We start from the raw sequence: 127,250 nt of genomic DNA, 5'->3' as shown, positions 1-127,250 counted from the left end.
TTTATAACTGGGTTGGCCTCAAACTGTAATCCTTTGCATCTCTGCCTTCCAAGTAGCTACATGGGTGGGACCCCCTTGTATCCTAGCTTGCAGTAAATTTGTGTTTACTAAGATTTTGTCTTAGCCATCAGATTTTGCTGCCACCTGGTGCTAAAATGTTCCAGGAAGAGATGACTAGATAGTTTGAAAAACTCTAGAAAAAATAGCCTAGATTAATATGCTGGACATAATAACTAAAAGATTCAACATTAAAAAAACCCCATAGATTGGCTTTATATAATAAATGATGAAGGTGCTGTACCTATTGTAACAAGTGTATAAGATGTAATAATAATAGTAAATCACCATGTGGTTCTGAGCGGCCACCATCTCCCAGGAGTATGGTCCATTCTGGCCCTTGTTTGATCTTGTACTGCCAACTATGGCAGAGTGTTTAATGCTAATATACACTAACAACAAATACTGTCTCCCAGTTAATGGGTACCCTAATTAAAGAAAGTCTGCTGCTAATTTATTTTAAATTAAGTTGGGTTGGTGTGTGTGTGTGTGTGTGTGTGTGTGTGTGTACACGCACTCCTGTCCTATAGTTTGAACTCAGGGCCTGAACAGTCATTGACTTTTTTTTGTTCAAGGTTAATGCTGTACAACTTGAGCCACACAGCTCCACTTCTGGGTTTCTTTCTTTCTTTTTTCTTTTTTTTGCCAGTCCTGGGCCTTGGACTCAGGGCCTGAGCACTGTCCCTGGCTTCCTTTTTGCTCAAGGCTAGCACTCTACCACTTGAGCCACAGCTCCACTTCTGGCCATTTTCTATATATGTGGTGCTGGGGAATCAAACCCAGAGCTTCATGTATATAAGGCAGGCACTCTTGCCACTAGGCCATATTCCCAGCCCCTGGGTTTCTTTTTTATGTTTAATTGGAGATAAAAGACTCATGGACTTTCCTGCCCTTAGGCTGGCTTCAAAATGTGATCCTCACATATCAGCCTCCTGAGTAACTAGGATTACAGGTGGGAGCAACCAGTGCTTGGCTAAGCTTGGTTAATTTGGGCCAACATTTATTTATATTTCACAGAGAAAACTGTTTTCTTTTGTTGAGCTTCTTTGGTCTTCAGCCAGTTGCCATGTTTGCTGTAGCTCCTCAAGCAGGGCAGGCTTTCATTGCTTCACCGTCTAAATTGATGTCTTCTCCCTGTCCTTCCGTTCTCTATGTTGGCAGAAATATTTCTTTTCAGGTATTAACTTGTCATCCATTCTATCTACTTTAACATTTCAAGAAATAACTCCTAAGTTAAGCTTTCTCTAAAAAAATTCTCCAAGGTTTAGACAAGAGAGAAGTTCAGTAGTAGTGCATTCATCCATGACAAATTATATTTTTCCACAGATGACCAAAAGGATTACTTTCATTCTACATGCACCTTTCCTTTCCTTTCCTTTCCTTTCCTTTCCTTTCCTTTCCTTTCCTTTCCTTTCCTTTCCTTTCCTTTCCTTTCCTTTCCTTTCCTCTCCTCTCCTCTCCTCTCCTTTCCTTTCCTTTCCTTTCCTTTCCTCACCCCTCTCTCTTTCTCTCTCTTTCTTTTTTGGTGCTGGTACTAGGGAATGAATTCAGGGCCTCATGCTTTGCCTTAGCTCCTCCTCTCCCCCTCAATCAAAGCTGATGCTCTATCACTTGAGTTACATCTCCACTTGTGTTTTATTTTTATTTTTATTTTTTTTGTAGTGGTTGATTGGAGCAAAGAGTCTCAAAGATTTGTCTGCTTGGGCTGGTTTCAAACCTGGATCCTTGGATCTCACCCTCCTGAGTAATTAGGATTGTAGGTAAGTAGGTGTAAACCAACAGGTCTGCCTTCCACATGCTTTTCCAAAAGTGTGATGCTGGCTGCCCTTCCTTAGGAAAGTAGGATTCATGTTCTCTTCCTTATAGTCTGTGGGGTTGTGACTTTGAAAGAAGTATTGCTATATGACTTCTAAGGCTAGGTGATAAAAAAAAAAAAAAAGATTAGCTGGGCCGGGAATATGGCTTAGTGGTAGAGTGCTTGCCTAGCATGCACGAAGCCCTGAGTTTGATTCCTCAGTACCACATCCAAAAAAAAAAAAAAAAAAAAAAGCCAGGAGTGGTGCTGTGGCTCAAGTGGTAAAGTGTTAGCCTTGAGCAAAAAGAAGCCATGGACAGTGCTCAGGCCCTGAGTCCAAGGAATCTAACCCAGGGCTTCATGCACATTCACAGAAAAAGCCAGACGTGTTGCTGATCCTCAAGTGGTAGAGTGCTAGCCTTGAGCAAAAGAAGCTCAGGGACAGTGCCCAGGTCCTGAGTTTACAAGGCCCAGAATTGGCCAAAAAAAAGAAAAGAAAAGAAAGGAGAGAGAGAGAGAGAGAAAGAAAGAAAGAAAGAAAGAAAGAAAAAGGAAAGAAATAAATAAAAGAAAGGAAGAAAGGAAGAAAGAAAGAAAGAAAGAAAGAAAGAAAGAAAGAAAGAAAGAAAGAAAGAAAAAGAAAGAATAAGCGTTTCTGCTTGGCCGTTCTGGGATGCTGTTTTGGAACCTAGTCACCAAGCTGTGAGGAAACCCAAAGCAACTTATGCAGAGACACAACCCAGAGAAGTCACTCCTACTTCTTCCAGCCAGCAGTCCCCCTGAGGTCCCAGCCACAGTTGGCATCAATCCCAAACACACCTCTAAATGATTGCGACCCCAGCCAAAATCCCTTGGCCCTCATGCTTTTGTAGCCGAGGCCCAGATATGAGAGAGCAGAAGTAAACTATTCCTGATAGACTGGGGCCAAACTTTGATTGTCAGAAGTGTGAGAAAAGTGTTGTGTTATGCTACTGTATTTTAGAGTTTTGTTGTTGTTATTAGACAGCAATAGCCATCATGTCCTACTTGGTGTGTTCTTCACAAATTGCAGCAAAGTTAAAATGATGTCCACTCCTGTGGGCTCTCTCGACTTCCCCTCGCTTGGCGGGGCGGGGGGGGGGGGGGGGGAAGCGGGGGAAGGGGCTTGTCCGCCCCTTCCTGGGTGGCCCTTTATCGCTCTCACGTGGGAGCAGTGGCCACAGGTAGCCTCCTCTCTCTCTCTTGACTTCCCCTCCCTTGGGGGGGGGGGAAGGGGCTTGTCCGCCCCTTCCTGGGTGGTCCATTATTGCTCAAGGTCGGCCACGGGTAGCCTCGGTGGCGTGTGGTCGCAGGGTGCCCCAAAGCCGCCAAGAACCACACGGACGCGTGGGTCCCTGGAGAAAACCTCTAGGGCTTCTGTTTATTCAAATGAGGAGCCTCCCAGATATACTCCAAAGGCAGGCACAAGAGAGGGGCCCCTGATTGGTCCCAAGGGGCTGTCCCTCAAGTGATGTCAGACTTCCTTCTCTTCCTGTTAAAGACAGGAAGGGGAGGGACAGGCTGAGGTCAGCTGTGGCCCCTTAAAGGTGCAGCTGACCCCAACACACTCCAACTCCCTTCTATCTCACACAAGCACCTGATCATCCTCAAGAATTTTCCTCAATCAGGATTTCAGCTCTTTGGTCTGACTCCTGGGATTCCAGAGTGCCACCATGGATCTCAAAGACTATTTCTCTAGGACTTCATTGCAAGTATGTTTGTCTCACCTACTTTTGGCCCATTTGTCATGTGATTCATCCTTGGGTTCCCAATCTGTTACCTGACCCTGGAATTTATGTCTTTTTGAGACATGTGTCATTGGGAATTGTAGTTCTTTCTAAGATACTTCAACCCACTCAAAGGAAGTATGGCTTCATCTCAGGTACCAACAAGATAATTGTATCATGGATGACTCCCTGTCAGTAGTTTCTAGATTGTTCAGCTTGAATGCCAAGATAATAACAATATTGAAGATTTATGAGGGTATGACTATGTCACTAGTATTGTACTAGATACCTGCATGTACCTCTTTCAGTCCTTCTTACAATATAAGTATCTTCCACCTCCTTTTATTCTTTCTCTGTGAGATAGATTCTGTCCCTATATAGCCCATGCTGGCCTGAAACTTGCTATGTAAGCAGGGCTGGTCATGAATTCCTGATCTTCCTATCTCAGCCACCAAAGTGCTTGGACAACTGGTGTGTGCGATTATACCTGGCTCCCGGCCATTTTTAAATGAGGAAAATGAACAGGAAGTTAGGTAGTTTGTCTAAATCAGTAGAATCTACAAATGGTAGCAAACAATTCAGATAGCTGTGGTTTAACTCTAGAGCCCCAAACACCACAGGACATTAAAAAGCTAGTGTGCCACAAGCTGAGTTCAATCTTTCCAGTTGAGGTTAAGGTGAAGATGTAAGTTGCATGACCCTTCTGCCTTTCTCTTTCTCAAGCCTCTCATTTCGGCACATAAGGGAATGTAAGTCTCTACAAGCAAGAAGCAACTGTTTCCAGGTGAAGACCACCTAATTGAGTTCTATATAGAGAAAATAAACATGTCTCCCAAAGAAGTAACAGAGTGTGTAGTCACATAATTATTACTGCTAAAACCTTGCCAGGACAATTTATAATGAAGAACAGTTGCTTTGCTTTTTTAGGCTTAGGTATCTGCATTTGGGTTACATCACACATCTTCCGAAGAAGAGGTGGAAGCTTGTTTTATATATGTGTAACTATAGGGCCAATTCTGGGTTTTACTTCCCTAAAACAAAGAACAATCTGTTGGAATTGGTCTTCTTGGCAGGCAGACAGCTCACTGTTAGTTCTTAACAGTGCTTCACATTGTTTTCTGGTCCGCTGTCATTGGAGTGTGGTGGGTTTCCTGGGAAGAGCCAGAGCACTTGCTCCCCGCCAGCCACTGAAACTGCACCAGCTCTGACATTTTCCCATAAAGGCTATTCCTTCCGCTCCTTTCAAGTGAGTGTGTCACTGAAAATTCCAAGGGACTAGTGGAAGAGGCCTCCATTACAAAATCATATATCAAAAATTAATGAAATCTCATTTAAATATGCCTATTTTCTGCCAGTTTTCCACTGTGGACAGCAGCTTTTCACTCTCTTCAGAAATCTTTACTCTCCTAAAAATTTACTCATTTCATCCCAGACCGTCTCTTTCCCCATTGCACACTCCCCTTTCCAGTTTCCAGCCTCATCACTCAGGAATCCCGTTTGGAAGAGGAGAGAGAATGCATACATCACACAGAGGTCTTCCCAGTATAAACTGTTTTTTAAACAACTATCTCTCTCCATTACAAGAACTGCTAAACATCATTTTATTTATTTTTATTTAATTAATTTATTAATTGAACACAAATTTTTTTGACAAGGTGTTGTGCAAAAGGTACAGTTACATAGTAGGGCAGTGTGTACATTTCTTGTGATATCTTACGCCCTGTTTTTCTTTCCCTTCTCTAGGTCAGGTAGACATATATACAATATACAATGTATCAAGAACATATACAGTAGCCACGTGGCCAAGCCCAAGAAAATTCGCCTAGGGCTTTAAATGTAATATCGATATTAGACAATATGTCGACAGTAGTCTTATATGAACGTATATACATAGCTTTTGAGCTATTGTATTCCACTGAGAGGTCGATTTTTGACCTTTATATGTTGAGTAGTTGTTTGGTTTTAGTTACATACAGTTGGGTCGCTGCCCCAATCCTGTGGGAAACACCATTTGACAAGCAGTTTTTGGTTTCACAGACCTGGTCTCTACTGTCTCTCCGTCTCCCTTTCTTGTCATATATCAGGGAGATCATGCCCCTTTTTTTTCTGTGTTCTAGGCTTGTCTCGCTCAACATTATTTGTTCGAGTTCTGACCATTTCCCTGCGAATAACAATATTTCACCATTCCTAATTGCTATGTAGTATTCCATTGTGTAAAGGTACCATATTTTTTGGATCCATTCATCTGTGGAAGGACATCTGGGTTGTTTCCATATTTTGGCTATTGTGAATTGTGCCGCGATAAACATGGAAGTACAAATGTCTTTTTGATATCTTGGGACTTGCTGTTTAGGATAGATGCGTAGGAGTGGTATGGCTGGGTCATAGGGTAGGTCTATATTGAGCTTTTTGAGAAACCTCCATACTGTTCTCCAAAGTGGTTGTACTAATTTGCACTCCCACCAACAATGGAGAAGGGTTCCTCTTTCCCTGCACCCCCTCCAGCATTTGTTGTTGCCTGAATTCAGAGTATAGGCCATTCTAACTGGAGTGAGGTGGTATCTCAGGGTTGTTTTTATTTGCATTTCCTTTACTACCAGGGATGTTGAACATTTCCTCATATGTTTCTTTGCCATTTGTATTTCTTCTCTTGTAAAGTCTCTCTTTTTTTTTTTTTTTTTTGGCCAGTCCTGGGCCTTGGACTCAGGGCCTGAGCACTGTCCCTGGCTTCTTCCTGCTCAAGGCTAGCACTCTGCCACTTGAGCCACAGCGCCGCTTCTGGCCGTTTTCTGTATATGTGGTGCTGGGGAATCGAACCTAGGGCCTCGTGTATCCGAGGCAGGCACTCTTGCCACTAGGCTATATCCCCAGCCCCTGTAAAGTCTCTCTTTAGCTCCTTTGCCCATTTCCTAATTGGTTTATTGGGCTTGGAGGGGCTTAGTTTTTTTAGTTCTCTGTAGATGACAGATATTAGGGTTCGTCTGTTGCTGTGCTGGTAAAGATCCTTTCCCATATGGTTGGCTGTCTTTCTGTTTTGGTGGCTATGTCTTTAGCTGTGCAGAAACTTTTTAATTTCTAATAGTCCCATTTGTCGAGTCTCTCCCCTATTTGTTGAGTCTCTCCTCTATTTGTTGTGCCCCTGGGACTATATTCAGGAAGTTCCTTCCTGTGCCTATAAGTTCTAGTGTCTTTCCTACTCTGTCCTTCAGTAGTCTCAAGGATTCAAGTCTGATATTGAGGTCCTTGATCCATTTTGAGTTGATCTTGGTGCATGGTGATAGGCTTGGGTCTACTTTGAGTTTTCTGCATATGGCTACCCAGTTCTCCCAGCACCAGTAGTTGAAGAGGCTATGTTTATTCCATTGTATGTCTTAGCTCCTTTGTAGAATATCAGCTGACTGTAAGAATGTGGTTTTATTTCTGGATCTTCAATTCTAATCCATTGATCTTCCGATCTGTTTTTTTACCAATACCAGGCTGTTTTTGTTACAATGGCCCTGTAGTAGAGCTTGAAGTCTGGTATTGTGATACCTCCTGCACTGCTTTTTTTTTTTGCCTAGAATTGCTTTGGCTATTCTAGGTCTTTTGCTGTTCCATATGAATTTATGGATTGATTCTCTATTTCAGTGAAGAATGTGACTGGGATTTTGATAGGGATTGCATTGAATTTGTATAACAATTTGGGCAATATGGCCATTTTCACTATATTGATTCTGCCTAACCATGAGCATGGGAGGTCTTTCCATCTCCTTGTGTCTTCTTTGATTTCCCTTATTAGATTTTTATAGTTCTCATTAAATAGGTCCGTCACTTCCTTGGTTAAGTTGATCCCTAGGTACTTTATTCTTTTTTTTGGCTACTGTAAATGGAATTGTTTCCATAATTTCCTTTTCTGTTTGTATATTGCTGGTGTACAGAAAAGCTGCTGACTTTTGTGGATTGATTTTGTATCCTGCTACTTTGCCAAAATGGTTTATTAGGTGTAGGAGTTTGGGGACTGAGTTTTTTGGGTCCTTCAGATATAAGATCATGTCATCTGCGAATAGGGATAACTTGATTTCTTCCTTGCCAATGTGGATCCCTTTGATGTCCTCCTCTTGCCTTATTGCTATGGCTAGGGATTCCAGCACTATGTTGAAAAGAAGTGGGGAGAGTGGGCATCCTTGTCTTGTTCCTGAGTTTAGGGGGAATGACTTAAGTTTCTCTCCATTTAATATGATGTTAGCAGTTGGTCTGTTGTATATGGCTTTTATTGTTTTGAGGAATGTTCCATCTATTCCTGTTCTCTCCAAAGCTTTTAATAAGTATGGATGTTGTATTTTGTCAAAGGCTTTTTGGGCATCGACTGAGATAACAATGTGATTCTTGATTTTAGTTCTGTTTATGTGGTGAATTACGTTGATTGATTTACAGATGTTGAACCATCCTTGTGACTGTGGGATGAAGCCTACTTGGTCATGATGTATGATTTTCTTGATCAGTTTTTGGATCCTGTTAGCTAATATTTTATTAAGGAGCTTTGCGTCTGTGTTCATTAGTGATATTGGTCTGTAGTTCTCTTTTTTTGTTGGGTCTTTGCCTGGTTTGGGAATGAGTATGATATTAGCTTCATAGAATGAGTTTGGGATTTCTCCCTCTGTTTCTATTTCTATTTTGAGGAGTATTGGTATTAGCTCCTCACTACAGGTTTTGTGGAATTCATTGGTGAATCCACCTGGGCCTGGGCTTTTCTTTGTTGGGAGGTTCTTGATTACTTCCTGTATCTCACTGTAAGTTATTGGTTTATTTAGTTGATTTATTTCTTCTTGGTTCAGTTTGGGCAGTTTATTCTTCTCTAAGAATTGATCCATTCCTGTAAAAGTATTGTTTTTTAGTGAGTAGAGGTTTGAATTGTTTGAATATCATGTGTACTTGTTGTAATTTTTCCGGTGGAGTCCCTGATTTTATGTATATGAGTCTCTTCTTTTTTTTGGTAAGTCTTGCGAGGGGTCTGTCAATTTTATTTATTTTCTCAAAGAACCAGCTTTTAGTCTTATTTATTTGTTGAATGGTCTTTCTATTTTCAATCAGATTTATCTCTTCTTTAATCTTTGTGATCTCTCTCCTCCTAGTCATTTTAGATTCAGTCATTTCTTGTTTCTCCAGTTATTTTAGTTTCATCGTGAGGTTATTCACCTGCTCTGCTTCCATTCTTTTAATGTGAGTGCTGAGGGCAATGATCTTGCCCCTCAGTACTGCCTTAGCTGTGTCCCATAGGTTTCTTTGTGATGTATTTTCATTGTCATTGTGGCTTATGAAATCGTTGATTTCATCTTTAATTTGGTCTGTGGCCCATGTGTTGGATAACAGTGTGGGGTTTAGCCTCCAAGAAGGTGTATAGCCTCTGTGGTAACCGCTGTTATTGAGGGTTACCTTTAATCCACTGTGATCAGATATAATACATGGGATGACATCAATACTTTTGTATTTGCTGAGGTTCTTTGTGTGGGCTATGACATGGTCTATTTTGGAGTATGATCCATGTGCTGCTGAGAAGAAGGTGTATTGGGTCTCTGTAGGGTGGAAGATTCTGTATAGGTCAGTCAGATTCATTTGGGATATGGTGTTACTTAGGTCCTCAGCTCCCTTGCTGATCCTCTGGGTGTTGGATCTGTCTCTTGGAGAGAGTGGGGTATTAAAGTCACCCACTATGATTGTGTTTGGGTCTATCTTGTTCTGTAATTCTGTGAGAATTTGCTTGACATATGTGGGGCCTCTTTTGTTCGGTGAGTATACATTTATCACCGTGATGTCTTGATTCTGGATTTTTCCTTGTATTAAAATGTAGTGTCCTTCTTTGTCTTTTTGAGTTGATTTTAATGAAAAGTCCAGCTTGTCTGAGATCAGGATGGCTACACCTGCCATTTTGGTAGGTGCGTTTGCTTGGAAGATCTTGCTCCATCCTTTCATTCGGAGCCTGTTTTTGTCTCTTGCTATAAGGTGGGTCTCTTGTAGACAAAAGATGCCAACTTTTTGTTTGTGGATCCATTCTGTCAGTCTGCTCCTCTTTATTGGAGAGTTTATACCATTTATATTCAAAGAGATCAAGGAGTGTTTTTTCTCCTTCCATTTTCTTGTTGGGCTGTTTTTCCTCTTTTTTTTTTCCTTGTCTTTAGTGAGCTGCTCTTTCTGTCTGTGTGTCATGTACGATTTCTGTTGGGTGGGATTCCCCTCTTAGAATTAGCTGTAGGGCTGGTTTTATATTCACATACTCCTTTAGATCCTCTTTGCTATGGAACGATCTGGTTTTTCCTTCGAATGTGAGCTCCAGTTTTGCTGGATATTTAATCCTAGGCTGCATATTGTTGACCTGTAGAACTTGGATGGTGTTCTTCCACTCACTTCGTGCTTGGTAGGTTTGTGTGGAGAGGTCTGTCGTTATTCGTATCCTGTTCCCATTGTAGAAAATTTTTTTCTTCATTTTGGCTGCATTCAGAATTTGCTCTTTATTCTTGAGATCTGAAGTCTTGAATATTATGTGCCTTGTGGTGGCTTTCCTGGGGTCCAGCCTGCCAGGTGTCCTATAGGCTTTGGTTACCTGGATGGGGTCCCTTGTGAGATTGGGGAAGTTTTCTGCAATAACTTTATTGAAAATATGATGAAGCCCTCTGCTCTGGTATTCGGCTCCTTCTTCTATTCCAGTTATGCACAGATTGTATCTCTTGTCTTTGTCCATTAGTTCCTGAATTAGTCTGCCCTGAAGCTTCACCGTTTCTTGGAGTGTGGTAATTTTCTGGTTGTTGTCGGCTGCTTCATCGTCCAAGAGAGAGATTCTGGATTCCAAATGGTCAATTCTTTGTGCTGTGGATTCAATTGCGGAGTTTATGGATGTCAGAGAGCTATTTATGGTTGTGAGATCATCTCTGATCGTGGAAATTTCTTCCTTTAAAGAGTTGTATTTTAAATCTATTTTTTCATGCATTTCACTTCTCAGGATGTTAAGGTCTTCTTTAACAGAGGTTTGCATTGTATCCATTTTTGCTTCCATTTCTTTCTTGGCTTTCTGGATGTCCTTCAAGACTTCCACTCTAAACTCCTGGAATTGTTTCGTGATTTTGTTTCTGACGCTTTTCATCATTTCTGTTAACATGGCCTCATTTGCTTTTTTATTCTCCATCTCCTCTTCAGTTGTGCTGCTTTTTGGAGCTGGCGAGTTGGCTTGCCCTTTGATGAACTGTGTTATATTTCTTTGTGATTTGCGCATCTGGAGATCTGTGGGTGACTTCCCTGGTTTTGTTTTGTGCTGGTTCCCACTGGTCCGTCAGTGGGAGCCTTATTCCCTGGTGTCCTGGCTCTGGGTTTGGGTTTGGCTGTTGGACCTTGCTTCCCAATGGGTGAGTGTGACCTTCTCGGTTGTTGCTGAGGTGGTCATTCTCCCTGCACTTGGGGGCTGGTAGGTTCTGTGTCTTTCTCTGTGGGACAGTGTCCTGCCCCTGTGCTGTGCTGACCCTAGCGTGCCCCTGTTGGGGGTTTGTTGGTTGCTAATTCAGCGTGGCGTGGAGGCTTATCTCTTCTTTGGTTCTTTTTTCCACTCTGTATCTTGGTCAGAGGAGCTCACCTCTCAGGCAGTTCATCTTCTGGGTTCCCGCTCCCGGGCTGGTGTTGTTGGGGTGCTGCCCACCCACTTGTGTGAAATGTGCCAAACTGAGTGGGCCGGGGCTGATGGAGAGCTCTGTCCTCCTGTGTAGGCGCGCCTACCAGAGCGGGCGCTGTCGCTGTGGCCCCGCCCACCTGAGCGGGGTACGCCTACCAGAGCGGGCTCTGTCACGGGGGCCCCGCCCACCTGTGCGCTGTTCGCCTGCTATAACGGGCGCTGTGCTATGGCCCTGTCCACCTGAGTGGGTACGCTTACCAGAGTGAGCCCCGGGTTGTTGGGGTGTGCTTGCGCCCTCCCGCGAGTCCGCTGTGGGGGGCGGTATGTGTGGGGCCCAGTGGGATCAACTGTCTAGGCGTGGGTTAGTGCCCTCAGACTGCGCCTCAGCTGTGAGGAGGGGGGCGTGATCAGGTCCAGGTGTCCCTGCTGTGCTGGTATTGCCCACCAGTGCCTTCGATTTTAGTTGTAAGAGTCAGCGAGGTCCAGGTGCCTCGGGTGGGGCTTGCACTGCCAGCCGTCCCCCCAGCCCCTGTTGGGAAGGGGGCAGGGCTGGTTCAGCCAGTTCCGGCTCCTGGGCGGCCTTGGGGCTGCTCCGCCCTTCCCCTGCTAAACTCCTTTGACTTCCCAGCGCCTGATGGGAGCTTCCCACCTGATTTGGGGGTTCTTTGTTCCCTCGAGGTGGGGAGGGGGAGGAAGGGAGATCTAGCTTCTTTGTAGGGTTTGGGTCTCTGATAGCTGGTCTCCTGTTGGGGGAGGGGGTAATGGGGGACTCACTGGTCCTGGATTGTGTGTGTGTCCCTCGCCGCCGTTGGTCCTTCGGGTGTGGTGAAAGGTCGTGGTGGCGTCCCCGGCTCTCCCCTTCTGCACCGCTGGGTTCCCCAGCCGCTTACGACCATTCCTGGTGTGGACCTGAACTTCCTGTCACCACCGTCGCTGTGTGTCTTGGTCCTCACTCTCCCTGGTGTCGGTGGAGTCCCGCTATCTGTACTCTGAGCTCCCAGCAGTTGGTCTGCCGATCACCGGGTCCCCTTTCCCAGCCTGGCCCTGTTTGGGCCAGGGTCGGCGGGTGGGGGGAGGGTGCCCCGTAGATTCTCCGGCTCTGTGTGGGTTTTTGGCTCTTCTTTTTTGCTCCTTTGTGTTTTCCTGCATTTCTCCACTGCTCTTGGCTGCTGGTTTTGCTGGGTTCTTGATGGGGTGTTGGGTGCTGGAGTTCCCAGCTTGCTATTCAGTTGGAGCGAGTTGGGGTGCCTCCCTACTGTGGCGGCGCCATCTTCCCTCTATTGCTAGACATCATTTTAAAAGTAACTTTTAAAATTGTGAACTAAATCATGAATGGAAAGAATGAACATATGTATTTAATATGTAATATATAATACATTGCATAATTGGTATGTAATGTTTAATAATATTTAATGTATGATATTTAAATGATATTTACTATACATTATATAGGATATGTAATATTATTTTGTAATAATGTAACAGTATATGTTACAATATATACTGTATACAGTACTGCAAACATGAACAAAACCCCTTGGGCTTTCCCGAAGCCAATCTGGGATTCCCAGTTTAGTATTCCATTGGCTCTGTGAGTCATGGTTAGACTTGGTACCAAAGAGGAACTTTCACAAATATGAAAGACAGAAGTAGAGCAGCAGCCCTTATGCCCCCGAGGTTGTCATAGTCAAATGTGTGATGGGAAGTCCCACAGGTCACAAGGCAGACCCAGTAAGTTCCAGACTGTCTTTGCTTTCCTCCCTCTATCTTGCCTGCATTCCGTAATGCATTGGATGTTCACTGTTTGATGAAGCAAAACAACATATCCTCTGGAAGCTATTGATGAAATGCTTTTTCTTCAATGCACACTCTTGACTGGAAGAATGAAATTTCCAGTTTTCCTGAAGTTGTGAAGTTCTGACTATATAATACAATCAGAATAAACCATGCAAATACAATTTGTCTGCAGTATAAACCCATCTGATGGAGAAGTTGCATCTGGTTATGGACTGACATAGGAAAGGAAAATACTCTTGCACAACTGTAGGTATTTTCAGACTGGTAGTACTACTGGTGGCATTTCACAAATATTAATTTCCTCCCATTCACTCGGAACTGTGCATAGTGAGAAGTGTCCAAAGCAATGATTCGCCATGTTCTTCTGAGCCCAGGACTGTGTGACATGCAGGGCATACAGAGATGTAAAATTCATGGTCTCCATTATTAAGATGCTCAGCCTTCTCCAGTCACTACTTCTATTGAATGACATTGAAGATGGGCCTATCTGATGCTGTGCACCTCCCATAAGACAGTGTAGCAGTAAATTTCCTTCCAAAGCCTATTATTTTCAGAGAACAATTAAGTCAAAGGAAAATTAAGTCCCTATTTCAGAGTCAATCTAGAGATATATGTAGACCGTTGTTTCGATGCAAGAATTCTTTTCTGGTGACACGTAAGAACCACCTCCTTGAGACCTGAATTAAATTGCAAGCAATCTCAGTAATGAATTCAAGCTTTGTGCTCAGCCCATTCCCAGAACTTCTGGCTTAATTATGAGAAGAAAACCTATTTATTCTGGGACATCACTACTTTGGGATAAATTCCTGGAAGCCATCAGAAAAGCAAAGGGAAGATCTTTCTCAGAGTCTTTTCTCTAGATTTCTGAGAAAGAAGTGCTTCATGTTGGCCTGTCAGGTTGTTTTTAGCTTCAGTCTGTGGATCTGGCCCTTATTGAATTCTCTTTGAACCTAGGTCTGTCTCCTTGTCTCCTTATCAAGGCACAGGCCTCTTGGGGAAGACTAAGTCTTGTCTTGTTTCAAATATCCTCTCATCCTCCTCTTTGTGTTATTATTTGCAAAATGATAATGCAGAGTATTTTACACTTTACTGGTTTTAGTTCACTAAATCTAAAGAGCAAACCAGAGAGGCAGAGATTTGAGGATCTGAGCTGCCAAGTGAAAGAACATGGTGTAGCTGTAAGAGGACAAGCCACACAAAGGACTCTGAGATTTCATTCCTCGCCTCTTCTCACACTTTTCTCTCTGTATCCATGTAGTGGCCAAAGTCATTCTAGTCCTGATTCATTTCAGAATTATTCTGAAATCTGATATCAGGAGCAAAAAAACACCTATATCTCTCTGGATGACCAGTTTGGTTATGAGAATCTATGGGAAGCCCTCAATAAGCCAGTCTTTTTGACAGTCTTTTGAAGCAGTGATTCTCACCCTGGGCTACACATTGAAAACACTTGGGGACCTTAAAAAAATACTGAATCCTGAGACACAGCCTTAGAAATTCTGATTTAGATGGTCTTGGAAGTAGCATGGTCACTTCGATGTTTTATTTTTTTTTTGGCCAGTCCTGCTCTGGGCCTGAGCACTGTCCCTGGCTTCTTTTTGCTCAAGGCTAGCACTCTGCCACTTGAGCCACAGCACCACTTCTGGCCATTTTCTGTATATGTGGTGCTGGGGAATCGAATCCAGGGCCTCATGTATATGAGGCAGGCACTCTTGCCACTAGGCCATATCCCCAGCCCCACTTCGATGTTTTAAAAGCTCCCAAATGAACTTGGTACACGTGCAGGCTCTGAGAAACATGGCCTAAGGGATTCCACCAGTAACTTGCTCCTTGTAGAATCTGTGGACTCATTATTCTGGTGTTTCCTTTTACAGATGCTTATTACATCAATTATATAGAGTCACTGAATAAAAATCTGGAAAATACAGATTAATATTTGGGGATTAATTTTAATCATGCTACAGAAAAGGAAATTCTCTTAATGATTTGATAGTATCTTTCTACATTTTTCTATATATGTACACATAAATAAACTTTCAAAGTGAGACTCATATACATACTACTCTCTGATAGGTTTTCTGTCTTTGTTTTTTTTCTGTCAATAAACTCAAATGTCATTTTCAAAGGTTCAGTAGTAACCCACAGTTATAGTTCATTTAGTTTTTAACAGTAAGTAAGGAGTCTTCTACTCTCCACATGTGCTTCTTTCTGAAAAAAACATTTTAAATCTTAAAATTTATTAGGAAGAATCAGATTTTGTCGATCTTCTTGGTTCCTAGGCCACTTATAATTTACCTTAAAATTTTCAAATAATAAAGTATTACATAAATTGTAAAAAAATGTTTAGGAAGGAAGCATGGAAACTATTATTAATACCCAAGCCCCTACAATCTTAAAAGGTGAAAGAAGCTCTGCTTCTGCAAACTTCACTATTTCATCAAGTTTCATTATCTGAAGGCTCTTCACATTGTTCATGATTGGCTAACAACCTATGTTTAGGTTTCCTTTATCTCTTGACAGGAAAAATGGAATTTCTATTATTCCTTAAATCGTAAAGTTGTTCTTTGTTATGGAACTCCATCACATTAAGGCTTAAAATAATAGCAGAAGCTGGGAATGTAATTCAGTAGTAGATCATATATCTAGCATGCTCAAAGAATATGAGCAAGAGAAAGAAAGAAAAGTAGCTTGTCCAAGATCCCACTGACATCAGACGACAAATGTCACAAATGACTCCAGGATTCTACTCCCATCTTCTCACATATTCTCCCTAGATCCATCTAGTGGCCAAAGTAATTCTAGTCCTGATCCATTTCAGAATGATTTTGAAATCTGCATAATTAATATTCCATCCCTAGCACCAAAAATAAATTAATTAAATTTCATAAGGAATTAGCATTTGCACTTTAAGAGTGGGTAAATAAGAACTGATCACCATGTATTAATTATTGAGAATAAATGTGTCGGTCAGTGAACTAGGCACTTAATGTAGCCTCCTATTTGATGCCTCTCATGAAGTCTATATATAATGACATTGTTATTCCCATTTTAATGGTGAAACAGCTAGAGCTCAAGGACAAGTAGGTAGCAAATAGGATTTGCAAACATGGTCATGGTTTACCCAGTATTGTGTCTCAGAACCTAGCTCAGAGCTAAGTACTGTACCTAGCAAAGGGAAGGGACTCAGTACACTTTGGGTGTATTGCCTTTGGGTGATACAGAGGTATTCTCCCCAGGGAATATTTTAATCCTAGGACATCATTCTCTAGTATTGGTTGCTCACATAGCAGTGACTTGGTAACTTATGGAAATGTGTCTGCATTCTTTGCATTCTCAAGGGAAATGGTTCTTCAAATGTGGCTCACAATGGTGAGCTTCAATGGGGACCCAATGATGATGTTACTACCTGTAAGCTTGTTAGAAATGTAAAGTTCATGGACTCCACTCCAGAATGTTGAACCAGAATCTTTGGGCATAAATATGCATATACTATGTTTTAAAGACATATTTTAAAAATGACTTCAATGATTGTTACGATGAATATGAAAGTTTGAGAACCACAAAAATAGATGAATGCCATTCTGTTTTGCCAGTCTGTTTAGCTTGGATAAGAGGATGGAGGAGCCATCTCCAGAGAATGAGGAGTAAATCTGGAGAAAGAACATAGTTTTGGATCTGGGACGTTGCAGTACCTCGCAGATGAAGACAACTGGAGGCATCTGGAACCTTCTAGGCCTTGAGCTCAGGGCAAAGATTGACTTGGAAAGGTAGCTGATAACATGTATATAAGATTGCTCAAGAGATTGAGAAGTATTAGCATGAAGGAGGACCATTTTCAGGTGAGCTGGGGAGGCGGTCCTCAGAAAAAAGAATGGGAAGGCTGGGAATATGGCCTAGTGGTAAAGTCCTTGACTCGTATATGTGAAGCCTTGGGTTCGATTCCCAAAGCACCACATATATAGAAAAAGCCAGAAGTGGCACTGTGGCTCAAGAGGCAGTGCTAGCCTTGAGCAAAAAGAAGCCAGGGACAGTGCTTAGGCCCTGAGTTCAAGCCCCAGGACTGGCAACAAAAACAAAACAAAAAAAAAAAAAAAAAAAGAAAAAAGAACGGGAAGCCAGTCAGTCCACCTTGTGACTTGCATTGGAATGTCTGTCTCATCTTCCCCTTCGGATTATAAACTCTTCAAAGGCAGAGACTATGTAAACTTCCATAAGCCTTCAAATAGAAATCCTTGCTGCGATCTGAACAATCAGTGAATTCCTACCAGGATTCTTCTTTACAGAAGTCCACTGTGATCAGAGCCACCAATGAGACTTGTCCCCTAACATCACTTATATAATTATTTCCCAACAGATATCAAGGCAGATTAGAAATAAGTGAATAAATAAGGGGCATCCTGTGTAATCCACTGATATCCATGCTAATCACATTAATCAGAGTGAATTAATTGCATCTGAAAACAGATGCAAAGTTAAATTCCTTAGAAAATCAATTCATTAAACTCATATTGGAATGCACAGTCAACAACCCCCATGTTTAGAAACTATCAGCATGATTTGTGGCAACTTCTGATTTACTGACGAAACTGCTTAAAACATTTTTTTAAAGCCAATTACAATTACTGTCTCATGCTGGATGGAAAGAAATCTTGTCAGCATTGTCCCTTGTGTGTCAACTGTCACAATTTCCTAAAAATTTTGAGGCAAAAAATAGGCAGGCTTGTACTATTTGCTAGCCTCGATTAGGGTTAATTCAATGTGTATCTGCAAATAATAGTGTTTAATGTAATCTCTCTAATTACAGATAAAACGCGTTTTCAGTCATGCTCATCGCTGACAGTATTTTGGGATAAGTTAAACTGACAGCTGCTTTCTAAAGAAAAGGAAAAAAAATCTTCCTTGAGGTTGTGTTTTTTGCTCTCTCCGTTTCTTTCTCTCTCTTGACACACAGACATTGAAGTTCTGAAAAACATAATACCGGACACTATGGCTCTAGATATCACCTTTTGAAATTATGACATGGTCTATGTCCCTTGCAGATTCAATTAATCCACTTGGCAAGAATTTCTAAAATAATTTCAGAAAGCCAAGCATTATGCTAGGCATTCAAGAGATCAAGAAGAAATGATTCTACCAAACCTGCTTCCCCCTAACTAGCCCCCTAAGTCAAGTGAAGCTTCCACTGTCACCATGTTATATGCAATAATAATCATATGGACCAATTTAATCTGGGATGAAATTATTCCAGTCGTGATATTTCCTGGAGGGTCAGTGTATGTTCTTCCCCAACCACTGCTGACTGGACTAGAGAAAAACCCAATAGTCCACTAGTCCAATAGTTCAGGCATCTTCATTGTGGCCTACACAAAAAGTGGAGATACATCAACTGGGTTTTCTCTTTTAGGTATAGGAATTGGAAATGGAGTAATAGCTAGGAATAAAGATGATATTAGAAGACAATGAAACAGAAACCACAAGACTTAAAGAATTTAGACTTTAGGGGGACAGGCATCACCAAGTCAATGAATTTGTGAAGAATTAAAAATATAGGAGCTATCTGGCCACCACTGGCTCATATTGTAATCCCAGGTACTTATAAGACTGATATCCAAAGAATCCAAGTTTGAGGCCAACCATGGCAAAAAAAAGGATTGTAAGACTCCATCTCCAAAATAAGCACCAAAACGTGGGGCTAAGGTATAGTTCAAGTGGTAAAGCACCATCAGAGTATGAGGCCCTAAGTTCAAACCTCAGCACTACCAAAAAGACCCCCAAAAGAAAACCAAACCAAAACAAGGCCTAATCCAATGTTCAATGGACCAAGGAATAAATAAGACAAAAGTAATAGTGACGGTTATATATCTGGCATTTTTTTGGTGTCTTCAAAACATGAGTGATTCACAGTGAGTCATTGTCCTTAATATGTCCAACTCTTTTTCACCTGTGCTGCAGAGGAGCTGAGTTTTTGTATCCTGTGTGTCCCCATTTGTATAAAGGTCATCTTTGAGTTCATGGAAAAATTCAAAGTAACGGGTTTAACAAGGATTTTCTTTTTTTCTTATGAACAGTGTAATAAGTAGATCTTCATAAAACCAATTGCGTCTAACTTGCTATTCTGCTGCCCATAAGAGCTACCTTTACCTCTATGGTCTAAGATGGGATGCATGTTCCCGATGAAGGGATGGAAAAGACGACGAAGAAGAAAGGGGGGAAAAATTGTCATGAGTGACCAACTGTCACTCAATATAGGTTTGTAGAATCTGACGAAGTCTTATCCAGGATTCATGAGTGGGGATTATGGAAAAGATCTGGGTCTTCTAGAGCAACACCACACACAGACGTACCATTGGCAAAAGGGCAGAAAGATCCACTAACAGCTGGAAAACAGAAGCGGGAGCCTGAAGCCAGAGTTAATGCAATGCTTAGTGTATCATTAGGAGATATTTGGACTATGTTTAAGATGACCTTTTATGCATCCCAAAGAGGAAAGTCTTAGATGACATATGGGTTACAATACAGTTTAGATAGAGAGATTCTAAGCCTAGTCCTGTATTTATTTGTCATCCTCACATCACTTACCATGACACTATCCTTGACTCTTCTCCGAGCTGATTATTCCACAAGCAATACTGTCTCTAGAAAGCAAGGCCAGTCTCAAATGCCAGCTAGAAGAGGGTGAAGTCTATGAAACACAGAATTTAGACTTCTAGACTTCAAGGTGGTAAAAATTACACTATCTCAGAAATAAGGCTGCTGGAAAGGAAAAGAAAGAACTGGTTCTGAAAAGTAAGAAGGCTATATCGTTTTGAACATATTAACTTGTTCACCAAAAATTAGTTATGAAGCACAATAAGATGCTCTTTTATAACCACTGGATTAGTTTTAATGAGAAATTCTTTAAATTCAAGTGGTAAGGAAGATGTAGGACAGGAGGAATTTCACATATTGTTGCTTGGTATGGAAACGGGTACAACTGTATGTTTAGGAACATTGGTATAACTAAGGAGGAAGATGATTTTCTTAACCCTAAACCTAGAAATAATACTTCTTGATAGCCTCACAAGTTTAGCACACATTATGATTTTTGATAACGCAAATTGCTAAGCCCTTCCCCAGTTAATGACTCAGTAGGTCTTGGGTGGTCCCGAAAATTTACATTTCCAGAAAAAGGTCCCAGATCATGCTAATGTTATCTGTCTGGGACTGCACTTAGAAGACACCAGCCTCAGAATCTTACCTATGTTTATGAAATGTGTTAAAAAAATGTTCACATCATAGCTGGGCACCAGTGGCTCATGCCTATAATCCTAGCTACTCAGAAGGCTGAGATCTGAGGAACGTGGTTCAAAGACAGCCTGAGCAGGAAAGTCTGTCAGACTCTTAACTCCAGAAAACTGGAAGTGGGGCTGTGGCTCAAGTGGTAGAACACTAGAGCCTTGAGCTGTGGCTCAAGTGGTAGAGCGCTAGCCTTGAGCTGAAGAGCTCAGGGACAGCACCCAAGCCCCACGATCAAAAACAACAACAAAATATTCACATCATAGCTTGTAATAGCAAGAATTTAGAAACAACTTCAATATCCACTGACCGAAAAATGAACAGAGAATTATAATGTATTGATAGAGGCACTATAAAGCAGTGAAAATTAACCAACTGGAGCTTTACAAAGTCATAGACAAATCTCAAATGCTTCTTTGAACAAAGAAAAATAAGTGCAGAAGACTATACACCCTAAGATACTTATAGTATAAAATTAAAAGCATGTAGGGGCTGGAAATATGGCTTAGCAGTAGAGTGCTCACCTTACATGCATAAAGCCCTGGGTTCGATTCCTCAGCACAACAAACAGAAAGGACTGGACATGGAGCTGTGGCTCAAGTGGCAGAGTGCTAGCCTTGAGCAAAAAGGAAGCCAGGGACAATGCTCAGGCCCTGAGTCCAAGCTCCAGGACTGGCAAACACACACACACACACACACACACACACACACACACACACACACACAAATTAAAAGCATGTAAATTTAAACAATAATTTGTTCAGGAATACATAGGTATGCAGTGATAAGCCAATCTTGAAAATAGTGAAAGGGAAATATAATTGGAGAGTACTTGAACTGGGTGGCTAAGTTAAAAAAGTGTCTTGTATTATTTTTTGTACAAATTACTTTATACTCTTTTTTGCTTTTAATTCAGTTTAATTTTGTGTATGTGAAATATTTTGCTTTTTTCTCTTTGATAAGTTATATATTTTAATATTATATTATTTTAATTTCTAGTGGAATCTAGGCAATTTGGTGAATAAAAGTATAAGGATGACTATTCTTCTGAAAAAGGAAACAATCATAAATTTGTCTATATGGACCAGCAAATATGAAACCAGCCATGGTGTATGTGTGTGTGCGTGTGCACATTTAGACAGGCATGGATTGCTTAGTGACAGCAATACATTCTGAGAATGATCTGTGGGTGGCTTGTCAATTATGCAAACATCACTGAGCATACTTACACAGAGCCAGATGTGTAGCTCAGCCATTCTGTATTGCTCTGATCCAATCAGGATACACAGTAAATATGAGCTGTGTGAGACTGCTGCTGGCCTAACATGCATAGTGCTGTACAATAAACTTCTTATATAGGTAGAGTGTATAGCAGAGAGTACTCTAAAACACTGATAGCAAGTAAATACAGAAAAGCACAGTAATTAGAGAAATAATTATCTGTTATTTTCAGGAATCAGGTACTATACATAACTGTACCACTATGCTCTTGTAATATTGGCAGTGTAATTGTTTGGTTTACCCCAGCATCATAATAAACATGTGAGCGATGCATGGTGCTAAAAGACTAGGATTGATAGTATGTCATGTATGTTCCTGTTCCGTCATAATCTCATGGGACCACTGACATAGAAGTTTAGAAGCAAAAGGTAGAAAGTGTGCTAGCAGATCTCAAGCATGGTGGGTTTGGTCTCTGTGAGTATGGGTCTTTTTTTTTTTTTTTTTTTCTTGCCAGTCCTGGGGCTTGGACTCAGGGCCTGAGCACTGTCCCTGGCTTCTTTTTGCTCAAGGCTAGTGCTCTGCCACTTGAGCCACAGCACCACTTCTGGCCTTTCTGCATATACGTGGGGCTGAGGAATCGAACCCATGTATATGGGCAAGCACTCTTGCCAGTAGGCCATATTCCCAGCCCCTCTCTGTGAGTTTGGTAACTGGCCAGAAGGGAAAGGAGGGGTATTTTCTTGGTCCAAAGGGGAAGACAGTTTTGAAGCTCTTGACTCAAGAGCCTGTGCAGATGGGCACTGCTGGCACACACCTGTAATTCTAGCTACTCAGGAGGCTGCGATCTGAGGATAGTGGTTCTAAGCCAGGTGGGCAGGAAAGTCCAAGACTGTTACCTCCAATTAACCACCAGAAAGCTAGAAGTGGTGCTGTGGCTCAGGTGGTAGAGGGCTAGCCTTGACTTGAAGGGTTCAGGGACAGTGCTCAGGCCCAGAGTACAAGCCCCATGACCAACACAGACACAGACACACACAACACACACACACGCAACACACACACAAGAGCCTGTGCAGAAGTGTTAAATCCCTTGGAATCTGGGATCTTGGCTAGAGGCAGAAAAGAGTAATGAGGGATAAGTGAAAGGATGGGAGTCCACTCTGAGAAAATTCATGTTTAGAAAGAGAAACATCAGTGGGGATTAAAGTGTGGAGCAACACCTCATTATTACATGGCTCAGAGGTTGGTGAGGAACCAAGTTTGAGGATTATGAAGGCAGAATAGTGGGGGGCTGCTAGAGCAAAATGTGCGCTTAAAAAACCTGATGCACAAACTGAGGAACCCAGTTACCAGAGCTCTTTCATTTCTTCCTTTGAATGAATGAAATGCAAAGAAACCATGTTGTACTGACTAAGAATATATGATGTTTGGGTCAGAATTTAACAAAAATTGCATTCCCCATAAAGAAGAGGCTTTAAGCCAGGTCCTGGCGGCTCATGCCTATAATCCTAGCTAAGGAGGCTGGATTCTCAGGATCGGGTTCCAGCAGAAAAGTTTGTGAGTCTCTTATCTCCAATTAACCAGCCCAAAGCCAGAAGTGGAGCTATAGTGCCTTAAATAGAAAGGCAGAGCACAGTGGCTAGTCTCGGAGAACTATGGCCTTGATGCTGGTAAATTATGATTCACAAACAATTAATATCCCATGAATTCTTAATGTCTCTGAAAAACATTGTTAGGCAACAAATTGTTAGCTCCATTTATGTCATGTACAGTTGGAAGAGAAACAGAGCATGTCCTCAGAGCCTCCTGCAGTGATATGCCCTCAGGAAATTGTCGATAAATGGTTATTGAATTTAGAGTGTCCCTCTTTCCAATCACTGAAGTTTAATCTATTTCCAATTCAGAAGGCCTATTAACTTTTCAGCCTTACCAGGCTTTTAAAAAAATCTATTTTGGGATATGTTTCAAAGAGTTCACAACCAATATTATTATACCAATGATTAAGAGAAAAACTGTTAAATGAAGCATGCTCTTTCCACACACCAGTTGCCATTGGTAAAATGTAATTTAATTTAGTCATTTAAATTTACATTGTTAATGTACAAGAGCATTTCTTTCAAACCACAGGTCAACACACACAAAAGAGCGATGCTGTTAGAGGTGCAGAGGAACTTGGGAAACTCTGCTGTCTGAAACAAACACAAGGCACTCCCCATTAACAGCTGGTGGATTCCTGATTTCTGCCCACAGAAGGCATGTTCCCACTAAGAGAGCGCTCCTCGCAAACGGAAGAGTCACCTGCCTTAATGCTGGTCCTCTTCGGAGCTAATACAGTCATCCACTCTGTATATGCTTGTGTGTCAACATTAAGACAAAAACAAAAAAAAACACACAAAAAAAAACCAATGAGGAAGAGTTTAATGATAGATGACTCGGGAGGCTCACATAGTTGTAATAACTATGGAAGACAGAAGAAAACTGGCCCTAATGTTTATTTTCAGCACTTGTGTCTGGACCTATAGCTAAAAAGCTTATTCGTTCCTTCAAACCAATAGCTAGGACTGCTATAATCTCCTTCTCCTTAAGTCTGATGAGTGTAAAAAGAAATCATAAAGGAACAGCATTTCCCTAGGACTCAGTTTTTTGTTTTGCTTCAATTTTCCTTTACAGACAGGACAAAAACAAGGATTAACTTTCCAAATACTCATGGTGCACAAGAAGGTTATGTATGCACAGTACTTCTAATTTATTCAAATTCAATTTGAATTTGGTCTGAAGCTATCTTGTACAAAATGTTAGCTTTCCTGATATTTAATAATGTTTATTATATTTGCATATAAGCTCAAAAAATTAATGCAAAAGTACTACTTTATTCATGGTTATCTTCAGGTACAATGTTAATATTAGTGGTTATGTTTAAATGCCTATTGATACAGCAAGGGAAAAGGAGGATGGAAAGGTACATTAAGTCTTAGTCCTGACATTATTACTGTTTGACCTTGAGTAAGTCTACCCTTCAATAGGCCCTCGTTTTCTCCTCTGTGAATTTCAAGAAGTTGAACTGGTTGACAAGCCAGGCCCTTCCAAGTCTAATGCTTCAACATGCTAACATTCCAGACCCTATCATCTTGATATAAAAATAATAATCTTGCAAAAGTGCTCACACAAACATAATACATGATCAACTATCAGAATGACTCTTGAAAAAAAAGGATATGATTTGTTATCTGGGTTATACTTTGCAGCAATCAGGCAATTCATTTGGCATCTGTTTGACTGTATAATTTAATGACGATATAAACAGCATAGTCTTGTTATTTTTTTCCTTTAAAAAGACTAAAGCAAAACTGATTTAAAGCTAACAAAAACTACTGTGACATCAGTTTGACATTCAAAGTTTGTGTCTTAGCAAAATGGCCAAAGATATTTTGACTTGATACAGAGTATATAATATAAAGACTTTTAGACCTAAAAATCTTCAAACATTATTTGAATTTAGCAAAACGTAAGCAAAAGTTTTAATATCAAAGTGCTAAACAGTACTGCCTTAAAAGTCACTGCAAATGAACCATAAAATAACAGCACAGGAAGTGACATTTATTGTACAAATGGTTAATAAAAAGACACAATTATAAATATATATGTAACCTGCTATATATATATATATATATATAGGGTTTGTTTGTTTTTTTTTGCTTAATCTCTAACTGGTGTGTATCCAAGTCACTGTGAATACTCCATCTGATTATTCTGTAACTCAGCTTCCAGGAGCTGGTGGTCTTGCAATAAATACAGGCAAAGCTATCACAATATAACGTGCATACAAATGTTTTTACAAATAAGGACACTATGCAACAAATTATCTCATAGTAATATGGCAATTAACAGTATAAACATACAAAAGTGTGTACGAACACGGAATGTTGAAACGTAGCCTACTAATCTTGTCTAGTACTCACATTAATACTATTTTTTAAAGAAGACTTGCTTGCTCTCCAAAATCATCAATAACAAAAATTAAATTATATATATATATAAATCCTTTCATCTTCCTGGTGCTTACCCTGTATGATCCAGTTCCTACTTACTTGCATGTTTTTCTCAGCTGAAGATCAAGTAATTGGCTGATTCACCAAACATACCTTGGACTTCTAAATAAATACATCAGTAAATTGCTATGACCAAAGCAAGAGAATGCTGTCCAGGTTAATAGGACTCAACCAAAGACACTGTATGTTATTCACTTTACAATCTTGATTCCTCAATTCAGAACAGCTAAAGAGACAGCAGGGATCTAATTCTATTGAGAATGGCCTTCAAGTCTTATTAGATGGGCCATACCTATGAAGACTTCTACAGGGCAGGTAGACCAAGCCTTTGCTAGGAAAATCAGCATGTCATTTGCATGTCTTCCTTTTTTTCCCCCGTATAAAATAAAGGAGAGTTCATAAACAAGACTTAGTAAGACAGCACTTTAAAAAATTGCACTTGTATATGGAAGCGAACAGCCATTATTGTTTTGCTATGTCTGATTTGTAGGTAATCTTCCATCTTTCACCATTTGTTAAAATAAAATCAAGGAAGAATGAAATTAAGAAAAGGAAATTTCTGCCTTGTCTGCACCACATATGTAGTACCCTTGATACAGAAATGTATGTATTCGTAAGGGATCAATCTTAAGACACAGCCTACCCTGGCGAACAATTCTTGGTTGTTCTTGTTTTTAAATACAAAGCAACCATAATCGTATTCCCCAGAAAGTTTTTTTTTTTTTAACACTTATGTTATCTTTTTCTTTTTTCCTTGCTGGGATAGCATAGTCCAAAAGTGCTTTGTTAGCAATTTCTTAGAAAACCTCCATGAATTATACCCCCTTACTATCCCACCCTCCCAAAGCCTAAATATAAAACACAACCCCAACACGATACTCTGCAAGTTTTCTGGCTTTAGGTTGTAAAGGAAAGGTGCCAGAAAGGACCAAAACAAAAAAAAAGTCTTTGCTTTCTACAAGAGCTGCGTTTCCTCTGAACAAAGGATAGAAAGTAGTTGGTGTCCAGACCCATCCCTTGACTGCTTAACCCAGGTGCCTGCAAAGAAGTGGCTCCCACTTAGAAAGGTAGGGTATCCAGGAAGAGCTTGTCAATGACTGAAGGTGGGGACACCAGATCCTCCAGCTTCAGGTAGAAGATGCGCTGGAGGCCCTGGGTGCAGATCTTCCTCAATTCTTCCAGCACACGCAGAACCTTGGGCTTGGTGGGCTCCAGAGCCTGTCCTTTACTCTGGTGGTCTTCTAAGCTGCTTGTGATCTTGTTGCATAGCTCCTTCACTCTCTTTGGTTCTTTTAACCCATGTCGTTCTGCAGAGGGATTAAAAAAATAATAATAAAGGACACAATGAGGAGGCAGGTCTAAAGACACTTGGAACCCTTCATCAAGATCTGTGTCTCTTCCTGCCAGTGGAGGACAATAGATAATCAAAGCAGTCTAAGACAGAATGAACACAGTGGTGGTTGTTGGGGGGGGGGGTCAAATCCCAGAGCTGCTATTTAACTTGTTGTGTGCCCTTGAGTAGGTCTCTTCACATGTGAGCCTCAGTTTCCTTAAGAGAGGAAGGCACTGATCAGATCTAGTTCAGTGTTTCTGAACTTAGGTGAGCACCAGGTGGGAGGCTCACAATTCCTGGCACACAATGGCATGGAATACCTGACAGGGTGTTCATTCTTTGTACACATTATCCTGCCAAGCTTTCACAAAAGCCCTGTCAGTAGACAACTTTCATCCAGAGTGACACGGAAACACATCCAGCCTAGTGAATTAATGAACCCTTGTCACAGACTCAACTTGAAGAAGGTAGGGTGGCTGCATATTCTAGTTGCTAACACCCAAAGTGTGTTCTTATGTTTTCATGCTAATCAGCATTGGGAAGATCCCAGCTTTTCCTTTCCTTATGTTGTTTCTCTCCTCCAAACCCCTATTGGCCTACACCTGACTCTACAAAAATATGTTGTCCTCCTGCTGTGGAGATGGAAAAGTCACAGAGAAAAGGAAGAGGAGAGAGTTCAAAAGGATGAGGCACAGGCCTTTTATACTGAATACATGAATATCACACTTTATAAGGCAATATATAAAGGGATCCTCATATTAAATATTTGTGATCTATTTGGTATATAAGGTTGAGTGAGTCTTTCTTCTTTGATGTCACTGTTACTGATTTCAGTATCCTGGATATTGTATATACATTTATTGGAACTAGGGAAGGGAAAGGGAACATCACAATGGGGAGACAATGGATAAAAAATGAACCAAGGCTACAGCAATACTTACAAAACTATACACTGTAAACCAACCTCCCCTCATGGGGAGGGGGTAAGGGGAGGGGGAAGGTGGGAGAAGAATGAAGGAGGAGGTAACAAGTTGGATAAGAAATGTACTCATTGGCTTACATATGAAACTGTAACCCCACTGTACATCACACTGACGATAAATAAATTAATAGTAAAAAAAGAAAAGGTGGGGCAGGGAATATGGCCTAGTGGCAAGAGTGCTTGCCTCGTATACAGAAAGCCCTGGTTTCAATTCCTCAGCACCACATATATAGAAAATGGCCAGACATGATGCTGTGGCTCAAGGGGCAGAGTGCTAGCCTTGAGCAAAAAGAAGCCAAGGACAGTGCTCAGAAAAAAAAAAGACGAAGAAGAAGAAGAAGAAGAAGAAGAAGAAGAAGAAGAAGAAGAAGAAGAAGAAGAAGAAGAAGAAGAAGAAGAAGAAGGAAGAAGAAGGAAAGAAAGAAAGAAAGAAAGAAAGAAAGAAAGAAAGAAAGAAAGAAAGAAAGAAAAGGTATCTTCTTGCAGCTTCCTGTGATGAAAAAGGAACCAGACACGCAACATAAGTCACTCTGCTTTCCCTCAGACTGTACATCGCAGAGTCTCTTCTGAGGGGAAAGCTTGATTTCTCTTTTTACAAAGTTTTCCTTTCTCAGTCTATGAGACAGAAAGTCATGTCAAAGTCACAATTCTTGAGTGATGGAAGGTATCCTTCTACTGTGAAATGAATTCCTAATTTCTATCAGATTTAATTTCTTAGTTGGAGATATGTTTGGTAGAAAAGCTGTTTTCCTAAAGCAAAATGTTATTACCCAAAATTAGAAAAAGGAAGCAATGATTCAGAAACCTTATTTTTCTCTTTTAGGTAAAAAAAAGTGAAAGAGGTCTGCAAATCAGTAAATGAACACTTTCTCTTGCTAGACTAGTTGTATTTGCCTTGCACAAGTTCCTTCTTCTCTAGGACCTTGTCAATGAATGAGGTTGGACTGCATGGCATGTAAGGTCCCTTTTCAGATCTGATGTGCTACATGGTGTTAAAAATCAACCAAGAGGGGCTGGGAATATGGCCTAGTGGCAAGAGAGCTTGCCTTGTATACATGAAGCCCTGGGTTCAATTCCTCAGCATCACATATATAGAAAAGGCCAGGAGTGGTGCTGTGGCTCAACTGGCAGAGTGCTAGCCTTGAACAAAAAGAAGCCAGGGACAGTGCTCAGGCCCTGAGTCCAAGTCTGATGACTGGCAAAAAAAAAAAAAAAAAAAATCAACCAAGAAAATCACCAGCAGCATCTCAGTTGATTATAACTTGTAGGTACCTCATCTTTTGTCACTTATATAGAGAAAAGGGTACTGGGTTTAGAGTCAAACCTAAATCCTGGTCTGTCACTTACTAGCTATATGACCTGATTTCACTAAGGTTCAACATCTGTATAGAGAAATGGGGATTACAGAGTAGTAGATACACAAGTCTTCACTATATTCTTCTTGTTCATCTTAAGTATCACACACAAAAAAAATTGAAAGAAGAAGCGGGACTACAATAAAACTCATTTCTGAAGGCTGTTTGTTGTGAGGTTCAAGTAAACGGTGTTATATGACAGTATTTTGTCATCTGGCATACCCTGGGATAGTCAGCACAACAGAGGACACATTATCAGTGGTTAACAACTGTAAGATCAAACAAAGGCAAAATATCCCCTATTTCCAGGCTTTTCAGTGAATGATTTTTACTTTCTCTAGGAAGCTACTCATTGGTCAACCCAGGTGCCAACATCTTCCAATTTGGTTTATCTTTACTGAACTCATAGCCCTTATGTTTCAGTCTCAGAAGCATCCAAAAGTGAACTTCAGGAACAGATCCTGCCTGCAGTGGTATTCTGCCTAAAGTTTTATTCTCACCCCAGCCCCCAAAGCATGAAAGCAGGCTTCAAATCTGGCAGTAAATTTCAAGAGTTATAAAATGTTTATAGCCTCTGACCAAATAATCCTACTCTTGGGAATTTATCCAAAGGAAAAAGTGAACAAGAAAGTAAAACTGTATGCATGAGAATATTTGGTATCATGTTATCTATTACCAACTTCCATGAAAAAAAAATCAAACAAAGAAACACTGAGAAAGATAAAGAGTTTACGAATAGGAGAATCATTAAGCAAATAATGGTATGTCCATATAATGGAAGGTTCTGCAGATCTAAAAGGACAATATGAGCCAACATGGAAAGCTACTAGCAATACTTAATAAAAAGTAGAATATTAAATAGTACCTAAGTGTGATTATATCTATTTATACATATACAGAAGAATGAAAGGAGACAAAATGTGAAAATATTTATGAGATGATTGATAACAGTTTTTCATTTAAAATTGGCAGGTTAGCTTTGTTTGTATAATAATGTTAAAACATAGCAAGATGAAGGTCTGCCTTCTGATTAGCCTCCTAGTACCTGTAATATGATCAAACACTACCTTGCTGGTACTGAATTCTATTAATACTGAGCTATATCAAATTAGCTTCACAAGCTAGAGAGAGAAGCTTTCCTCGGGAAAAAAAAAATGTCGGCCATTAATTTAAGCTTTCCCTTCCTTTACAGGCCTCATGTCATGGACAGTATTTGAGATTGTGTATTCGTCTCTGGGATGAAGAAATGGAGCATCACATTGCCTTTTCAGAGGGGGTTGATTGTGGTACATGGCAGCCAGACTTTCTCATGGCTAAACTCACAGAAGAGGCTGCAGAGTTTTCTCTGCTCTCCAGCCAGTTGTGACTGCTCAATAACTATGGCAACCATTATTTATTCAGTGAATTCAAGTGAGGATCGATACCTCCTGCCAGCTGGATCAACCCTAGGCCTGGAATTCCTTGAGGAATTCAGAGACACTCCTGTTAGACACCAACGACACCTCGAACCTTCTTTGTTGTTTTGAACAGCCACTGGATTTGTGGTTTCTTTACTTTTCCAAAGGAGCTAAGATAAAATTTAGACTCCTGCCTGCTTCAGCCAGCAAGATTTTCAGATCACCAGGGAGCCACCAAAAGTCTGGGACCCCACCAGTAATTTGAAATCCTTAAAACCTCCATCACTGACATTTAATTGAAACCCCCCTCCTTCCTTCCCCTCACCCTTTCTCCTGCAGCTTGGCAAACAGAGCTACAAAGAGTTCATATTCCAGGGGGAATCAGACATTTGGCTTTTCTTTATTGTTAGACAATTATACCGAGAAAATTTTCATTTAAGATCTTTCTCTGCCATTAAACAAAACAAGTATATATACATGCATATTTTTATAATAGTGATATACTCAGAAAATAACATTATCAATCTAATATATTCCCTGTACTCCAGAATTGTAACTGAGGCATTATATGTTCAAAAGTTTAGACTACAACTCACAGAAATGGTTAAGTAATTAATATATGGGTTATATTCATTGTATATACAAATTGAAAGATATTTAATTCACTTGATTGAAATCCCCACCTAAGAGAAGATTCTCCACTAGGGGTGTCTATAAAGAATTTCAGGTGTCAGCTGACACTTGGAGTTTCATTATTTCAGGCTGTTAAGAGATGCGTATTTGATAGCACTTTATAGTTAAGCACTCTGTTACTTAAATTATTTTATCTCACCCTTACAACAACCCTGTGAATTAGACAGTACAATCATGCCCTTTAATTAATAGATACAAAGGCTAAGACTCAAAGAGTTAAGAGGCCTGTCCAAGACCAGAATTACTAAGTGGCTGATTACTTTCTCACTGAAACCCAGAAAAACATGTATGATACCAAAGCTGGCATTTTTAAAGATCTCTGCTTGGCAGAAACTTTCTCCTCATCCTGAGATATACTGGCCTCCTTATCACATCCTCCTTACATTCTGCATGCCCAATGGTTAACCACTGGGCTAATCATGTCTTTCAACAAATACTCATTGAGTACCTGTTTTGTGTCTAGCAATGTTGTAGCTACTAGGGCTAAAGCAGTGAAGAGCATAAACAGACATTAACCTGTGTGGGGTCACCATCTAAAGATGCAGTTGGATTTCTAAAGCATTTGAGCAACTGATGATGTCACTGGTGAAAGGACAGGAAGGAGTGGAAGAGGCAGAGGAGGGGGGAAGGAAAGTGATATAACAGAGCCATTTAGGTCTGTGCTCATGTTCTGCCCTCTTTAGCTGGGTTAAGATCTACTCCTCCTTTGGATCTCAGATCAAATAGTCATTAAAGGAAGTTTCTTTCTCTTTGCCTCCAGCATTGCTCATCTTTCCTATGGCACTCTGGCCTTTTCCTTTGCAGGATACGTAGTTTGAAATCTGATAGTTATAGGATAGTTGCTTGTCTTTTTCATGAAATGCACATTTCTTGAGGAACAGAGGGCATTTGCTCACTATTGTTTCTAGCACCAAGCCTACCTAGCACACTAGCAACACCCAACACACACCTGTTACATTAATATACAAATGAAGGATTGAGGACATAGGAAAAAAAAGATTAGATACTAGAGGCTCTGATTAAATAAATACATGTGGAATTGTTATGAACTTTACAATAGTAAAACAAACCAAAAAACTTCAAAAGCCGTCCATACCAGGTACAACTGATTTCCTCCCTGTATGTCCCAACTCTATTATTATTTAACAGCTGGGTGACTTAGGGTCTCTTTCCATACCTTTAAGATAAAACTAATAGCAGTAAATGTCTCATAAATTGTTTTTTTTGTTTGTTTGTTTTTGGCCAGTCCTGGGCCTTGGACTCAGGGCCTGAGCACTGTCCCTGGCTTCCTTTTGCTCAAGGCTAGCACTCTGCCACTTGAGCCACAGCGCCACTTCTGGCCGTTTTCTGTATATGTGGTGCTGGGGAATCGAACCCAGGGCCTCATGTATACGAGGCAAGCTCTCTTGCCACTAGGCCATATCCCCAGCCCCTCATGAATTGTTTTTTTAAGAACTGAGTGAGTTACAATGTATATTTAGAATAATGCTTCATATATAGCAAACACTAAATAAATATTTGTGAATATCCTCTATATTTAAAACACAATTTGTTTTCTTCCCTTTCAAGTCACCCACATCTCTGAGTTCAACTATCAGTGCTATCAGTCTTCCCCACCCTCATGAGATATTCAAAGAATTGTATTCCTGTGGCCCATTAATTAACCTATCCCCAGAACTTCAGTAATTAGCCCTACATTGTTCTGTGTCTATGTCTTTCTTTCAGTACCAACTTCCTCTCAACCAGATCTTCAAATTCTACTACTAGATTGTTTTTTAAAAGCTTCCAATTGGTCTCTCTGTTTTCTTATTGGTAAAATCCATCCCAGGTACTTCCAAATTTATTTACTAAGCAACATTAATCAAAATAATCATGCAAATCGCTTGGCTCATAGCCTGGCAGTAGCACTTAAAAACAGTAGTGATTATTAGTTTCTGAATATCTTGATTATCAATAAGTGACCTTGTTCTTTACTCAAGGACATACCCCAGACCAACAGCATCAACTTAACCTGGGAGAGTTTAGAAATTTAGTCTCAGGCCCTGCCCCCAGCCTATCTCATCAGAATCTGCAACTTAACAAGATGTCCAGCCATGTGTATGAAGCTCTGTCTTAGCCAATGCTCGCATTAAGATGTTTGGTTCACACTATACCCAGTGTTCATCTAGCAAGGCAGGAGCTCACTCCCATGGCAGTTTATTCCATTTTTCAGATACTTCTGTGTAGAAGAACTTACTCCCCAAGGGAGCTCATTCCAATTTCAAGTAGTTCTGTCTTAGTTTCTTCTACTGAATTCCCAGTGCCCCTTGGGCCCACAAGAGAAACATCAAATTCTCTTCCTCAGGGCAGAGAGCAGGAGTGAGGAGAGGGATGGCTAGTAGCTATCAGGCTAGAGAAGTAGCTTCTCTTTTTGAGCAGGTCTTATGGCATGGGCCAACTCAGAGACAAAACTCAGTCCAGCCCAGCTCCTGGAAGGGATATGGGCTTGTAACCGAACATCCACAAATGACTTCCTGCTGAGTGCCCCCTCTTTTTTTGGGCAGTCATGTCACTGTGTCTTCTCATGTTACACATATATCATGTCCCTTACTGACAGGCAGCCCCAGACACATGGAGCCCACACAGGTCAGAAAGCCACAAGTTAGTTGGGAGCCTGTGTGGAGGTGTAATAGAGCATTTTTCAGTCTGACTGTACCCCAAGTAGTGTCTATCTGTCTCTCCAACAAGACCTTAGAGTTTTATGAGAGTAAGGGACTGTGTGCCTGACAAGAATCAGATGCTCAAAAAAACCACAAAACAAACTTTCTATTGAATTCATTTGAATTTAAATACAGCAGTTCTCAAGAATTCAAATTGTTTCCTAATAACAATGATAGGCTAAAAATAATGGCTTCAGGGGTTTCTTGATTTGGGAGAAGTTTGGATATTCACCATTAACCCATTCAATTCAACCAATATTTGCTATGTGTTAAGCACTTTAAGTGCTAAAGCAATTTTAAAGATGAATAAGATTCTGCTTGCCCTCGTACTTTTATTTGGACACCGGTATATATCCCAAATGCTTAGAATGAGCTCCAGTAAATGAAATCAGGCTCATTTAAAATGAATGATGAAATGCCCAGTTCTGCAGAAAAAAGTGGCATGGAAAAATATTTGACGTGCAGTATATGGATGAAAAAGTAAGAACAGACTGAGGCTGTGCATATATTACAGCCATAGTTTTGTTTAGAGAAGAAGCAATACATGGATTTTTATGAATTGAAAGCCAAGTACCAGTGGCTGATGTCTGTAGTCCTAACTCAGGAGGATGAGCTATGAGGATCAAGGTTCAAAGCCAGCACAGGCAGGAAAATCCATGCGACTTTTATCTCCTATTAGCTGCCAAAAAGACAGAAATGAAGCTGTGGTCCATGTGGTAGAGTGGCAGCCTTGAGCAAAAAGGCTAAGGGACAGCACCTAGGACCCAAGTTCAAGACCCAGTACTAGCACACACACACATGAGAGAGAGAGAGAGTGAGAGAGAGAGAGAGAGAGAGAGAGAGAGAGAGAGATTAAAGGAAAATAAACCAAGCAATTAACAATGGGGAAAAAAGACTCTGAACTTAAGAAGTCAGGGAAACTCCTTAAAGTGCTATATGTATACAATAATTTGGGGGAAGCATGAAAAATTTTTATGGGTTCTTAGAACTGCTAATTCTTCCTGAAAGTGTGTAAGATAAATAGACATTTAGGAATTAATAACAGTGAAGATTTGTCTGAAATGTTTTTTTCTTTCAGTAAAGCATGCATTAATTCATTCAATGTTTATCAATTACAAATAGACATCATTATCTGCTCAGATTTTTGTGTGCTGAAACCTAATCCTTCCACATGAGAGCATTAAACACAGGGTCTTTGGGGAGTTGATTCAGTCTAAAGGACAGCCCTCATGAATGTGATTAGTGCCTTTATAAAGGGGCCAGAAGGAGCTTCTGGGACTCTTCTGCTACACCAGGGAACAGCAAAAAAGCACTACCTACAAAGAAGAAAACCACATGTCTCTAGCTACAAGATCTGCGGGTGCCTTGATCTGGGACTTGCTAGCTTCCAGAAGTGTCAGCAATACATTTCTGTGGTTTATAACACCTATAGAATTTTTGTTATTGCAGTCCAAATAGCCTAAGGTATTATTCTTGAGACAAGTGAGAAAATGAATACTCAGAGAGGGTAAAGAATTGCCTAAAATTGATTGGTAAGGAGGGTGAGGTGGTCTGTTTAAAAACTTGAATTCAGCAGAGTGTGTTGACGCAAGCTAATAATCCTAGGTCTCTGGGAGGCAGAAAGGCGTGAGGAGGATCTCACTCAGTTTGAGGCCAGTCTAGTCATAAAAAGAGCAAGTTCATGAGACTCAATCTGAACCAATGATAGGGTGCAGTGATACATACCTGCCATCCCAGCCACATATAACTAGAAGGGGATCATAGCCCAGGCCATATAGACATAAAGGAAGACCCACCTCAATATATAGGACCTGCTTAGATAGAGGACCTGCTTAGTAAGTACAAGATCCTGAGTTCAAGCTCCAGTACCACTAAAAGCGAAACTAAACCTTTTAAACTCACTTTTCCAGTCTCCAAATATTGGAATCCCCACCCCCACAATGTCATCCTTCCATGTTTTACACTTAGTTTGCTTGCAGTGTTGCTGATGGCAACACATGGTGCAGAAACAGGGTAACTAGGTAGCCACTTAGGGTGAGCAGGAGAGCTTTGGAAAGACAGGTGGTGGAGGGCATGGCAGGAGCCATGTTACTGTTAGCTTTTTCTGCTCCTGCTTCTACCTGCCAATCTCCCCTTCAGTCTTAGAGGTTGAGTTGCAATGAGAAAAAAAAAAAAGACTACAGAGAGAAGAGTTATTGTCTCACTTGACAGAAGACCGGAATGTGGAAAAGAAACCCTGGGGAACATTCCTTCAATGGAGTGATTCACAAATGACACTGGGACATTCAAGGTCCCCTTGGTCCTCTGAGCCCAAAACAACCTTTCCAATCCTATTTCCCCTGTTATTATGTGGGAAAATGTATTTTATTGTAGGGTTAGGTCATGCTATCAACCCAAAAAGTCAATATCTCATACAATCAGTTGTTTCTCTGAAAATCCTTCAGATTTCTCCGAACAGAACATATTTTCAGCTCTCTCATCCAGAGGCAGGGAGACAGTGTCCCAAAGTGAATTCAGATCTTCTCTTATGCTTGCTCTAGAATGTACAGTGACAGAGGGTAATAGCCTGCACCCTCCTCATTTTTCTTCTTTTTATTCATGGTGCATGTGAATTAATCCATGCCTAACACAACTCCACCACACATGATTTCCCCCCTATTTTTCTCCATCAGTGTGCCCTTACCATTTCCTTGATCTGAAACGTCTTTTATGTTTTTTCCACATCTACATGCTACTACCATAGAAGTTCTTGATGACCAGCATTTTTACCTTTCTTCACTCCACAAAAGTTAGCAATTATATGGATTTCCTCTACACTCTCTCTCTTATAAGGACCTGAGCATGAATCACACAGATTGGGTTCATTTTTTAAAATCATAATGATATATATAACTTCCTGGTTGATAATACACTTCCTGATAGCAGAATTCATACCTGCCTCATCCCCACAGACAGGGCCTATCCACACATGGGGCTTTAGGTATTACTTAGTGAATGAATATTTAGAAGATGGCAAATCCACACTAACTTTCTACTTAGAGGATGTCTTGTGTATTAAACACAATTAACTGCAATCAGATACTAACACAATGGTTATCTTACCAGAAGCAAAGCATGTCCATCACTTTAGGGACCTGGCATTAGTAAGAGGCAATGGTTAGGTAAACTGCAGACCCCCCGCCAAAAAAATTTTTTTTTGAAACCCACAACTGTGGGGAACTCCCTGAATGTAGGAAGGGAGCGTGATCTGAAAGAAACCATTTCCTGCCCCACCTCTTCACCTAGTTTTTCATGAGGGCCTAGAGAGAAGACAAGGAGGAAGAAAAAGAATTGGGGTGTGTGTGTGCGCGCAAAGGAAAGCTGTGTTTGGCTAAACTACAAATACCATCCAGTTTTGAAACACTAATGTTTTAGAGTGGTTTAGAACTCAGGATCGTGTGCTTGTTAGACAGGGTCCCTACCACTTGAGCTACTTTCCAGCCTTTTTTTTTTTTTTTTTTGCTTTAGTTGTTTTTCATTTCGAGTCTCATATTTTTTCCCCAGACTGGTTTAGACTATGATCCTCCTCTATCCTTCCTGCATAGCTGGGACCACAAAACCAAGCAGGTATTGTAGACTTTTCCCCAAGCTGGTCTCCAACTGTGATCATCAAACTTTTACCTCCTGCTTATAGGCATGACAGGTATGGACCACCAAGCCAGTTCTTAGACTAAATTTCTAAGTCAGTCTCTCTCTCTCTCTCTCCCTCTCTCTCTCGGCCCTGGGGCTTGAACTCACATCCTGAGCACTGTCCCTGGCTTCTTTTTTGTTCAAGGCTAGCACTCTTATTACTTGAGCTACAGTGCCAATTCTGGCTTTTTCCGTTTATGTGGTGCAAAGGAATCACACCCAGGGTTTCATGCAGGCTAAGCAAGCACTCTACTGCTAAGTCTCATTCCAAGCCTCTAGGATTCACTTTTCTTTTCATGAGTTCATCCCTGGACTAAGAGGGGACAATTTGGGGAGGTAAATTTTATTTATTTATTTTTGTTTGTAGTACTGTAGCCACTCAAAGGCCTCTGGCAAGAACTATCTGAAGCTTTTGCCTGACTCAGCCTTGGCTCCCTTCTACCTCTATATTTGGCTGAGCTGGGATTACAGGTGTGAAGAATCATGCCCACCTCCTTTTTTCTTTTTGATTTGTTTTTGAGATAAGGCTTGCTAATTTTTCCCTTGCTTGGGTTGATTGCCAACCACATTCCTTCTCTCTCGGCCTTCTGGGCTTACAGGTGTGAATCACCAAGGCTGGCCTCGGGGATACATTTTCTTTTATTAATGGTCCAGCTGATATTCTACAGTCACCCTTTTGTGTATGTTTTTATGTGCCAGTCTTGATCCCTGGCACTGTCATAGAGCTTTTTTTTTCTTTTGGCTCAAGGCTAGAGCTCTACCACTTGAACCACAGCTCTATTTCTGGCTTTTTGGTGATTAATTGGAGATAGGAGTCTCACGGGCTTTCCTTTGGATGAAGATCTTCAGATCTCAGCTCCTGAATAGTTTAGGATTACAGGCATGAGTCACCAGCACCTGGCTACACAGTCACTCTTTTTTTTTTTTTGGGGCCAGTCTTGGGCCTTGGACTCAGGGCCTAAGCACTGTCCCTGGCTTCTTCCCGCTCAAGGCTAGCACTCTGCCACTTGAGCCACAGCGCCGCTTCTGGCCGTTTTCTGTATATGTGGTGCTGGGGAATCGAACCTAGGGCCTCGGGTATACCGAGGCAGGCACTCTTGCCACTAGGCTATATCCCCAGCCCCTACACAGTCACTCTTGATTATGAAGGAGATTTTGTAAAAGCCAACATTCATGGGAATCAACATTCAAGTGAAAGTGAACATCTATACCAGTGTGCACTGCTTCCCAGGCCTTCCTTCGTCTTCTGCCATTTCGTGATTCTCTTCTGCCTTTCAACCCTTCTCACAGACAATGACTCCCAGGCCAGTGCTGTGAGATGCAGAAATGAGACCAGAGGGATCTTCTTGTGGGTTAGAACCTCAGTACCTTTAAGATCCTGCTCTATACTGGCTGATAGGGGTAAGGATAGGACCTGAAGCTTTCCCATGTAGAAAGCCTTAAAGCAGAGGTGGGCAATGGTGGCTCACCCCTGTAATCCTAGCTACCCAGGAGGCTGAGAGATGAGGACAACAGTTCAAAACTAGCCTGGGCAGGAAAATCTGTGAGACTCTTATTTCCAATAAATTATCAAAAAAAAAAAAATGCTGGAAGCATTGCTGTGGCTCAAGTGGTAGAGTGCTAGGTCTTAAACAAAAGAAACTCAGGGACAGTGCCCAAGTTCTGAGTTCAAGCTCTAGGATTGCAAGAAAGGAAGGAAGGAAAGAAGGAAGGAAGGAAGGAAGCCTTAAAACATCACCATAATGTACTATTGCCATTGCAAGGGCAGTTTCATTGCTTTAACAATCTTGTCCTCCTTTGAGTCCCTCCTCTCAAGTGTCCAAGAAAATAAGTCACCAAGCAAATTGCTTCCTAAAGGCAACCACCTTTTCCTCATAACACAGGTGGATTTTGGACTAGCCAAAGTTTCCAGGGGGAATGGTCAGTCATGGCTGAGTGGGTGGGAGCCTGTCACCATCACTCCAAGAAGGAGCATAGGTGGATGGAATGGTTATCCTGAATCTCGCTTGGCTCCATCACTCACAAACCCAGATTTCTGTAATGTACATGTTTACTTCATGGAATAGATGTTGTTATCCTCATTGTGAAATAATGGGTGAGGAAACTGAGATTTGGGGAGATGAAGTACAAGGCTTGACAGTACATATGTGTTAAACTTAGGACCCTAGACTTACAAGGAGACGCTGGATTTCAATGAGTGTGCTGTTTCTACCTCCTCCTCCAGCAAATCCCCTATGAACGGGAAGTAGGCTAAGCAGCGCTGACCACAGAACCCACAGCAAGTGGGAAACAGAGAGCAGAACCACCCTTCTCCTACTTCCTATTCTGCTGTACTGAGCTACCCCTCTCTCCAGGTGCAGACTGTCTGGTACCCACATGGCCTACTCTCTTAGCTGTCCATTCATTCCCACTTAAAGAGAAAAAAAAGATACAGGCCTCCAAAGCCAGGCCTCCTCTTAAATCCTATCTCTCACACGGGTGGACTTACAGCCATTTTCCTCTTACTCTCTTTCCTGTTCTGACTTGTACTCAAAACCAGCTGTCAGGGTAGATCTTTCTAAAAGACAAGCCTAACCATGATCTTGGGTCACACCTTGATGGGGCTGCCTACTGCATTCAGGACAAACACCATGTATCTCAGCCAGGTGTGGAGGATTGGTTCTGCATGTTCTCCCTTTCCTACCTGTGAACCCAGGGGCATCTGCCATCACTCTAATGTTAGGCGTTTTCTTTCCTGAGAATGATGTCATCCTACATTTTTTCAATGATTCTAGCAAAATTTTACTTATGCAATTATCACCCCTTTCCATTTTAGCCCTAAACTATTTTGTTTTCAACCACATCCAGCCCCTGTAATCCTGAGAAGACCACCTGTGGACTCTGAGTCCTTTGTTTCTACTCTCAAATCTCCATGTGGCACTCAATGTCCTGCAACATATGCAGGACATAGTTTGAGTATTTCTCTCTTTCAGGAGTGTATGTCATCATCTCTAAAAACCTAGGGACATGTGGTGCAGTGCGCAGGTCAGCAACATGCTCACTAACTAGACTCCATTCCTATTTCCATAGAGATATGGCAATGGATTGGTTGTTTCTACAGAAATCCAAGGCTGGTGCTAGCTTTTGTTTTTACTTTTATTTTTATCTATTTAAAGGGAACTAAGTCTCATGCTTTCCAGATTGGAATGTTTAACTGTCCTAGGAATAGCTAAATGATTATGAAATGGAGCTAAAGGACCAATTTTATTGCAGTCTTGCTGGAATGGTACCTTTGGGCCTTAAATGTGCTTGTTTTCTTCTGATGCTCTGATATGCCATCGGAAAGACCTCTAAATAGAATCCATCCTCTTTGAAATTGCCATTGCTCTTGGCTCATTAATGGTACTATTGGAATTCATGGCAGCCACAATGAAAGAAGTGAATTTTTCACTCAGGACCAAAGACCACAGGAAAGTCCACTTCTAACTATGCCAGTCGCTAATGTTAGAGGAAACCAACCCTCATCTGTCCTTTATCAGAAGGAAAGGACCATTTGTGCCAAAAGATGCACTCAGGCCTCTGGAGATGCACGTGTCATCTGTCCCAAAAAATACTTCCTTCAGCTGTGGGCATATCCAAGTTGAACTTCACCCTCGAGCAGCATCCTAGGTTGTACTTTGATCTGACCAAAAGAACAGGGATGAACCACAAGTCTGGCTAGCTTCTTCTAGAGCCCCCACCCTTGTTGTGCCTCACTCAAGTAACTGCTAGTATGAGAGGAAAAAGGATCTGGGCCTCAACAGCTGCAGGGAGATGGGTTTAGTTTCTTCTCTTGCCCAATATGCCCCACCTTGGGGATCCATTATATCCCCAAAGACAAAAAAGGTGAGGGGTCTAGAGGGAGAATGGGATCATACAGAAACAATATGTTTTATGTGTCTGATTCTTAACTTTTTTTTTTGGCCAGTCCTAGAGCTTGGACTCAGGGCCTGAGCACTGTCCCTGGTTTCTTTTTGCTCAAGGCTAGCACTCTGCCACTTGAGCTATAGTGCCACTTCTGGCCATTTTCTGTATATGTGGTGCTGGGGAATCAAACCCAGGGCTTCATGTATATGAGGCAAGCACTCTTAACACTAGGTCATATCCCCTGATTCTTAACTTTTAATAACAGTGGAGTTGAGCTGTTTTTCTTTTTTAATCACTTAGCCATTTTCCTCAGTCATCCCCCAAAGTTAGTAAGTCAAGTTGTCTTATACGTTTGTAGTCATTTGTGCTTACTTTGAGTTACTAGGCAAGGATTAGGAACAGGGGCAACTTGCTATCCATGTCCTGCATGAATGGGCTGGTTAACTTAGTCTTCCTTGGAAGACTAGTCCAATTGTTAATGGAGCTCCTGTGGACTTAGATTTTCACATGGGGGGGGGTGTTGAAAGTGGTAATAGGCATAGACTCTCTTTCCTAGAAGCTTATGACAACAAGCTATAGATGCATATACCTTTCTGTTTAGATCAGATTAAGTTTAGCACATTTCAGGGGGGAAATGGCAACCATTTCCCTCATTTTCTGGTGTATACAATGGCCAGGACCATAATCCACTTTGATATAGGACAGGAGGGAAAGGAGATGCGATCACGTTGACTTTGGCCAGGTGGTGCTTACCTGTGATCATGCTCAATGCAGACAGGCAGGCTAAGGCTTGGATATCAAGGTTCAGGCTCTGCAAATTTAAGGAAAAGTCTTTAATGGAGTCGAGCCACTCCCCAAATCCACGAAGGCACTGAAGTCGATGTAGGACAAGTCCATTGCAGAACACAAACTTATCTTCAGCAGTGTTTGACCTGGGGAGTAAAGGAGGAGGGGATATATTAAACAGGTCCATTTGATCTAACTAACCCAATGATATCTATCATAACACACAGGCACCCTGACACACAGGGCTTATATGTTGCCATAAAGAATAGCTGGATGTCTGCAAAGAACAAGTCTGTGTTCTTAGGAATAAACAACCAACATCACTTGGCTGTGCTAATGTCTTTGTGGATAATCAGTCTGGGTAAAGATGTGGCTCAGGCAATCACTGACTTGTTGCTGAATCAGTTGTTGGTTGGAGCAATGAGAAGCAAGCACTCAATATCAAGGAGATGAAGCTCAGGGCCCTGCCTCTCTCTGCAATGAACTCAAGGGCTCCTGAGTTAGGACTGGCCCCTTCTTTCCTTTTTTTTTTTTTTTTTTGGCCAGTCCTGGGGCTTGAACCCAGGGCCTGAACACTGTCCATGAACTTCTTTTGTTCAAGGCTAGCATTCTAGCACTTGAGCCACCCAGCCACTTCCAGCCTTTTCTGTTTATGTAGTGAGGAATGGAACCCAGAGCTTCATGCATGCTAGACAAGCACTCTACCGCTAAGCCACATTTCCAGCCTCCCTCTTCCTTCCTTCCTTCCTTCCTTCCTTCCTTCCTTCCTTCCTTCCTTCCTTCCTTCCTTCCTTCCTTCCTTCCCTCCTGCCTTCCTGCCTTCCTTCCTTCCTTTACTTTCCCTTTCTTTCCTTCCTTCTTTTTTGTTGGTCATTGGCAGTGAACTCTGGGCCTCCATGCTGTTCCTGAGCTCTTTTTTGCTCAAGGCTAATACTCTACCACTTTGAGCCACAGCTCTCCTCCTGGTTTTCTGGTGGTTAATTGGAGATAAGAGTCTCACAGACTTTCCTGCCTGGGCTAGCATCCGAACCAAAATTCTCAGTTCTCAGCCTCCTGAGTAGCTAGGATTACAGGCATGAACCACCAGTACCCGGCATCCCTCATTTTCTTAAATGTCCAAGGCAGATAAAGTCAGTAACTAGACACTACCACTGTATCATGCAGACATGAAGGCATGAACTCTGTGCAAGTACCAGAAGTCAATCATGAACTAAAAAGTGTGCTAGCATAAAATGAGTCCTTATTTTGTATTGTTTTCATGACTTTGAACAGTGGGGCAATGGAGGGCTGTTTCTACACCCATCTGGATAGTTTCTTTTATGTACATAATCATCCCATTTTCCTTAATGAAAGGTATTCCAGAACCTCCTGTTAGACATCCTCACTGGGCACCATGACCTTGGGCATTCCTTTAATCTCTCTGGACTTCTTTTCCCTTATCCCCCTTATCTGTTCCTAGCACAGAAATATTAAATGCTACCCCCTAAGAAGGCCAGGGGACTTAAATAAAAGAAAGAATTTGAAAGCACAGTACCTACAAAGAGGATGCCAGAAGCATTAAATGGAACTAGTTCTGAATTGTATAGGGCTCTGACTTTAATCTGTTTTCCTTTAACTGTAAAATATCTTACTACAAATTCATTTATCTTGGCTATTGCGTTCACAAGTCAGTATCTCCTTGTGCTTCATGGATAAATAGCTTCGTTTATCCCTTCAGTCAGCAAGTATTTTCTGTGCTCTTCCTGGAGCTAGGTACCAGAGAAAACTTCATGAATAGGTCTGGTATGGTATCCATCTGCATGGAGTTTATCATCTATTTACTCCTCTGCTGAATGCCTAGTAGGTGATTGTCACATTGCTGCTGGGCTCTAGCATCCACAGGGCTGGCCAGACGTGGAACTAGTCTAGTAATGGACAGTCTATTTGTCTTTCCCACCGATTTTGCCACACCAGTCTACCCAGGGAAGAATGATCCGATCTTAGAGCTGAGAGGTGGATCTCTGAGTACTGGCATCAGAATTGAGACAGCACCAATTAAAAATTCAGATTTATGGACTTTTCCCCTAGCCTATCAAACCAAAACTGATGGGAATATGGCATAGAATCTGTAGTTTGGAGGAATTACTGGGACTATTGTGGAGAGGGAAGCAGGGAAGAGAAAGAGGATTTTTTTTTACTATAATATTTGATGAAATATTAGTGTCATCTCATAAAAATATATAATTGAAAGAAGGATGGAAGGAAGCACACTGTGTATGGAAACTAATAAAATACAGTTTGTTTGTTAAAAGGCGACATGTGCAATTTATGAGAGGAACTAGGTCCAAGGTTTGAGTTCTTTGAAAAGTTACTTCTTCTTTGTGGTCAGTATTAATGATTGCAAGAAGCTAAACAAAATCATTTGGCAGAACTGTTCTCTTGGAGTAAATACCAGAGAGTGAAAGTCTTCAGAGTCCTATTGGATATACTTGGACTATAACTTGTGAAATGGAGTAATGTGGTAATCACAGTGCCCTGCATTTCTAGGAATGGTAGGAGATGCTTCACAGAGGCTTAGAATATTGAGGCTGCCAGGGACTTTAAAGATTCCCTCAACCCAACCCACCCCTGTTGTATAAAGAGAGTGGATACTCCAGTGGGGAAAGAGCTTGTTTAGTTTCTTATAGTAAATTTGTGTTCAAAATGGGAAATAAACTAGCTCTTTTGTTGTTGTTGGTTGTGGGCTTGACCTACAGCCTAGATGCTTCCCCTGAGCTTCTTTGCTTAAGGCTAGTGCTCTACCATTTTGAGTCACAGCTCTAATTCTGGGTTTCTGGTGGTTCCCTGGAGATAAGAGACTCATGAACTTTCTTGCCCAGGCTGGCTTTGAACCACAATCCTCAGACCTCAGCCTCCTGAGTAGGTAAGATTATAGTGTGAAAAACTAGGAGTTTTGATTACTGCTTCAATGTTCTTCCCATTACCCTCTACTGATCTTTTTAAAATATCTGATTGTATTTCATATTTGCGTTTTTTTTGTGGTTCTGGGACTTGAACTCAGAACCTTGTGCTTGTTAGACAGGAACTTTAGCTATGCCCCAGGCCCTTTTATTCCTTTCCTTTTCCCTTTCCTTCCTCCTTCCTTCCTTCCTTCTTCCTTTCCTTTCCTTTCCTTTCCTTTCCTTTCCTTTCCTTTCCTTTCCTTTCCTTCCTCCCTCCCTCCCTCCCTCCCTCCCTCCCTCCCTCCCTCCCTCCCTCCCTCCCTCCCTCCCTCCCTTCCTTCTGTTTACTAGGATCTCATGTTCCTGTTTGTGTCTGGCTTCAGAGCAGGATGCTCCTACCCCTACCTCCCACATAGCTGAGATTACAGGTATAAGCCACCACACACAGCCTTTTGGTTAAGACAGAGCCTAGATAAATTTTTCTTGGGTTGGTCTTGGACCATGATTCTTCTACCTTCCCCGCCCAGGGTAGCTGGAACCACAAGCATGAGCTACCACTCAAATTTGCTCATATTTGCTTTTTGAGCAAATGGTTCCCTGTGGAATCTGTTACAATATGAAAGCTGCTAATCCTTCAAAGGAAGAGGTGAAGTGAAGGAAGATAAAATAATAGTAATTACCTGATGGAAAGTCTAAGAACAAACAGCTCCAAAAAGGCTGATTCTATAAGTAATGTCTGATCTTCCTTGGGGAGATCAGTAAATCCTGGAATCTTCTCTGCCCAGCTTCTGGATACATCAATGGAGGCCGTCAGCAGGCTGTAGAATTGTTGCACATGTTCAGCATCCGTGCCTGCAGCGGCCTGGTCAGTGGGACAGTACTGGAAAGCAAAGCACAGACGGGAGGGTTATTAGTCCCATAGCACTAATACCATCATGTGTAGATGGCTCTTCCCAGACTGTCAGAGTCCACATCCTGACACTGAGGTGCCACTGTCCATGAAAATCTTTCATAGCCAAGTCTCATCTGATCCTCCCAATAATCCTGTGACATAAAATAAAGTGAGTTTCCCATTAGTTCTTAATAGACAGCTGCACGGTTCCATCAGTGCAGTGGTTTCCACCTTGCATTGCAATCATTGCAATTGCTTTAGGAAAACTTGTCTGGATTCTATGCTCAGAGATTCCCAATGAAGGAAGGTCTGGCCATTTGGAATTTCAAAAGCTCCCCAGGGGGAATTCCCAAGGGCATCCAACCCTTGTGGAAAACCATCACCCTTGGGGGTTGTATCACTCTGGGCCTTCTGAGTCCATGGATTCTACTCCAGAATTGTGTTTTCCCCCTAAAAAGATGTGAAATTAACTAGTGCTTCTCACAGTGTTCTTTTCAGGTCAGCAGCAGCAGCAGCAGCAGCAACAGCTAGGAATGTACTAGAAATGACTGTCTCAGATTCCACCCAAGCCTACCTAGTCAAAACTTCTTGAGGGTAGGCCTAGCAGATTTGGTTTATCAAGACCTATAGGTGATCCTAAGGTACAGTGAAGTTGGAGAGTCATGGAATTTCACCAATAGGAGAAAAGAATGATGTTTTGCTTATTGTTGATGGATTTTTGTGAGACAACCATCAGAGATTCAGGGAGGCAGGGAATCTTCTGACAGAATCCAGGCAGTGGGGTGGCCAACAGGTTCAGGACTTGTGGCCACTTACATTAAAGAAAATTGAAAATTCATTTTCACATTACACACATTTTATAGCACATTTCAAGCACTCAATAGGTTAACACGGTATAAAGAAACTTGGAAATCCCTGTAGAAAGGTTTTTCTGGACAGCACAACTCTAGAATGGTATAAACAGGAATAAAGTTTCTACCCAGCTTTTGGATATTCTGGTCAAACTACAAGTTTGCTTGAATCACCAGAGGAAAACATTTCCACTTCAGGCAGGAAGACTTGTCTAGCAAGATAATAATCAAGAGACACATAAAGATTTGAGATGTGCAGAAACACATGTAAAAAAAATCATTGCCTTGCATTATTAAGACTAAGTATGACTTTGCAACCCTGTTGTGAGGGAATCCTCATGGAGAAGGGATTTAAATCCCTATTAACACAAGTGAGGAAAGTAAGGCTCAGAGAAGTTAAGAAACTTTCTGAGTTATATGACAAACAGTGGTAAGCCAAAGATTTAAACTGGGATTATACACATACACCTGATACGGTAAGGTACCTGGCAGGCACAAGGCCCTGCTATTCAGTCCCCAGCATAAAAACACATCCATGCTACTAGGTGATATCTGGGAGATGGCTTTTGAGATCTTCTCAGGAGCATTTTTCTTCATCCTGATGAACTATCTCCAGGTATGTACTCTCTGGTCCTATGCTTCTGTCAATAGCACAGTGATTGCCTTATAACGTGCCCTCAATAAATAATTGTTGACTATTTTTTCAACGAAAGAATAATCACAGAAGAGCCTGGATGTGCCACAATGCCCATACCAGGTGGGAGAGAAATAGCTGATAAGAAATAGCCAGTAAGTCACTAGGTGTTCATTGTAAAAAAAAATAACCAGGTGTGAGGATAGGAGACATTAGACATCAGTGGGTCTAGCTTTTCCTTTGTATTTTTCCAGGAAGCATCAAGACATAACTAAAGAAACACCAGACAGGGAGTCTAGGTACTTTATGTCTAGTTTTATCCTAGCCCCTATTTGGGGAAATAAGGTAGTGTTTTTGTTTTCCTGAGTCCCAGTTTTCTCCTCTGTAAAATGGGGATAATAAGATCTTCTATATTTTCTTGAAGTACATAAAGGCAAATAACATATAGGAAGAAGCTGACCTGGAGAATGAGTTAACAAACTAGCAGTGCGAGTTCAGGTAAGATTTCTGACCCTCTTTAGCTTCTGTATATACTGGATAGAAGTTGGATGCAGCAAGCTATAGTTTTCATCTTGATGTTCTAAGATCTGAAAGCCGCAGATCCAGTTTAGAGCCCCGGCTCCTCCTCTCCCTACAAGCTCACAAAGGGTCTAGGATTCTGTGAAGCCCTGAGTTTTGTGTGGTGACAGGGGACATGAGAACAAAGGCCAGAGGAGGCAGCCCCATGGCCAAGCATGTTCAAAGATGTCACTCGTCACTGCTGCATCAGACTCTTTCCACCACCTTCTTTCACCACACCGTTAACTGGACAGTGGGACAAAGAGATTTAAAAAAAAACACAAAAAAACACAGGTTTTCTTTCAGGAATGTAATCTACATGTTCTTTAAGGGCAGGGCAGAATCCCCCCTCACATTTCCCTCTGCCACCACCCCAGTAAAAGCTGACAGCACTGAATGCCAGTAGCTTACACCTATCATCTCAGCTACTCTGAGCGATCTGAGGATCTCCATTCCAAGCCAGGAAAACAAAACCAAACCCCAACCACCAGAAATGTTAGCCATGAGCAAGACTACAAGATCCAGAGTTCAGCCTCAGGACTGGCACAGAAAATAAAAACGTTTAAAAATAAGTATATTTTTAAAAATAAATGAAAGCTGAGAATATTACATGTGATAACATGGAGTCACGCATGGGTAAGTTGAACCTGGTAGCAACATGTGGAGATCTCCTCCAGGCACTAAGTCTATTCAAACTCTCTGAATGGATTTCTGTCTCTGAAACGGGAACTGACAGGCTTAGCTGATCCCTAAGACTCCTACTAGCTCTTGCATTCAAAAATTCTAAATATTGCTAAATCGCAAGATTTAAGTAAGACAACAGTAAGATGTTACTGTCTAGAATTAAGCTAAGTGGGGGAGAGAAAGACTAAAAGGATGTCAACTCACTCCTCCTGGGAATAGATCTAACAACTCCACTGTCCTGCACAGACTTCCCCAAAACCACACCTCACAATTCCACAATTGCTCTGCTTCCAGTGTTCACTCAGAAGGCAGGGGAACACAGAGTTTTCATGCAGGTGCAGGCAGGCAGGGTTCCCTGTAGGCCTCAGCCCCTGCTGGGCTCCCATTTTATGCCTCCTGGCATCTGGGAAGACAAGTCCCTGCCTGCACTGTGTGTGTGTGTGTGTGTGCGTGTGTGTGTGTGTGTGTGCGTGCGTGCTCCCTGACAGAGTCCAGCAAGGAGGAAAGCTAGCAGACCTGGCTTGTCAGGCTGCAGGCAGACCCTCTGGGCTTCACTTGCAATGATTCTGGTCCAAGGTCCAGCATTCTAGAGCCAAACTGGATTCAATCTGAGCTACCAGTAACTTGTGGGGTGGCTGGAGGGTCAGCATGCAGGGATGGAAACAAGGATAATCTCTTCTATGGGACATACTATTGAAAGAAACAGAACAAAGGTAGGCAGATTCTCTACCTGGCCTAGCAGTTTAAACCTGGAGGGAAATGATCTGGTTCCCCAATCTTGCTGTTGTTGCTTGTCTATTTTTTTTTTCTTTTTGCGACTGGAAAGACAGATTTGGGTTCACCAAAGAAAATCTCTAAACATTTGCTTATTGATCATGCCCATAAAACACAGTTAGATACAGAAAGCTTCTTAACATTTTTTCCCTAATCTATGATAACTTTTTTTTCTGCCCTAGGCCCTGAACTCTGGGCCTGAGCACTGTCCCCGAGCTTCTTTTGCTCAAGGCTAGCACTTTACTACTTGAGCCACAGTGCTTCTTCCAGCTTTTGTCTGCTTATGTGGTACTGAGGAATTGAACTCAGGGCTTCATTCATGCTAGGCAAGCCCTCTACCATTAAACCTCATTCCCAGCCCTGGTATTTTTTTTTTTTTAATTCTAGACTATAAGGATACTTGCTCTATCAGAATCTGGTCCTCCTGAGACATAACACTGCACTCACAGACAGCCAAGGTCTGACAGAGATTTCTCCAAAGCACCTGGGGAGACCAGAGCTGCAAAGGAAAGCAGTGAATATTACTTAAGCTCAAATGAGTCTGTGTGTCTCATACAGCACTAATACAACGGTACCACTCAGGACTCCAGCCATAGCTAAAGCTGGACATAAGTTATCCGAATGTAGTATACCAGCCTTAGTAAATGAGCCATGTGATATTTTAACAGCAGAGTGAAATACAATATTTATCACACTTTCAGCCCTGGATATATATGTCAAATATGTCTCCCTTTAGTATAATCCTTTCCCTGCTTCCATTGGGTCTTTTAGATTTCTAAAAATTTTAGATGTGACCATTCTATGAGTCAAACTATATATACACATATTCTTCAGTTTTTACACTTTAGAAAGTGGCATTTAAAAATTTGGCAGCGGAAAAAAAATTGGCAATGAATATATCCACCTCCCATTTTCTTCTTTTCTAATCTGTCTCTCTATTCCCCCTCCCCCCGAAAAAAAAACCCTAAACATGAACACTGCCATACTGTTACTAATGTAATTGCTGTATGTGATTTTACTTTTTTCTTCCACTGGCAGTTGAGGGCAAGAGATTGATTGCATTCAGTAATCAATGTGCCCATCAGAATAGTGCCTGACACTCAACGCCATTCCAAAAAAATATTTGTGCAACCAATTAATTTCTTTCTGGAAAATCGGCACCTCTCTTGTTTATTCTTTCTCAACGCAAAAAAAAAAAAACCTTGGAAATTCAAGGCCAAATTGTCATTATCAAACGATATTAGAGGTTTATTAGCTTTAGTGTGCCAAAGAGTCATCTGAGGCCTTTGTTAAAATAGATTGCTGACTGCCTCCTTCTCCCTTGCATTCTGGATTAAGTCTGGGTGTGGACTATACATGTTTCCCCCCCGGCCCCCCCCCCCCCGTGTGTGTGTGTGTGTGTGTGTGTGTGTGTGTGTGTGTGTGTGTGCTGGTCCTAGGGCTTGAACTTAAGGCATTAGCTTTTAAGCCCAAGGCTAGCATTCTACCACTTGAACCATATCACTGCTTCCTGCTTTTCTGGTGGTTAATTGGACAGGCTTTCCTGCCTGGGCAGTCCTCAGATCTCAAGCCTTCTATGTAGCTAGGGTTACAGGCATGCATCACCGAGGCCCAGCTTCTGACATCTGTATTTATGGTAAACACCATAGCACTTTTGGATAGAGACAATCTTGGTACCACAGCTAGGGGGATGCAGTCCTGATCTCATGGTGAAATTCTTGCAGGTATAATACAGAGAGGGCCAGGGAATGATGAGAGAAGGTATCATAGGAGTCTAGTCTAATCTCATCACCCTTCTGATGAGAAAACTGTGGCCCACAGAAGGGTCGGAACTGGTCTGAGAGATCACTTGAATTAATTAAGAGTAGTTAGAAAGTATCTCCTGAGAAGCTTCATGAAATCACTCTGTAGTCTTCATGCTGCTTACTCTGTAGGTCTAACATGTGTTCGCCACACTGCTGCTTATAGGCTATCTTGTTAACATTTAAATGGCATTTGCTGATGCCTGATTTTATCTGAGCAATATTTCTTGTATTTGCAGTCTGTTTCTACACTAAGTGGCACCAATAATCAGAAAACACCCAAGTGTGCTAAAAAAAATACTTGGAATGACCAACTAATGAGGATATTAAGTATATTTTCTCATTAGTAATTATGCAGACATTGAAGCCAAGCCCGATGTCTATATATACTTGTATTACTAAATTAAAAGCAACTGTGAGGCAGGGAATAGCAGCATTTCGAAGAGAAACAAATCAAACATGACATGTTTTGACTGCACTGATGTACAATGATCTGAGCTCATTTTTGAGGGAGAGAAGTTTGGCCCAACGGAGAAGTGGAGGACCCAGAGCCAGGAATGCGTCACAGAGCTCAGGAGCGCTCGTTCTGGCCTTGTGAAACATTCATTCCCTCTGTGACTTGGAACAAAACTCTTTCCTTTCCCACAGGCAGGGAGAGAGGTGGTTGTGTACTTTCGACCTTCCAGGCTCATATGCTGCTACAAGAAGATTAAAACACACTAGCTGACAAGTATTTTCCCCTTCTCATTGATCTGATAGCACCTCGAATATATTGTATTGGCTCACCCACTCTTGATTCACACTGGACAGGGAAGATTCTTTGTTCATTTGTTTGCCAGTCCTGGGGCTTGAACTCAGGGCCTGAGCACTGTCCCTGCCTTCTTTTTGCTCAATGCTAGCACTCTACCACTTGAGCCACAGTGCCACTTCTGACTCTTTCTGTTCTTGTGGTGCTGAGCAATCGAACCCAGGGCTTCATGCATGCAAGGGAAGCACTCTACCGCTAGGCCATATTCCCAGCCCCTGGACAGGGAAAATTCTTATTTCAGATATTTATTTAAAATAGCTGGGTGTTAGTAGCTCTTAGCTATAGCTCACAGCTATAATCCTAGCTACTCAGGAGGCTGAGATCTGAGGATTGTGGCCCTAAGCTAATGTGGGTAGAAAAATATGTGAGATTCTTATCTTTGATTAACTAACAAAGGAAAAAAGAAGTCAGAAGTGGAGCTGTGGCTCAAGTGCTAGAACATTAGCCTTGAGCACAAAAGCTCAGGGATGTTGCCCAGATCCTGAGTTCAAGCTCTAGAACTGGCACAATAATACATACATATATATAGTTATGAATATATACTAAAATGTTAACACTAGTTACTACTGTAGAGTGGGATCAAGTAGGTGCAAATGAAAACTGAAGTGTTTTTCATTGTATCTACTGGTTGGCCTTTTAGAAAAACAAATAAGTGTATAGGACTATTATTGTGCTTTAAAAATATAGTAAGTGTGTGTGTGTGTGTGTGTGTGTGTGTGTGTGTGTGTGTGCCTAAAGTATTAGGACTTGAACTCAGGACTTGGCCCCTGACTCTTAGCTTGTTTGCTTGAGGCTTAGTGTGCTACCACTTGAGCCATAGCGCCACTTCCAGATTTTTGGTGGTTAATTGGAAATAAGAATCTTTTTTTTTTTTTTTTTTTTTTTGGTTTTTTGCCAGTCCTGGGCCTTGGACTCAGGGTCTGAGCACTGTCCCTGGTTTCTTTGTGCTCAAGGCTAGTACTCTGCCACTTGAGCCACAGCACCACTTCTGGCCATTTTCTATGTATGTGGTGCTGGGGAATCGAACCCAGGGCTTCATGTATACGAGGCAAGCCCTCTTGCCACTAGGCCATATTCCCAGCCCCGGAAATAAGAATCTTATGGACTTTCCTACCTGGGCTGGCTTCAAACCTTGACCCTCGAGTGCTGTGTTCTGGAGCTCATCCAAGCATCCCCACCAGACCTTAGGCAAGTCAGCTAACCCCTTTAAGCATTCCTTTACTCCTCTGAAAACATAGAGGTTGGATGATTTCAACATCATCTCCAGTTATATGAATTTGTAAGTACAATTTTTTTTTCCAGTCCTGGGGCTTGGACTCGGGCCTGAACATTGTCCCTGGCTTCCTTTTGGTCAAGGCTGGTGCTCTATCACCTGAGCCACAGTTCTGCTTCCAGCTTTTTCTGTTTATGTAGTGCTGAGGAATCGAACCCAGGGCTTCATGCATGCTAAGCAAGCATTCCACCACTAGGCCACATTCCCAGCCCTGGTAAGTACAAAATTTTAAGAGAAAATACAATGAAAATTTCATTTCATTGAGTCTTTAAGCAAAATAATGAAATCACAAATTATGTTACAAAGGCCTGGGGGTTTATGTGGAATTTTATAAAAATGTATGTGATGGTGCCTGGTTCAAAGTAGGCACTCAAATTCATTTTGTTTCACTATGTATTGTTTTAATAGACAAGGAAACAAGTTGTAGTCTTGATAAATACCACGTTACTAACCCATATGCAGTCTTGTGCATATATAAGACCTACATTTAGGAAGAAAACCTCAAGATTATAAAATCTTAAAAGTGGAAAGGGCTTGTCGCCATCCACAATAATGTTTCCCATGGTAAAGAATCATTATATGGTTTCCTTGATTACTTCATGTGTTTCTGATCTCACTCCTATCATAGGTGGGGCGCTTAAGAGAGCTCATTTATGGAGCAAGCTGGAAATAGAAGAGACATCCCCTTCCTTCTCCTTCTGGATCTACCAATAGGAGCCACAGTCTGTTTTCTTTCTTTTTGCCATAGAGCAAGAGAGTGACCTAATTTTACCAAATCTCTCTTCCCATCAATATATTTCCATTTTCTCCAGCCATCCCTCAGAAGCTTCTAGGAACAGTGAATCTACATTCCTCTTAAATCCCATCTTGGAACTGGACTCAGTCCTTGAAGTGTGGTCTGATGGCACAGTCTGTGAAACTATGTAGAATTTGGTTCTAGTTCCATCCATACTTGTGCTATTGCCGCAGGTAATTTAGTCGGATAATATTGAGTGTCTATGGGATAAACTCCTGAGTTTCTTCTTAACATGGAAAACTGACAAGCCAAGGCTCTCCCTTAAAAAAAATCAGAACAGTGAGCTTCACATTTATTTTTGTTAACTTTCTTCGTGATGGTTTCAGCCCTTCCTGTTCCAACCTGTCGAGATCACTCTGAATGTTGATACTGACATCCATCAGATTAGCGATCCCTCCCAGCTTTCTGTCATCTGCAAATGTGATCAGCATGCTCCTGTGCCTTCATCCAAGTTTTTGATGAAAAACTCACTGTATTTTTTTAAAAGTCTTTTAATTTAGTTGATTTGGGTCCAACTTCTGGATAATTTGGAAAAGCTATCTAAAAGCAGGAGAGCCCAAGCTATGAGGTCCAACCTGATTCCAAAAACAATGCAATTAAAATAAATATGCTGTGCAAAATGGAGCCAGGCCCCAAAGGTAGTATCAGTGTGACCCAGACTGTGACATGCTCAATCCGCTATTTTGGACAAAGCTAACAATTAAATTGGATAAATGTTTGTTGATGAGGAGGATGACACTAGACTAACAGACTGAATGGGGCAGAGGCAAACAAACACACTGGATTGATTTTTCAGTGTGGAGACAGTTCCCAGCTGGGACAACTCAACGTGCTGGGAGGATCTGCCACTGAATGTGTAATTAGGGCAGAAGACTGATAATTGGATAATTTGGGAACAAGGTATTACTTTTGGAGTCCTAACTTCTCTGGATTGACTGTCAACAGTGATACTAAGTATCCTGCAATGATGTCAGATTGTGTGCCTGACCCTAGCTAAGGCACTGTCTACTAGCTTCATGAATGCTGTTGAATTGTATAGACAGAGGCTAGGGTACTTCAGGGAGCAGAGTTTTCATTCCTAAAAGTACTTGGGAATTCTAGCACCCGCTCTTACTGAAACCAATGAGGAGATGGAGCTTTGGTTATTAAGGAACACAGGTTTTGAGCCCAGTGTCTCTGACTCACGATCCTATTCAGGTGTGAGTTAGCTATATGATCTTTGACAAGCTGACCCTTTAGCCTCACCTTTATCAGTTCAGTGGAGAACATAATGCTTACCTTCATGTACTTGCTGCTCATGTACTTGCTGATGTGTGTGATAGTCATGCTCATTAACACAGTCAACAAATGGCAGAGTAAGAAAGTTTGATGAAGATAACTACAAGCTGGGTGCTTGTGGCTCATGCCTGTAATCCTAGTTACGCAGGAGGCTGAGATCTGAGGATCATAATTCCAAGCTAGTCTGGGGGGACAAATCTTAGAGCCTCTTATTTTTCGATTAAGCAGCAAAAAGTCAGAAGAGGAACTGTGACTCAAGTAGTAGAGCATCCGCCTTTAGCAAAAAATACTAAGCAAGAGCACAAGGCCCTGTGCTCAAGCTCCAGTATTGGCACAAAAGGAAGAAAAAAGATAACATATAGAGCACGGTGTCAAATCATTGATGAATGTTACTATATTTCATGCTCACAAACAACCCCAGGAAGCAGATATTATTACCATTATTACACAGATGTGGAAAATGAGGCATCAAAAGGTCTAACCAATTGCTCAAAGTCACCTTACTAGTAAATGATGGTGTGGGGATTTTCTGCTAGGATTGCAGGTTTCCTAAGCCTAAACCCTTCAACACTGCATTATTCTGCTACACCAGTATTTGAGACCTGACTTTAGTCAAGAGATGCTACTTGTAATCAGAACAAGAGTCCTCAACCTTTGGTGCTAAGAATCTACCAGACTTCTTATGGAGTCTTGTGATCAGGTGCAGAAAGGAGACTTCACAGCTTATAATGAGGGTGGGAATGAGGACAACAGGATCACAGCAAGTATATCAATCATTGCTCTCAACACCACAGCCTAAAAAGAGGGCACATAGCAAAGATGCACTCATGCCCATAGCCATACATTCAACCAGACACTTAAAAATGCTGACTAGACATGGTGTGGTGATTATTGCCCATTGGCTATCACTTCTGCCCTGGTATCTTCATGTGTGACTCTAAGTTTTCCTGACTTCCAGGGAGGATAATGGTCTCTCAACTTGTGCTTATTTAAAGGGTGAATGAGACAGTGTAGCACACAATATATCACTGCGTGGTAATTGTGATCTTTCTTCCTTCCCTATCCTCTTCAGTTAGACTCTGTTTTACTAGAAGTTTGCCTTTTGAAATCCCTTTTAAAAGAGGATTAGAATGGTGGCCTTAGAACAATGTTTGTACATTTTCCAGAAAGTCCTCATAATTATGGCTCTTTGTGTTTTTCAAATCTGGCAGGGAGTGGGAATTTGCAGAATTCAAATGGTGATATTTCACTATGTTCTGTATGAAATAACGATGTTGATATGTTTTGGTTGACTTACATAACAACACTAGTGATCATTTCTGGTTTTTCCAAATGCTTTTATATTCCTGTGACTGATGTTCAAAATATCCCTCTGGAGTTAAATATTGTAATCATCTCCACTGTAAGGGTGAAGGAACCAAGAGCAGGAGCCAGGTGACACAGGCAGGGAGCAGCAGAGGCAGTGCTCCATCCCAGTATCCTGATGTCAAGGCCAGAGCTCACTCCCCTCCATCAATGGTCTAATCCCTTTGAATAAGCAGCAGGCAATCAATGTGGATGCCATTGGGGAAACTGCTTAAGGATAACTTGAGGTGCACTCAGATGGTTTGATCACAATATGAAATCAAAACAAAACAAACACATACAAAACCCAGAAGCCACTGTGTCTAGATTCTGGCAGGGGGGGGGGCGTGGAATCTACCGGTTGTAGTTTACCTGGGCAGATTTTCATTGGCACCTCTACCTGGATTCCTGCAATAATGGGCATGACAGGTGCATCTCTGTCAGGGTCATTTGTTAAGACATTTAGAGAACCAATAAGGCAAAAATTATGTGGTATAATGGATGGACTGAATTGCTAAATGAAATGTGAACTATGAAAAAGGGTACGAAAACTGTCTAGCACGATGTTAGGCACCAAGTCAATCAACTCTCACTGCTAATATCATGAACAGATATTCTGCTCATTCATTTGAAAGCAGAACATCATCAAACTTACTCTGGAATAATCAAGGTCTCTGGGTGTCGAATCTGTTAAAGCTCGCACGAGGGCATTCATCATACAGATAGGAGGAGAAGGTGGAGAGGGCTGAGAAGGTTCCTGCTGCAGGGGGCTCTTTGGTTTGGAAGGCAGCCGACCTCTTCTCCCTTTCAGACTATCTGTACGAACAACTGATGCAGAGAGAGGAAAAGAAAACCATGTTTCAAGATTATGTTATGAATGGGTATAAATCACACAAAGGAACCTAAACACAGAGTTGAGCAATTAATGAGATCAGCCATTTGAAAGTGGAAATAAGATTGGAATAATGCTCAATGAAAATCTAATGTGAGTTGAAACAGACTGCATACTTACATTTGATGAGGAATTAAATAGAACCAAGAGGCATTGTACACAAGCTCTCTATTGATTTTAAGAAATTAGAATAAGTAGTCCTCAATTATATTTAAATGTAAATAGGAAGTATAAAATGTAAATACATAGGAAAATCTTGGAAAGAAAGGAAAATGAAGAAATGCTATGCCCCAATGTAAATATTAGCAGCTGTCAGTGATATCTGAGAATATACAGAAGCAAACTGTTAAAAAGCAGTATATCCATACCTTCTTTAACCATCCCGACACTGAGACACTTCTGAAATCGACAATACTGACATCGGTTTCGACGTCTCTTGTCTACTGGGCAGTTTTTATTTGCCAGGCAAACATATTTTGCATTTTTCTGCACCGTTCTCTGAGAAAAGACAATACAGAGATAGTCAACTAAGAGTTTCTGGAAAGAGGTAGGACCTGACAAGATGTATTTTAATTACAATGTGAAAAGCGACAGTGCAATTCGTATAATTAGATAAATTTAATTTCCTAACACGCTAGCCTGCAGGAAAAACAATTTTATTAGTGTTAGCTGCTGACAATGAAAATCATCTTGGATTGTTCTGAAGCAAGTCTCATGAGACACCCAACTCTGAATGATAAAATCATATCTGAAATTACCAGGTCAACATATCATACCTTGGAGGATTAGATTATCTCCACTTTTAATATCCCTTTGGGAACAATTTTCTACTTGTTCCACTCCCCTGATTATTGCTGACCTTATTAAAATAAAATCAGAATTATCTGGGATGTACTTCGTATGCTATCACTATTGTAAGTCAAATATCATAGTAACTGGCTTTGTTACCCAATAGAGATGAAATCATAAAAAAAAGAATAAGGATTTATCATGCTCAAACATGTGGAGAATAATATTCCAATTCAAAAGGAAATTTACTTCATTGACCTTTGTAGTTTATTTAATCTTTAAAGGATAAATGTGGAAATCTAGCCACTTTCAATCTTTGAAAACAGAACCGGACACTAAAAATTGCTATCATAACTAAGAAAGAAAAATCTCAAGACAAATAAGAACAGAAAAAAGAAATATGAAAGTCATATACTTTCAGTGAAAATTCCCATTAATAAGCTGTTTCATAAATGACTATCGATGCAAAACCAATAGAGTCATACTGTAAAGGACATATCATAAAACTTGAGCTTGAATACAAAAATAACCTCATATTTTTCAGAATCACATAGGATTTGAAAGTGACACATGGAAGGATAATTAAACATATTTTATGCTCCAAATGTAAAAGAATGCTTGCTTTTAATTGAAAACATTTGTGCAAGTGGATGCATTTTTATTGCTTAAATCTACCTGGATCTATACAACCCCATATAGAAAGAAAGTTGGAATTTATTTGGGAAGTTGAGGCTACATAAAAGTGAGGGAGGAAAGCAAAAAAAAAAAAATAGTCTAGGTAATTTGGACCTTATGTCAAAAATTCTGAGTTTACTTTGAACCCTTTCTTTATTTTCTATCATCCTAATTCCCTTGTTTCAATCTTCACAGTATCCCCTTGCAATTTCATTTTTAGGATGCAGTTTCTGGATTATATATGTAAAATGTAATATATATCTCAAATCTCAGACATATCTGCCCAGTCCAAAATGCAAAATTTCAAGACACACAGACTTCAGGGTTTCCAGCATTTAAGTTCTCAGCAGCCTGTAAGGATAGGAAGTTGTGTTTCCTGAATGAAGCTCTCTTTCATTGAACATGCAGTCATTTCTAACACGCTATTCCTTGCCATTATCCTCAAGGCGATATGCCAATTTAAGTGTTGTTGGCATTTTGTTTCAGGTATACATTTTCCCAATAACCCAAAGCCTTCCCCACATTTGTGTGTGTCTGCACAGTTTAAGGACAAGGGAAGATCGTTACAGTTCAATCACTGAATTCCCATCATTAACTGCACTTCATGTCACATTTTTAAAGAATTCAATTTAATGGTAGAAAGCCACTGGGTAAAACCTGCTCCCATTCCCTTAATTAACAGATCTGTGGGGTAGGTTCTTCTCTGTCCTACCCCCTCCATTTCAAGTATAGATTTGTTTCCAAGGAATGACTGAAGTAAAAGGAAGCTGTTGGGGGAACATTTAATGAATATTTCTAGATTTGGAATATATTCCCACCATATTTTTGGTGAACCCTTAATTATTTGAGGGATGGATAATTACAGTTCCCCAAGCTGTCTTTCTTTCTTTTCTTCCTTTCTGCAGCCTATTTTTATTGCCCTTCAGCATTTCCATTGGAATGCTGTAACATCCACCTGCTAAACCAATGCTTTTACTTGAAAGTAGCCCCCAAGAGCTGGAATAGTTAAGACAGAGGAGAGAAAAAAAAAAAAAAAAAAGGCCAGCCTACAGGTTCAATGCAACCTAAGATTCTGAATTGAAAACATCATCATCCTGCATACCTGTAGGACACTTAATGTACTGCAAAGTCTTCCCACAACTATTTTCCCATTTAAATACAAAATTCAATTAACACCAAAAAATGACTGTTGCAATTGCTTTAAGAAGAGGAAAGAGATTCAAGGAGAAGAGGTGGGGGCAGGGACACACTGTTTACATGTGTGGAAATGTCACTATAAAACTCCCTGTGTACAACTGAAGTGTGCCAATAAAAGATTAATTAATTTAAAAAAGTAACTGTTGTTTGTTCGTGTGTATAGCTACCGGCAACATGCATTTCACAAATACTATGTAGTGTTAATTCAACAATGTACTATTTGTTTTTTGGACTTTAAAAGATTATAAAGTGCTTTCATATACATATATACATACATACATACATACATACATACATACATACATATATAATTTAAGTCTTTTTCTGAGTTTTATTCACTTATAGGAAAACTGAGGACTAGTAAGAAGTATTATGCATAATGTCATATTATTGGAAAGGGACAGGTCAGGGCTCTTATTTGAATCTTTTGACTCCAATTCCAGCATGCTCCCATATAGACTCTAGGCCTCTTGGATCCAATTTACCCATCAGTATCTTGTTTCCTTGTCTGATTCGTGAAGTCTGCAAATGCCTGAAGCAATTAATGGGCAGCAGGTTGGGGTGAAGAAGGTGGTACAGAAATGCCCAAAGCAGTCTGAGAATCAATGACAAAATACAGAAGAGCAAGAAGAGGAGACAGGTGCCCCGTCCTGACCCTCAAAGTGGTGGGGAGAGCACAGACCTCTAGTCAAATCAATTGGACCATCACACCAACTGTTAAATCAGTGCATAAGTTTGCCCAAGATCTCAGCGCTCTAGGGCTCCACTTCCTTATGTGCATGGGGAGGCTGAGGGCCCACTCCCCCAACTGTGTTATTTCTTTTATGGGTCCATGAGACCAAAGGAGAAATCATCCTTTCAGATGAATGCTCAAATCTGGAAGGACCTGTAGATCAGAGGTGGGGGAAGGTTATTAGAGAATAGAGTGGTTTGGTGAGGCTCCAACTTCTATTTTCTATAGAATAAATTGTCCCAGACTGTATCTAGCCAGGTAGTTGTCTGAATCTCTTTCTGCAGAACTATGAAGAGGATGTGCACTCTGTGGGGCCGGGGGAGAGAGACACATAAATATGAGCAGCCTCTTGCCTCTCTCCTGGATTCCTACTTGGCTTCTAAACTACCCTGACCTGGCTCAGACCCTCCACTTCCTCATCTCTGAGCAAGGACCATCACTATCTCCCTGTGAGACACTTGTAATACAAACAGCCAGTGATCCATCTATTCCATTTCAGGTCTATCTGAGAGTCCCAAGCTCTTTCTTACTGGGAGAATGAAGTGAGATGCAACCCTCCAAAGTTTGCCTTGCAGTTCCTAGTCTCTCAGACAGCCTAGATGGACAGACAGGAATGCCATGAGGTTTTTGCATTGTTAAAAGTCACAGATGGTTCTGAGAATTCACTGAAAGCTCTCTCCAGAAAAATACTCCTAAGGCCATATCAAGGTCAGGAAGGAGACCCCTCAAGTCCGTACACAGACCTTGTCTCAAGCCCCTGGGCAACGTGAGTGGCAAGGTGCTAGGAAACTTACAGGAATGCCCAGGGTGTGTGATGATAACCTCCCAGAGCAGGAAGGGCACCTGCCTAACTGCTGGCTTCAGCAGGGGGCTGGCTGCAGGGGAGGGGGGGGCAGAGGAGGCGTGCAACTCACCTTGAAGAAGCCCTTGCAGCCCTCGCAGGTGCGCACCCCGTAGTGCTGGCAGGCAGCGTTGTCCCCGCACACTGCGCACGTGCCCTCCCCCGACGACGAGCTCCTGTTGGGCGGCGATGGCAAACTGGGGCTCTCTCCCAGCAGGCTGGACGCCGTAGGGGAAGTCGTGAGGCCCAGCGGGGGGAAGGCCGGCCTCTTGACCAGCGGCAGCCCATACGGGTGACCCTCGAGCGCAGCCGCCTGGCTGCCCGCGGCGGCGGCGGCGGCGGCGGCGGCTCCCAGCGGCAGGCTCAGCGCGGCAGCAGCCGTCGGGTCGTAACCCAGGTGGTGGCCGCCGGCCGGGCTGTGCGCCTGCGGATGGAAGAGCGGGAAGCGCGCCCCGGCCACCGAGGGCACCGCCTTCATCTGCGGGTCCAGCAGCGGCCCAGGGGCAATGCAGCCAGGCGCAGAGGGCAGCGTGTCGTCCCACAGCGGGCCCCCCTGTGGGGGGAAGCCCGGCGTGGTGGGAGTGGACGGCGGGGACTGCTTGAAGTACATGGAGGTGCTGGGCAGTACTTCGTCCTCTGGCCCAGAGGCAGGAGGGATGGATGGCTGCTGCTGCTGGGGCTGGGGCTGCTGTTGCTGGTGGTGATGGTGGTGGTGGTGGTGATGGTGATGGTGATGGTGGTACCCGTGCCCGCGGCCCTCCTCCACCTTGATCAAAGACCGTGGCCCCGACGGTTGCATTTGGTACAGGCATGAGGGCTTAAGTTCATAGCTGCTTCCCTCCATGAAAGTACTGAAGCTGGGCAAGGATGTCGTGGCTGTGGCGGTGATCTCGGTGCTGCTGAGGTTCATGGTCAGCTTGTCGTAGTCAGGGTTCATGATTTCCGTGTATTCCGAGCCATAGGTCTGCACTGCATAACTGTAGCCTGGAGGCGAAGGGCTATACTGGGCTTGCACGCAGGGCATATCTGCAGGGACAGGCAAGAAGGTCTCAGAAGCAAGGCCACACTTCTTTCCTTGTCAATAGGCAGCATGGAATTAGCTGCTGTCTAAACATGGGAAGCCAGAGGAAGTGACATCCTCTCCTCCTTCTGGTAGCTTACTCTCTTCCTCCCTGGCAAACAAAGAGGCCGCAGGACACCGGAAGCTGGCCTACTCAGAATATCTGCAGGACACCGGAAGCTGGCCTACTCAGAATATCTGTACCCATCTTCTCTCCCTTGCTTTATTCTCCACCAGATCCTGAAACTTGATGTCTTCCCTCATAAGCCCAAATATACAATTATTATTAATTATTATTTTAAGTAGCTTTAAGTCCTATAAACAATGCAGTGCAGTGACCTCCTCAGCCATAGGTAGGAGGACAAAAGGAAAAGTGAATGCTCTATTGGTTAATTATAGGAGAGAGAGGCTATTGGTTCCTCCAAGGTGCGCGTGCGCGTATGCACACACACACAGATACAGACACAGATTTGTAAACCTACCAGTTACTCAAAAAGATGTCCTATGTGGGACTTACTGGCCAAGAGAGATGGTGACACTGTAACATTTTACAAGTGCCAACTGAGGCTGCCCACACACGTCCTGGTGGTTGCTTCCCACCCCCTCCCCATTCCTCTCAACAAGACTAGCAGCCTGTACAAACTGGACCCTGTTGATGACTTCAGCCAGCTAGGTGGCGAAGTGGGAACGTAGGCCCAGGAAATGGACTCGGGGGAGTTTGTGCCATCTGCAAAGAAAAAGATCAGCAGCTGCAACAGCACACCCACCAAATCTGCTCTCTGCCATACACTACACACACATATATGTTTCCTAATTTGGGCTAATAAGCTATCAGTGGCTGTTTTATGACAACATTCGCTCATAATAGGCAAGTAAGGCTAGGTATTTTCATTGGACCGAAGAATTAGTTCCATAGAAAAGAAGAAAGCAATTTCAGAACAGATTTGCTTTCTCTGCTAGTTTGACTACATGGAGCCCCAAAGAGACTGGTATCCAAGCTGACTCCTGTTGTTCAGAGAGGAACTGGGTGAAAAGGTTCTGAGAATTATTGATGCTAGTGGGTGATCTCTCTAATTACTTTGCTTCTTTATGGTTAAATAGAAGTGGTAAAATGGGCAGTTTCTGGTGGCTGGTTTTTCTGAGCCAAAGGGAAACCAGGCACTTCTGGGCTGTTTGGAGTGCCTGATGTAAAAGGTGTGACTAATAGAAAAGTGAGTTCTTCACATTTCCTTTGACATCTTTCTCTTACCCACATTTCCAAATCTGACTGAGTCATACGGGTATGGGATGCAATCTTGGCTTGAAAAAAGGTGAGGAGGGCCTGTTGGAAAAAGCAGTGGTGAGAGAGAGGCATGGCGGGGGGGGGGGGGGGGTGTTGTTCAAGCCTGCCTCTTTTCAAGCAAGGCTCTTAAATACACACTAACTAATCTGAAGTTGGGTTACATATCTTAGTGTCCAGTTGTTGGGATGAAATGAAAAGCGAATGGTTTAAAAGAAAGAACACTGCCTGAACTTCTATCTTCTCCCCTTCTTTCAGCACCTCTGGGATTTCTCCCTTGGTCTTTCCTGTCATTCACTACTGATCTCTGTGTCTTTCTGAAGTTTCCAGCTGGAAGATGATGAGCTATTGGGGACAATGTCCTATCAATATGCATGTATCTCTGGTGCCTACACAGGCCTAACACTTACTAACATTTTAACAAATGTGTAAGGATGTCATACAAACTAAGCCTGGTTTGGGCCTTCTCTTTTTGCCAAACTTCCATTTATGCATTGTCTTTCAGTTAAAATATGTTCCCCTTTCCCTTAAAGCTTCAACCATTCAAACTTCATCACCTAAGTGATTTTGGTTTTATGAAAACAAAAATGCTCTTTAGTGCTCTATGTAATCTTATAGGACTTAATATACTAAATATAAGAGGAGAGTGAAAATGAAGACACTAAAATTTATTTAAAAAACCTAATCTACTGGAGTATTTGCATTTTTTCTTAGGAAAAATAATTTTAAGAAACGCAGCGCCTTAGTTTTATCTGGCTGCTCCATTTGGTAGCAACAGGGTGTGTGTACCAAGGAGCTTCGTGCATGGAAGCCACCTGCACCGCGAAATGCGGGGCCAGCAGCCGCTGAGTTGGCACTGGGCAAGTTGACCAGCCTGCCTGCTGGGTGTGTGCTTCTCCCACCCACTTCTCCCTGGCTTCTGAAGGTTAAGGTGTCCTGCTTTCAAACCTACCTGGAGGATATCTTGTGCGCTGAATGGTGGGGCTGGGGGTCTCTCCAGCAGAGGCTGAGAGTGTAGGAGGAGGAGACGTCCCGCCAGGCGAATTGGTGCTGCCAGGCTCCGCAGAGGGTCCAGGCTCAGGGCCCGGGCTTGCCGGGCTGCGCTCTCCCGCAGTGGGTTCTGCGGGCAGCGAGAGGGAGAAAACACACATGGGCGGTGAGACCAGGTTGGGCCGCAGATCCCTTTTGCTGGGCAAATGGAGAGTGAGTGTGGGTGGCTGGGGAGGAGGATACAGGAGCCGGTGGAAAAAGCCTTAAAAAAAAAAAAAAGACAAAGAATGCTCTCAAGGCTAAGGAAAAGTGCTTAAGGGGGGTCCCGGAACCCCCGGGGGAGGAAGCATCACATTGTCTTGGGGGAAAGCGGAGGGAAGGCTGTGAACCCTCTGCTCCGCGGCTTTGTGGCACGCGATCTGAGAAAGCCCCGCAGCCTGTCGTCGCCCACAAATTAATCTCTGCCCCCACGATTAGTTCCTAGCCCTCGCAATTAAGGAAAAATAAATCAAATAAAAGTGAACACTTGAGGGACCATTCCAGCCGGAATTTGGGAGTCAGTGGGTGTGCACGAGCGGAAAATAAGCGATTTTTTCCAACTCTACCCCTCACCCCACCCCTCAAATACGAATTTTACACGTTGCATAGGAAATGCACAAGGGCTGGAACGAATGCATGAATGCCTCGAGGAATTAAGAAAGTCTGCGCTTTTGATTCTAAATGCTAATGGGGCTTCACTTCTATTAGCCGCGAGTTTCAGGGGCCAGGGGTCAAACAAACAAAAGGGCACAAGTGGAAAGGAGGCCAGCAGCGCTGGAAAAGATGCGGAGGCACCCGGCGCCCGCGACTGGTGGGGGCGGGCTGAGGGAGGTCCCCTGCACTCGGCCGGCGGGGTCCTCAAGGGTGGCCAGATTCGAGGCTCCAGGGCACAGGTGGCTTTGAAGGGGCGCATCCCGGAGGGAGTCAGGAGCAGTTCGCCAGTAAAGGTCTTAGCGCACAGCCTAGTGAAACTTTCTAGCTGAAAACGCTGCTTGGCTGTCCAGCGGAAAGGATCTGGCTGCCCCAAAGAATGGCCTATGGCGCCCCCTTTGCTCCGGGTGGGCACAGCTCGAAGGGTAGGAACTGGACGGAAGGGGGAAAAAAATCCAAAAGCAAACAACAACAAAAACCTTTCCAGTGCGCTGGCGAGAAGGTCGTGTAAGTTTCCTCTCTTGTTACTCCCGTGTCTGGATCTTGCTTGTAGTAAAAAGAAAAAGGGGCTCCGAGCTACCAGGTCCTGGAACCCCTCAACCACTAGGAAATAGGGGATTCCCTTGCCACCACCCTCAGCCCAAGCTGCTCCCACAGAAAGCTGTAGCAGCGCTGGCCCAAGCTGATCTTCCCACCGCAATCACATACAGTCGCCTCCGCGCATCTTCAAAGGGGGTTGCCAGCAATCGTCCCCCAGAATCCCCTCCCCTCGCGGGTGTCTGCATCCCTGACTCTCCCAAGGGTCCTCACAGCGGAGTCTTTTTCTAAGGTGAGGCTTCTTAAGTCCCGTGGGTGCAGGTCTCGAGTCCCCAAGGAAGGCGTTTCTGCTCAGAGCCCAGCGTTCTCCGGGGAGAGCCACACAGCCTCTTCCTACGGCCTCAGCGGAGCGCCCCATCTCTCTCTCCGCCTCTCCCCCCAACCCCTCCCCAAATCGCCGGTTACCTAGGCAAAGGCTCTGCGCCTGGAAACACGTTATGCTGCTGCGGTTCGCGGCCGCCGGGGTCCGGGGCACAGAGCCTTGGGGTTGTAAATTAGGAAGAAATAACTACCTCTGTCAAAGCCCCTTTCTTTCTCGTGGGCAGACGAAAGGAACACCCCCGTGTTCCCCTCCCGGTGGTGAAGTGTGTGGAGGAAACCGTGAAACACACCATTGTGACCCGGGCTCCTCCGCGGAGTTTCCATCCTTGATGAGTGGGGGCGGAGGTTGGGCGGGGGCAAGGGCAATGGAGCAGACCCGGCCAGCAAGGGAAAAGGCAGATTCTCAGAAAGACCTCGGCGCACCAGACAAACCGCGGGGAGAATTTCTGGGAGCGCGCGCTGGGGCCCCGGGGAAAGAGGCGCGGGATTTGCTAAGAGAAGAGAGGCCGGGGAGAGTCTTTGAGATTCACATTACAGCGCATCTTGTTCCACTACCACAACTCGAATAAAGTACTTTCAGTCACTGTGTCCACCCATCCGCGTTGGGCGGCTCTTCTCTACCCCCAGTCCGGTTCTATGAAAACACTTCTCCGTGGTAGGGAGGGGAGATCTAGTATTGGATTCGCTCTGGAAGGACGGCCCCGTACCTCTTCCCCCAGCATCCCTCACCAACCCTGGGGTAGCAGCAGAGAGAGATTTCTGATTACTCAACTCCCCGCAGCAATCCTTAGGTAACCCAGGGGAATAAACAAAAGGCAACCTCTAAGAATGTTCTTGGAAATCAAGGGACCAAAGCTCTCTCCCTCGAGACTGCCAGAAAATTCCAACAGGTTTGAGCGACGCCTTCCTTTGGAAGTCAAGCTCGCCGGGCTGCGCTCGCCTGCCCGCTTCTCTCGCCGCCGAGAACTTTCATTTCTACTGAGTGTAGCACAACACGCCGAGCAACTCCCTCCAAGAAGCGCGAATTCTATCCGTGAAAAGTAAACGATGCCCTTCCCACACCGAAACCGAGCCCGGAAAGAGAGGGACACCGTCCCCACGCGTGCTGGGGCGCGGGAGTCAGTAATTACACCCGATTACCTCCAAAGAGAGAAGTGTAAACCGGCCAGTCGGCGACGCCAGGCAGACGTGCCTAGTGGAGCCCTGGGCTCATTTCAATACAATAAACCACATTCCTACAATTAGGACCTCTTTCCTGAGATCTTCCCAGCTCCCCTGCAAACTCTAGCCATTGCAGCCCAAGGCCTCCTCCCCCTCTCCCCCCCCCAGTGTTCTCCCAGACAACCAGTTCCCTTCCACCATCAGGTACATTAACTCGGACCCACCAAAGCCCCTACTTCCAATCCTACTTAAAAGGCAGGAAAATTACTGCCGTTCATCACCCGGGCTGCAACTCCTTGCCGCCGCCGCGGCCGCCGAGAGCATCATTACCATGACAACTAGAGCCGAAATACCCTGAATTACATCGCTGGAACCGCTACCGCACAAATCCCCGTCCTCCTCTTTGTTAGAGGCTTTTCGCCTCTTCGGGTGGGGAGAGGAATCCCACAAGCTCCATAGTCCCCAAAGGCCCTCCTACAGGGGAAAAGTTTCAGATCGGAACCCACCACTGATCACTTTGGCAAGCAAAGCTAAATAAAGCAGGAATAAGATGGATGGGGAGGGGGCTGGACCCCACACTCAAAAGTTGTCAATTTGGGGAGCGACACTTCCCAGCGCGCCAACTTTCAAGCAAGTTATTCCCCCCCCCCTGCTTCCCCCCCCCCAAGTAAAGCTGGGAAAATCTCATACGTACTTGAGTGCTGTGGCGGTTCCGTCTTTAGAGCGAGTTTCTAGAGAGCTGCCTCGAAATCTGCACTGGGAGGCCAGGGGGGTCCAGTCACAGCTGCTGTCCCGGAAGGGTTACGGTGTCCAAGCCCAGCGGCTCCCCGGAGCGGTGAGCGACTGGCGGGGAGATGCTGCGATCGCGACTCATGGGAGAGCGCCGCCGAGAGGCTCCGCCGGCGTCCGGGCTCCGGTCGCGACCCGGGGAGGGGTGGGCGGTGAGGCTGCCGCCGCTCTTCCCACCTCCACGGCCACTGTCCGCGCTGTCAGCGTCTCAAAGTGAGCCCGGAGGGGCGTCCGGCTGCGGCGCGGCGCTCGCACCGGCGAGGGCGCAAAGGCGAGAGGGGTGTGAGCGCGCGGGAGAGAAAGAGTGGAGTGTGTGTGCGCCGAGCGTGCGTGTGTGTGTGTGGAGTGTGTGTGTCCGCGTGTGTGTCTGTGTGTGCGAGTGAGGGAGCAGCTCGTGTGAGCGTGTCTGGGTATGGGGAGCGGAGGAGGAGCAGGAGCTGGAGGGGTGGGGGGCGGGAGGCAGGAGACTCCGCTCTCCCGGCTGCGCGGTCGCCCGCTCTCTCGGCACGTCATTTATGCCACAGGAGCCCTAGCGGCCTCTCCATAGAGTGCCTGGAATGCGAGACGTCAATGTGACGCCATGGGACGCTACGTCACCCTCCTCCTCCCTCCCCCTGGCCCAGCCGGTTCCGCGTGTGCGAGGGAGGGTGTCTGAGTGTGTGTTTGTGCTTGTGTGTCTGTGCGCGCGCGCGCGCGCCCGCGCGTTCCCCGGGCCATTCTCACGACCGCACAATGGAAAGTGAGCCGGTAGTTGCCCCATCCAGGCGGCGAGGAGGGGGCGGGGGGGTGGCTTCTGCGATCGTGGCGGCCTGCCCCTTCGCGGTGGCGCTGCTCGCTTGGGCGTGCGTTTTCGGGGAGAGCGCTGGAGCCCGCCCTCGGGTCAAGCGGGACCGCCCAGCTGTCAGGCTGGGGCCCGGGTGGGGGGTGGGGGGGGAGGAGGAGTAGAGTTGGGAGGAGTGCTGCTGGCGGGTCTCCGAGGCTGCCCCGAGGCATCGAGCCAGGGGGCAGGGGGTAAGGGAGAGGACAGCTCTTCCGAAAGGGAAGGCTCCGCCAGCCAGCTTCTCCGAGTGACCTGGCAGCCCGGGCTGAAAAGAGTCTGGCACCAGCCCGAAGACTCCCTGAGGTGCAGCTGCGCTTTCCTCGGGGAAAGGTTCTAAAACTGTTTACGTCTTTCTGGCCCTCAGTGCCTAGGCTGAATTGCTACCTTCTGTGACTGGGCGCATGTGTTCGCATAGAGATGCTAATGGATGGAGGGATATGATTTTTATTTTATTTAAACTTCATGGTGTGAGTCTCCTAACTGGACACATCGTAATCCAACGGCAATTCAACGAAGTGTACATCTCTCATCCACCCGCACCCTCCCTCCGGAAACTACTTAATGTGTATAAAACAAACACACACGTGTTGAGCAGCCGAGTCTGACTGTTGTAGATCATTTCTCCTCTCCAATGCCGGGTCAGAAATGCACCTCACAACCCGTACTTTCACTTTTTTGATGGTTGCAGATGCAAACCCCCCATCTCTCAAATAAAACATTTCAAAAATCAATAAACAGGATTTATTAGTCAGTCTCTCCCTATGGCATTGGTTCTGGTCTTCGGGGACTCATTTGTCTTGAAATGGTGTGCCGAAAGCCTGGGCTGGGCGACTGTATGAAAGAGAAATTTCTTCCTGGAAATGATGAATTTCAGTGTGATTTTCTTGCTGAAATCAAAACAAACATGTCACCAGTTAAAGCTCCCCAATTTCTTAGGTTGATGTCCCTTGTAGTAATGTGTTTCTGAGAAAATATTTTGAGTTGAAACAATGGACAAGACAGAACGCTATGTGGTCCGTTTGAGTCAGATGTGACATTTTATTTCTTTGACCCGTCTCAGTCTTTGCGTGTGGGGACAGCAGAGTTGAAGGGGGGAAGATCCCCTGGTCTACACCACTTCTTTCAGAATCGAAGAAGGTCTAAGCCAGGACCAGAAATTTGAAAATAAAACTACATATAAATATAGATGGCCGTGTGTGTGTGTGTGTGTGTGTGTGTGTGTGTGTCCGCCTCCACTTCCACTCCAGGCAGGCTGCTGGTGGTAGAGGAGACTGTGGGAGGATGCTCTGCAAGTTGACCTAGCGCGGAGGAACCGAGCCTCTGCGCCCCGGCGGGTTCCAATCCAGTCTCCGAAGGAAGGAGGGCGCTGCTACATTGTATCCATTCAAAGGCTGCTAGAAGAGGGGGGTGGTGAGCGGGACCTGGAGCCGCGCGGCGCTGACGCACGCGAGGCGCGTGATTGACGCAGGCGATGTTACTAAATTCGGCGCTTGGCCTGGCCCCGCCGCCGGCGCGCGCGGCAGATAGCGGAGTAGGCTCCCCCCCCGCCGCCCCACCCCCCGTCACCCCCGCCTCTCTCCATTCAGAGCCGCGCGGGGCGGGACGGGGCGGGGCTAGGAGCGGCGGGGCGGGGCGTGTGCGCGTGCGTGCGTGCGTGTGTGTGTGTGTGTGTGTGTGTTCGCGCGCGCCCGCGCGCGCGCGGCCTCGCCGGAATCCGGCCGAACCAAATATAGTCCGGGCCTGGCTATTTTTAGCGGGAGGCCTCGGGCGCGAACGCGCCGCGTCAGGGGGGCTCCTCGATCCCGCCCGGAGTGCGGACGGTTGGGGGGTGGGGGAGGGGGTAGGAGGGAGTGGTGGAGTCGCCATCTTGCACTCGGCTCGACCCCCTCACTCCCTCACTCTTCCCCCAGTCTGGTGACCGGTGGTGTCGGCGCCGGGGGTCGGGGTGAGTGGGTTGTGAGGCGTGGGAGAGAAAATGGTGGGTCGCGGGGGGCGGCTCCCTGTATCCCGCGTGGGCCGGGCCGAAGGGAACCGGGTGGGGTGCGGACGGACGCAGGGTCGGGCCTGGAGAGGCGGCGCGGGTGGGCCTTGGTGTGCGCGCGCGGCCCGACGGCGGTGCGCGCGCGCTGGGTGGGGTGGGGTGGGGTGGGGTAGGGTGGGAAGGGTGGGACGGTGATCCCCGCCCGGCCGGCCTGGAGTCGCGTGGGGCGGAGCTGCCCGCGGCCACCACTTCCTGAGAGCCGGGGATACCCCTCCCGGACGTCACGGAGGAGCCGGGGCGGCGGTGGCGGCCCGGGGCTCATCCTGAATTTGCATCACGGGTGCTGCAGCAGCTGCTCGGCTCCTTTGTGGCTTTTCCCTCCCTGTTGAGTAACTACTTTGTTAACTGAAAATACCATGACGGGCCAGTCTGATCACCAGCTCCAGACCTCAAAGAAAGTGAAGCTGTCGGGCAAGCCAAGGGGAGACTCCCCCAGCCGGCTGCGGTGGTATCTGGTGGGTGGGTGGGTGTGTTAAGAGAAGCACTTGACAGTTTCCACGTATTACTTCTTGCCTAACTCTTCACCCTCAAGAAGGTTTAAAAATACTTTTTATTTCCATGCTGTAAAAAGAAAAAAAATCTCATCTGTGTTCTGCACACCATCCATTCCTCTCCCACCACCCCTTCCTTTCAATTTCAGAAATCTCGTGCAGAACTGGAATCAGCTCGACCCCTAAAAGAGTCCTTGCGTTGCTCCTTGTTTTTTTTAACTCTTTCCTGTCAGGGTCGTCACGCAGGTATTAACCAAGTTTGTTCATGAGAGTTGGGCTTCTTTGGTGGTGAATTTCAAACTGATATCCGTGTTTGCCTTAAAACAACAACAACAAAACTCTACTCCCTGGCGCATGAGAATACAGGTAAAGAAAGCATTTCTCTCTGAATGGAGTGAGCTCAGTCCGGGCTACTCCTATGCTTCCACCTTCCCAACCCCCTCTTCCTTCTGCCCTCCTTCGCAGCCTTTCCTTCCCCAGTGTTGGTCAGGTGCACAATCTCAGTTCCTTGGGGAGGGGGGTAGTTTGACCTGCTGAGCCAGTTGCTGGCTTGGGTTCTTTTGGCTAGGAAGGCGAGGAGAACGCTCTTACAAAGTGGGACATTGTCCTCGGTTTACTTGCAGGTCCCTAAACGTGCACATTCTTCCGGTGACCCAAACGGAATTAATTTTTGCCTGTTTTTTTTTTTTTTGCATTACTATCACTTTATCTCTAACTTTTCAAAAGTCACCCACTATTTATCTAAAAAAAATTAGAAATTGAGTATACAGAATGTGACGAGGCACATGTAATAGGACAGATTTAGTCATCGAAATGACTTTTTTTCAGGTGAAATTCAATGTTTTATAGTTAAGTCTCTTCCTTTGGGAAATAAAATTTGTGACATAATGAAAACTTTTTTTTAAAGGGCATTCATGTGTAGTAGAGCTGACACACACCAACTAAAGCAATTTTGGCTCTGAGGGCAGAAAATCTTAAAATTGTCTACAAAGTAACTATTACCAATTTGTTGGCCAGCTACTTTTCTGTCTCCTTTGTCCTTTCCTTCCTTCCTCTTTCTCTCCTTCCTTTTTTCTTCCTTTCTTTTTTCTCTCCCTCCCTCCCTCCCTCCCTCCCTCCCTTCCTTCCTTCCTTCTTTTCTTTTCTCTCTGTCTGCCTGTCTCGCTCTCTTATATTTACACACCTAATCTGTTTGTAAGAAGAACCATACTTTTTCTTGGAATAGAAAATATGTATGTGAAGATTGTATGTGATGTGAAGTAATTGTTTGTACAAAATGCAGTTTTGGAATTGTTTTAAATGCTCTTGTAAAGAAGCAATGACACATAATCTTATTGATATTGCTAATAGGTAAAGAATGATGATCACTCCTATGAACAAGGAAAGACCAAATCCAAATTCCAAAGCAGAAGTTACTACCTAAGGTAAAAATAAGAAGCCAAAAAATTGTAACTTCAAGTATTCTAGAATCAATGCAGAAATTGCATACTGTATTTAAGATACATGCATAAAATTTAGCAACTTCACCTGACATTGTATGTATGCTTAACATGTTCATGGCTGAGGGATCCAGGATTGTTGTAGTAATTTTCTGTCTGACCTACATACCTTCCTTCTCTTACCAATTCTATCAGTGTCAGATTAGTCTTCCAAATATACCATTTGTTTTATTGCTCACATCCTTAAAAGTCTTCAGCAGCTGCATAGTGTCTTCAAAATAAAACCCAATTCTTATTTCCACAGAATTTCCCTGCCCTAGTCAATTTGGAATCCTCACCGTTCTTCCTGCATCCTTCCAACGTCCCCAGTTTGTTTGTGATTCTCTTCTCTATGCCATTTCTTTTCTCCATTCTTGCCACTGAAATCTTACCCTTCCATGAAAACTAGCTTGAGAAGTAAAGTCACTGTACTCGTCTTTATAAAATTCTTATTTTCCTGTCCTTTTGTGCTGCTTCATCCATCGCCTGTACTCTTGTCGAACCAGAAGTTCCAAAAACATGTTTTACCCATCTTTAACATTTCCATGTCATCTAAGATGTTCAACATAGACCGTATATATTCACAAAAGATGCCTCATAAAACTTGAATCCACATCGAAAGCGGACATAGTAGAAGTTGCAGATTAGATGAACTCAGACACTCTTTGCCTGAGTGGATGTACATGAGGTCACACATTAGTTGTTTTCTTTACCTGAACTTTGGATGTTCCTGCTGGGAACATACCTGTCAAGGTGCTTGCCAGAAACACACGCAGCTCCGTGGTGACAGGAGGAAATGGCAGTTTTGCTTGTTGCGTAGGAAGATTTGCTATGATTTTTTTTTTCCTGGTAGATTTTTGGTTTGACTTTTGTTCTAATCCCTTGCTTTCTGTCAGTGATGAGCTGGATACTATAGGCTAGGGGATGTAAATAATCTGGAAAAAATTTAATATTTAGAAAATTAAGGACTATGAAATCTGTGTATAGTCAGTTAAATGTAATCTTTTTGAATTTTTTTTTCCAAAACAGTGTACCTAGTTTTTCATGGAAAAAAAGATACAGAAGTAAATTGCATATATTTTGGGATCAAAAATATTTTGAGATCATTATTTGTTAAAATTTCAAGTGACAGTGGAAAACTAATTATGAGAATATCTCAGCATTTAATGGATTTTAAATGATCTAAAAGCCCTCTCTGTGTTTTTAGTGTATAATTCTTTTCTATTAGTAGCAGAACAGATACAAGGAATAAACTTTATGAAGCATAAAGCACATCAATAACTCTCCAGTTCTCTCCTTCTTATGCTTTTTAAATATGCCTTGAATAAAGTTTATATTCTTACACAAAAAAAGTCCAAGTGACAGAATATTAAAATTTATTTTAGCAAGTAAAAAGCAATATAATAAACAGGAAAGACTTCTTGTGTCATAGAAAATTTCAGGAAACAAAAGCTAGAAATCTGAGATGGAAAGGATATTTAATGGTGTAAGTGCTAATAATATTTTCAAATCTCACTTTTTTTTGCCATTCATCAGTAATAACAGTCAGGAGAAGCTTGCAGTCTGGTTAACATGTTTTATTTCTTAGTCATGTTTTCCCCTATCACTGGTAAACTCTGGAATACCACACTAATTTGGAAGAGGAAAGTTATTGCTTATGCGTGATAAATCAGTTTAGGATATAATGCCTCTGAAACAAGATCTGCATTTTAGAGTTGACGAAGTAAATACCTCTTTCCAAATATAGCTGTATAACTCTTCCTCATCAATCCAGTTCTGAAAGAAAATATGTTTCCTCACATGTACATGTTCACTGCTTTGAGCATATTTTCAAAGAGTGAGATGCTGTGCATTACAAAGAACTCTCAGAGATCTGCTTCTCAGAGAGCTGGGACTACCTCTGCTGCCATGAAGATGCTTGACCTTTGGTAATAGTCTTTTAGGGGCTTAAGTGTCATCTGTAGAAAGATAGTGTTGAGCTTACTTTACTTTAATTTCAAATTTTGAGTGCTCTTTTAGGCTAGTTCAGTATTGTGAATCAAGACTTATCTCTGCCCTGCCACTACTTGATTGCTGTAGTCAGGAGACTCATTAACTCGTGTGCTTTTAGTAGTAATAGGGTATACTAGTAGTAATACTTTATAAAGCTGCATTGGCCCATATGGCAGTTACCAGTAACCATTGAGTAGGATCTTACTGGCCCAAGATAGTTCCAGTTTTGCCAGCATCACAACCCTTTCCTGTCCCTGAATTAGAAATGAGTAGAAACCTGGATGGTCCAAAAGCCATTTTATATTTAGCTTTGGAATTTGTCTTTGTAAATTCATTTAAATATTGGATGAGTCACAAATTGATTTCATACAAATTAGCAAACTTTCTTGGAATAGATTCTGTTGTTGCTCTGCTTCCTTTTTCTTTTTCTTTTTCTGTGGTCATGGGGCTTGAACTCAGTGCCTGGACTCTGTCCCTTAGGTTTTTGCTCAAGGCTAGGCTCTACCACTTTGAGCCATAGGTTCACTTCCATTTTTTTAGATGGCTAATCGGAGATAAGAGTCTCATGTTCTTTCCTGTATGGGCTGGCTTTGAACTGAAACCCTTAGATCTCAGCCTTCTGAGTTCCTAGGATTATAGTTATGAGCCACCTGTACCCTGCTTTTCAGTTCCTTTCTGATCCTTCTTGCATGCTAGGAATAAGCCACTGGTAGAGTACAGCACCTAGGGCAGAATGATCCACTTTTGCTAGAGGAGGCCTGTTGATAGTGGGGTTGTAGGATTTTTGTATCTCTGAGTGTATGCAAAGTAAAGTATTAAAGCAGGTCATAAGGAAGTACTTGAAGATGTTAAAAAAATGTTGGCAAAGTAATCAAGAATAGAGTGATTTGTTTGCCAGCTTGTTAGCTTTGTAGTTGGATACATCATTTGGGTAAATAAGAGCTGACTGTAGGCATTAGAAAGTATCTGAATTTCAGTGGATTCAGGTTTATGTATTATCTAAGTCAGGTTTGGATAGTAAAACATCGTTTGTCCATTAATTTATGGTTATTTTTGAAAGGCCTGTTCTACATATTTAGGTATCTGGTTTCCTACTTAGATCATGTAATTAGTAACTGATTCTGATTTTTTTTTTACCATAATAACATTTTCCAGTATTTATTCCGCATGTTTATAGTTTAGTACTGGAAAAATTCTTCCCTGACATCTGTTCTGAATTAGTTCCCTTTTCCAGTTATATTTTCCTGTTTTATCAATCGTGGTAAGGAGAATAGAAAGCCATATTTAAATTTTTTTGTACTGTTTATTCAAACTAAACCTCATTTTTTTCCAATTTTTGAAAATCATTTTTAAGTTTACTTGTTAAATCACCATTTTAAAACAATAGAACTGGATAATATTTGAAACTTATAAACTATAATTCTATAGCAATGATTTTTTCTTTCCTTTCGTGTGTGTGTGTGTGTGTGTGTGTGTGTGTGTGTGTGTGTGTGTGTATAGTACTGGTGCTTGTTCGCCGGGTCTTTCAGTGTCATCTGGCTTTGTTACTCAAAGCTGGTACCTACCACTTGAGCTACGACTCCACTTAAGGATTTTTTTTCTGGTTAATTGTAGAGGAGTTTCATAGATTTGTCTGCCCAAAGTGCCTTTGAATCTCCACTTGAACCACAGTTCCACTTCTGTTTGTTTTGTATATTGTTGGAGATAAGAGTATCATAGACTTTCCTGCCCCGGCTGTCTTCAAACTGTAATCCTCAGATCTCAGCCTTCTGAGAAGCTAGGATTATGGGTATGAGCCTCCGGTTCTTGGCAGCTTTAAATTTTTGATATACCATTCTTGGTATATGGAGGATAGATCCAACTTAATTTTTTTCCCAAATGGTTACTCATTTGTGAATAATCTGCCTCTCTCCTGTTTGCTTCTTAACTAAAAATGAGACTGATTCATCAACTTCTTTTTCACACCTTCTTGGCTGTGACTAAATATGAATACAATTCTGTTTTCCTTCTCATAGATCACTTTCTGTAGTGGCCAGGATGTCTTCCCCCATGCTGCCTCTGCCTTCCTCAGCACAGTAACAGCCTGGCAGCTAATATTTGAAGGAATACAGGTTGTTCACAGGTTTGTTTTCATGGAGCAATAATTGGCAAAAGGAACCCAAAGTGTAATGCTGGGTCTTTTAAGACAAACTAGATCTACAGTTTGGCTCTCTCTCTACCACCAACCAGCTGTTCTTAAAGCTAAAGGCATACTGCCTAGTTTCTCCAGTCCCGAGGCAGTCTTGTTCAGGTTGCTTCTCTGTGTGTAAATTCTCCTCTTTTGCCTTCTCTACTTTATCTGAAAGTATGGGATGTTTGTCGCCTGTATTTTACAACAGGAATCAAAATGTGACAGAAAAATAGTAGTGGAGTCTCCATTTTGCACTGGCTATCTCCAGAACCTGAATTACCAAGAATGTGAGTGTAGGTGAAGGATTTTGCAAAGAGATCCTCTCATTTGAACAACAAAAAGATTAAGGTTTTTCTCCTTTAGAACTAGGGAAACCCTCACATTGTCCTGTCAGGAGGGAAGGTCTAAGTGGGCAGGTGGAACTAAATTCACTTCATCCCTTATTGTACTCCCTGGCTGCTGGAGTTAGTTTCAGAGTTCCTGGATAAAAAGACTTCCGTCCACTTTGAACCATTGCCCCAGGCATCGTTGCCTTCTAACTAGCCCAGGCCATCTTGCCTGTTCTTTATTATTGAACTTTTTCTATTTGATCCCATTTCTTATCTCTGCCTTCAGACTTTCCCTTGGTGCTGCTAGTATACTCTTCCCTCTACCAATTTGACTTAAAAGTTATTTTGGTTGAAGCCATTTTGGGCCAAATATGCTTTTGTTGAAAGTAAACTGGTCAACTGGAAAATTGTTTCAAACAATGATCTGTTAAAAATTGAATATCCACGGGGGGCTGGGGATATGGCCTAGTGGCAAGAGTGCTTGCCTTGTATACATGAGGCCCTGGGTTCGATTCCCCAGCACCACATATATAGAAAACGGCCAGAGTGGCGCTATGGCTCAAGTGGCAGAGTGCTAGCCTTGAGCAAAAAGAAGCCAGGGACAGTGCTCAGTCCCTGAGTTCAAGGCCCAGGACTGGCCAAAAAAAAATAAAAAAAAAATAAAAAAAATTGAATATCCTAAATTATTAGGTTTTGAGAAGTGGTAATTTCAGTGATTATAGGACTATTCCACTACTCCTGGCTCATTTTTTAGGTATTTTTCTGACTTTTCTTCTTCCACATTTTAAGTTAATTTGCAGTGATGGCAGCACTATGTGGCTGGTGATATCAAAAAGTTAAAGCAAGCTGGCTGGCCATGGTTGGAGAATGGTTAGACAAGAATGATCTGAACTAAAAAGCAGTAATAGGCTAGTTGGAACAATCAAAACATCTAGCAGTAAGATGAAAGCATGTTTGCTTTATTGTTTTTCTTTTTCCTTCATTAAAAAGGTCGTGCTTGTGCAGTACAGGACACTCAGAAAAATACAGATAAGGAATGAAGGACAAAAGAAAAAATGCCATAAATTAATTCACCAGGAATAACCATAGTTGTCTTGCTTCAGTTTTTAAAACATATTTCATATTCCTCAACTCCACTTAGTATATGTATTTTCCAGAATTTAAGCATTCTTCAACATTACTTAGTGACTTTTGTCTAAAACTCAAATTTAGTTTGATCTTGTCTTTTGTTTTGTAGCTGTGGGCCAGTCTCCTTTTAACTAGGAATAGGTCACCATTCTCTGGTCCCTTCTGCCCCTCTCTTCTCTGCCTTGGTCTGCATCCAGCCTGCGCCACCAAGACATTCTGGCTTGCTTTAAGAGAGAGCTTGTAAATGAAGCCATCCTGCCAAGCCTTTCTATGGAGTTGCTATAAAGGCCCAGTTTCAGAATTCCTGTGGAACTCTGCTTATTAATGAAATAATTTTTGGAGTTCATGCTTGATGTATGTTATATGTATATTTATATAAAGTAGATGTGAGAATAAAGAGAAGAGAGAATCTCTATTAAAATAAAAATAAAGATGTATTGCAATAGAGAAATTCATCCTCATTGGAGGTAAATTATTTGAAGACTTTTTTCTGAAGCAAAAATATACTACCTGAGCCCATGAAATGTATGTTGTATACTCACTGATGACTTATGCCACTCATTTCACATCAGATTCAGTCTTGGCTAAACCCTTTCTCAAAATGGGGCTCTAGGTGTCTGTTTTCTCCAGTTGGTATTGGAGACAAACCTTATTTGTTTTCTATGTTATGCTAATGTTTTCTTAAAACAGTAGATTAACCGTGAAAGTTACAATAAAATGTTTTATATCTGATAAATAGGTTTATGGTGATAAATTTGAGATGTGAGTGAAGAATAATTATCTGAATTTCAGGCAAAGCACGTGCCTCCTAGTTAAGATCGTGGAAACAGTGTAATTAAACTATAGATTTATCATGAAGTGAACACAATATCACAATAATACTCATCATTATAAATTACTCACTGTATGGTCATGGTGATTGATGCCCCACATTCATTGCACCCCAGATGATTAGCCTAACCATCCCATGTCCCATGTCCCATGTTAATGAAGGGTAAGAAGTGGCCTGCAAGCTGTTCTGGTCAGGGAGAAAGAATGAAAGTCAGAAGGAGGCCAAATGCTGTGGGAAGGGATTTTTTAGACCCTGTAAGAGAAGATGCATCTTCCTCTGATGTGTCAGAATTTGGTGACTAGAACTCTGCTAGCCATCTTAGGGCACTGAAAAAGATTTGCTTTGTTTGGGGTGAAGCCAATCTAGAGGATGGCAGAACAGAGAGATGGAGGAAGCCCGATGTTGATGACCTTACTGAACTGCTGATTGCATTACTCTTGGTCTTTTCTTTGAACTTCCAGTTCTGTGAGATAACACAGTTCCTCATTGTGTAAGCCAGCATGGTCTGGGACCTTGTCACTCTTAGCATGAGTCCCAAGCAGATTTATGTCAGGTGGATTTGATTGTATTCTGATAATTTTCCTATCAGGGCTCCTCCTTTCTCCTGTCTTCTGGCTTTACAAAGCAGATGCAGATTTTCAGTGGCTATTTCTCAGTCTCTGTCTTTTCTAGGGTTCTGCCCTAGACTGAGGTTCTTCACAGGCAACAGCAACGAACTAAATAGCATTTCTCCTGTAGCTCTTTTGGTTTTGAGTATCTGGTCATGGGCCTGCTCTTATTTACCATGTATTTCTGATCCTAATGTAATTTCTTGCTTTGATCTTAGTCAGTGCTCTTGGATACTTGTGTCTTACATCATTGATCCTCATGATTGTTTGATAATTCATTTTCCTCTTTTCCTTCTATAACTCCTGTTTCCTGTATCTCTTATCCATTCCTCACTTGGTGAGTAGCTTGACTTTCTGGTTGGGATTATTCTAAATAGATGTGGTAGTATATAAGTTTTCCAGGAATAATAGTTAAAATAAACATATAGCTATTTGTTCTAGGCTTATGTGATAAAGGGAAGAGTAGATCAGCATTCAATCCATTTTTTACCCAGCACCTTTTACTCCTGGCATAAGAATAAGTGGACCCAGAAATGGTCTGTGAGCCAGTGAATTTGAATTTTCACATATAACTTCACTGTTGGCTATCTGAAATCTTGGCCACGTCCCTTAAAGACACTGAGTTTCAGGGGCTGGGGATATGGCCTAGTGGCAAGAGAGCTTGCTTCGTATACATGAGGCCCTGGGTTCGATTCCCCAGCACCACATATACAGAAAACGGCCAGAAGTGGCGCTGTGGCTCAAGTGGCAGAGTGCTAGCCTTGAGCAAAAGGAAGCCAGGGACAGTGCTCAGGCCCTGAGTTCAAGGCCCAGGACTGGCCAAAAAAAAAAAACAACAACAAAAAAAAAAGACACTGAGTTTCATTAAGATTTGTTTCTACTATCTAATGTTTTTGTAACTATTATTTCAAATGAAATAATGTTAACCTGGTAAGCAAAAAAAGAAAAAGAAAAAAAACTTGCAGAAAAAAAATACTCAAGCTTGGTTGAATCTTCTAGTTATTTTCCAGTGAACGAATGTCAAGGTCTCTAGAATAAGCTGTATGTAACTTGCTAGTCTGTTAGTAGAAAGGCAATGGAGTGTGATGTGGGGTAAATGATAGAAGTGGGAATTGAAAAATGAATTTTCAATTGACAAACAAGAGCCCCCAAAAAGAAGGGGGGAAAAAGCCACATATTAAGTGGGAAATAAAAGGTCTGGATGTTGATGTTGAGGTTTTCTCGTTCAACTAGAAATTCTGGTCAGCCAAATTTAGAGCAAGTGAAACCAATAGAAGAAACACCCCCTCTAGTGGCGAGGGTCCGGATCCTGCCCCTGGTTACTAGGATGAGTGAGGGGAATGCCATACTGCTTGAATGTGTAAATTTCTTAACTCCTTCTGATCTAAAATTAGATTACCTAAGGTCTATAGCTAAGCTGCCCTTATCAGGAGAGTAAACACATTTCTCAGGATAAGAAATGTGGAATGTATTGAAAATATTGAGGCCATGACTTTTGGGAAAGGTTCACAGCTTTTATGAAGGCCACAGAGGTGAAATTACTTAGTGGTTGTGAAACTTCTTATTGTACTAGAGAATGATAGGTACCTTCATAATCCCATTTACAGGGAGCTAAACCGATTTCTGAGTATTTCTAATGCTGTAGAGTAGTCTTTATGTTCATACAAAATAGCAGCTATAGATTTTCTAAGTATGAATTTTGATTTGAAACTTTTTATGGTAATTCTGATAACCACATTTGCATCTTGGAAGTGATTTAATTATTACCCATGGAAAGGCAGTGAAGTTAAGTCTATTAACATAACATTTCTCATGATTCAGGAGCGGGATCTAATGTATTCAGATACTTATGGATGTATGCTATTGATAACAGTTATGATGATATGTGAATCTCAAAGTCCAAGTTTTTATTGATTTTATTTCTGTCTGGAAGGAATTATTCTGAAGGTTCAAATTTCAGAGAATAACAATTTTTCATGGTGTTCTGTGTTGTATGTGTCTAAGAGAAATTTCAGTGTCAGTATGTCTAATATAAATATGAACATTTAAGGCACAAGAAAATAAGCTCTGGTACAAAATGACATTCATCAGCATGCCATTTCTTTGTGTTAAATGTTGAACGTCATTACCCTGAAGAAATTTGAAGCTTGCAGAGACCAGCCTTTAATATTTGGTAATGTGGTTTTTTTTTTTTTTTTTGTCAGTCTTGGGGCTTGTACCCAGGGCCTGGGTACTGACCCCGAGCTTCTTTTTTTTTTTTTTTTTTGGCCAGTCCTGGGCCTTGGACTCAGGGCCTGAGCACTGTCCCTGGCTTCTTCCCGCTCAAGGCTAGCACCCTGCCACTTGAGCCACAGCGCCGCTTCTGGCCGTTTTCTGTATATGTGGTGCTGGGGAATCGAACCTAGGGCCTCGTGTATCCGAGGCAGGCGCTCTTGCCACTAGGCTATATCCCCAGCCCCCGAGCTTCTTTTGCTCAAGGCTAGCACTCTACCACTTGAGCCACAGTGCCACTTCCACATTTTTTTGTTGTTGTTTTTGTGGTACTGAGGAGTAAAACCCAGGGCTTCATGAATACTAAGCAAGCACTCTATCACTAAGCCACATTCCCAGCCCCTGGTAATGTTTCTTACGATATAGTAATGAGAAAATTCTTTAGAAAATATAAATGCATGCTTTATATGCACATGAACAAAATGAGATTTTAGGGTTAAGAAATTAACTTTTATGGAACTAATATCCTTAGTTTATGGTATTATTTTACAAACAGACTTTGTTTCAGGAAAGAAGAACTAGGTCTGACAGTAGATCAGGATCCACCTGTTGGGGAAAACCCAAAATAGGAGGAAGAGGTTATTGATGGCTCATTCTTATCTGAGAAAAAAAATCAGTATGGAATAATTGAGGTCAGTTAGAGAAAGAATTATGATTACGTGAGTTCATATATATTATTGAAAATAAAAATTTAAAACTGATTGGTTAATATACATGAGAGTAATACACCAATTAGATGATCTTTTTACTACATTAGTGTGATGGTAGTAAAGGATATAAAACCTCTTGATTAAATTCTAGTACTAAAGAAGCATTGTATACATTAGCCACAGCCTAATTTTATAAATAAAACTGCCACTAAGAATTGATATAATGTTGGCACTGCTGAAATTAGACAAGTATTGAGCTATGTAAAGGGTTTCAGGAAATGGGCTTAAATAAAGAACTCAGGCTATAAATCTCATCTGAAATTCCTGGTAAATATAAGAATAATATCTCATTTGATTCTTTTCAATAACTCTGGGGGATAGTAGCACATATTTGGAGGCTCCGAGAAGTTAATAGACATGGTGAAGTAAGATTAATAGACCCTAAAAGTCAGGAGTGGGACTTGAATCCATGGTCTCTCACTAATATGCGTATATTCAATGTGTTAGTTTCCTGTGGTTGCAGTAACAAAACAGTCCAACTGAATGTCCCAAAGCAACAGAAATTTATTTGTAGTTACAGAGTCCAGAAGTTTACAATAAAGGTGTGGGCAGGACTGAACTTCCTCTGGTAGCTGCTGACATCTATTGTCTTATGGCCTCCTTGCTCTGTCCTCTGCCTTTTTGTTTTCCCTTCTTCAATGTCTTCTTTTCAGTCTGACTCAAATCTCTTTCTGCCTTTCTCTAAGAACAGACTTTAAAGGAATCTACTTATCATTGGATTTAGGTCCACTTGGGTAAATCCAGAATCCTCTTCTCTGAAGGTCCTTAACTGAATGTTATATGTAAAGACCATTTGTAAGGGTTAGAACATGGACATATCGGAGCCCCCACCTTCCATTCATTATTATTGTACATTCATTATTGCATTTATTTCTAGACCTTCCCTTTGAATTGAAGAAATAAGCTTCTCTCTGAAGATGGATAAGTAGACTAGGGAATATTTTAGTCAGAAGAGAGAGGAACGTTCAGAATATTTCTAGTTGGTGCAAAGTGCTGAGTAAGTGCATGTTAGCTTTTTTTCTGGAATAATTATTTATTGTCAAAGTGATGTACAGAGGGTTTACGGTTTCATACGTAAGGCAGTGGGTACATTTCTTGTACAGTTTGTTAACTTTTAGAAGTCAAATATCTTGGATACAACTGAAGAAAGAGTAAATTACTGTAAGGTAAAATATGTGATATTTTCTATTTTCTCCAAAAGGTAGTATGAGCAGAAAAAAATGAAGTATTTATCTCAAGAATTCCACCAAATTGTCACACTAGCTTTTAGATTCACAGAATTATAAAAGCAACTAAATTAAGCTCAAATATTCAATTTTGCATAAATACCAACATTAAAAGTTAACTTTTTAATTATTTGTGTAATTAGTTGGGTCAAAAGGGGTTTAGTCGAGGGAAGGCAGGGAAAGAGATGCATGTTGTAGTGGTTTTAGACAACATGATCAGTTTCCTATGTCATAGAGACCTTCTAGTTTGGGTCATGGAGTCAAAATGATTTTTATATATAAATTTTTTGGGGTTAGGACCTGATGTGTCTTGTAGACCCACAGTGTGATTTCTGACACAGAGTAGATGAGGTCAGACAACACTTGATGTGTGAATGAAGTAATTTTTTGGGTGATGAACCTCAAACAGGGTCACATTTTAGAGGGTCTTGGATGGTGGTTGGAATTTGTCCATTCCATTGACTTTTTAAGAGACTCAATGAGTCCATTTCTCATGACAGAGCCTACACCATTTTCGTTACCAATAACCACCGATTCTCTTTGTAAAGGAGACTCTTGTCCATCAGTTCACTTGTTATTCATACAGGGCTCAGCTCCCATTTGAGGTGTTAAGATTGGCTTATTGTGGAATATGGCCTAGTGGTAGAGTGCTTGCCTCGCGTACATGAAGCCCAGGGTTCGATTCCTCAGCACCACATATATAGAAAAAGCCAGAAGTGGCGCTGTGGCTGAAATGGTACCTTTGAGCAAAAAGAAGCCAGGGACAGTGCTCAGGCTCTGAAGCCCCAGGATTGGCCAAAAAGAAAAAAAAAACCAACAAAAAAAAGATTGGCGTATTGTATAGTTTTTCAGACCTGCTCTCCATTGAGTTCTAGGGGAGGATTCAGGCTTTTGTACTTTCAAAAGTCTGCAACATATCAACTCACTGATACAGCTTTTGGTAGTAACAGATGCAAGTATAAGGACTTGAACTGCGTGTCAGATTCTTCTATGGATTATGTTAAATTTTTCTTCCAGCCAACCTTAGAAGTTAAGTATTGTCATCATCTTTGTTTTACAGAAGCAAAAGAAAATTAGGTCACTTGCCAAGGTCACGCCAAAACTTCACCAGGTATTATTCTTCAGAACCTTTCTTACTCATATCCAATGATAGCCTCATCCCTGTTTTGTTTGTATATAACTTTTGTGGAAGTTTATGTATTTTTTCTATATTCTTAAAGCTCAGAATTTTCTCTAGGGTGTATGTAGGAATACGAATCCTTTGGACCTATTAACTCTTGTCTCCTCCTGAGGGAAGTTTTCTTGTACTATGTTTTGACGATCAGTTTTCCAGTAGGGTCTAGAATATTTTTCCATTGTAGTCTTCTTATATTGGAATGTCTTTTTTTTTTTTTTTTTTTTTTTTCTCAAATTTTTATTTTCAAACTGACGTACAGAGAGGTTACAGTATCATACGTTGGGCGTTGGATACATTTCTTGTACTGTTTGTTGCCTTGTCCCTCATGCCCCCCTCCCTCCCCCCCTTCCCTCCCCCCCGCCCAGTTGTTCAGTTCACTTACACCAAACAGTTTTGCAAGTATTGCTTTTGTAGTTATTTCTCTTTTTTTTACCCCGTGTCTCTCGAATTTGGTATTCCCTTTGAATTTCCTACTTCCAATACCAGTAAACACGGTTTCCAATATACTCAGATAAGATTACAGAGGTAGTGTAGGTACAAACATAGGAAGGTGATACAAAACATCATCAATAATAGAAACTACACATTCACATAGGACATTGAAAGTAGTTATAACTGTGATATATCACTTGTTTCCATATCATGGAGTTCATTTCACTTAGCATCATCTTATGTGTTCCTAAGGGTATAGCTATTGGGCCTTGTGATGCTCTGCTATGGCTTGCCTAAACCTGTACTAATTATTCCCAATAAGGGAGGCCATAGAGTCCATGTTTCTTTGGGTCTGGCTCACTTCACTTAGTATAACTTTTTCCAAGTCCTTCCATTTCCTTACAAATGGAACAATGTCATTCTTTCTGATAGAGGCATAAAATTCCATTGTGTAAATGTACCACATTTTCCTGATCCATTCATCTATGGAGGGGCATCTGGGTTGGTTCCAGCTTCTCGCTATGACAAATTGTGCTGCGATGAACATTGTTGTGCTGGTGGCATTACTGTGATTTTGTTTGTGGTCTTTTGGATAGATACCCAACAGTGGGGCTGCTGGGTCATAGGGGAGTTCTATATTGAGCCTTCTGAGGAATCTCCATACTGCTTGCCAGAGTGGCTGAACCAGTTTACATTCCCACCAACAATGAAGTAGGGTTCCCTTTTGGCCACATCCCCTCCAACAATTGTTATTATTAGTTTTCTTGATATATGACATGGAATGTCTTTTTTTTTTCAGTCAGTTAGACTTCCTAGACTTGCCCTCTCTCTTTTCAGTTGGTATTTCTATTTCTTTCTTTTTTTTTTTTTTTTTAATTTGCCAGTCCTGGGCCTTGGACTCAGGGCCTAAGCACTGTCCCTGGCTTCTCTTTGCTCAAGGCTAGCACTCTGCCACTTGAGCCACAGCACCAATTCTGGCCATTTTCTGTATATGTGGTGCTGGGGAATTGAACCCAGGGCTTCATATATATGAGTCAAGCACTCTTGCCACTAGGCCATATTCCCAGCCCTGGTATTTCTATTTCTATTTATATAATTTTTGGAAAGTGTGATACTAACTCACCTGCTTGTCCAAATAACAAATTTGTTCTTTGTGAGATTCTGTTACACTTATTTCCTTAATTGGAATTTAAAATGTAAACGTAAAATGCTTAAGAAATTCTTCACTCTATAATTTTGTTCTGGCTATTCCTTAACATTTAACATCATATAAGAATAAAACATAGACATGAACATGGTTTATTTTAGAAATGTGAGATTATTTCAACTTTAGAAAATATTGATAAACTATGTCATTTTAAATAACAAAAGGAAAAACATCACAGACATTGCAAACATATTTGATAAACCAATAGCAAATCTAGCTTTAAAAAAAACACTTGGGGGCTGGAAATGTGGCTTCACGGTAGAATGCTTGCCTAGCATGCATGAAGCCATGGGTTTGATTCCTCAGCACCACATAAACAGAAAAAGCTGAGAGTGGTGCTATGGCTCAAGTGGTAGAGAGCTAGCCTTGAGCAAAAAGAAGCCAGGGACAGTGCTCAGACCCTGAGTTCAAGCCCTAGGAGTGGCAAAACAAACAAACAAACAAACAAACAAACAAACAAAAACTGTTGGTAATCTAGGAGATACTTTATTAAAAGCTAATGTCATAGTTAACATTGAAAAACTTGAGTACCATTTCCTAGTTTGTCCTGAGAGCTCTGGAGCTGGTATTTTATATAAATAAGAGTGTCTTGGTATACTAGTTAAGATAAAGCAAGATGTTGCTATAACTGCCAGCCATGTTTCAATGGCTTAATGAAAAATAGAAGTTTATTCTCCCCTCCCCCCATAATAGTCTATGTTGGTAGACATTTTTTCCCCTGTGTTGTTCAGAGACCTGAGTTCCTTGAATCTTATGCCACCACCAGTCCCTAGGACCTTGAACTCTTCTGTTCCCCTCTGGTAGTATTGCAAAATAGAGTGGAGAGTGCACCTTCCTTCTCAGTTACTTTGGCCTGGATGTGACAGATAATTTACATGCACATTCATATTTCATTTTATTGGCCAGAACTAGTCCTCTTTCATGTATACTGTATGTGTATGTGGTGGTAGGGGTTAGGGGAGAGAAATCTGAAGCAGTATCTGTTTGAGCAGCCACAGGTAAGACAGTAGGTAGACATTTTCATTTGTGATTAGCAGTCATGGAAATTAGGGCCACCTATATGAAGGGCACTGTGGTAGTAATCTATTGAATTAAAAATTATATACATATCCTTCTCTGCATTTTCTATGTACTAGTGCACTAGTACATTTTGTGGAGCTTGAACTCCGGGCCTCACATTCTTGCTCTTTTTTTTTTTTTTTTGTCAGTCGTGGGGCTTGAACTCAGGGCCTGGGCACTATCCTTGAGCTCTTTTACTCAAGGCTAGCACTCTACTACTTTGGGCCACAGCTCCACTTCCAGTTTTTGAGAGGCTATTTGGAGATAGGAGTCTCACAGGGACTTTTCTCCCCAGACAGGCTTCGAACCATCATCCTCAGTTCTCAGCTTCCTGAGTGGCTAGGATTACAGGTGTGAGCCACTGGTACCTTGCTTTCTTGCTCAGTTTTGTTGTTCACAATGGACGCTTAACCAGTTGAGCCATGTCTCCAGTTCTGTACTTTTGATAGTTATTTTTGGAGATAAGAGTCTCCCAGATTTGTGTACCAAGGCTGGCTCCAAACTATGATTCTCAGTTCTCACTCTTCTTAGTAGTAAGGTTTATAGATTTGAGCCACTGGTGCCCAGCTTCTTTAGCAATTTTTCCTATAGAGTTACACACAGATATAGAGTTAAACACATTTACACTTAGAGGTTATATATATCAAAAGATTGGAAACATTCTGAATGTTAATCATTTAAAGGGTCTAAGTGAATACAGTAGTGCATAACTGTCCACACAGTGGAACACTCCACCACTAAAAATGGTAGGTATATGACTTGACTGATCTTAGAGCAAAAAGCAAGGTACAAAAATTGTGTGAATTTTTTTTACCACTTATTTAGAAGGAAAAACAGATATATGTGCTCGTACATTTCTGGAACACTTGTGGCAATGTCAAAAAAAACTGGAAGGATCATGAAAAGCTGGCAATAGTGTCTGCTTCTTGTTAAAACCTAAGACAGAGGAATGAGGAAGGAGAGATGTGCTTTTACTGTTCTTTTTTTTCCCCTGCAGTGCTGAGGATCAAACCCAGAACCTTATGCATTCTGGGTAATGCTGTACAATTGAGCTCCATGCCTCTGTCTATGCTTTTATTATTATTTTTACTGGTATTGGGATTTCGCTTGCTCAGCTTTCTTGCTCAGCTGGTGTTCTACCACTTGACCTATGCCTCTAGCCTACGTTTTTTTTTTTTAAATAACTTTTGATAGACAGCTATTCAGATGAATGTAAATATCAGTTGTAAAATAGTAAACAGAATGGCAGGGTGGTTATGATTTATTGTTATGGAAAAAAGTGTATTCAAAAGTATGGACAGTGTAGTCTCTTCTAAATAAAGAGCACATACAAAAATATAATGGTTTGTTTGTGGTCTTTTACATATATACTTATCTTTTTATAGTGAGCATAGGCCATCTTTAAAAATGTAAAGAAATTTTAAAAAATGATAAAAAATAAACTCAGTGAAACTTAATGGTTCTTGTTGGCCCTGCCATGAACCCTTCTCCTATTTCTCCTATCAAAATTAATGAATACCTCCATTTTCTCTCCATGCTCCATTTTTCACTCATTTGTCACATTTAATTTCATTTTGGTGTACAGATTTGGTTTACCTACAGTGTGCATTCTTACAGTATTTGCATCATTGGTTCATCATTTCTTTTTGTGGCAGAAGTAATATTTTTCTTATAGCAGGTGTGCAGTAGCAATTGAGTTAGCATGTAAAACTGGGAGCACAATGAGTAAATAGTTGCTGGTTGTATGTGTGTTTTTGTATAATGCAGCCTATATTCAATACTGTGCCTGCAAATATCACTAATTAGCAATACCAGTGACTTAGTAGATGCTGTTTAGAGCAAGGGAAGGGGGACAGAGACTTCCTTTCCAAAATGATCTCTGTTTCTACATCCTAAATTAGTTAGCATGATGCTATTAGAAAAATATATGTCATAAAAAGTGATAATATCAGGCTGGGAATGTGGCTTAGTTGTAGAGTGCTTGCCTAGTATGCATGAAGCCTTAGGTTCGATTCCTCAGCACCACATAAACAGAAGAAGCTGAAAGTGGTGCTGTGGCTCAAGAGGTAGAGTGCTTGCCATGAGCAAAAAGAAGCTCAGGCCCTGAGTCCAAACCCCAGGATTGGAAAAAAAAAACAAAACTAATAATGTTGAATGCAGGAATAATGAAACTTTGATGACATGATCTCTGTTTTTTTTTTTTTTTTTAATTTCTGTTCCACTTTATCTCCAGCATTTATTTGTTGCTGCCAGTGTTCTCGATTTGGATCATTTCAGTCAGAGTGTAGAGATAGCTCATTGCTGTTTTAACATTTCCCTGTTTTTTTAAATTAAATTTTATTGACAGAGGGGGTGCAGTTATATAATAAGGTAGTGAGTACATTTCTTGTCATATTTGTTATACCCTCACTCAGTTTTCTTTCCCTTCCCTAGTTCAGGTAAGCATGTATACAATATCCGGTGTACCATAATCATATACAGTAACCACATGGATGATCCCTGTTCTGATACAGTGAATATCCTTATTCTATTGATAATACAATTTGGAGTAGTTTCCCTTTACTTTCCTTTTCCTATTTTTATTCTGTGGCTACAACTTCTTCAATACACATTGGTATATTTTTGGTGTAGGTTATTGGGGGCCAACTATGAATCAGTGAGGACAAATACAATAAAATGAGGAGCTGAAAATGTTATTTACAGAGCAAGATTCTTAGTTGAAAATTACTTAAATATGATCGTCTGGAGTCACTTTCGTTTTTAATTTGGTTACTCCTGTGTTATTTTCATCTATGCTTCTTCCATGTATTTTACTTACACAGGTCTGTTTGTTGTACCCTAGATGGTCCTTCTAGGGACTTTTTTTTTTTTTTTTTTTTTTTTTTTTTTTTGGCTAGTCCTGGTGCTTGGACTCAGGGACTGAGCACTGTCCCTGGTTTTTGCTCAAGGCTAGCACTCTGCCACCTGAGCCACAGCGCCACTTCTGGCCGTTTTCTGTATATGTGGTGCTGGGGAATCGAACCCAGGCCTCATGTATACGAGGTGAGCACTCTTGCCACTAGGCCATATCCCCAGCCCCGTTCTAGGGACTTTCCTCAGACATTTTCCTTTTGGGAGGTCCTCTGCATGTAAGCATTGATCCAAGCGGACTGCTCCCCAGGATGCCCAGATAGCTGTTTAAGCCTCATTTCTTGATGTATCTGTAAGGGCAGTTCTGGGAAAGATTTGAGTCTATAGACTAAGTGAATTGCCCTCTCCTATGTGTGTTGACATAATCTGTGGAGTATCTTAATGGATCAAAATGACTGATGAAACATAGTTCTTCTCTTGCACTTGATTGAGACACATACTATCTGTCTTCCAGTTCTCCAGCCTTTGGCCTTAACCAGAACTCATACTCTCAAATATGACTCTCAGGCCTTTGGGCTTGTTCCCAAACTATACTTCCTTCTTTTCTGGGTCTCCAATTTATAGACTAGAGATCATGGAACTTCTTAGTCTCCATAGTCACATGAGCCAATTCCTCTTAGTTTTCTCCCCACATAGTTTTTGTTTCTCTAGAGAGCCCTAATTGCCATCCTTACCCAAATCTGTACGGATCCTGCCAGTCAACTTTTCTCTTTGTTCCATGAAATGATTATCCTCCAGTAGATTACTACTTTCAGTTTATTCATCCATTCTATACCATCCATCAAGGATCTCCAGTGCATGTATTGTTCTGGGAGCTAGAATAAGAAACTATAAGATATTATGTCCCAAAGAAGCTCACAGAAGAATAAGTAGATAAACAGGTAGGTTCAGCATATAAGTGTAGTGTGTGTATACAGGAGTCTGGGAGCACAGAGGAAGGAAGCTTATCTGGCATGGCATGGCAAATTCCAGAAAGAGCAGAGTTGATTATTGAAGGTATAAAAATGAAGGTAAGGAAGGGAATTTTCCAGACAGGTGGATGTTATGGATATGTAAACTTGTAGCATGTTTGAAGAATGACAAGTGGCTGAGGTTGGAGTGTGAGTTGGGGTAGAGATGAACCTAGAAAGCAAGAAAGGGTGGAATGGTGATGGTTCTTTTGTGCAAGCTGGAGATAGGAACTTTCGGGAATTGACAGAACCTTAAAAGGATTTTGGCTACAGGTGTGAGAGAAGAAAGTTCTGAATTTTGTGAGCTCCTTGAGAACAAAAATAAAGTCTTGGCCACTGTTTTACCTAACACATAGCTTATAAACATGGCTCAGTAAGGTTGAATTGGAATTGTTGGATACTGCTCTATTTTTTTTTAAAGGATGGATTTATCTAGTAATGTTGAATGCTTTTTGTAGTCCATCAAGTTTATAAACACTATTCTTAAATCTAGTTCTTAACAACCCTGGAGTAAGCATTGTTGCTTAGAAGTTTGTGCAAAAGGACTATTGCCTGCCAGTTAAGGATATTTGGGTTTGAATTTCAGCTTTTACACTTGCTCGTTTTGGATTTGGAAGTTAGACAGGTAGCTAAGTTTCCTTACCTATAAAACAATGAAGATGACATCATAGAGTGTTGCATAGGTTAATGACACATGTTACAGCACGTAAAGGCCTGGCTCTATACTTGTCATGTCATTACATTCCTAGGAAGTGTTATTCTCAGCTCTTATCAAGACACATGTTACAAAGTCACATGAGCAATTTGTGGAGAAGCCCAGAGAGATCAAGATAATCTCAGACTTCATGTTTTTTAATTTCTGTACTACGCTATAACTGCTTCTGTGGTTACAGTAAGATAATTACAAGTTGATGGGCTCTGAAGCAGTGAAATAAAATGAACTTCAGTTACCCTGGGAAATACCATTTGTGATAGGAAGTTCTTATGGGCCCTTCAAATTACCATTACTTAACTCTTCCTTTGGGAGTTACATGTGAGATACATCTCTGAACTTTAGGTAAATGTCATTAATTACAGATTCACAATACCCACGACTGGAGTAAGCCTGCCGAATATCACAGAAGGGTTTCCCTTTAGGTGTTGGTCTGCTGGTGTTGACATGTACCATACTGTGTCAAACTGTGTTGCCCTATTCCCCTTTCCTACACTCCCAGATTTTCCAACTTTAGGGCCTAAGTGGGAGTCTCACGTTGGAGGATGTTGTGCAAACCACATGCGTGAAGAAAATAATTTACATTTTTCCTTTCTTAGCTTCTGGAACATCAGTGATTCCATCCTCCCACTTCTATTGGGCAGAAATTGAGGTAGTCTCCTTATGCTCTCTTATCTTCTCCAAAACCTACCACACACTCGCGTGCACACACACACACACACACACACACACACACACACACTACTCTGCCATGCTTGTCCACAACAGTGCAGCATAACTACACTTTTTTCCTGACTCAAGGGCCAAGGAGTGTACAGTGTCTTTGGTAATAAGTACATTTTCCAAAAATCCCACCCCCCATTTTTGTGATGCTGGCAATTGGCAGGACATCACATATGCCAGACAAGTGCTCTGCCACTAAGCTCTGTCCACACCACACACCTAACAAACTTGCTATTTTGTCTCCATTCCCATTCATAACTGTATTTTAGCTGGGTTTTTTTTGGGGGGGGTTCTTAAAATTTTCTCTCTGTGTCGCTTGCACCACAATATCTGGAAGGTACTAGGCATTCAGTAAATAATTTCGAAAGGATTCAAGACAAGATGCATATTTAATGCCCTAATATATTCAGATACAAAAAGTACAAAAATATTACCTTGTTTTACATATTTTTAAATGACAACAGCTTGTTCTTAGAGGATGGACCCCATCTCACCTCCACTGCCACTCAGGAGGTAATACAAATCTTAGAATTAGTTGATTACCCTCTGCTTAGCAGAGGAACTGGGATGGATTGTTCTTCAATCTCAAAGGAGGTCTCCTATAAGACGCAGGTCTGTATCATGGCAAGTGGTATTTCATCCAAGTTCTTTTTGCAATGCCCATGAGTTCACAATGGGGAGGTTTCCACAGATGTAATATTCTACAAAGCAAATTTATAAAACAGAGGAGACATATACTGCCAGTTGACAAAACAACACCTACCAAATGGTTCTACCTATATAAAGTTCTAGAATAACAAATCATGTTGCTAGAAGTAGCAACAATGGTTGCTTATGGATATATGGTAGTTTGGAGTGATGGATATTTGATTGGAATAGTGACTACATGAGTGTATGTGTTTGTCAAAAGGTGAGCACTTCTTGCATGTGTATCTTATATTTGTAAAAACCAAAAATAGCAGAAAATGATATACCACATTAACACAGATCCTGAGAAATGAGTATTTTGGATATCAGGCAAAGATTTTAGCAAAGAACAACAGATGATAGTATTATTATCAGTTACCACATATTTCAAGATAAAAGCATTGCATGAAATAATAATCAAAACAAAGTAATATAGTACCATCCTAACTACTGTAAGTAGAAGGGAGATTTGAGATGATCACAGTAACTAAACTATTAACTCTTAAGTAATTGACAGAATAAGTGTATAAATAAATGAGGATTTGTAAAATATGAGTGAGGAACACCCAGTTGTATAAAAATCTTATACCCATTAAAGAAAAAAATATACAAGCTCCTGTACAGGAGTTACTTTTCTCAACACATTAAAACTTGTTCAAGAGAAAATAAGAATAGACATTTACTTAATGATGAAGCCTTAGGAATGTTCCATTAAAAATGACAAATAGCCAGGTGTTTTATACCTGTCATCCTAGCTGTTCAGGACACTGATAGCTGGAGGATTGAGATCCAGCATCAGCTTGGGTGGAAAAGTCAGAGATTCCATCTCTAAAATAAGCATCAAAAAGTAGTACTGGAGGCATAGCTAAAAGAGTAGAGTGTCAGCTTAGCAAGAAGAGGTGCTAAGTTTGAGTTTAAGCCCTAGTACTATAAAAAAAAGTAACAAAGCTGGGCAGAGACTCACAATTAAGATCATAGGTACTTGGGAGAATCATGGATCTAGGTTAGACTATGTAATAAAGCTTATGGACCCTAGGTCACCATACAGAGCTGAACATGGTAGTGTATGCCTGTTATTCCAGCTACGGTGGGAAGCATAAGTAGGTGTATCACGGTCTAGGCCAGCATGGGCAAAAAGGGAGACTATCTAAAAATAACCAGAACAAAAAGGGATGAAAGTGTGGCTCAAGCATGGAGCACCTGCCTAGCAAGCAGGTAACCCTGAGTCACACCTCAGTACTGCCCCTCCCTAGAGTCACAGCGAAAATTGTTCTCTAAGTTTCAAAGCATATTATAAAGTTATGAACATTTCTTCTCAGAAGTGGCTAAGAAGTAGACCATAAGAATAGAATCCAAAGATTAAAAGCAGTCACAAGAATAAATAACATATTAACATATAATGCAGTTACTAATCCATTTAAAATCAGTGGGAATGATGACACATTAGAAAGATTGCATTGGATGGGGCACTAGTTAACTTTTCCTACAAGAGCATTTCATGGCCAACATAAATTAAAAAATTATCACTGCTAATTGTCAGGAAAATGCAAGATAAAACCACAGTGGGAGAGTGCCTGGCACCCATCGGAATGGCCATTACAGAAACGAAAGGTAAGTGTTGGTAACTATGCATGAAGAGTAGGGACCTCTCTGCACCATGCCTAGGAAAGTAGGTGAATTCAGTTGTTACGTAAATCAGGATGCAGATTCCCCCAAATGCAAGTAGAAATCCCAGTGATTCAGCCATCCCACTGCTGGGGATACATGCACTTCAACACTGCACTTCAATACTCTTCAACACACTGAAGAGATGTCTGCACTCCTGTCTTCACAATAGCTACATGGTGGAAGCAACCTAGGGAACCAATCATGAGCTGAATGGATAAAGAAAATGTGATATATTGGAAACCATGTATACTGGTATTAAAACCAGGAAATTGAAAGGGAATACCAAAATTGAGAGACACAGGGTAAAAAAAGAAAAACAACTACAAAAGCAATACTTGCAAAACTGTTCGGTCTAAGTGAACTGAACACCTCATGGGGGGAAAGGGAAAGGGGGAGGAGGGAGGGGGTATGAGGGACGAGGTAACAAACAGTACAAGTAATGTATCCAATGCCTAACATATGTAACTGTAACCTCTCTGTACATCAGTTTGATAATAAAAATTTGAAAAAAAATGTGATATATACTCACAGCGAAATATAGCTCAGACCTAAAAAAAAAAGGAGATTCTGTCAATTGTATCAACATAGATGGATCTGAAAGACATTTCAAGTGAAATAAGACCAGCACAATAAGACAAATATAATTTATTTATATGTGTAATATAAAAAAGTTGAATGCAGCTGGGTGTCAGTGGCTCACACCTATAATCGTAGCTACTGAGGAAGTTGAGACGAGTTCAAAGCCAGTCCAGGCAGGAAAGCCTGTGAAACTGTCCAGTTAACTCAAAAAGCTGGAGGTGGAACTGTGGCATAAGTAGTAGACTACTAGCATTAAGCAAAAATGCTCAAGGACAGCATCCAGGTCCTGAGTTCAAGCTCGAGGATAGGCATGCATTCGCGCGCGTGCACCCATACACACACACACACATACACACACACTTAAACTAGTTACCATGGACCAAGTGAGGGGATAAGTGAGAGATGGAGCTGTTGATGAAAGGCAAGAGTTTCAGTTAAGAGAGTAAGCTTTAGTGATTTGTCACACAGAATAGTGACTATAATAATAACAATGTGCTGTATATTTCAAAATCAATTGATGAATTTTGTTGTTTTCACAAGAAGTTAATTAAATATTGAGGCAATAAATTGGCTAATTAACTTGATTTGATCTTCCCACAATATAAGGATATACTGAAACAGTACACTGTACCTCAGGCTTATATATAATTATTACTTATGAATTAAAGGAAAATAATAAAAATTTCAGTACTAGAAATGCGAGTAGTTACCCCAGATGTCACTGTAATTGATTTGGGTACCCTGTGTGTTGGAACTAGGGAAGGGGAAGGGAATACCAAAATTGAGAGACAAAGGATAAAAAGACAAACCAATGCAACAGCAATAGTTACAAAACTATATGGAGCAAACCAACTGTACAACTCATGGGGGGAGAAGGAAATGGGGAAGGGAGAAGGTGGGGGGAGGGATGAGGGAGGAGGTAACAAGTTGGATAATAAATGTACACACTGCCTGAAACTGTAACCCCTCTACATCACTTTCACAATGAAGGAATGAATAAAAAAGAAATGATGCAACAGTGCATTTCACAAATCTATAAAGAACTAGTTGCAAGTGAGAGAAAAGGAGAAACATTTAGAATCATTCTATGACTTCTTTGTCCAAAACTTTGCTCAAATATTTTCTTGAAGCCAACTTTATCTTCTTCCTCTTCAATTTCCCATTTCCTTGATCTCTTCTCTAGCTGATAATTGCCTTCCATTCCAGTGCAAGACTTTGCTAGTCTTTTTGGCTTGATGCCCCACCTCCCTTAAATAGTTCTCACCTTATGGTTGGAGTAACTAAATGATCTTTGAGGAATGTTTGGGGTGTACTAAGTGATGCATGGGGTCAATTGGCATCAGACAACTGCAGCGTTTCTTTTGTGGATGGAAAGAAGAGGCTGTGAGTACCTAGGAGCTGAGCTTTTTGCCACTCTGAGAATTAATTCCATTGTGGGTCACCCATGAACTGCAGTGCAGTCATTAAAAATGAAACAGATGGTGATTTTAGATCTCTTTTTCACTATTAGGGTGGCTCAGAGGCTGCCAGGGGCAGAGAAGGGGCAGAACAGGCAGGGACAGGCACCCTAAATAGTCTTGCAGCAGGGAGATGCTTGTGTATTGAGGGTCATGGAACACTTTGCTTCAGGAAAACTTTCAATTGCTATAAAGGTTGAAGATTACCTCCTTGAGAAAAATTCAGTGATGGAAATGTCTAATACAAAATAAGAAGTGAAATGATTTTTTTTAAACACTGGGCACATTTCATTTTATGGCTATACTATATATACTTCATTTTTTTGTTGTCATTTTGGGTAGTAGAATTTTTTTGCTAAGTGGCTATGAACAATTTTGCATTATTATTTTAAATTAAGTAGTTCCACAAAGGAGTTGTAATTTGACAAAGCAGTTTATGAATATAACATATCTTGGATCAATGTCATCCCTTTCAGCATTCTCACTCTTTCCTCATATTATAGTTTTTGTAGACATATCATTTATTTCTCTGGGACATATACCTATAAGGTATATATAGGTATTACCATTTTTAGGTATATGTCATTTTCACGTGTTGTTAACTTTTCTGGATTTTGCTAAAATTCTCTTGCTTGAATTTACCTTTCAATTCATGTGTAAAAGCTATCTGGTCTCTTTTCCTCTGTAAAGTAAGCAGTGCAGCAGACTTCACTTTACAGGAAGGCTAAAACTCAACTCAAAAGAACCTGACGAAACCATCACTGCTCACGTGGGCCAGCATCTTGTCCAAAAGAAACATGCAGAAAGCGACAACAGGTCTATGGGGCAACCATTGTTCTTGGTGTCTGCCTTGCCAGCCTGGGAGGAGTGTGGGAGGCAAAGTGAAGAGTATGGAAAGTTGGATTCAGGAAAGGGCTGCAGACTTTAGATAAGAGTGCAGGTTGCTCTGGCCAGCTGAATTCCAGCTGTCAGAAAGCTGGAAGATCAGGAGAAGAAATTCATGCACCAGCCATGCACTCCACCATCGATGATTCCAGTTTCTCCTTCGATATTTATACAAGCAGCAGGGCAACTGTCAGTTTGTCCTTCAGGGCACTTAGGGTAGGAAGCTCTTCCAGTATCCCTAAACCTGGGCTGACCTGAACCCGCAACTAGATCTTATTGGCAGATTAGACAGAACAGACATGGGAATAATAAGTGCTCACTCCAAGTGTAACATTGAGCCTGATCTGGAAGCACAGTCTGTCCGTTTTCTAAGCAGGAAGCTGTGTGAGAACATGGAAGAGGCACAGGGTATAAATGTATGGAAGTATTGATCATTGCTTGCCAGGACAAATTGAACAGCGGTACTAAGTAGCTGTCCTAGTAATGACTGAAAATTGGGTTAAGTTTTCAGGTATAACCTGCACAGGTTACTCGTGTCTGATCAGTTTTATGGTTATGCTCTAGATGCTTAGGCTTCCTTGGGTAATTCAGCAATTTGTAGCTCATGACAGAGTTCAGCTCAGGACAGAGTTTAGCTGATGGTGATTCTACTTCTAAAACACATTTGGAACTCTTTTGCTTCTTTTTGATTTTTATTGCCATCACTTTAATTAAAGTAACCATTATATATATATAATATATGATTTGATATATTTTCAAAGCTTTTTTACCCCCACAAATAAGTGCTGGTAATTGAGTCCAGGGCCGTGTTCATGCTAGGCAAGTGCTCTACCACTGAGCTACATCTCCAGTCTTCCAATAGGTGGTCTAGCAATGTCTGCCTCATTCAAATTCATTCTACATAGTACTATGCATTTGATTATGTCTTTTTTTTTAAAAAAAGAAAAAGTTAACTTCAAATGTATGCTTCTGAAATTGCAACAAAAATTCCTGCAAAATTTTAAGAGTATGTATTGAAGGTAGGTAATCTGGATATTGGAAGATGTTCGGTACACTTAGAAGACTCAGGTTCTAATCCCAGAACAACCACTAACTGTGCAATTGAGCAATCCTCCTCCTTCTGTTTCTGTAGATTTCAGTTTTCTTATCTGTCAATAGAAGCACTGGGATATACAAGAAAATCTTTCAGCTTCTTTCAGGTTCTAGTATTGTGAGTTTTTGTGAGGCTGGTTGAAAATTCTTTTTTCATGTGTGCTCGATGGAGATAGAGATGAGTTCCCAAAATGAAATTTTGGTCAGCTCTCCACTCTTCCTTCTGTGTGATGTCTGGCATCTTTGAAGACAATTCCCATTTACTGAGGAGAACCTTATGAGCATGTTTTTGGAGCGTTTCCTCATTTCAGCAGGTGTGCCAAGTGGACTGGGAGCTCCCGACAGGGTAGAGGAAGTCTGTGGTAGTGGTTTCATATCACTGATGTAGGTTCTTGTCATGTTCTCTCTCCTTTACTGTGTATTTGACTTTGGGGTAGTATGGGCCTTAACCCCCAATCCAGAACTGTTGGTAGGAGATGAGTCCCTAAGATCTGTGGAATGCTTCTGCCAACTTTATAGGATTTTGATTAGGTAGTGGATGTCGACATCTACATTTGTCCAGTTACAAGTTATTTTTTAATGTAAGAATTATAGCACAGAGTTTACATACCCCTGCTGTAAAAACATTAGTTTCCTATTTTTGATATTGTACTTGAGTTACATAAGATGCAGCCATTGGGGGAAACTGTAAAGTGTGTATTCTATCTTTGTAACTTCCTGTGAATGAATTTTTGTTTAAAAATCTTTAAGACCTTTAGAGTGGTCGACAGAACTGTTGAAACTGGTTCTGTAACTTTTACAATTGTTTGGGTTGGGGTGTATTTTTCCCCCTAAAGTAAAATGTATATTACCTCACAGTGCAATAAAAAGAGATGGTTATAATTTTGACTATGAAATCTGTTCTCAAGGAGTTTCCTGTTGAAAGCCCAACACACACTTTGAGTGGCCCATGTATCTGTGCTGTGTTTGATCAACAGTAGCTAGGGTGCAGTAGCACTGTGCATTCTGGCCTTTCTGGATCCTTGGATTTGGGGAAACTATCTTGTCTTCTTCTGGTAGGCCCAATGTAATCACAAGGGTCCATAATAATAGAAGAGAGAAGTGGTGATACAACAATTGGTCGGAGAGATGTCACACTGATGGCTCTGAAGATGGAAGAAAGAGCCATGTGTCAAAGAATGTGGGTGTTCTCTGGGAGTTAGGAAGGACAAAGAAATGAATTTTCTCTAAAGCCTCCAGGAGGAAACACAGCCCTGTTGATATCTGGATTTTAGTCCGTCTTACATATGATTGACAGAACTGTCAAAAAATAGATTTGTGGGGTGTTAAGCTATTGGACCTGTGGTTCAATATAATAACACTCATTTTATTCATTATAACACAATAGAATTCTGATAAAATAGAGAATGGATACCATATTGCAGGGATAAGGTTTCAGTAATTGAGGGAGGATCAAGACTTAGTGAGAAGAGACCCAGATTGGCAAGAGCAAATCCTGAATTAGTAGGTATTTGTTAGAAGATATAAGAAGCCTGAGTTAAATGGGTGTGGTCTTAGGCAGAAGGGCAGTGCCAGGCCAGGAGGGATGGTACTAAGAATGAGAAAAAGCCAGGTTGCCCCATTGTAGTCAAGAGAAGCAATTGTGGAGGTTTCTGGTATATGAGTAACAACATTGAGCAGAGACTTAGATAGAGAAAGTGTATTTGGAAGTGTGTTTGGATTTATATCAGGCTGGGGAATGGAGGTAGAAGTCTGAATTTTAGTCATTTTGCATCAGATTGATGCAGGTCCATCTTGGAAAATTCGAGTCCTAGGTTTTCTCATCTATGACAAGAGGGGCACAGACAGTGTATTGGAATTTCTTTCTAGATTGAAACAGAGGCAGCCATGCTTTGGTTAAGAATATTAGTTCATTCTTTAGGAATAACACAACGTAAGTACAGCATTTCAGCATATGATGCCACAAAGCTCACGTCTTGCGTATTGGCTTGGTCTAGTACATGTGGTCACAGTGGAATCTGGCTGCCCCTTGGGCACAGAAACTTCCCTGAGCCTGGGAGTATTCATCACGGCATTCATCGATGTGGAAGACATGGCCATGGCAGATACAAGCTCCCTGTGACCGAACTATTTTACATTCATAACCGTGTATCTGATGCTTTTCATGGTGGCAAATGCAGTCTTTCCACCCTTCTATCTCTGATTCCTTGGGATAAACAGGTAGTAATCTTTGTAGTGGATAAAGAAAGGAGCACATGGATATAGCTCCCCAAATCTCAAATCTGAAGCATTAAGTATTCCCGAATCCTGAAACACTGAATTCAGTAAAAAATGTCTTTGCATTCTGTTTGATTTTGTACACTTTTCAGTTTCTCGCAAACCTTTTACTGACAGAGCATCGAAGCATCTGCCAGTGATAGGGCAGCCAGAGGGTTTGGCAGCTTGTGGGTGGGAGTTTCAGGGTTTGGGGACTTGGCTGCAGTTAGATTGGGCTGTTGGAGTGGGTGGATGAAACTGTGTATTGATGATGGGCTTCGCTTTTCCTAATTCACAATTGCATCATATGAGATAGCTGGGTTTATGTTGAGCTTTGCAAAAGCCTCCTGGGAAAAGGGCAAAACTGGTTTTGAGTGCGTAAGAAATTTATTTATGGCAATCATGGTATCAAACTGAGATTGGAAACTGTTGAGAATCTGGACCGTTTTTCTGGTGGGGGGGGATAAATATCAATTTTTACTTTTGTAAGTAAGAAACATATAGTAGGATCACTTTGTTGTTGGAGTGATTTTTTGAAAGTCTTATTGTGCTTTTCATAGTATAGCAGATAGGATTTTCTTATTATACTAATTCAAATAAGGAAGGATGCTGGAAAGAAATATCCATGAGGAAAATCAAGAGAGAGAAAGAATAAGGATGAGCAGTAAGAAAAGGGTCAGCTCTCTGGGAGTCGGTTTGAGGCTGTCCAGCACGGCTCTCCAGGTTCCTTATGAGTCATCAGAGCCCAGCAGTACGGCTGGCCCTCGGAACCACAGGGTCACAGCTTTCTGTAGGTTTGGGATGACTCACAGGCTGAGGCTGTAGGTCCTTTCCCAGATACATGTGCCATGCACAAGTGATCTGAATTTTAAACTTGCCGTATCTTGATTTCTCGTGATAGTAGTAAGTGATGGAAAGGAAATTATACAAAGCGCTTTTTGTTCCAGTTAAGAGTAGAAAACTAGCATGCAGTCCTCCTCATGCATTGTCCTCTAAGCAGGTCACTTCTGAGAAGGTTCTGAAAAGAATTCTCCCAGTAATACAGCATTTTCCAGTGTGGTGTAGCTATGGATAACTCAATTGGGATATGGGAAGGCCTTTATTTCACTCCCCCCCCACCTCTTTCCACTAAACTATGTATGGCTTCTTTGCCTTCTTGTAAAGCATCTTAAGTGTACCAGAACATTCTAAGCATTTAGTTACTTTCCTGTAATAGATGTACAATTGACATGCATCAAACTGCACATACTTGAAGGATCTAACGATGAATTTTGATGTAGCATACACCTGTGCAGCACTGCTGGTTACTATTGTTGATCATTCCTCTTCCCCCCGCCCAAGCTTCCTGGTGACCTTTTGGAACCCATTTCTCCCTCCACTCTGCTCTCTGACCTCAGACTACTGATTGTGTCTTGTCACTAGAGATGAGCTTGCATTTTCTAGAATTTCATAGAAATTGGATCATACGACATGTGCTCTTTATAATCCAGCTTCTTTCACTCACTGTAATGATCCTGAGATCAAGCCTCACAGTCACACACAGCAGTACTTCATTCCTTGTGAGTGTTATTAGTACTTGGTTAAAAATAACTAGACACACTATTGTTTTTGGTTAATTTTTTGCATAAAAGATGCCCACATTCGTTGATTCATTTTACTAATACAACTTGAGTGCCAATCATGTGCTGGATAGGTTTTCTCTCACACTTTACTCAGAGAAGTTTTAGGTTTACAGAAAAACCAAGAGGAAGATACAGAAATTTCCTGTATGCTTTTGAACTACATGCATGCATGGCATCCTTCATTATCAATGTCTTCCTCTAGAATGTACATTTGTTATAGCCCATGAACTAACACTGGCACATTCCTACCTAAGAAAACCATACATTGAAATGATACATTTATAGTTTGTCTTGGTGTTGCAGATTCAGTGGGTCTGGACAACATAAAACAGCAGTAAATTATATTTCCTTCTCCTGAATCCCAAACAACCACTGGTATCTTGAGTGTGTGTGTGTGTGTGTGTGTGTGTGTGTGTGTGTGTGTGTGTATAGTTAGGATTACAGGCATGAGCAACCAAATGAAGTGAATAAACAAAAACATTACAGTCTGTGCAGGGATGGGGCTCTTCTTTCCAGGGCTGCCCTTAGGGTCTGGAAAGAGGATATGGATGGGGTTGACGGCTTTAAGCAATTGGGTTGGTTTTGCCTTCTGGTAATCTCCGAGAAAAGGTGGCTAGACCTGCAGGTATGGAGATTTGTTGCCTGTAGTTTCATCTGTTAGACTTCAAGGATCACAAGGTAAAGCTTCACTGAGCATCTTGGCGTGTTTTCAGTTGCCTGTGTTTGGCTATCAGCCAGTGATCTTTCAGTGTTATGGGATGGGATGGATTTTGTTTTGCTTTTTTTTTTATATTAGAGGGCCTTCATTTTTGGAACTATGTAGTAGTTTACTTATTTTTTAAGAGCAAATCAATTGACAGGAATAACATGAATTGGGGGGGGGGTGGTGACAGAGATGCACACAAACAGAAGTAAGGGTGGCGGCACCGAAGAGTGGCACTGCTGATCTTCCTGTTAACTCCTGGGTAGGGTCTGACCTGGGATGGATGGGACAGAAGAAAACTTGAGGGATCACTGATGGGGAGTGGAAATGAGGGTGGGGCTCATGGGGGTGGTGATACCTGGAGCCAGTGAGTAGAGACAATGTTATGCTACGGTTGGCTTTTAAAACAATTAATAATTATTTATTGTCAAAGTGACGTACGGAGGGGTTACAGTTACATACATTAGGCTGTGGGTACATTTCTTGTACTGTTTGTTACCTCCTCCCTTATTCCCCCTCCCCCTCCTCCTTTCCCTCTCCCCCCATGAGTTGTTCAGTTGGTTTACACCAAATGGTTTTGCAAGTATTGCTTTTGGAGTCATTTGTCTTTTTATCCTTTGTCTCTCAATTTTGGTATTCCCTTTCACTTCCCTAGTTCTAATACCAGTATATACAGTATCCAGGGTACTCAGATGACATACAGTGATAGCGCGGGTACACAGGTTGGCTTTTGTTGCATGGATTCTTTAGAAAGAGAGGGCACTTCACTCATGGATAAACAGATACTGCACACAATTGTGTGGAACAAAGAAATGGGGCTGGGAGGGTAGCTAAGTGGTCAAGTGTTTTCCTTACATCATAGAGGGGGAGGGAGGAAGGGAGGGAGGGAGAGAGAGATAGAGATAGAGAGAGAGAGGGGAGGGAAACAGTGAGAGAGGCAGAGAGAAAAACTAAATAACAGAGCAAGTAGATTAAGATAATATGAGATAGGTTCTATAGTTTACCAAGTTTTCTGGTTCCTAACTAACTATAATTTAGGATTTACTATAGCTTCCTTCTCCCTAGCCTCCTGTTTCTGTAATCACAGGTCTAGAACTGACAGTAGGGAACCTTCCAGAAGGCTCATAGCATTTATGTCTGCATGTTTGCTTTTATTTTTAATTTGTCAATTCTTATTCCTGGAAAGCCCACCAAAAAGAATGGTTTATACAAAGTAATATATGGCTCTATTTAATTTAGTGTTCACTTGTTTCCTAGGGAATCTTTGATTTCCCTGGCTAGATGCTATCAATGCAGTAGGACTTCATGTTTACATTGTTTATTACAATAGGATTTATTCTGTAAGTGAAATCATTGCCTTCATATATGTTCTATGGAATCAAAGCACATGGTACCCAGAGACCCAGCAGTAGACTCAACACTTTGGAGTCAATTGTGGGAGGCTGGGAAGTTACTTCCTCATAGGTAAAATAAAAACAGGAATAGTTAGCTGGAGAGTTCTGAGGCCTCCATGGACTAATGTATGCCAAGCACTGACTGACATGCCTAGACTTTGTTTGACTTATTTTATTGCCATAATACAGTTTGAGTAAAAACATGTCTGACTGGGTAAGAAGTACCAAAACTAGGCATTCTGCTGGGTAGGAGGAATATATATCATGTAAACAGGAAGGGAGTTGAATTTAGGAGAACAGAGGTTAGTGATTCCTTCTAAAAGATGGGGGAGGTTGAAGGGTGTGAATAACTAAAATATTGGAATGAATGTCTGCAGATTTGATGAGATTTCAGTATGAGTAACAGAAAGTTGCTGTGGAAAACATGGAGATTTTTTTTCCCTGACACTTAGGAATTGAGTATAGAAGAGATAGGCCTGTTGGAGCATTCCAGATTTTGAAAAAAAATCAACTAGGTACTTGTTTCTGGAGTTTTGACATTTTCTAGGATTCATAAAGGAGAGAGGTTCTTAGAACCTTATCTAATATATCAGAGGAGGATTGAGCCTCTTACAAAGTCTGGGAACACAAAGGCCACAGGCTGAGCAATGGTAGCAGCTCAGAAGGAGCTGTTCTCAGCCCTCAGAAATGTTACTGTGTTGGGCCCTGGCAATGAGATGACCACTAAGAGGGTCAGCAAGTAAGGAGAGGATCGGACATAGAGGAAGCAGCCCTAATGTATACAGACATTGGTTCTGGTAAGGAAGAGTATTGTTTCAGTTGATTTTCTTTTCCCTTTGGTCTGGACATAGATGCTTAATTAGGTCATCTGTGTGATCACTGGAAGATGAGAGGATTAAGTCCTGATGGTGTCTAAATCCCAAGAAAGGAACAGAAGGGATGAACACATAGGAGTAGATGCAGGAAATGAGAGTTTGAAGTAATAAGGGATAGTAGGGTTTTGATAAAAGAGAAGCAACCAGACACTAGAATCAAGGAAGATGGTACTCTATCTAAAGGTATGGATAGGGTAAGCAGCAAAAAGAGCTAGGATTTGGGGGAAACAGAGGTTTTGTTTCAGATCTTAATTGTTTTTTTTTTCTCTTTTTCGTTTCTTCTTTTTAAATTTGTCTTAGAGGGCTGGGGATATGGCCGAGTGGCAAGAGTGCTTGCCTTGTATACATGAAGCCCTGGGTTCAATTCCCCAGCACCACATGTACAGAAAACAGCCAGAAGTGGCACTGTGGCTCAAGTGACACAGAGTGTTAGCCTTGAGTAAAAAGAAGCCAGGGAACAGTGCTTGGGCCCTGAGTCCAAGGCCCAGGACAGAAAGAAAAAAAAATTGGTCCTGAGTGCTGTCCCTGAGCTCTTCAGCTCAAGGCTAGCACTCTACTGCTTGAGCCACAATACCACGTTTTCTGGTTGTTATTTGGAGATAAGAGACTCACAGACTTTCCTGTCCCAGCTGGCTTAGAACCATGATTCTCAGATCTCAGCCTCCAGTGTAGCTAGGATTACAGGTGTGAGCCACCGGCACCTGGTTTCAGATCTTAATTTTAAGAAGAAAAAAATAGTATGTAATATATGACATTGAGCCACAAGATTCTTCTATTAGATAATTTAAGCTATATTTTGATTTTTAGAAGGTTTAAGTATTAATAATAGAGATTAAAAGCTAAAACCCCTTCTATCTCATAAGTATATATTTATGAATATCCCTTATAAGCATTTCTCACATTTTAAATATGCAAGTATATCTTAAGCATGTATCTTAAGATAGATATATCACATGAGAAACGTTATTTTGAACAATTAATGTGCTAATTTAAGTAACAGTTATTTATCTTAAGCTCTCTAAATATCACTACATATATCACTAATAACTATGGAGAGAGAATGAGAAAGAAAGAGAAAGAGAGAGAATATATTGGCACTATTCTGGAAATCAAGAGTGTACCCAGGGCTGGGAATGTGGCTTAGTGGTAGAGTGCTTGCCTAGCATGCAAGAAGCTCTGGTTTTATTCCTCAGAAATACATCAACAGAAAAAGCCAGAAGTGGCGCTGTGGCTCAAGTGCTAGCCTTGAACAAAAAGAAGCCAAGGATGGTACTCAGGCCCTGAGTCCAAGCCCCAGTACTGGTTTAAAAAAAGAAAAAAAATCCAAATCAGCTTGATTCCCTTCCTGGTTGTGTTCTTTTATTTTTGGCTTGCTATTTGCAATAAATGACTCAGAAGCGGAAGTGAAAAGTCATTTTACAGTTTGACGAGAGATCCTGTTAGAGTTGTTGTAATTCTTACATAATACCAGTACAGTCCTCTGAATGTTTATTAGATGTCTGGTGCTAGGTTTCTGTGTAACACAACAATACCAGCCCCCTAACTTCCATGCCTCTGTAATTATATGTAAACTTATTTAAAATCATCCAGTACAATGATTCATCACTCCAAGGTGCTCTGCTAAAGGCTACATTGTTACAAGACTATTGTTCCCTACTGAATATATTTATTTTGAGCATTGGTTAAATTTTTTATTTTTAAAATAAGCTCTAGATCTCTATCTGTACTTATTATGTAAGGAATAACAAACACTTGAATGCATTTAGCTACTTTAAAAAAGTTACTAATGATAAAAGCAAAAGGCTATTGCATTCTTAGAAATATCAATTTGGATTTATTGCTATCATCATCATCATCATCATCATCATCATCATCATCATCTGTTAGTATTGGTTAACATTGGTTGCTGACCATTTAGTTCAGGGATTAAGTTCCAATAGCATTTAAAAATAGTATGTATTAAATAACAGAGTTCCCGCCCTGGGAGAACAATGGGTCATGATCAAAATGATAGTTGTTCCTTTTTTAAACTATTTTTTAAAAATTGCTATTATAAAAGTGATGTACAGAGGGGTTATAGGTACATAAGTCAGGTAAAGAGAGCATTTCTTTTTGGAGAGCTCCACCCTGTCCCTTGCTTTCCCCTCCCAGTCCACCTGCAAGTTGTATATTATGTTTTCCACATAGTGTCTAGTGAGTACCGGTGCTGCATTTGTTCACCTTCTGTCCCTCCACTTCTGTGCCCCCTTACCTTCCCAAAGACAGCTGAATGAACAAGACAAAAAGAAAAGAAAACAAAAGCAGCAACAAAGAAAAAAATCCTCTTGTTTGCTAGTTGCTCTAAAGCTTCCAAGGGGTTGGCTGAGAAAGTGTGTTTGTAAGGCAGTTGTTTGAATCTGGATCTCCTTTTATTGATTAATGAAGGTAGTGGGCTGTGTTGGCAGTGCTGGGGTAAGAACTGTTGCTTGGCTGACACTCCCCATGAGCTTTGTTTTCCATTGCTCCTTTCTTCTTTCCTTCCTTCCTTTCTTTCTTCCTTCCTTCCTTCCTTCCTTCCTTCCTTCCTTCCTTCCTTCCTTCCTTCCTTCCTTCCTTCCTTCCTTCCTTCCTTTCTGTGTTTTTGTTTGAGATAGGGCCCCACTTCCCACCTTAGCGAACTCCTAATCCTTGATTTGAGGCTTCCGGATGTTGCTGGGACAAGGGCCCTTGCTGTCGCATCTAGCTTCTCCATGGAGGGAGTCTTGTGGACTTTCCTGCCAGTGCTGATCCTCTCCATCTCAGCCTCCCACATAGCTGGCGATGACAGGTGTATGCTACTGTACCCAGCTATAGATTCAGAAGATGTCTTGCAAACTTTTCTTTCCAAGTGAGTCTGGAGCCACAATCCTCCCATGATCAGCTTCCCAGCTAAAAGATGAGCAATGGTATAAATGGCTTTATGTGTACCGTTATAAGTGGATCTATATCAGAAAACCTAGGTGAGAAAATCCTGAGTTCCTGCATTACATTGTGAGTTTAAAAGTTTAAGGTCAGCCTTGGCGACATAGTGAGATTCTGTCTCAAAAAAAAAAAAAGATAGCTTTCTCATGTATCTATCTGGTTTATGGTAATTCTGGGAATGGTCTTATTATTAAAATGAAATTTGACAGGCTTACATTTGACATGCATTTTAATTTGCTACCATAAAGCACAGCTGTGGTGGTAGTAAACGACTATATTAATAAGTGTTCCACGAATTGTAAGATTATGTAGTGATCATGAATCCTACAATTTGTAGAATTACTCGGCCAACATATGTTAAAAAAAACACTAAAGAATGTACAACTGAATGTAGGTCACTTATAAGCAAATCATACATGGCTACAATTTATTATTCAATTTTTTCCCTAATTAAAACCTAACTTGGTTCCAGTAGAATAGCAAGAGTCCATTGTACCTGTGGGTTTTCCCTTACAAATGGTCTAAGGATTCAGGGACCTGAATGAATTCAAAGAGGGCAGCCATTATTTTTCCAATACTTAACAAAAAAGGGAACAAATTGAGATTTAGACATATATATATTATTGCATGTGTGTGTGAATATGTGTGTGTGAGTGTGAATGTGTGTGTATGTGTATGTGGGTGATGGGACTGAACTCTTTGCTTCGAGGTTATTAAGCACATGACTTACCATTAGGCTATTCCCCTAAGCCCAGAAATAGTAAACTTAGTCTTGTGTTAGATTCCTCATTTTAACTATAGTTTTGGGCAGTCTAAAAGTAATTGAGAGGGCTGGGAATATGGCCTAGTGGCAAGAGTGCTTGCCTTCTATACATGAAGCCCAGGGTTCAATTCCCCAGTACCACATATATAGACAACGGCCAGAAGTGGCGCTGTGGCTCAAGTGGCAGAGTGCTAGCCTTAAGCAAAAAGAAGGCAGGGACAGTGCCCAGGCCCTGAGTCCAAGGCTCAGGACTGGCAAAGAAAAAAAAATAGTAATTGGGAATACTAGATCTTTACACTCAGATGTATCCTTCAGTCTTGTGATGCTGAACTTTCTGGTCAAAAGCCTGTTACAGTAGGAATATGTTTCATGCTTAGACCATAGCTCTATAATTCCTATTCATGTCAGTTAGTATGAGCTTCAAACCTGACATCCTTGAATCCGTAATCTACCATTTAGCAGCTATTGACCTTACAAACATCACTTCAGTTCACTGGGTCTCTTTCCAGCATTGTAAAAGGCATATTGTATTATGTAGTTTTAACAACTAAATAAAAAATTAATATAAAGTGCTCAGGTAAATGCTTGGCACATAGCAATATTGGCACTAGTGAAACAATGACTCCATTACAAAGTGTTACATCTAAATGGAGATAGGACTGTGAGCAAAAAGCCTGTGACCCATTGTAAAGGCAGAGGGAGGAATGAAATGGTGCCTGTAGTGTGGACAAAATGGAAGTGACCATCACACCTTCCATTTAACTCCTTCTTGTTTTCCTCACTCCTTCCCATGTCTGTAACATGTCACGAGTTTTAGACCATGGGCTGTGGTGGAAGTTATGAGTGTCATTTCTGAGCTGGGGTAAGGCCCTTGACTTTGCTTTGTCTCCTACAGAGGCCACATGTTCCAGATGCAGCAGGTGGTGGGGTGTCTACCAGCTTGGGTCTTGATGGATGAAGCCCCTGCAAACTCACAATGGACAGATAGCTGGAATAAGAAACAAGACTTTCTGGAGAAGATTGGCCACCGTTATTTGTTGACACACGAAGAATTTAGCTTACCCTGACTAATAATAATAATGATGATAATAATAATAATAATATATGTATATATTGATGGCTGTGGGGCTTGAACTCAGAGCCTGGGTACTGTCCCTGATCTCTTTTGCTCAAAGCTAGTGCTTTACTGTTTTGAACCACAGCTTCACTTTCAATCTTCTGGTGGTTAACTGGAGATAAGAGTCTCACAGACTTTTCCTGCCTGGGCTGGCTTTGAACTGAGATCTTCAGATCTTAGCCTCTGGAGTGGCTAGGATTAAAGGTGTGGGCCACCAGCACCTAGCAATATATTTACTTTTTATAAAATTATGTATAAAATGATTTGAAGACAGTTCTTCAAAATAACAGTAGCAATTATGGATGAATAGCATACTGGTGGGCATTTAAAAGTTTTCTTTTACAAATTTTCTGTGTTAAAAATTAAAAGGAGGAAGTGATATGTTTAGTTCATTTTAGAATTTTTTAATAAAAGTCGATTCGATTGTAAGCATTGTCTCAGAATGGATAAGCAGTGTCATCTCTTTTCTCATTTTCTATTTTGAACATAGTGTTAGTGAGTACTACTGCTGCATTTGTTCATCCTTTGTCCCTCCATTTAGCCCATCACCATCCCCAAAACAGATAAACTTACATATGAGGCAAAAGGTATAGAAAACAAAAACAGTGACAAAGGAGAAAAAAAAAACCCAAACCCTGACCTAATAGCAACAACTACAAAAAACAAGACCCTCGTTTCCATTTCTTGGTAAATAAAGTTTTATTGGAACATATCCACTCTAATTTGTTGAAGTATTATCTATGGTATTTTAGTGCTGCAATGGTAGAGTTGGGCAATTGCAATAGAGACCACATGGTCACAAACGCACATATATTGCCATTTGGCTCCTTTGGAAAGAGATTTTTCCAGCCTTGTGTAGACCATAAATCCAAGGACTAGGAATAAAACAATTTCCTAGCATATTGTTTTTCTTCTGAAAGCAGAACCAATATTTAATCAATTTTCTTCTTTACTATGCATGGGCATTGGCCTGTGATTAGAGAGGCTGAAAAGTCACAAGAGCAGTAGTCATCATCAAAGGAGTCCATGGTTTGGTTCCACTATGAATCTGAAGACCTGAGGGGAAAATCTGATGGTGCAATTTTCAGTTCAAGTTAAAGTCTGAAGACAGAAGACCATCCTCCTAGCTTGAAACAGTGAGAGAGAATGAGAGAAAGAGAGAAAGAGAGAGAGAGAGAGAATGAATTTTCCCTTATATGATCTTGTATTCTAGATAGGCCTTCAGTGGGTGGGTGGGAGAGATAGCAATCTGCTTTACTCAATTTACTAATATGATGCTTACTATTTTAGAAACACCTATTAAGACAGACTCAGGAATAATGATTAATCTGGGTATCTGTGGGACAGTCAAACAGATCCATAAAATTAACTCTTACAACTTGGTTGCAAAATTTAAAGGGGTCACTGAAAACTTAAGCACTCAGAGTTAAATAACGTTGTAATGAAATATCAAAAATGATTAGTTCATAAAACCCATGATAAACAGAGTGTTGACATTTTAAACCAATATAGAATCAGTATTGGTACCTACTAAGCCATTTTGGATATGAGGGCAGTCAATGTCTTATGTGTTTTGAAATTTTGTTTGTTCTTTCATTCATCACTCAAGGACACCAAAGTGCCCTAAATGGGAGTAGGGGATGTCTGAATGGAATTATGGGTCTCTCTTTCATTGGTGGTAGGGTTAGGGAAATCTTCCTTGACAGGTAACATTTACTGATTTCACTGAAATTAAATCTATTTATGAGTGATATAGGAAAAGCAAAAATTATACATAAAAAAGATTCCCTGGCGCAATGCTTAACATACAGTGGGCCTGGTCAGTTTTCTTTTCATTAATTATGAATTCTTTTGCCTGATACTGCAAAGGAAGAACCAGGAAAAAACAACCCAACAACTGTGAGAGCAATTGGACCTAACTTTCGAATCCTACATTTAGGTACTAAACCTATTCAGCAGTCTGTCTAGTTACCAAGAAATATTGGCAATGCATTTTTGTCTTAGACTCATGGGCACCATCCTAATTTATATGACTGCTTTAAGGTGGTATTTTTGACTTCATATACTTTAAGCATAATTTTGAACATTATTTTTTTGAAATTCAGATAGTCTGTAAAAACTTATTTGTGTGATCTAAATACTTGCTGTATTACTTTTTAGCCAATTACTTCTGGCGTCCTCTTCTATTCCTTAGTTGATGTATTCATCAGCTAGGCTAATCTCATCTTCTCCTTTCAGGCTCCATCCTGCCTGAGAGATGGGAATGTTCATTCCAAAAGTCATATATATACTTGGGTGTGTGGAGGACAGTCTCTTGAACTTAATATGGTCTGTGGATGTAGTGACTCCTAAGAAATGCTCTTGCATTAACCACTCACTGCACAGAGACTCATATTGTTAGTCAGTTCGCAGTCTTGGAGCAAACATCTTTTACTTCCAGATATTTGGTACTTGGGAGAGATGGGTAGATGTTGGTAAAGGTTGAAAAGACGAACTAGATGCTAAAGGGGTTGGTGCTAAAGTTATGTTATGGTCATTACACAAACTCTTAAGAGACATTTTAGTAAATATAGAAGTGGAGAATATCCGTGTACAAAAATATAGGGCCAAGTTCTGTGGTATGTTCTTTTCATCCCAGCTACGCAGGAAGCTGAGGTGGATCACCCGAGCCCAAGAATTGCAGGACAGCCTGGGTGACAGGTTTTTAAAATCAAACAAATAAAACATCCACAAGCTATTAACATCTATTCATAAGATCAGCCAACTAAAAACAATGGTTTTGGAGACTGGTGATAATATCGTCAAGAATGCTCGTGGAGGAGTGTTAAAGAAAATAATAAAACTGTTTACAGAAGACCTAATTAAACCCATAATTCATTTAAAAAAGAGGAGGAAATATACCTAGAAAGAGAGAGAATGGAAGGCTCTGTACCAGGAATGTTGAAAGTGGCTTTCTTCAAATGATGATATTGAAAGGTAATTTTGTTTCCCTGTATTTTCCAAACTGATTCACATTGTGAACTATTTTCTAAAATATTTACAATATTTTCTAAAATATTTTGCAACATTGCATTCTCAGTACAACTTGTGGCACTGTTTTTAAAAAGTTCTTGATGCTACCTATGCTCTTCTGAGATTTGGACACTGAAATACTGACATGAATTAAAATATACCTACTTTTCACTATATTTTGTAGCTGACACAAAACATACTTGGGGACACATGTTTGTTGTTTTCTTGGTGGGTGGGGACACTGATAGAAGGACACAGGAAAGAAGGAGGAAGGATAGGCTAATGCTGTCATATTTAATTTAATTATATAAAAACTGAACTTCAGAACCTGAGACTTAGAGATGGGAGAGGGTAAAATGGGAGAGAGTGATGAAAAAGGGAACCGATTAAGACACACTGTACTCATAAATGGACTTATAGAATAACCTCTTTGTGCAACTAATTAATAATATAATAAAAAAGTGTCACCACAATACACATGCTAAATTATTTAATAAAATTGTACTGATTTTTGGTTTTCTTCCTTTGTCCTCAAATATTTTTCCTCATTTTCTTTCTTTTTTTTAGTTGTGAATTGATATTTTTATGAATTATTTTATGTCTTTTAGATACAGGATTTTGACAGTGTCAGATTGTGACAGAGAATAAGTGCTTGAACTAAATAATAAAGCTGTGGAATGGGTTTGTGAGACAGCAGTTCCTCTGTGACAGAATTATAACATTCACCTCGAATAGGCAGGCAAAGGGAATGCTTTGGACACTAAAATGCTTTAAAGTATTTGAATTGTGCAAATTTATATGTTGAAAAGTATGGTATGTATGTATTAAGTATGTAATTATAAAATCAGAGTAGTTAATATCTCTATTACTTAAACATTAAAAAATTAATTAACAGGGCTGGGTGCTGTTGCCTGTAATCTTAGCTACTCAGAAGGTTGAAATCTAAAGATTGAAGTTTGAAATCAAGCCAGACAGGAAAGGTTGTGAGACTCTTATCTCCAATTAACCACTAAAAAGCCTAAAGTAAAGCTGTGGCCCAAGTGGTAGAGAGCCAGCATTGAAGGATAAAGAATTTAAACCTTAGTATACTAAGTGAAGTGAGCCAGACCCAAAGAAACATGGACTCTATGGCCTCCCTTATTGGGAATAATTAGTACAGGTTTAGGCAAGTCATAGCAAAGCATCACAAGGCCCAATAGCTATACCCTTATGAACACATAAGATGATGTTAAGTGAAATGAACTCCATGTTATGGAAACAATTGTTATATCACAGTTGTAACTACTTTCAACGTCCTATGTGTATCTGTAGCTTCTATTATTGATGATGTTCTTGTATCACCTTCCTGTGGTTGTACCTACACTATCTCTGTACTCTTATCTGAGTATATTGGAAACCGTGTTTACTGGTATTGGAAGTAGGAAATTCAAAGGGAATACCAAATTTGAGAGACACAGGGTAAAAAAAGAGAAACAACTACAAAAGCAATACTTGCAAAACTGTTTGGTGTAAGTGAACTGAACACCTCGGGCGGGGGGGAGGGAAAAGGGGGGGAGGGGGGTATGAGGGACAAGGTAACAAACAGTACAAGAAATGTATCCAATGCCTAATGTATGAAACTGTAATCTCTCTGTACATCAGTTTGATAATAAAAATTTGAATAAAAAAAAGAAAAAAAAAGAAAACCAATAGTATATATAGCATAACATATACTACATTTTATTTAAATGATTCTAGAATCTGGCTGATAATGAGTAAAATTCACCACCTCTTTGATGTAAAAGTATAGGTAGATTATGTATGATATTAACTATTAGTGCAAATAAACTATGTCTTACTATAACTAGAAAAAAAAGAATTTAAACCTTAGAAGTGGCACAAAAGATGATTATCATAATAATTACCTATGTATTTATGATATACAGTGTGATATTTCAGTACATATATGTTATAATGTAAAGAATCTTTTGCCCACAATTCTGCCTCCAGAGCGGGTTCCCTGATCAGGTTTCTCCTGTGTAACTGGATAAGAGTTGATTAGAAATAACCTTAACTAAAGAAGTGAAAGACCTCTTTGAGGAGAACTTTAAAAGCCTGAAAAATGAAATTATGTCAGAACTAAGGAAATGGAAAAACCTCCCATGCTCCTGGATTGGGAGGATTAATATAATCAAAATGGCAATATTGCCAAAGGCTATCTACAAATTCAATGCAATACCCATTAATATCACAACACCATTTTTTTAATGAAATAGAGGAAGCAATCCAGAAATTCATATGGAACAATAAAAGAACTAGAATAGCAAAACAATCCTAAGCAGAAAGAACAGTGCTTGAGGAATTACAATACCAAACTTCAAGCTGTATTATAAAGCTATAGTAATAAAAACAGCTTGGTATTGGCACTGGAACAGGCCTGAAGACCAATGGAACAGAATTGAAGACCCAGAAATGAACCCACAGAACTACGCCTACTTAATCTTTGATAAAGGAGCTAAAACAATAGTATGGAAGAAAGATAGCCTCTTTAACATGTGGCTCTGGCAAAACTGGCTCAACACATGCAACAAACTAAAACTAGATCTTTATATATCACCCTGCACCAAAATCAATTCCAAATGGATTAAAGACCTTGAAATCAAAACAGACACCCTGAAAACACTAAAGGAAGGAGTAGGAGAAACACTTGGGCTCCTTGGCGCAGGACGGAACTTCCTTAACAATGACCCAGAAAGGCTACAAATCAAAGAAAGGTTGGACAAATGGGACTGCATCAAACTGCAGAGCTTCTGCACGGCAAAGGACATAGCTCACAAGATAAACAGAAAGCCCACAGACTGGGAGAAGATCTTTACCGGACATTCAACGGACAAAGGCCTCATCTCTAAAATATATGGAGAATTAAAAAAATTACCTTCTTCCAAAACAAATCCGCAAAGAACCAATAGCCCCCTCATCAAGTGGGCTAAAGACTTACAAAGAGACTTCTCTGATGAGGAAATGAGAATGGCCAAGAGACATATGAAAAAGTGCTCTACATCACTGGCCATAAAAGAAATGCAAATCAAAACAACATTGAGATTCCATCTCACCCCAGTAAGAATGTCATATATCAAGAAAACTAACAATAACAATTGTTGGAGGGGATGTGGCCAAAAGGGAACCCTACTTCATTGTTGGTGGGAATGTAAACTGGTTCAGCCACTCTGGCAAGCAGTATGGAGATTCCTCAGAAGGCTAAATATATAACTTCTCTATGACCCAGTAGCCCCACCTTTGGGTATCTATCCAAAAGACCACAAACAAAATCACAGTAATGCCACCAGCACAACAATGTTCATCGCAGCACAATTTGTCATAGCGAGAATCTGGAACCAACCCAGATGCCCCTTAGTAGACGAATGGATCAGGAAAATGCGGTACATATACACAATGGAATTTTATGCCTCTATCAGAAAGAATGACATTGCCCCATTTGTAAGGAAATGGAAGGACTTGGAAAAAATTATACTAAGTGAAGTGAGCCAGACCCAAAGAAACATGGACTCTATGGTCTCCCTTATTGGGAATAATTAGTACAGGTTTAGGCAAGTCATAGCAGAGCATCACAAGAGCCCAATAGCTATACCCTTATGAACACATAAGATGATGTTAAGTGAAATGAACTCCATGTTATGGAAACGATTGTTATTTCACAGTTGTAACTACTTTCAATGTCCCATGTGTATCTGTAGCTTCTATTATTGATGATGTTCTTGTATCACCTTCCTGTGGTTGTACCTACACTATCTCTGTAATCTTATCTGAGTATATTGGAAACCGTGTATACTGGTATTAGAAGTAGGAAATTGAAAGGGAATACCAAAATTGAGAGACACAGGGTAAAAAAAGACAAACAACTACAAAAGCAATACTTGCAAAACTGTTTGGTGTAAGTGAACTGAACACCTCAGGGGGGGAAGGGAAAAGGGGGAGGAGGGGGGGTATGAGGGACAAGGTAACAAACAGTACAAGAAATGTATCCAAAGCCTAACGTATGAAACTGTAACCTCTCTGTACATCAGTTTGATAATAAAAATTTGAAAAAAAAAGAGTTGATTAGACCAATCCATAGTCTGTTGTGTGACATTTCTCAGATTCCTCATAAAGAAGATGGACTAGGGCCATTTCAGCTCTTTAGAATCTGAGATTGGCAAATCATGAGAGTCAGTCAATGAGTCCAGGGGACAGAAACTACAAAGAAGGATTGATGGAGGCCTTGAAGGGTAGAAGGTGTTGGGATAGCTACAGGGTGCTGTGTGATCTGAACCTATAATTAGAGAAAGCAGGCAGCAGAGAGAAGAAAAATGGAAACACAAAGGCAGTCACATCAATAAGCAAGAGTAGTTGAATTTTAGAGCTTTCTTGTCTTCTGATAGATATCAGCTAATCAGTAAGAATCTTTCCTATTGTTTGCTTTCTTAACTTCAGTAAATGAATAGTCATTCCAAGCTTGCAGGCATTTGGGGGAGGCATATTATGAAGCATTTTGCTGAGCAAAGGATAAATATTAACACTTTTTTTTAGATGTGGCATAATTCAAGTCCATTAAGTAAATACTAACCTGGGAGTCATATAAAGGAGAAATAGAAATTGACTTGTAAGTTAGTTACAATAGAATATGAGGGAGGCAAAGCTTTAAACTGAGGATCTGAGAGAAGGAAAGAAAATGACTGAAAGGATGTAAAACAACAGAAGTATAATCAACAAGATATGACTATTTACTAGATTTAGGAGATGAGAGAAAGAACCAGGCAAAGTTAGAATTGGGCCGCTAAATTTGGGGGATTATAAATTAGTAAGATTAAGAGGAATAGGGAAGTTAGGAGGCTGGGCTATTTTGGATTGTCGAAAAGTGGAAAAACGTTTAGTTTTGAGTTTCACTTGAGTTTCAGACGGTAGAAAAATACAAATCAATTCAGTTTCTTTTGTTGAGTTCCTATTCCCCTACTCCTAGTGCTGAATGGTGGAGAATGTTGAGGTTTGAAAATGAATGCAATAGGGTTTTTGAAGAGCTCCTGTTTTTGATAGGTGAAATTGTCTCATAGGGATACGTGGGTGGTGTTGGATGGGAAGTTTTGGACTGGAAATTCATGTTATCAGCAGAGCCCTCAAAGATCTGGAGTATCAAATGATAGAATGAGGAAGTATAAAAAAGAGAACCAAGGGTAATACTAGGTAACACTAGGGTAAATACTAGGTTAGTATTTACTTATTAGAATTGAATTATTCAACATCTCAAAAAAAAGTAAAACTATGGGGACATCTTGCATTATAACACAGAAGAAGGAAGAAGAATCAGAGGAGCCAGAGCAGGACAGTCTAAGGAGATAGTACAGGGTCAAAAAGACCTAAGGAAGGGAGGAAGTTGGAGCCCTCCAGTAATGTTAAAATGCTGCAGAAAACTTGAGAGAATGAAGTTTGGTGTGTAAGAAGCTATTTATGACCCTAGGTGGGATTTGAGCTAGGGGCTAGGGAAGAAATACCAAAAACAAATAGACAACTTTTCATAATTTGAGTGTTGAAGGGGTGATAAACAAAACAAACTTCACAGGAGGGTCAGCAAAATCAAGAGAAAGCTTGGGGTTTGAAGCTTTGAAGATCAGGTTCTACCTAAAAAACAAGAGAAGAAACAACCCTTCAGGAGGGATCAAGAGTTCAAGAAAGAGAGGTGAAGAAGCAAGGATGTCAGGAGATGGGAATATTTGGGGTCAAGAATGAAGGTGAAGGAGATAATCTTTCAGAAGGAGAGATATTTAAGATTGAATGGAGAAATACAATATGTAGTACAGAGGAATTCAAAGGGAAAGAAAAAGGAAGTAAGAATAATTTCTCAGATGGTTACTGTTTTCTCAGAAAATAACACACCAGAAGTAGAGTCTTATGATTGGGGATTTTAGGGACCTAGAGGAAGGGAAAGTCTTGAAAGGCCACTAAGAAGAATACAACTGGGAGTTATGACTAGGTAGACAGAAAACTTTTTAGAGAGGACAGTGTGGAGTTAAATAAGGATGAGAGTGGAGGGATGCATCAAGAAAATGAAAACTATTTCGCATTCTAGTACTCATAGCTTTTACATAGCTCCTCCCTCCTCCACCCACACTATTTTACAAATAAAGAATTTAGGGGCTGGGGATATGGCCCAGTGGCAAGAGTGCTTGTCTCGTATACATGAGGCCCTGGGTTCAATTCCCCAGCACCGCATACGCAGAAAATGGCCAGAAGTTGCGCTGTGGCTCAAGTGGCAGAGTACTAGCCTTGAGCAAAAAGAAGCCAGGGACAGTGCTCAGGCCCTGAGTCTAAGCCCCAGGACTGGCCAAACAAACAAATAAACAAACAAAAACAAAACAAATAAAGAATTTAATTCCAGAGCAGTTAAACAACTCACTCTTGAATTTGTTAAAGTATTAACCTGTACCCCCTACTTCTGTGTGACAATTAATTCTAAGGTTAATAAAGAAAACTGGTTAATCTGAACTTGGACGGTATTTGGGAAATCCAAAATTGAGCCAACAAAAAGATCAATGTCTATGTCTATTGAACAAACATGATAGTTGGTCGGTGAGTCACAAGAAATGATTCAGGAATATTCTCTAAATTACAGTGTGCGTTCTTTAAGAATATTTTGTCAAATGTTTAAACAATTATGATTTTTGCCTATAAATATTTAAATGCAATTTATATAAAGTATCTGCCAATTCATTTATTACCTAAAGAAACTCAGTTGTCACAGCGCCCATGTATAATTAAAGTCTAATTTCCCTTGCTCAGAGTTGCAATGATGGGTGGTACTTTGGGCTGGTGTTACACATTCAGAAGTAATCAATCATCGATGGTAATGGAATGATGTAAAGTGTTTTACAATTTGTTTGATTATTTTATTCCCTGGATCTCAAGAGTTAGTTTCTTAAATTTGTAGAAATCATCTTGAATATGAAGCTTTGCATTTCCAAGGACTCATTTCTCAGCAGAATTCCAAGAAAGGTTGAATTCCCTTGGTGAGAGAGCAGTGAAGTAATAGTCTCATATGTCTTGGATAAGATGGAGCAATACCTTCAGATTGGCTTTCAATCATGACCAGTAGGGGCGAAATGAAATGATCATAACCCCCCGTGCCACTTCCAGGTGCCATATGTGTAGCCACAGATGCAACAGGCAACTGCCACCATACTGTGCAATGCATTATTATCACAACTTCTACCTAGACAAATTTCTATACTTTTTTTTTTTGTTTTTGGTTGCTGGAACGAAATAGAAAATGTTTCCAGAAAAAAGAGGGAATCTTCTCAGACATTTTGTGTTTTCAAAGCACATGGCAATGGCAGATCATTCTTCTTCCTGCTGTGATGGCAGATGGGGCCCGCCATCAGTAATGGCCATAGGTTTCGGCAGGAGCTGGGGGGGTGGGGGTGGGGTTACTGACCGTCCTGGCCCCTTGCCCAGGACAAGAAGTGAATGACTCAGTGCATGTGGCTGAGTCCCAAGGAGCTTCAGGAGAGCCCTTCATATGGATCTGGTGCTGAAACCTTCAACACCTTTTTGAACTGGGAGACTCTATCCTCAGAGTAGAGGCGAATCTAGTGGTACCCATCTCTGCTGGTTCGCACACATGTGACATACTTGACTCTGCTCTGCTGCTGGCAGTCCAGCTCGGAACTCCACAGTGGACAGAGGGCTTCCACCTCGACTTTCAGTGGAGGAAAGTGTGCTTTGCATTTCAGAGGGATTTCTAGTTTCTGGGATGAGGGATTGTGCAGCTCTGTGGGGGAAGCCTTGTTTTGGCAGGCCCCACTGAAGCCTGTCTTGACAGCTGGACACTGTCCCTGAGTGCCCTTGTTTGTGAGGCCCTGCTGCATCTGAAGAGGAAATCATGAGTGCCCATGTTTTACTGAATGCTCAAGCTATGTTGTCTTCCCTCCAAGTCTGTCCCAGACCCCTTTTAACTCACTTCATGTTCCCACCACCAACATTGCCTTGCTTCCTAGTGAGATATCATTCCATTTTGGGCTCTGCCAGGGATTCTGAACACCACCACACACAGGAAAGACTTTTCAGATGGAGAGCAGAGGGTCTGTCTTTGTCCCCCTTGTCTGTGCCCATTACCAGGATGGCCCGTGATGGGCTGGAACCTGGTGCTTTTGCTGTTCCAGAACCAAGCTGTTCCTTCATTCCAGCATAGGACAAGAGTCCTTTTGTAAGTATGATAGCATATTTTATCAGCTTCTTCAGTGGCCATCTTGGATTTCTTTCTCCCTCCCTCCCTCCCTCCCTCCCTCCCTCCCTCCCTCCCTCCCTCCCTCCCTCCCTCCCCATCCCTACATCCCTCCCTCCGGTGCTGCTCTTCCTTCCTTCCTTCCTTCCTTCTTTTCTTTCCTGATGCAATTGGAGTTTGAACTCTGGTCCTTGTACTTGCTAGACAATCACTTTTCCTTTTTAGATTGTTTTACACCTGAGATGTCATGTTTTCACTGAGTAGGCTTCAAACCATGATCTTCCTACTTAAGTTCTCCTCATAGATAGCTAGATTATAGATATGAACCCCACCCCCACCTTATTTGCTGAGATGGTGATCTAACTTTTTGCCTGGACTGGCCTCAAATTGCAATTTCTTGTATAAGAAAAAGCATACTTCTTACTATTTCTAGCAAGACAACTGGCACTTCAACGTGCTCACTGTTCAAAACACTGGCCAGCTCTCAGGACAACAGACAGCATAATAGCAATGCATACAGGCAACAGCGCCAATGAAATCTGGCTTTGATTTTTGGTTCTTCAATTTCTAGTTGTGTGCAGTGACCAGAATTTAGGATACCACTCAACATGCTTGAAGGCTTGGTCTTCAATGTCATGTTCAGAGAGTGTACTTTGGAGAAATGGTTGGATCGTAAGGGCTCTGACCTCATCAGTGGATCAGCTCATTGATGAATTCATAATTTGGTCACATTTTTGGGAGACAGTAGAGACTAGGGGGTGGACTCTAGATTGAGATAAATCGGTCAATGGGGTTTTCTCTGCAAAGGCATATCTCATCCTTAGCCCTTTCTCTCTGTGTCTCTGTCTCTTGACTATGTCTGTCTGTCTCTGTTGCTGTTGCTCTCTGTCTCTGCCTTCTTGTTGCCAGTAGCTGAACAACTTTCCTCTTCCTTGTGTTCCCAGACATCATGTTCTGCCTGAAAACAGCTCAGAAACAACAGCCATGTGACCCTGGGATGAAACCTCAGCAAACCTGAGCCAAAGTGAATCCTTACTTCTTCAGGTTGTTTTCTCAGTTATTTTGTCATAGCAACACTCCACCATCTCCTTCCCATATCACAAACCCCCTGACTAAATATGCCATGTGGCATTGTAAAAAGTAATACAAGCTGATAACCCTTTTCACCACAGGGCTGTGGTAAGTATTAAGTAAACCAATACTTGCCAGTCAGCATATCATGTGCTACATATTATCATCACATTCACTGTTTTCCTGAATCTCGAACATAGGCTTGATGAGACTGGGCAGTTAGGAGAGTAACTGGAAAGGTAGCAAGTAGAAATTATCTCTCCTGGAATATTTGAGTCTGAGTATACTGTGAGACTGTTGGGCATGTGCACTCCTTGGCCATCTCTCAATACCCAACAAGTAACATCTTGTATGGATGCTGGGCCTGAGGAACCATGGTCTTCTTGAGTGACATGCTATGCTTCCCTAGCTAACTTTCACCTAAGTTGCTCTTTGGACAGTTTTAACAAGTTTCCTACAGCATATCTAGATCAAATGAAAAATGTGTATACTATCCGGGAACTCATAAGCAAGGCTTATTATGCCCTTCAGAGATTTGTCAAGTTAGAAAAGGATGCACAGAAAAGTATGCCTAGAAAAATATATGTACAGAAATGGTGGAACAAAAGTTGAACAAATATAGCTGTGGTACTCACTAGACAGTGTGGGGTAAAGGGATGGGAGGGAAAAACTGGGAAAGAGCAAGGGAAAGGGTGTTCAAAAAGAATGTACTCATTACCTGGCTTACATAACTGTAAACTCTGTATGTCGCCTTTACAATAGCAATAAAAAATAGAGACATAGAACATATCAGGGAACAAACAGTACAAGAAATGTATCCAATGCCTAACGTATGAAACTGTAACCTCTCTGTACATCAGTTTTATAATAAAAACTTAAAAAAAAAGAACATATCAGTATGAGTGTGGCTCATTTTATGTCCACACCTGAGTATGACAACTATCTAATTCTGTTGTCATTTGAGGCACTGATGCCTGTCCGTTGGATATGTGGGATCTACCTTTCTAACCACCATAGAAAATGATGCTATAACTTGATTTCCCTATGGCATTCAGTTTCAAAGCAGTAGTTATTTGTTGCCTTCTCTTTCCCTTTAACTCACTACATCTCTTATCATGGCTGCTTTTCATGCCTTGGGAAAACTACAGGCCATTCACAAAGGCCTTCAGGACATTCTCTAGTTATCCAAGCAGGAGTATAGCATGAAGTTTTGACAGCCCATGGCTTTCTGCATAGGAGAAATCCTTTGTTCTTCCCATACCCACTACCCACTTGGGCTTCCATTCATAATCTTGTGAGGGGGCCTGCTCTATTGAATGTAGTGTCCCTCCATGAAGTGAGTCAACTCTACTTTAGACTGCATGCATATAAGTATATAGACTATTACATGTAATCAGTTTTCTCCTGTAACAGGCTATCTTTTTTTTTTTTTTTTTTTGCCAGTCCTAGGCCTTGGGCTCAGGGCCTGAGCACTGTCCTTGGCTTCTTTTTGCTCAAGGCTAGCACTCTGCCACTTGAGCCACAGCGCCACTTCTGGCCGTTTTCTATATATGTGGTGCTGGGGAATCTAACCCAGGGCTTCATGTATACGAGGTGAGCCACTAGGCCATATTCCCAGCCCCAGGCTATCCTTAAAAAAATTTTTTTTATTGTCATACTGATATACAGAGTGGTTACAATTTCATACATTAGGCATTGGATACATTTCTTGTACTGTTTGTTACCTCCTCCCTCATATCTATCCTTTCATCCTTCTGCCTTTGCTATCTTCACATCATCTCTTCAATGCTTTCAGCATGAGGTTCTATAAAACATCGACACTATAAACATGATTACCTTTCTTCTTTTCCTCACCCGTTTTTAGTTTAAAATTCCTTAGATTCTTGTTATTATTTTAAAAATGAAGATCTAATTTACTAACATGGCCTATTATTTTACCATGTCTTCCCTGACTTTTGCATTTGTACTTTCCAACTCTTATAGAAGGGACCTCCCCCCTCCCTTCCTGCCCCTCCTTCCCCCCTCCGTCCCCCCCTCCTTCCCTTAGCACTCCCTCCCTCCCTCCCTCCCACCCTCCCTCCCTCCCTTCCTTCCTTCCTTCCCTGGTATTTGAACTCAGGGCCTCACTCACTCAAGTGTATTACCATTTTAACCATACCCAGTATTTTTATTTTAGCAGTTTTTAGACAGGGTTTGTGCTTTTGCTGGTGGCTGGCCTAAATCCATGCTTCACCTACTTTTAACTTCTGGGTAGTTTCAGATGTTTATCTCCCTGCCCAGTTTTCACAAGAGTTTTCTTGTCTTCACTTCTAAAGGAAAGGGTAAGTTTTTTTTCTTCTTTCCACCCCTTCAGGTCCTGAATTACTTATTTAAAAGAATTCATTGAATATGCACAATACAATGGAAATACTGCATTTAAAAATTAAATATTAAACCATTTTTGGCATCTGCACATGAATACATTTATTTTGGATAAAAATTTAGCTTAGTCACTTCTAGAAGAGTAAATTACTGTTTTAGCCAAAAGATAGTTTGACTCAACTCTTTCTGCATTTTTCCTCCAAATAATTCATGATATATTGGTATTGTTGCAGGGTAAATGCATTAACTTCCTT

At 41.4% G+C, this 127,250-nt stretch overlaps 1 protein-coding gene and 1 long non-coding RNA gene across 6 annotated transcripts; one reads left to right on the top strand and one right to left on the bottom strand.

The window, feature by feature from the left end:
* Positions 1-23,566: 23,566 nt before the first annotated feature.
* Nr4a3 (nuclear receptor subfamily 4 group A member 3) lies at positions 23,567-69,342 on the bottom strand. 3 transcript variants are annotated; one of them, XM_048338038.1, is made up of 9 exons: positions 68,903-69,342; positions 65,402-65,569; positions 64,424-64,491; positions 62,184-63,136; positions 58,244-58,373; positions 57,639-57,811; positions 45,970-46,169; positions 42,336-42,514; positions 23,567-26,876 (listed from the first exon to the last, which is right to left on the bottom strand). In XM_048338038.1, exons 4-9 carry the CDS (start codon positions 63,132-63,134, stop codon positions 26,629-26,631), a joined length of 1,881 nt encoding a protein of 626 aa, XP_048193995.1. In that variant the 5' UTR covers positions 63,135-63,136; positions 64,424-64,491; positions 65,402-65,569; positions 68,903-69,342; the 3' UTR covers positions 23,567-26,628. The 3 variants fall into 3 exon arrangements, with proteins under 3 accessions (XP_048193995.1, XP_048193985.1, XP_048194003.1); XM_048338028.1 differs by lacking the exon at positions 64,424-64,491; XM_048338046.1 differs by lacking the exons at positions 65,402-65,569; positions 68,903-69,342 and having other exon boundaries at positions 64,420-64,486.
* Positions 69,343-71,748: 2,406 nt separating this feature from the next.
* LOC125345955 lies at positions 71,749-90,858 on the top strand. Of its 3 annotated transcripts, XR_007209826.1 has the most exons (5): positions 71,749-71,762; positions 72,499-72,595; positions 73,700-73,773; positions 83,666-83,816; positions 89,966-90,858. It is a non-coding gene; the product is annotated as an uncharacterized LOC125345955 (long non-coding RNA). The 3 variants fall into 3 exon arrangements; XR_007209824.1 differs by lacking the exon at positions 71,749-71,762 and having other exon boundaries at positions 72,034-72,595; XR_007209823.1 differs by lacking the exons at positions 71,749-71,762; positions 72,499-72,595 and having other exon boundaries at positions 73,256-73,773.
* Positions 90,859-127,250: the final 36,392 nt, after the last annotated feature.

This window comes from Perognathus longimembris, chromosome 1 (genome assembly GCF_023159225.1).
Source record: "Perognathus longimembris pacificus isolate PPM17 chromosome 1, ASM2315922v1, whole genome shotgun sequence".
NCBI classification, from domain to species: Eukaryota; Metazoa; Chordata; class Mammalia; order Rodentia; family Heteromyidae; genus Perognathus; species Perognathus longimembris.
The sequence above is the reverse complement of the archived record's forward strand: the minus strand, read 5'-3'. Positions and strand labels throughout refer to the sequence as shown.

Excerpts from the sequence above, each read along its gene's own strand:
- Nr4a3 (XM_048338038.1), bottom strand. The coding sequence starts at position 63,134 with ATGCCCTGCGTGCAAGCCCAGTATAGCCCTTCGCCTCCAGGCTACAGT. Across the intron at positions 57,812-58,243 it reads TGTCGGGATGGTTAAAGAAG|TTGTTCGTACAGATAGTCTG; the intron begins GTATGGATATAC and ends TCTCTGCATCAG. Across the intron at positions 42,515-45,969 it reads GTTCTTAGACTTTCCATCAG|GTCAAACACTGCTGAAGATA; the intron begins GTAATTACTATT and ends TTTACTCCCCAG.